Below are 144,179 nucleotides of genomic sequence, written 5' to 3'. Positions count from 1 at the left end.
CTTCAGGTTTACTGTATCCCTCTGACCTTCTTATTGACGAGGAAACACAGAAATTGCATCGGAATTAAATAGAAAAGGCACAATGCCGACTTAAGTACAAGAGAACTGACTCTTCTCACTGTCTATGTTTTGAACCATTCCTGTGACACTAAATATAGATTCCTGTGCTTCACTTCAGGTTTACTGTATCCCTCTGACCTTCTTATTAACGATGAAACACAGAAATTGCATCGGAATTAAATACAAAAAGCACAATGCCGACTTAAGTGCAAGAAAACTGACTCTTCTTACTGTCTATGTTTTGAACCATTCCTGTGACACTAGTTATGGATTCCGATGCTTCACTTCAGGTTTACTGTATCCCTCTGACCTTCTTTTTGACGACGAATCACAGAAATTGCATCGGAATTAAATACAAAAGGCCCAATGCCGACTTAAGTACAAGAAAACTGACTCTTCTTACTGTCTATGTTCTGAACCATTCCTGTGACACTAGTTATAGATTCCGATGCTTCACTTCTGGTTTACTGTATCCCTCTGACCTTCTTATTGACGATGAAACACAGAAATTGCATCGGAATTAAATACAAAAGGCACAATGCCGACTTAAGTACAAGAAAACTGACTCTTCTTACTCTATATGTTTTGAACCATTCATGTGACATTAGTTATAGATTCCGATGCTTTACTTCAGGATTACATTATCCCTCTGCCATCTTATTGACGATTAAACATAGAAATTGCATTGGAATTAAAAAGAAAAGGAACAATGCCGACTTAAATACAAGAAAACTGACTCATATTACTCTCTATGATTGAACCATTCCTGTGACACTAGTTATAGATTCCGATGCTTCACTTCAGGTTTACTGTATCCCTCTGACCTTCTTATTGATGATGAAACATAGAAATTGCATCGGAATTAAATACAAAAGGCACAATGCCGACTTAAGTACAAATTAACTGACTCTTCTTACTGTCTATGATTTGAGCAATTCATGTGACACTAGTTATGGATTTCGATGCTTCACTTCAGGTTTACTGTATCCCTCTAACCTTCTTATTGACGATGAAACTCAGAAATTGCATCGGAATTAAATACAAAAGGCACAAAGCCGACTGAAGTACAAGAAAACTGACTCTTCTTACTGTCTATGTTTTGAACCATTCATGTGACAATAGTTATAGATTCCGATGCTTCACTTCAGGTTTACTGTATCCCTCTGACCTTCTTATTGACGATGAAACACAGAAATTGCATCTGAATTAAATAGAAAAGGCACAATGCCGACTGAAGTACAAGAGAACTGACTCTTCTTACTGTCTATGTTTTGAACCATTCCTGTGACACTAAATATAGATTAGTGTGCTTCACTTCAGGTTTACTGTATCCCTCTGACCTTCTTATTGACGATGAAACACAGAAATTTCATCGGAATTAGATACAAAAAGCACAATGCCGACTTAAGTGCAAGAAAACTGACTCATCTTACTGTCTATGCTTTGAATCATTCCAGTGACACTAGTAATAGATTCCGATGCTTCACTTCTGGTTTACTGTATCCCCCTGACCTTCTTATTGACATTGAAACACAGAAATTGCATCGGAATTAAATACATAAGGCACAATGCCGACTTAAGTACAAGAAAACTGACTCTTCTTACTCTAAATGATTTGAACCATTCATGTGACACTAGTTATAGATTCCGATGCTTCGCTTCAGGTTTACTGTATCCCTCTGACCTTCTTGTTGACGACGAATCACAGAAATTGCATCGGAATTAAGTACAAAAAGCAGAATGCCGACTTAAGTTTAACAAAACTGACTCTTCTTACTGTCTATGTTTTGAACCATTCCTGTGACACTAGTTATAGATTCCGATGCTTCGCTTCTGGTTTGTTGTATCCCTCTGACCTTCTTATTGACGATGAGACACAGAAATTGCATCGGAATTAAATACAAAAGGCACAATGCCGACTTAAGTACAAGAAAACTGACTCTTCTTACTGTCTATGATTTGATCCATTCCTTTGACACTAGTTATAGATTCCGATGCTTCACTGCAGGTGTACTGTATCCCTCTGACCTTCTTATTGACGATGAAACATAGAAATTGCATTGGAATTAAAAAGAAAAGGAACAATGCCGACTTAAGTACAAGAAAACTGACTCTTCTTACTGTCTATGTTTTGAACCATTCCTGTGACACTAATTATAGATTCCGATGCTTCACTTCAGGTTTACTGTATCCCTCTGACCTTCTTATTGACGATGAAACACAGAAATTGCATCGGAGTTAAATACAAAAGGCACAATGCCGACTTAAGTACAAGAAATGTGACTCTTCTTACAGTCTATGTGTTGAACCATTCCTGTGATACTAGTTATAGATTCCGATGCTTCACTTCAGGTTTACTGTTTCCCTCTGACCTTCTTATTGACGATGAAACACAGAAACTGCATCGGAATTCAATACAAAAAGCACTACGCCGACTTAATGACAAGAAAACTCACTCTTCTTACTGTCTATGTTTTGAACCATTCCTGTGACACTAGTTATAGATTCCGATGCTTCACTTCAGGTTTACTGTTTCCCTCTGACCTTCTTATTGACGATGAAACACAGAAACTGCATCGGAATTCAATACAAAAAGCACTACGCCGACTTAATGACAAGAAAACTCACTCTTCTTACTGTCTATGTTTTGAACCATTCCTGTGACACTAGTTATAGATTCCGATGCTTCACTTCAGGATTACTGTATCCCTCTGAACTTCTTATTGACGATGAAACACAGAAATTGCTTCGGAATTAAATACAAAAGGCACAATGCCGACTTAAGTACAAGAAAACTGACTCTTCTTACTGTCTATGTTTTGATCCATTCCTGTGACACTAGTTATAGAATCCGATGCTTCACTTCAGGTTTACTGTATCCCTCTGACCTTCTTATTGACGATGAAACATAGAAATTGCACTGGAATTAAATAGAAAAGGAACAATGCCGACTTAAGTACAAGAAAACTGACTCTTCCTGCGCTCTATGTTTGAACCATTCCTGTGACACTAGTTATAGATTCCGATGCTTCTCTTCAGGTTTACTGTATCCCTCTGACCGTCTTATTGACGATGAAAGACAGAAATTGCTTCGGAATTAAATAGAAAAGGCACAATGCCGACTTAAGTACAAGAAAACTGACTCTTCTTACTGTCTCTGTTTTGAACCATTCCTGTGACACTAAATATAGTTTCCGATGTTTCACTTCAGGTTTACTGTATCCCTCTGACCTTCTTATTGATGATGAAACACAGAAATTGCATCGGAATTAAATACAAAAGGCACAATGCCGACTTAAGTACAAATTAACTGACTCTTCTTACTGTCTATGATTTGAGCAATTCATGTGACACTAGTTATGGATTTCGATGCTTCACTTCAGGTTTACTGTATCCCTCTATCCTTCTTATTGACGATGAAACTCAGAAATTGCATCGGAATTAAATACAAATGGCACAATGCCGACTGAAGTACAAGAAAACTAACTCTTCTTACTGTCTATGTTTTGAACCTTTCATGTGACACTAGTTATAGATACCGATGCTTCACTTCAGGTTTACTGTATCCCTCTGACCTTCTTATTGGCGATGAAACACAGAAATTGCATCGGAATTAAATAGAAAATTCACAATGCCGACTTAAGTACAAGAAAACAGATTCTTCTTACTGTCTATGTTTTGATCCATTCCTGTGACACTAGTTATAGAATCCGATGCTTCACTTCAGGTTTACTGTATCCCTCTGACCTTCTTATTGACGATGAAACATAGAAATTGCATTGGAATTAAAAAGAAAAAGAACAATGCTGACTTAAGTACAAGAAAACTGACTCTTCTTACTCTCTATGTTTTGAACCATTCCTGTGACACTAGTTATAGATTCCGATGCTTCACTTCAGGTTTACTGTATCCCTCTGACCTTCTTATTGACGATGAAACACAGAAATTGCATCGGAATTAAATAGAAAAGGCACAATGCCGACTTAAGTACAAGAGTACTGACTCTTCTTACTGTCTATGTTTTGAACCATTCCTGTGACACTAAATATAGATTCCTGTGCTTCACTTCAGGTTTACAGTGTCCCTCTGACCTTATTATTGACGATGAAACACAGAAATTGCATCGGAATTAGATACAAAAAGCACAATGCCGACTTAAGTGCAAGAAAACTGACTCTTCTTACTGTCTATGCTTTGAATCATTCCTGTGACACTAGTTATAGATTCCGATGCTTCACTTCAGGTTTACTGTGTCCCTCTGACCTTCTTGTTGACGACGAATCACAGAAATTGCATCGGTATTAAATACAAAAAGCACAATGCCGACTTAAGTACAAGAAAACTGACTCTTATTACTGTCTATGTTTTGAACCATTCCTGTGACACTAGTTATAGATTCCGGTGCTTCACTTCTGGTTTACTGCATCCCCCTGACGTTCTTGTTGACATTGAAACACAGAAATTGCATCGGAATTAAATACAAAAGGCACAATGCCGACTTAAGTACAAGAAAACTGACTCTTCTTACTCTATATGTTTTGAAACATTCATGTGACACTAGTTATAGATTCCGATGCTTCACTTCAGGTTTACTGTATCCCTCTGACCTTCTTATTGACGACGAATCACAGAAATTGCATCGGAATTAAATACAAAAAGCAGAATGCCGACTTAAGTACAACAAAACTGACTCTTCTTACTGTCTATGTTTTGAACCATTCCTGTGACACTAGTTATAGATTCCGATGCTTCACTTCTGGTTTACTGTATCCCTCTGACCTTCTTATTGACGATGAATCACAGGAATTGCTTCGGAATTAAATACAAAAGGCACAATGCCGACTTAAGTACAAGAAAACTGTCTCTTCTTACTGTCTATGATTTGATCCATTCCTGTGACACTAGTTATAGATTCCGATGCTTCACTTCAGGTTTACTGTATCCCTCTGACCTTATTGACGACGAAACATAGAAATTGCATTGGAATTAAAAAAAAAGGAACAATGCCGACTTAAGTACAAGAAAACTGACCCATCTTACTCTCTATGATTGAACCATTCCTGTGACACTAGTTATAGATTCCGATGCTTCACTTCAGGTTTACTGTATCCCTCTGGCCTTCTTATTGACGAGGAAACACAGAAATTGCATCGGAATTAAATAGAAAAGGCACAATGCCGACTTAAGTACAAGAGAACTGACTCTTCTTACTGTCTATGTTTTGAACCATTCCTGTGACACTAAATATAGATTCCTGTGCTTCACTTCAGGTTTACTGTATCCCTCTGACCTTCTTATTAACGATGAAACACAGAAATTGCATCGGAATTAGATACAAAAAGCACAATGCCGACTTAAGTGCAAGAAAACTGACTCTTCTTACTGTCTATGTTTTGAACCATTCCTGTGACACTAGTTATGGATTCCGATGCTTCACTTCAGGTTTACTGTATCCCTCTGACCTTCTTTTTGACGACGAATCACAGAAATTGCATCGGAATTAAATACAAAAGGCCCAATGCCGACTTAAGTACAAGAAAACTGACTCTTCTTACTGTCTATGTTCTGAACCATTCCTGTGACACTAGTTATAGATTCCGATGCTTCACTTCTGGTTTACTGTATCCCTCTGACCTTCTTATTGACGATGAAACACAGAAATTGCATCGGAATTAAATACAAAAGGCACAATGCCGACTTAAGTACAAGAAAACTGACTCTTCTTACTCTATATGTTTTGAACCATTCATGTGACATTAGTTATAGATTCCGATGCTTCACTTCAGATTTACTGTATCTCTCCGACCTTCTTATTGACGATGAAACACAGAAATTGCATTGGAATTAAATACAAAAGGCACAATGCCTACTTAAGTACAAGAAAACTGACTCTTCTTACTGTCTAGGTTTGAACCATTCCTGTGACACTAGTTATAGATTCCGATGCTTCACTTCAGGTTTACTGTATCCCTCTGACCTTCTTATTGACGATGAAACACAGAAATTGCGTCGGTATTAAATACAAAGGCACAATGCCGCCTTAAGTACAAGAAAACTGACTCTTCTTACTGTCTATGTTTTGAACCATTCCTGTGACACTAGTTGTAGATTCCGATGCTTCACTTCAGGTTTACTGTATCCCTCTGACCTTCTTATTGACGATGAATCACAGGAATTGCTTCGGAATTAAATACAAAAGGCACAATGCCGACTTAAGTACAAGAAAACAGATTCTTCTTACTGTCTATGTTTTGATCCATTCCTGTGACACTAGTTATAGAATCCGATGCTTCACTTCAGGTTTACTGTATCCCTCTGACCTTCTTATTGACGATGAAACATAGAAATTGCATTGGAATTAAAAAGAAAAAGAACAATGCTGACTTAAGTACAAGAAAACTGACTCTTCTTACTCTCTATGTTTTGAACCATTCCTGTGACACTAGTTATAGATTCCGATGCTTCACTTCAGGTTTACTGTATCCCTCTGACCTTCTTATTGACGATGAAACACAGAAATTGCATCGGAATTAAATAGAAAAGGCACAATGCCGACTTAAGTACAAGAGTACTGACTCTTCCTCCTGTCTATGTTTTGAACCATTCCTGTGACACTAAATATAGATTCCTGTGCTTCACTTCAGGTTTACAGTGTCCCTCTGACCTTCTTATTGACGATGAAACACAGAAATTGCATCGGAATTAGATACAAAAAGCACAATGCCGACTTAAGTGCAAGAAAACTGACTCTTCTTACTGTCTATGCTTTGAATCATTCCTGTGACACTAGTTATAGATTCCGATGCTTCACTTCAGGTTTACTGTGTCCCTCTGACCTTCTTGTTGACGACGAATCACAGAAATTGCATCGGTATTAAATACAAAAAGCACAATGCCGACTTAAGTACAAGAAAACTGACTCTTATTACTGTCTATGTTTTGAACCATTCCTGTGACACTAGTTATAGATTCCGGTGCTTCACTTCTGGTTTACTGCATCCCCCTGACCTTCTTGTTGACATTGAAACACAGAAATTGCATCGGAATTAAATACAAAAGGCACAATGCCGACTTAAGTACAAGAAAACTGACTCTTCTTACTCTATATGTTTTGAACCATTCATGTGACACTAGTTATAGATTCCGATGCTTCACTTCAGGTTTACTGTATCCCTCTGACCTTCTTATTGACGACGAATCACAGAAATTGCATCGGAATTAAATACAAAAAGCAGAATGCCGACTTAAGTACAACAAAACTGACTCTTCTTACTGTCTATGTTTTGAACCATTCCTGTGACACTAGTTATAGGTTCCGATGCTTCACTTCTGGTTTACTGTATCCCTCTGACCTTCTTATTGACGATGAATCACAGGAATTGCTTCGGAATTAAATACAAAAGGCACAATGCCGACTTAAGTACAAGAAAACTGTCTCTTCTTACTGTCTATGATTTGATCCATTCCTGTGACACTAGTTATAGATTCCGATGCTTCACTTCAGGTTTACTGTATCCCTCTGACCTTCTTATTGACGATGAAACATAGAAATTGCATTGGAATTAAAAAAAAAGGAACAATGCCGACTTAAGTACAAGAAAACTGACCCATCTTACTCTCTATGATTGAACCATTCCTGTGACACTAGTTATAGATTCCGATGCTTCACTTCAGGTTTACTGTATCCCTCTGACCTTCTTATTGACGAGGAAACACAGAAATTGCATCGGAATTAAATAGAAAAGGCACAATGCCGACTTAAGTACAAGAGAACTGACTCTTCTTACTGTCTATGTTTTGAACCATTCCTGTGACACTAAATATAGATTCCTGTGCTTCACTTCAGGTTTACTGTATCCCTCTGACCTTCTTATTAACGATGAAACACAGAAATTGCATCGGAATTAGATACAAAAAGCACAATGCCGACTTAAGTGCAAGAAAACTGACTCTTCTTACTGTCTATGTTTTGAACCATTCCTGTGACACTAGTTATGGATTCCGATGCTTCACTTCAGGTTTACTGTATCCCTCTGACCTTCTTTTTGACGACGAATCACAGAAATTGCATCGGAATTAAATACAAAAGGCCCAATGCCGACTTAAGTACAAGAAAACTGACTCTTCTTACTGTCTATGTTCTGAACCATTCCTGTGACACTAGTTATAGATTCCGATGCTTCACTTCTGGTTTACTGTATCCCTCTGACCTTCGTATTGACGATGAAACACAGAAATTGCATCGGAATTAAATACAAAAGGCACAATGCCGACTTAAGTACAAGAAAACTGACTCTTCTTACTCTATATGTTTTGAACCATTCATGTGACATTAGTTATAGATTCCGATGCTTCACTTCAGGTTTACTGTATCTCTCCGACCTTCTTATTGACGATGAAACACAGAAATTGCATTGGAATTAAATACAAAAGGCACAATGCCTACTTAAGTACAAGAAAACTGACTCTTCTTACTGTCTAGGTTTGAACCATTCCTGTGACACTAATTATAGATTCCGATGCTTCACTTCAGGTTTACTGTATCCATCTGACCTTCTTATTGACGATGAAACACAGAAATTGCATCGGAGTTAAATACAAAAGGCACAATGCCGACTTAAGTACAAGAAATGTGACTCTTCTTACAGTCTATGTGTTGAACCATTCCTGTGATACTAGTTATAGATTCCGATGCTTCACTTCAGGTTTACTGTTTCCCTCTGACCTTCTTATTGACGATGAAACACAGAAACTGCATCGGAATTCAATACAAAAAGCACTACGCCGACTTAATGACAAGAAAACTCACTCTTCTTACTGTCTATGTTTTGAACCATTCCTGTGACACTAGTTATAGATTCCGATGCTTCACTTCAGGTTTACTGTTTCCCTCTGACCTTCTTATTGACGATGAAACACAGAAACTGCATCGGAATTCAATACAAAAAGCACTACGCCGACTTAATGACAAGAAAACTCACTCTTCTTACTGTCTATGTTTTGAACCATTCCTGTGACACTAGTTATAGATTCCGATGCTTCACTTCAGGATTACTGTATCCCTCTGAACTTCTTATTGACGATGAAACACAGAAATTGCTTCGGAATTAAATACAAAAGGCACAATGCCGACTTAAGTACAAGAAAACTGACTCTTCTTACTGTCTATGTTTTGATCCATTCCTGTGACACTAGTTATAGAATCCGATGCTTCACTTCAGGTTTACTGTATCCCTCTGACCTTCTTATTGACGATGAAACATAGAAATTGCACTGGAATTAAATAGAAAAGGAACAATGCCGACTTAAGTACAAGAAAACTGACTCTTCCTGCGCTCTATGTTTGAACCATTCCTGTGACACTAGTTATAGATTCCGATGCTTCTCTTCAGGTTTACTGTATCCCCCTGACCGTCTTATTGACGATGAAAGACAGAAATTGCTTCGGAATTAAATAGAAAAGGCACAATGCCGACTTAAGTACAAGAAAACTGACTCTTCTTACTGTCTCTGTTTTGAACCATTCCTGTGACACTAAATATAGTTTCCGATGTTTCACTTCAGGTTTACTGTATCCCTCTGACCTTCTTATTGATGTTGAAACACAGAAATTGCATCGGAATTAAATACAAAAGGCACAATGCCGACTTAAGTACAAATTAACTGACTCTTCTTACTGTCTATGATTTGAGCAATTCATGTGACACTAGTTATGGATTTCGATGCTTCACTTCAGGTTTACTGTATCCCTCTATCCTTCTTATTGACGATGAAACTCAGAAATTGCATCGGAATTAAATACAAATGGCACAATGCCGACTGAAGTACAAGAAAACTAACTCTTCTTACTGTCTATGTTTTGAACCTTTCATGTGACACTAGTTATAGATACCGATGCTTCACTTCAGGTTTACTGTATCCCTCTGACCTTCTTATTGGCGATGAAACACAGAAATTGCATCGGAATTAAATAGAAAATTCACAATGCCGACTTAAGTACAAGAAAACAGATTCTTCTTACTGTCTATGTTTTGATCCATTCCTGTGACACTAGTTATAGAATCCGATGCTTCACTTCAGGTTTACTGTATCCCTCTGACCTTCTTATTGACGATGAAACATAGAAATTGCATTGGAATTAAAAAGAAAAAGAACAATGCTGACTTAAGTACAAGAAAACTGACTCTTCTTACTCTCTATGTTTTGAACCATTCCTGTGACACTAGTTATAGATTCCGATGCTTCACTTCAGGTTTACTGTATCCCTCTGACCTTCTTATTGACGATGAAACACAGAAATTGCATCGGAATTAAATAGAAAAGGCACAATGCCGACTTAAGTACAAGAGTACTGACTCTTCTTACTGTCTATGTTTTGAACCATTCCTGTGACACTAAATATAGATTCCTGTGCTTCACTTCAGGTTTACAGTGTCCCTCTGACCTTCTTATTGACGATGAAACACAGAAATTGCATCGGAATTAGATACAAAAAGCACAATGCCGACTTAAGTGCAAGAAAACTGACTCTTCTTACTGTCTATGCTTTGAATCATTCCTGTGACACTAGTTATAGATTCCGATGCTTCACTTCAGGTTTACTGTGTCCCTCTGACCTTCTTGTTGACGACGAATCACAGAAATTGCATCGGTATTAAATACAAAAAGCACAATGCCGACTTAAGTACAAGAAAACTGACTCTTATTACTGTCTATGTTTTGAACCATTCCTGTGACACTAGTTATAGATTCCGGTGCTTCACTTCTGGTTTACTGCATCCCCCTGACCTTCTTGTTGACATTGAAACACAGAAATTGCATCGGAATTAAATACAAAAGGCACAATGCCGACTTAAGTACAAGAAAACTGACTCTTCTTACTCTATATGTTTTGAACCATTCATGTGACACTAGTTATAGATTCCGATGCTTCACTTCAGGTTTACTGTATCCCTCTGACCTTCTTATTGACGACGAATCACAGAAATTGCATCGGAATTAAATACAAAAAGCAGAATGCCGACTTAAGTACAACGAAACTGACTCTTCTTACTGTCTATGTTTTGAACCATTCCTGTGACACTAGTTATAGATTCCGATGCTTCACTTCTGGTTTACTGTATCCCTCTGACCTTCTTATTGACGATGAATCACAGGAATTGCTTCGGAATTAAATACAAAAGGCACAATGCCGACTTAAGTACAAGAAAACTGTCTCTTCTTACTGTCTATTATTTGATCCATTCCTGTGACACTAGTTATAGATTCCGATGCTTCACTTCAGGTTTACTGTATCCCTCTGACCTTCTTATTGACGATGAAACATAGAAATTGCATTGGAATTAAAAAAAAAGGAACAATGCCGACTTAAGTACAAGAAAACTGTCCCATCTTACTCTCTATGATTGAACCATTCCTGTGACACTAGTTACAGATTCCGATGCTTCACTTCAGGTTTACTGTATCCCTCTGACCTTCTTATTGACGAGGAAACACAGAAATTGCATCGGAATTAAATAGAAAAGGCACAATGCCGACTTAAGTACAAGAGAACTGACTCTTCTTACTGTCTATGTTTTGAACCATTCCTGTGACACTAAATATAGATTCCTGTGCTTCACTTCAGGTTTACTGTATCCCTCTGACCTTCTTATTAACGATGAAACACAGAAATTGCATCGGAATTAGATACAAAAAGCACAATGCCGACTTAAGTGCAAGAAAACTGACTCTTCTTACTGTCTATGTTTTGAACCATTCCTGTGACACTAGTTATGGATTCCGATGCTTCACTTCAGGTTTACTGTATCCCTCTGACCTTCTTTTTGACGACGAATCACAGAAATTGCATCGGAATTAAATACAAAAGGCCCAATGCCGACTTAAGTACAAGAAAACTGACTCTTCTTACTGTCTATGTTCTGAACCATTCCTGTGACACTAGTTATAGATTCCGATGCTTCACTTCTGGTTTACTGTATCCCTCTGACCTTCTTATTGACGATGAAACACAGAAATTGCATCGGAATTAAATACAAAAGGCACAATGCCGACTTAAGTACAAGAAAACTGACTCTTCTTACTCTATATGTTTTGAACCATTCATGTGACATTAGTTATAGATTCCGATGCTTCACTTCAGGTTTACTGTATCTCTCCGACCTTCTTATTGACGATGAAACACAGAAATTGCATTGGAATTAAATACAAGAGGCACAATGCCTACTTAAGTACAAGAAAACTGACTCTTCTTACTGTCTAGGTTTGAACCATTCCTGTGACACTAGTTATAGATTCCGATGCTTCACTTCAGGTTTACTGTATCCCTCTGTCCTTCTTATTGACGATGAAACACAGAAATTGCGTCGGTATTAAATACAAAGGCACAATGCCGCCTTAAGTACAAGAAAACTGACTCTTCTTACTGTCTATGTTTTGAACCATTCCTGTGACACTAGTTGTAGATTCCGATGCTTCACTTCAGGTTTACTGTATCCCTCTGACCTTCTTATTGACGATGAATCACAGGAATTGCTTCGGAATTAAATACAAAAGGCACAATGCCGACTTAAGTACAAGAAAACTGACTCTTCTTACTGTCTATGATTTGATCCATTCCTGTGACACTAGTTATAGATTCCGATGCTTTACTTCAGGATTACAATATCCCTCTGCCGTCTTATTGACGATTAAACATAGAAATTGCATTGGAATTAAAAAGAAAAGGAACAATGCCGACTTAAGTACAAGAAAACTGACTCATATTACTCTCTATGATTGAACCATTCCTGTGACACTAGTTATAGATTCCGATGCTTCACTTCAGGTTTACTGTATCCCTCTGACCTTCTTATTGATGATGAAACATAGAAATTGCATCGGAATTAAATACAAAAGGCACAATGCCGACTTAAGTACAAATTAACTGACTCTTCTCACTGTCTATGATTTGAGCAATTCATGTGACACTAGTTATGGATTTCGATGCTTCACTTCAGGTTTACTGTATCCCTCTAACCTTCTTATTGACGATGAAACTCAGAAATTGCATCGGAATTAAATACAAAAGGCACAATGCCGACTGAAGTACAAGAAAACTGACTCTTCTTACTGTCTATGTTTTGAACCATTCATGTGACAATAGTTATAGATTCCGATGCTTCACTTCAGGTTTACTGTATCCCTCTGACCTTCTTATTGACGATGAAACACAGAAATTGCATCTGAATTAAATAGAAAAGGCACAATGCCGACTTAAGTACAAGAGAACTGACTCTTCTTACTATCTATGTTTGAACCATTCCTGTGACACTAAATATAGATTAGTGTGCTTCACTTCAGGTTTACTGTATCCCTCTGACCTTCTTATTGACGATGAAACACAGAAATTTCATCGGAATTAGATACAAAAAGCACAATGCCGACTTAAGTGCAAGAAAACTGACTCATCTTACTGTCTATGCTTTGAATCATTCCAGTGACACTAGTAATAGATTCCGATGCTTCACATCAGGTTTACTGTATCCCTCTGACCTTCTTATTGACGACGAATCACAGAAATTGCATCGGAATTAAATACAAAAAGCAGAATGCCGACTTAAGTACAAGAAAACTGACTCTTCTTACTGTCTATGTTTTGAACCATTCCTGTGACGCTAGTTATAGATTCCGGTGCTTCACTTCTGGTTTACTGTATCCCCCTGACCTTCTTATTGACATTGAAACACAGAAATTGCATCGGAATTAAATACATAAGGCACAATGCCGACTTAAGTACAAGAAAACTGACTCTTCTTACTCTAAATGATTTGAACCATTCATGTGACACCAGTTATAGATTCCGATGTTTCACTTCAGGTTTACTGTATCCCTCTGACCTTCTTGTTGACGACGAATCACAGAAATTGCATCGGAATTAAGTACAAAAAGCAGAATGCCGACTTAAGTTTAACAAAACTGACTCTTCTTACTGTCTATGTTTTGAACCATTCCTCTGACACTAGTTATAGATTCCGATGCTTCGCTTCTGGTTTGTTGTATCCCTCTGACCTTCTTATTGACGATGAGACACAGATATTGCATCGGAATTAAATACAAAAGGCACAATGCCGACTTAAGTACAAGAAAACTGACTCTTCTTACTGTCTATGATTTGATCCATTCCTTTGACACTAGTTATAGATTCCGATGCTTCACTGCAGGTGTACTGTATCCCTCTGACCTTCTTATTGACGATGAAACATAGAAATTGCATTGGAATTAAAAAGAAAAGGAACAATGCCGACTTAAGTACAAGAAAACTGACTCTTCTTACTGTCTATGTTTTGAACCATTCCTGTGACACTAGTTATAGATTCCGATGCTTCACTTCAGGTATACTGTATCCCTCTGACCTTCTTATTGACGATGACTCACAGGAATTGCTTCGGAATTAAATACAAAAGGCACAATGCCGGCTTAAGTACAAGAAAACTGACTCTTCTTACTGCCTATGATTTGATCCATTCCTGTGACACTAGTTACAGATTCCGATGCTTCACTTCAGGTTTACTGTATCCCTCTGACCTTCATATTGACGATGAAACATAGAAATTGCATTGGAATTAAAAAAAAAGGAACAATGCCGACATAAGTACAAGAAAACTGACTCATCTTACTCTCTATGATTGATCCATTCCTGTGACACTAGTTATAGATTCCGATGCTTCACTTCAGGTTTACTGTATCCCTCTGACCTTCTTATTGACGACGAATCACAGATATTGCATCGGAATTAAATACAAAAGGCGCAATGCCGACTTAAGTACAAGAAAACTGACACTTCTTACTGTCTATGTTCTGAACCATTCCTGTGACACTAGTTATAGATTCCGATGCTTCACTTCTGGTTTACTGTATCCCTCTGACCTTCTTATTGACGATGAAACACAGAAATTGCATCGGAATTAAATACAAAAGGCACAATGCCGACGTAAGTACAAGAAAACTGACTCTTCTTACTCTATATGTTTTGAACCATTCATGTGACACTAGTTATAGATTCCGATGCTTCACTTCAGGTTTACTGTATCTCTCCGACCTTCTTATTGACGATGAAACACAGAAATTACATTGGAATTAAATACAAAAGGCACAATGCCTACTTAAGTACAAGTAAACTGACTCTTCTTACTGTCTAGGTTTGAACCATTCCTCTGACACTAGTTATAGATTCCGATGCTTCACTTCAGGTTTACTGTATCTCTCTGACCTTCTTATTGACGATGAAACACAGAAATTGCATCGGAATTAAATACAAAGGCACAATGCCGACTTAGGTACAAGAAAACTGACTCTTCTTACCGTCTATGATTTGAACCATTCCTGTGACACTAGTTGTAGATTCCGTTGCTTCACTTCAGGTTTACTGTATCCCTCTGACCTTCTTATTGACGAGGAAACACAGAAATTGCACCGGAATTAAATAGAAAAGGCACAATGCCGACTTAAGTACAAGAGAACTGACTCTTCTTACTGTCTATGTTTTGAACCATTCCTGTGACACTAAATATAGATTCCTGTGCTTCACTTCAGGTTTACTGTATCCCTCTGACCTTCTTATTAACGATGAAACTCAGAAATTGCATCGGAATTAGATACAAAAAGCACAATGCCGACTTAAGTGCAAGAAAACTGACTCTTCTTACTGTCTATGTTTTGAACCATTCCTGTGACACTACTTATAGATTCCGATGCTTCACTTCAGGTTTACTGCATCCCTCTGACCTTCTTATTGATGACGAATCGCAGAAATTGCATCGGAATTAAATACAAAAGGCGCAATACCGACTTAAGTACAAGAAAACTGACTCTTCTTACTGTCTATGTTCTGAACCATTCCTGTGACACTAGTTATAGATTCCGATGCTTCACTTCTGGTTTACTGTATCCTTCTGACCTTCTTATTGACGATGAAACACAGAAATTGCATCGGAATTAAATACAAAAGGCACAATGCCGACTTAAGTACAAGAAAACTGACTCTTCTTACTCTATATGTTTTGAACGATTCATGTGACACTAGTTATAGATTCCGATGCTCCACTTCAGGTTTACTGTATCTCTCCGACCTTCTTATTGACGATGAAACACAGAAATTATATTGGAATTAAATACAAAAGGCACAATGCCTACTTAAGTACAAGTAAACTGACTCTTCTTACTGTCTAGGGTTGAACCATTCCTGTGACACTAGTTATAGATTCCGATGCTTCACTTCAGGTTTACTGTATCCCTCTGACCTTCTTATTGACGATGAACTACAGAAATTGCATCGGAATTAAATACAAAGGCTCAATGCCGACTTAGGTACAAGAAAATTGAATCTTCTTACTATCTATGTTTTGAACCATTCCTGTGACACTAGTTGTAGATCCCGATGCTTCACTTCAGGTTTACTGTATCCCTCTGACCTTCTTATTGACGTTGAATCACAGGAATTGCTTCGGAATTAAATACAAAAGGCAGAATGCCGACTTAAGTACAAGAAAACTGACTCTTCTTACTGTCTATGATTTGATCCATTCCTGTGACACTAGTTATAGATTCCGATGCTTCACTTCAGGTTTACTGTATCCCTCTGACCGCCTTATTGACGATGAAACATAGAAATTGCATTGGAATTAAAAAGAAAAGGCACAATTCCGACTTAAGTACAAGAAAACTGACTCATCTTACTCTTTATGATTCAACCATTCCTGTGACACTAGTTATAGATTCCGATGCTTCACTTCAGGTTTACTGTATCCCTCTGACCTTCTTATTGACGATGAAACACAGAAATTGCATCGGAATTAAATAGAAAAGGCACAATGCCGACTTAAGTACAAGAGAACTGACTCTTCTTACTGTCTATGTTTTGAACCATTCCTGTGACACTAAATATAGATTCCTGTGCTTCACTTCAGGTTTACTGTATCCCTCTGACCTTCTCATTAACGATGAAACACAGAAATTGCATCGGAAGTGGATACAAAAAGCACAATGCCAACTTAAGTGCAAGAAAACTGACTCTTCTTACTGTCTATGGTTTGAACCATTCCTGTGACACTAGTTATAGATTCCGATGCTTCACTTCAGGTTTACTGTATCCCTCTGACCTTCTTATTGACGACGAATCACAGAAATTGCATCGGAATTAAATACAAAAGGCGCAATGCCGACTTATGTACAAGAAAACTGACTCTTCTTACTGTCTATGTTTTGAACCATTCCTGTGACCCTAGTTATAGATTCCGATGCTTCACTTCTGGTTTACTGTATCCCTCTGACCTTCTTATTGACGATGAAACACAGAAATAGCATTGGAATTAAATACAAAAGGCACAATGCCGACTTAAGTACAAGAAAACTGACTCTTCTTACTCTACATGTTTTGAACCATTCATGTGACACTAGTTATAGATTCCGATGCTTCACTTCAGGTTTACTGTATCTCTCCGACCTTCTTATTGACGATGAAACACAGAAATTGCATTGGAATTAAATACAAAAGGCACAATGCCTACTTAAGTACAAGAAAACTGACTCTTCTTACTGTCTAGGTTTGAACCATTCCTGTGACACTAGTTATAGATTCCGATGCTTCACTTCAGGTTTACTGTATCCCTCTGACCTTCTTATTCACGAGAAACACAGAAATTGCATCGGAATTAAATACAACGGCACAATGCCGACTTAAGTACAAGAAAACTGACTCTTCTTACTGTCTATGTTTGAACCATTCCTGTGACACTAGTTGTAGATTCCGATGCTTCACTTCAGGTTTACTGTATCCCTCTGACCTTCTTATTGACGATGAATCACAGGAATTGCTTCGGAATTAAATACAAAATGCACAATGCCGACTTAAGTACAAGAAAACTGACTCTTCTTACTGTCTATGATTTGATCCATTCCTGTGACACTAGTTATAGATTCCGATGCTTCACTTCAGGTTTACTGTATCCCTCTGAACTTCTTATTGACGATGAAACATAGAAATTGCATTGGAATTAAAAAGAAAAGGAACAATGCCGACTTAAGTACAAGAAAACTGACTCATCTTACTCTCTATGATTGAACCATTCCTGTGACACTAGTTATAGATTCCGATGCTTCACTTCAGGTTTACTGTATCCCTCTGACCTTCTTATTGACGAGGAAACACAGAAATTGCATCGGAATTAAATAGAAAAGGCACAATGCCGACTTAAGTACAAGAGAACTGACTCTTCTTACTGTCTATGTTTTGAACCATTCCTGTGACACTAAATATAGATTCCTGTGCTTCACTTCAGGTTTACTGTATCCCTCTGACCTTCTTATTAACGATGAAACACAGAAATTGCATCGGATTTAGATACAAAAAGCACAATGCCGACTTAAGTGCAAGAAAACTGGCTCTTCTTACTATCTATGATTTGAACCATTCCTGTGACACTAGTTATAGATTCCGATGCTTCACTTCAGGTTTACTGTATCCCTCTGACCTTCTTATTGACGACGAATCACAAAAATTGCATCGGAATTAAATACAAAAGGCGCAATACCGACTTAAGTACAAGAAAACTGACTCTTCTTACTGTCTATGTTCTGAACCATTCCTGTGACACTAGTTATAGATTCCGATGCTTCACTTCTGGTTTACTGTATCCTTCTGACCTTCTTATTGACGATGAAACACAGAAATTGCATCTGAATTAAATACAAAAGGCACAATGCCGACTTAAGTACAAGAAAACTGACTCTTCTTACTCTATATGTTTGAACCATTCATGTGACACTAGTTATAGATTCCGATGCTTCACTTCAGGTTTACTGTATCCCTCTGACCTTCTTATTGACGATGAAACACAGAAATTGCATCGGAATTAAATACAAAGGCACAATGCCGACTTAGGTACAAGAAAATTGACTCTTCTTACTATCTATGTTTTGAACCATTCCTGTGACACTAGTTGTAGATCCCGATGCTTCACTTCAGGTTTACTGTATCCCTCTGACCTTCTTATTGAAGATGAATCACAGGAATTGCTTTGGAATTAAATACAAAGCCAGAATGCCGACTTAAGTACAAGAAAACTGACTCTTCTTACTGTCTATGATTTGATCCATTCCTGTGACACTAGTTATAGATTCCGATGCTTCACTTCAGGTTTACTGTATCCCTCTGACCGTCTTATTGACGATGAAACATAGAAATTGCATTGGAATTAAAAAGAAAAGGCACAATTCCGACTTAAGTACAAGAAAACTGACTCATCTTACTCTTTATGATTCAACCATTCCTGTGACACTAGTTATAGATTCCGATGCTTCACTTCAGGTTTACTGTATCCCTCTGACCATATTGACGATGAAACACAGAAATTGCATCGGAATTAAATATAAAAGGCACAATGCCGACTTAAGTACAAGAGAACTGACTCTTCTTACTGTCTATGTTTTGAACCATTCCTGTGACACTAAATATAGATTCCTGTGCTTCACTTCAGGTTTACTGTATCCCTCTGACCTTCTTATTAACGATGAAACACAGAAATTGCATCGGAAGTAGATACAAAAAGCACAATGCCGACTTAAGTGCAAGAAAACTGACTCTTCTTACTGTCTATGTTTTGAACCATTCCTGTGACACTAGTTATAGATTCCGATGCTTCACTTCAGGTTTACTGTATCCCTCTGACCTTCTTATTGACGACGAATCACAGAAATTGCATCGGAATTAAATACAAAAGGCGCAATGCCGACTTATGTACAAGAAAACTGACTCTTCTTACTGTCTATGTTTTGAACCATTCCTGTGACCCTAGTTATAGATTCCGATGCTTCACTTCTGGTTTACTGTATCCCTCTGACCTTCTTATTGACGATGAAACACAGAAATAGCATCGGAATTAAATACAAAAGGCACAATGCCGACTTAAGTACAAGAAAACTGACTCTTCTTACTCTACATGTTTTGAACCATTCATGTGACACTAGTTATAGATTCCGATGCTTCACTTCAGGTTTACTGTATCTCTCCGACCTTCTTATTGACGATGAAACACAGAAATTGCATTGGAATTAAATACAAAAGGCACAATGCCTACTTAAGTACAAGAAAACTGACTCTTCTTACTGTCTAGGTTTGAACCATTCCTGTGACACTAGTTATAGATTCCGATGCTTCACTTCAGGTTTACTGTATCCCTCTGACCTTCTTATTGACGAGAAACACAGAAATTGCATCGGAATTAAATACAACGGCACAATGCCGACTTAAGTACAAGAAAACTGACTCTTCTTACTGTCTATGTTTTGAACCATTCCTGTGACACTAGTTGTAGATTCCGATGCTTCACTTCAAGTTTACTGTATCCCTCTGACCTTCTTATTGACGATGAATCACAGGAATTGCTTCGGAATTAAATACAAAATGCACAATGCCGACTTAAGTACAAGAAAACTGACTCTTCTTACTGTCTATGATTTGATCCATTCCTGTGACACTAGTTATAGATTCCGATGCTTCACTTCAGGTTTACTGTATCCCTCTGAACTTCTTATTGACGATGAAACATAGAAATTGCATTGGAATTAAAAAGAAAAGGAACAATGCCGACTTAAGTACAAGAAAACTGACTCATCTTACTCTCTATGATTGAACCATTCCTGTGAAACTAGTTATAGATTCCGATGCTTCACTTCAGGTTTACTGTATCCCTCTGACCTTCTTATTAACGATGGAACACAGAAATTGCATCGGAATTAGATACAAAAAGCACAATGCCGACTTAAGTGCAAGAAAACTGACTCTTCTTACTGTCTATGTTTTGAACCATTCCTGTGACACTAGTTATAGATTCCGATGCTTCACTTCAGGTTTACTGTATCACTCTGACCTTCTTATTGACGACGAATCACAGAAATTGCATCGGAATTAAATACAAAAGGCGCAATGCCAACTTAAGTACAAGAAAACTGACTCTTCTTACTGTCTATGTTCTGAACCATTCCTGTGACACTAGTTATAGATTCCGATGCTTCACTTCAGGTTTACTGTATCTCTCCGACCTTCTTATTGACGATGAAACACAGAAATTACATTGGAATTAAATACAAAAGGCACAATGCCTACGTAAGTACAAGAAAACTGACTATTCTTACTGTCTAGGTTTGAACCATTCCTGTGACACTAGTTATACATTCCGATGCTTCACTTCAGGTTTACTGTATCCCTCTGAAGTTCTTATTGACGATGAAACACAGAAATTGCATCTGAATTAAATACAAAGGCACAATGCCGACTTAAGTACAAGAAAACTGACTCTTCTTACTGTCTATGTTTTGAACCATTCCTGTGACACTAGTTGCAGATTCCGATGTTTCACTTCAGGTTTACTGTATCCCTCTGACCTTCTTATTGACGATGAATCACAGGAATTGCTTCGGAATTAAATACAAAAGGCACAATGCCGACTTAAGTACAAGAAAACTGACTCTTCTTACTGTCTATGTTTGTTCCATTCCTGTGACACTAGTTATAGATTCCGATGCTTCACTTCAGGTTTACTGTATCCCTCTGACCGTCTTATTGACGATGAAACATAGAAATTGCACTGGAATTAAAAAGAAAAGGAACAATGCCGACTTAAGTACAAGAAAACTGACTCATCTTACTCTCTATGATTGAACCATTCCTGTGACACTAGTTATAGATTCCGATGCTTCACTTCACGTTTACTGTATCCCTCTGACCTTCTTATTGACGATGAAACACTGAAATTGCATCGGAATTAAATAGAAAAGGCACAATGCCGACTTAAGTACAAGAGAACTGACTCTTCTTACTGTCTATGTTTTGAACCATTCCTGTGACACTAAATATAGATTCCTGTGCTTCACTTCAGGTTTACTGTATCCCTCTGACCTTCTTATTAACGATGAAACACAGAAATTGCATAGGAATTAGATAAATAAAGCACAATGCCGACTTAAGTGCAAGAAAACTGACTCTTCTTACTCTCTATGATTTGAACCAGTCCTGTGACACTAGTTATAGATTCCGATGCTTCACTTCAGGTTTACTGTATCCCTCTGACCTTCTTATTGACGACGAATCACAGAAATTGCATCGGAATTGAATACAAAAGGCGCAATGCCGACTTATGTACAAGAAAACTGACTCTTCTTACTGTCTATGTTTTGAACCATTCCTGTGACACTAGTTATAGATTCCGATGCTTCACTTCTGGTTTACTGTATCCCTCTGACCTTCTTATTGACGATGAAACACAGAAATTGCATCGGAATTAAATACAGAAGGCACAATGCCGACTTAAGTACAAGAAAACTGACTCTTCTTACTCTATATGTTTTGAACCATTCATGTGACACTAGTTATAGATTCCGATGCTTCACTTCAGGTGTACTGTATCTCTCCGACCTTCTTATTGACGATGAAACACAGAAATTGCATTGGAATTAAATACAAAAGGCACAATGCCTACTTAAGTACAAGAAAACTGACTCTTCCTACTGTCTAGGTTTGAACCATTCCTGTGACACTAGTTATAGATTCCGATGCTTCACTTCAGGTTTACTGTATCCCTCTGACCTTCTTATTGACGATGAAACACAGAAATTGCATCGGAATTAAATAAAAAAGGCACAATGCCGACTTAAGTACAAGAAAACTGACTCTTCTTACTGTCTATGTTTTGAACCATTCCTGTCACACTAGTTGTAGATTCCGATGCTTCACTTCAGGTTTACTGTATCCCTCTGACCTTCTTATTGACGATGAATCACAGGAATTGCTTCGGAATTAAATACAAAATGCACAATGCCGACTTAAGTACAAGAAAACTGACTCTTCTTACTATGATTTGATCCATTCCTGTGACACTAGTTATAGATTCCGATGCTCCACTTCAGGTTTACTGTATCCCTCCGAACTACTTATTGACGATGAAACATAGAAATTGCATTGGAATTAAAAAGAAAAGGAACAATGCCGACTTAAGTACAAGAAAACTGACTCATCTTACTCTCTATGATTGAACCATTCCTGTGACACTAGTTATAGATTCCGATGCTTCACTTCAGGTTTACTGTATCCCTCTGACCTTCTTATTGACGATGAAACACAGAACTTGCATCGGAATTAATATGAAAAGGCACAATGCCGACTTAAGTACAAGAGAACTGACTCTTCTTACTGCCTATGTTTTGAACCATCCCTGTGACACTAAATATAGACTCCTGTGCTACACTTCAGGTTTACTGTATCCCTCTGACCTTCTTATTAACGATGGAACACAGAAATTGCATCGGAATTAGATACAAAAAGCACAATGCCGACTTAAGTGCAAGAAAACTGACTCTTCTTACTGTCTATGTTTTGAACCATTCCTGTGACACTAGTTATAGATTCCGATGCTTCACTTCAGGTTTACTGTATCCCTCTGACCTTCTTATTGACGACGAATCACAGAAATTGCATCGGAATTAAATACAAAAGGCGCAATGCCGACTTAAGTACAAGAAAACTGACTCTTCTTACTGTGTATGTTCTGAACCATTCCTGTGACACTAGTTATAGATTCCGATGCTTCACTTCTGGTTTACTGTATCCCTCTGACCTTCTTATTGACGATGAAACACAGAAATTGCATCGGAATTAAATACAAAAGGCACAATGCCGACTTAAGTACAAGAAAACTGACTCTTCTTACTCTATATGTTTTGAACCATTCATGTGACACTAGTTATAGATTCCGATGCTTCACATCAGGTTTACTGTATCTCTCCGACCTTCTTATTGACGATGAAACACTGAAATTGCATTGGAATTAAGTACAAAAGGCACAATGCCTACTTAAGTACAAGAAAACTGGCTCTTCTTACTGTCTAGGTTTGAACCATTCCTGTGACACTAGTTATAGATTCCGGTGCTTCACTTCAGGTTTACTGTATCCCTCTGACCTTCTTATTGACGATGAAACACAGAAATTGCATCGGAATTAAATACAAAGGCACAATGCCGACTTAAGTACAAGAAAACTGACTCTTCTTACTGTCTATGATTTGAACCATTCCTGTGACACTTGTTGTAGATTCCGATGCTTCACTTCAGGTTTACTGTATCCCTCTGACCTTCTTATTGACGATGAATGACAGGAATTGCTTCGGAATTAAATACAAAAGGCACAATGCCGACTTAAGTACAAGAAAACTGACTATTCTTACTGTCTATGATTTGATCCATTCCTGTGACACTAGTTATAGATTCCGATGCTTCACCTCAGGTTTACTGTATCCCTCTGACCGTCTTATTGACGATGAAACATAGAAATTGCATTGGAATTAAAAAGAAAAGGAACAACGCCGTCTTAAGTACAAGAAAACTGACTCATCTTACTCTCTATGATTGAACCATTCCTGTGACACTAGTTATAGATTCCGATGCTTCACTTCAGGTTTACTGTATCCCTCTGACCTTCTTATTGACGATGAAACACATAAATTGCATCGGAATTAAATAGAAAAGGCACAATGCCGACTTAAGTACAAGAGAACTGACTCTTCTTACTGTGTATGTTTTGAACCATTCCTGTGACACTAAATATAGATTCCTGTGCTTCACTTCAGGTTTACTGTATCCCTCTGACCTTCGTATTAACGATGAAACACAGAAATTGCATCGGAATTAGATACAAAAAGCACAATGCCGACTTAAGTGCAAGAAAACTGACTCTTCTTACTCTCTATGTTTTGAACCAGTCCTGTGACACTAGTTATAGATTCCGATTCTTCACTTCAGGTTTACTGTTTCCCTCTGACCTTCTTATTGACGACGAATCACAGAAATTGCATCGGAATTAAATACAAAAGGCGCAATGCCGACTTATGTACAAGAAAACTGACTCTTCTTACTGTCTATGTTTTGAACCATTCCTGTGACACTAGTTATAGATACCGATGCTTCACTTCTGGTTTACTGTATCCCTCTGACCTTCTTATTGACGATGAAACACCGAAATTGCATCGGAATTAAATACAAAGGCACAATGCCGACTTAAGTAGAAGAAAACTGACTCTTCTTACTGTCTATGTTTTGAACCATTCCTGTGACACTAGTTATAGATTCCGATGCTTCACTTCAAGATTACTGTATCCCTCTGACCTTCTTATTGACGATGAAACACAGAAATTGCATCGGAATTAAATAGAAAAGGCACAATGCCGACTTAAGTACAAGAAAATTGACTCTTCTTACTGTCTATGATTTGAACCATTCATGTGCCACTAAATATAGATTACGATGCTTCACTTCAGGTTTACTGTATCCCTCTGACCTTCTTATTGACGATGAAACACAGAAATTGCATCGGAATTAAATACAAAGGCACAATGCCGACTTAAGTACAAGAAAACTGACTCTTTTACTGTCTATGTTTTGAACCATTCCTGTGACACTAGTTGTAGATTCCGATGCTTCACTTCAGGTTTACTGTATCCCTCTGACCTTCTTATTGACGATGAATCACAGGAATTGCTTCGGAATTAAATACAAAATGCACAATGCCGACTTAAGTACAAGAAAACTGACTCTTCTTACTGTCTATGATTTGATCCATTCCTGTGACACTAGTTATAGATTCCGATGCTTCACTTCAGGTTTACTGTATCCCTCTGAACTTCTTATTGACGAGGAAACACAGAAATTGCATCGGAATTAGATACAAAAAGCACAATGCCGACTTAAGTACAGGAGAACTGACTCTTCTTACTGTCTATGTTTTGAACCATTCCTGTGACACTAAATATAGATTCCTGTGCTTCACTTCAGGTTTACTGTAGCCCTCTGACCTTCTTATTGACGAGGAAACACAGAAATTGCATCGGAATTAGATACAAAAAGCACAATGCCGACTTAAGTGCAAGAAAACTGACTCTTCTTACTGTCTATGTTTTGAACCATTCCTGTGACACTTGTTATAGATTCCGATGCTTCACTTCAGGTTTACTGTATCCCTCTGACCTTCTTATTGACGACGAATCACAGAAATTGCATCGGAATTAAATACAAAAGGCGCAATGCCGACTTAAGTACAAGAAAACTGACTCTTCTTACTGTCTATGTTTTGAACCATTCCTGTGACACTAGTTATAGATTCCGATGCTTCACTTCTGGTTTACTGTATCCCTCTGACCTTCTTATTGACGATGAAACACAGAAATTGCATCGGAATTAAATACAAAAGGCACAATGCCGACTTAAGTACAAGAAAACTGACTCTACTTACTCTATATGTTTTGAACCATTCATGTGACACTAGTTATAGATTCCGTTGCTTCACGTCAGGTTTACTGTATCTCTCCGACCTTCTTATTGACGATGAATCACAGAAATTGCATCGGAATTAAATACAAAAGGCACAATGCCTACATAAGTACAAGAAAATTGACTCTTCTTACTGTCAATGTTTTGAACCATTCCTGTGACACTAGTTATAGATTCCGATGCTTCACCCCAGGTTTACTGTATCCCTCTGACCTTCTTATTGACCATGAAACACAGAAATTCCAACGGAATTAAATACAAAAGGCACAATGCCGACTTAGGTACATGAAAACTGACTCTTCTTACTGTCTATGATTTGAACCATTCATTTGACACTAATTATAGATTCCGATGCTTCACTTCAGGTTTACTGTATCCCTCTGACCTTCTAATTGACGATGAAACACAGAAATTGCATCGGACTTAAATACAAAAGCCACAATGGCGACTTAAGTACAAAAAAACTGACTCTTCTTACCGTCCATCTTTTGAACCATTCCTGTGACACTAGTTTTAGATTCCGATGCTTCACTTCAGGTTTACTGTATCTCTCCGACCTTCTTATTGACGATGAATCACAGGAATTGGTTCGGAGTTAAATACAAAAGGCACAATGCCGACTTAAGCACAAGAAAACTGACTCTTCTTACAGTCAATGTTTTGAACCATTCCTGTGACACTTGTTATAGTTTCCGATGCTTCACTTCAGGTTTACTGTATCCCTCTGACCTTCTTATTGACGATGAAACACAGAAATTGCATCGGACTTAAATACAAAAGGCACAATGCCGACTTAAGTACAAGAAAACTGACTCCTCTTACTGTCTAAGTTTTGAACCATTCCTGTGACACTAGTTATAGATTCCGATGTTTCACTTCAGGTTTACTGTATCCCTCTGACCTTCTTATTGACGACGAATCACAGAAATTGCATCGGAATTAAATACAAAAGGCCCAATGCCGACATAAGTACAAGAAAACTGACTCTTCTTACAGACTATGTTTAGAACCATTCCTGTGACACTAGTTATAGATTCCGATGCTTCACTTCTAGTTTACTGTATCCCTCTGACCTTCTTATTGACGATGAAACTGAGAAATTGCATCGGAATTAAATACAAAAGGCACAATGCCGACTTAAGTACAAGAAAACTGACTCTTCTTACTCCATATGTTTTGAACCATTCATGTGACACTAGTTATAGATTCCGATGCTTCACTTCAGGTTTACTGTATCTCTCCGACCTTCTTATTGACGATGAAACACAGAAATTGCATCGGAATTAAATACAAAATGCACAATGCCTACTTAAGTACAAGAAAACTGACTCTTCTTACTGTCTAGGTTTGAACCATTCTTGTGACACTAGTTATAGATTCCGATGCTTCGCTTCAGGTTTACTGTATCCCTCTGACCTTCTTATTGACGATGAAACACAGAAATTGCATCGGAATTAAATACAAAGGCACAATGCCGACTTAAGTACAAGAAAACTGACTCTTCTTACTGTCTATGTTTTGAACCATTCCTGTGACACTAGTTGTAGATTCCGATGCTTCACTTCAGGTTTACTGTATCCCTCTGACCTTCTTATTGACGATGAATAACAGGAATTGCTTCGGAATTAAATACAAAAGGCACAATGCCGACTTAAGTACAAGAAAACTGACTCTTCTTACTGTCTATGATTTGATCCATTCCTGTGACACTAGTTATAGATTCCGATGCTTCACTTCAGGTTTACTGTATCCCTCTGACCTTCTTATTGACGATGAAACATAGAAATTGCATTGGAATTAAAAAGAAAAGGAACAATGCAGACTAAAGTACAAGAAAACTGACTCATCTTACTCTCTATGATTGAACCATTCCTGTGACACTAGTTATAGGTTCCGATGCTTCACTTCATGTTTACTGTATCCCTCTGACCTTCTTATTGACGATGAAACACAGAAATTGCATCGGAATTAATATGAAAAGGCACAATGCCGACTTAAGTACAGGAGAACTGCCTCTTCTTACAGTCTATGTTTTGAACCATTCCTGTGACACTAAATATAGATTCCTGTGCTTCACTTCAGGTTTACTGTATCCCTCTGAACTTCTTATTGACGATGAAACACAGAAATTGCATCGGAATTAGATACAAAAAGCACAATGCCGAGTTAAGTGCAAGACAACTGACTCTTCTTACTGTCTATGTTTTGAACCATTCCTGTGACACTAGTTATAGATTCCGATGCTTCACTTCAGGTTTACTGTATCACTCTGACCTTCTTATAGACGACGAATCACAGAAATTGCATCGGAATTAAATACAAAAGGCGCAATGCCGACTTAAGTACAAGAAAACTGACTCTTCTTACTGTCTATGTTTAGAACCATTCCTGTGACGCTAGATATAGATTTCGATGCTTCACTTCTGGTTTACTGTATCCCTCTGACCTTCTTATTGACGATGAAACACAGAAATTGCATCGGAATTAAATACAAAAGGCACAATGCCGACGTAAGTACAAGAAAACTGACTCTTCTTACTCTATATGTTTTGAACCATTCATGAGACACTAGTTATAGATTCCGTTGCTTCACTTCAGGTTTACTGTATCTCTCCGACCTTCTTATTGACGATGATTCACAGAAATTGCATCGGAATTAAATACAAAAGGCACAATGCCTACATAAGTACAAGAAAATTGACTCTTCTTACTGTCTACGTTTTGAACCATTCCTGTGACACTAGTTATAGATTCCGATGCTTCAACCCAGGTTTACTGTATCCCTCTGACCTTCTTATTGACGATAAAACACAGAAATTCCAACGGAATTAAATACAAAAGGCACAATGCCGACTTAAGTACAAGAAAACTGACTCTTCTTACTGTCTATGATTTGAACCATTCATGTGACACTAATTATAGATTCCGATGCTTCACTTCAGGTTTACTGTATCCCTCTGACCTTCTTATTGACGATGAAACACAGAAATTGCTTCGGACTTAAATACAAAAGCCACAATGCCGACTTAAGTACAAGAAAACTGACTCTTCTTACTGTCCATCTTTTGAACCATTCCTGTGACACTAGTTATAGATTCCGATGCTTCACTTCAGGTTTACTGTATCTCTCCGATCTTCTTATTGACGATGAATCACAGAAATTTCTTCGGAGTTAAATACAAAAGGCACAATGCCGACTTAAGTACAAGAAAACTGACTCCTCTTACTGTCTAAGTTTTGAACCATTATTGTGACACTAGTTATAGATTCCGATGCTTCACTTCAGGTTTACTGTATCCCTCTGACCTTCTTATTGTTAATGCAACACGGAAATTGAAACGGAATTAAATACAAACAGCACAATGCCGACTTAAGTACATGACAACTGACTCTTCTTACTGTCTATGTTTTGAACCATTCCTGTGACACTAGCTATAGATTCCGATGCTTCACTTCAACATTACTGTATCCCTCTGACCTTCTTATTGACGATGAAACACACAGATTGCATCGGATTTAAATAGAAAAGGCACAATGCCGACTTAAGTACAAGAAAATTGACTCTTCTTACTGTCTACGATTTGAACCATTCATGTGACACTAAATATAGATTCCGATGCTTCACTTCAGGTTTACTGTATCCCGCTGACCTTATTGACGATGAAACACAGAAATTGCATCGGAATTGAAAAAAAAAAATGCACAATGCCGAGTTAAGTACAAGAAAACTGACTCTTTTTACTGTCTAGGTTTGCACCATTCCTGTGACACTAGTTATAGATTCCGATGCGTCACTTCAGGTTTACTGTATCCCTCTGACCTTCTTATTGACGATGAAACACAGAAATTGCTTCGGAGTTAAATACAAAAGGAACAATGCCGACTTAAGTAAGGAAACCGACTCTTCTTACAGTCAATGTTTTGAACCATTCCTGTGACACTAGTTATAGATTCCGATGCTTCACTTCAGGTTTACTGTATCCCTCTGACCTTCTTATTGACGATGAAACACAGATATTGCATCGGAATTTAATACAAAAGGCACAATGCCGCCTAAAGTACAAGAAAACTGACTCTTCTTACTGTCTATGTTTTGATCCATTCCTGTGACACTAGTTATAGATTCCGATGCTTCACCCCAGGTTTACTGTATCCCTCTGACCTTCTTATTGACCATGAAACACAGAAATTCCAACTGAATTAAATACAAAAGGCACAATGCCGACTTAGGTACAAGAAAACTGACTCTTCTTCCTGTCTATGTTTTGAACCATTCTTGTGACACTAGTTATAGATTCCGATGCTTCACTTCAGGTTTACTGTATCCCGCTCACCTTATTGACGATGAAACACAGAAATTGCGTCGGAATTAAATACAAAGGCACAATGCCGAATTACGTACAAGAAAACTGACTCTTCTTACTGTCTATGCTTTGAACCATTCCTGTGACACTAGTTATAGATTCCGATGCTTCACTTCAGGTTTACTGTATCCCTCTGACATTTTTATTGACGATGAAACACAGAAATTGCATCGGAATTAAATAGAAAAGGCCCAATGCCGACTTAAGTACAAGAAAACTAACTCCTCTTACTGTCTGTGTTTTGAACCATTCCTGTGACACTAAATATAGATTCCGGTGCTTCACTTCAGGTTAACTGTATCCCTCTGACCTTTTCATTGACGATGAAACACCGAAATTACATCGGAAATAGGTACAAAAAGCACAATGCCGACTCAAGTGCAAGAAAACTGACTCTTCTTACTGTCTATGTTTTAAAACCATTCCTGTGACACTAGTTATAGATTCCGATGCTTCACTTCAGGTTTACTGTATCCCTCTGTCCTTCTTATTGACGATGAAACACAGAAATTGCATCGGAATTAAATACAAAAGGCACAATGCGGACTTAAGTACAAGAAAACTGACTCTTCTTACTCTATATGATTTGAACCATTCATGTGACGCTAGTTATAGATTCCGATGCTTCACTTCAGGTTTACTGTATCTCTCCGACCTTCTTACTGACGATGAAACACAGAAATTGTATCGGAATTAAATACAAAATGCACAATGCCTACTTAAGTACAAAAAACTGACTCTTCTTACTGTCTAGGTTTGAACCATTCATGTGACACTAGTTATAGATTCCGATGCTTCACTTCAGGTTTACTGTATCCCTCTGACCTTCTTATTGACGATGAAACATAGAAATTGCATCGGAATTAAATAAAAAGGCACAATGCCGACTTAAGTACAAGAAAACTGACTCTTCTTACTGTCTATGATTTGAACCATTCCTGTGACACTAGTTGTAGATTCCGATGCTTCACTTCAGGTTTACTGTATCCCTCTGACCTTCTTATTGACGATGAGTCACCTGAATTGCTTCGGAATTAAATACAAAAGGCACAATGCCGACTTAAGTACAAGAAAACTGACTCTTCTTACTGTCTATGATTTGATCCATTCCTGTGACACTAGTTATAGATTCCGATGCTTCACTTCAGGTTTACTGTATCCCTCTGACCTTCTTATTGACGATGAAACATAGAAATTGCATTGGAATTAAAAAGAAAAGGAACAATGCCGACTAAAGTACAAGAAAACTGACTCATCTTACTCTCTACGATTGAGCCATTCCTGTGACACTAGTTATAGATTCGGATGCTTCACTTCATGTTTACTGTATCCCTCTGACCTTCTTATTGACGATGAAACACAGAAATTGCATCGGAATTAAATAGAAAAGGCACAATGCCGACTTAAGTACAGGAGAACTGCCTCTTCTTACAGTCTATGCTTTGAACCATTTCTGTGACACTAAATATAGATTCCTGTGCTTGACTTCAGGTTTACTGTATCCCTCTGACCTTCTTATTGACGATGAAACACAGAAATTGCATCGGAATTAGATACAAAAAGCACAATGCCGACTTAAGTGCAAGAAAACTGACTCTTCTTACTGTCTATGTTTTGAACCATTCCTGTGACACTAGTTATAGATTCCGATGCTTCACTTCAGGTTTACTGTATCACTCTGACCTTCTTATAGACGACGAATCACAGAAATTGCATCGGAATTAAATACAAAAGGCGCAATGCCGACTTAAGTACAAGAAAACTGACTCTTCTTACTGTCTATGTTTTGAACCATTCCTGTGACGCTAGTTATAGATTCCGATGCGTCACTTCAGGTTTACTGTATCCCTCTGACCTTCTTATTGACGATGAAACACATAAATTGCTTCGGAGTTAAATACAAAAGCCACAATGCCGACTTAAGTACAAGAAAACTGACTCTTCTTACAGTCAATGTTTTGAACCACTCCTGTGACACTAGTTATAGATTCCGATGCTTCACTTCAGGTTTACTGTATCCCTCTGACCTTCGTATTGACGATAAAACACAGAAATTGCATCGGGATTAAATACAAAATGCACAATGCCGACTGAAGTACAAGAAAACTGACTCTTCTTCCTGTCTATCTTTTGATCCATTCCTGTGACACTAGTTATAGATTCCGATGCGTCACTTCAGGTTTACTGTATCCCTCTGACCTTCTTATTGACGATGAAACACATAAATTGCTTCGGAGTTAAATACAAAAGCCACAATGCCGACTTAAGTACAAGAAAACTGACTCTTCTTACAGTCAATGTTTTGAACCACTCCTGTGACACTAGTTATAGATTCCGATGCTTCACTTCAGGTTTACTGTATCCCTCTGACCTTCTTATTGACGATGAAACACAGATATTGCATCGGAAATTAATAGAAAAGGCACAATGCCGACTTAAGTACAAGAAAACTGACTCTTCTTACTGTCTATCTTTTGATCCATTCCTGTGACACTAGTTATAGATTCCGATGCTTCACTTCAGGTTTACTGTATCCCTCTGACCTTCTTATTGACGATAAAACACAGAAATTGCATCGGGATTAAATACAAAATGCACAATGCCGACTGAAGTACAAGAAAACTGACTCTTCTTCCTGTCTATGTTTTGAACCATTCTTGTGACACTAGTTATAGATTCCGAAGCTTCACTTCAGGTTTACAGTATCCCTCTGACATTTTTATTGACGATGAAACACAGAAATTGCATCTGAATTAAATAGAATAGGCCCAATGCCGACTTAAGTACAAGAAAACTGACTCCTCTTACTGTCTATGTTTTGAACCATTCCTGTGACACTAAATATAGATTCCGGTGCTTCACTTCAGGTTTACTGTATCCCTCTGACCTTCTCATTGACGATGAAACACAGAAATTGCATCGGAATTAGGTACAAAAAGCACAATGCCGACTTAAGTGCAAGAAAACTGACTCTTCTTACTGTCTATGTTTTGAACCATTCCTGTGACACTAGTTATAGATTCCGATGCTTCACTTCAGGTTTACTGTATCCCTCTGACCTTCTTATTGACGATGAAACACAGAAATTGCATCGGAATTAAATACAAAGAGCACAATGCCGACTTAAGTACAAGAAAACGACTCTTCTTACCGTCTATGTTTTGAACCATTCCTGTGACAATAGTTATAGATTCCGATGCTTCGCTTCAGGTTTACTGTATCCCTCTGTCCTTCTTATTGACAATGAAACACAGAAATTGCATCGGAATTAAATACAAAAGGCACAATGCCGACTTAAGTACAAGAAAACTGACTCTTCTTACTCTATACGTTTTGAACCATTCATGTGACACTAGTTTTAGATTCCGATGCTTCACTTCAGGTTTACTGTATCTCTCCGACCTTCTTATTGACGATGAAACACAGAAATTGCATCGGAATTAAATACAAAAGGCACAATGCCTATTTAAGTACAAGAAAACTGACTCTTCTTACTGTCTAGGTTTGAACCATTCCTGTGACACTAGTTATAGATTCCGATGCTTCACTTCAGGTTTACTGTATCCCTCTCACCTTCTTATTGACGATGAAACACAGAAATTGCATCGGAATTAAATACAAAGGCACAATGCCGACTTAAGTAAAAGAAAACTGACTCTTCTTACTGTCTACGTTTTGAACCATTCCTGTGACACTAGTTGTAGATTCCGATGCTTCACTTCAGGTTTACTGTATCCCTCTGACCTTCTTATTGACGATGAATCACAGGAATTGCCTCGGAATTAAATACAAAAGGCACAATGCCGACTTAAGTACAAGAAAACTGACTCTTCTTACTGTTTATGATTTGACCCATTCCTGTGACGCTAGTTATAGATTCCGATGCGTCACTTCAGGTTTACTGTATCCCTCTGACCTTCTTATTGACGATGAAACACATAAATTGCTTCGGAGTTAAATACAAAAGCCACAATGCCGACTTAAGTACAAGAAAACTGACTCTTCTTACAGTCAATGTTTTGAACCACTCCTGTGACACTAGTTATAGATTCCGATGCTTCACTTCAGGTTTACTGTATCCCTCTGACCTTCTTATTGACGATGAAACACAGATATTGCATCGGAAATTAATACAAAAGGCACAATGCCGACTTAAGTACAAGAAAACTGACTCTTCTTACTGTCTATCTTTTGATCCATTCCTGTGACACTAGTTATAGATTCCGATGCTTCACTTCAGGTTTACTGTATCCCTCTGACCTTCTTATTGACGATAAAACACAGAAATTGCATCGGGATTAAATACAAAAGGCACAATGCCGACTGAAGTACAAGAAAACTGACTCTTCTTCCTGTCTATGTTTTGAACCATTCTTGTGACACTAGTTATAGATTCCGAAGCTTCACTTCAGGTTTACTGTATCCCTCTGACATTTTTATTGACGATGAAACACAGAAATTGCATCTGAATTAAATAGAATAGGCCCAATGCCGACTTAAGTACAAGAAAACTGACACCTCTTACTGTCTATGTTTTGAACCATTCCTGTGACACTAAATATAGATTCCGGTGCTTCACTTCAGGTTTACTGTATCCCTCTGACCTTCTCATTGACGATGAAACACAGAAATTGCATCGGAATTAGGTACAAAAAGCACAATGCCGACTTAAGTGCAAGAAAACTGACTCTTCTTACTGTCTATGTTTTGAACCATTCCTGTGACACTAGTTATAGATTCCGATGCTTCACTTCAGGTTTACTGTATCCCTCTGACCTTCTTATTGACGATGAAACACAGAAATTGCATCGGAATTAAATACAAAGAGCACAATGCCGACTTAAGTACAAGAAAACGACTCTTCTTACCGTCTATGTTTTGAACCATTCCTGTGACACTAGTTATAGATTCCGATGCTTCGCTTCAGGTTTACTGTATCCCTCTGTCCTTCTTATTGACAATGAAACACAGAAATTGCATCGGAATTAAATACAAAAGGCACAATGCCGACTTAAGTACAAGAAAACTGACTCTTCTTACTGTCTATGATTTGAACCATTCATGTGACACTAATTATAGATTCCGATGCTTCACTTCAGGTTTACTGCATCCCTCTGACCTTCTTATTGACGATGAAACACAGAAATTGCTTCGGACTTAAATACAAAAGCCACAATGCCGACTTAAGTACAAGAAAACTGACTCTTCTTACTGTCCATCTTTTGAACCAATCCTGTGACACTAGTTATAGATTCCGATGCTTCACTTCAGGTTTACTGTATCTCTCCGACCTTCTTATTGACGATGAATCACAGAAATTGCTTCGGAGTTAAATACAAAAGGCACAATGCCGACTTAAGTAAAAGAAAACTGACTCCTCTTACTGTCTAAGTTTTGAACCATTATTGTGACACTAGTTATAGATTCCGATGCTTCACTTCAGGTTTACTGTATCCCTCTGACCTTCTTATTGTTAATGCAACACAGAAATTGCAACGGAATTAAATACAAACTGCACAATGCCGACTTAAGTACATGACAACTGACTCTTCTTACTGTCTATGTTTTGAACCATTCCTGTGACACTAGTTATAGATTCCGATGCCTCACTTCAAGATTACTGTATCCCTCTGACCTTCTTATTGACGATGAAACACAGAAATTGCATCGGAATTAAATAGAAAAGGCACAATGCCGACTTAAGTACAAGGAAATTTACTCTTCTTACTGTCTATGATTTGAACCATTCATGTGACACTCAATATAGATTCCGATGCTTCACTTCAGGTTTACTGTATCCCGCTGACCTTATTGACGATGAAAATCAGAAATTGCATCGGAATTAAAAAAAAAAATGCACAGTGCCGAGTTAAGTACAAGAAAACTGACTCTTTTTACTGTCTAGGTTTGCACCATTCCTGTGACGCTAGTTATATATTCCGATGCTTCACTTCAGGTTTACTGTATCCCGCCGACCTTATTGACGATGAAACACAGAAATTGCATCGGAATTAAATACAAAGGCACATTGCCGACTTAAGTAGAAGAAAACTGACTCTTCTTACTGTCTAAGTTTTGAACCATTCCTGTGACACTAGTTATAGATTCCGATGCGTCACTTCAGGTTTACTGTATCCCTCTGACCTTCTTATTGACGATGAAACACAGAAATTGCTTCGGAGTTAAATACAAAAGGCACAATGCCGACTTAAGTACAAGAAAACTGTCTCTTCTTACAGTCAATGTTTTGAACCATTCCTGTGACACTAGTTATAGATTCCGATGCTTCACTTCAGGTTTACTGTATCCCTCTGACCTTCTTATTGACGATGAAACACAGATATTGCATCGGAAATTAATACAAAAGGCACAATGCCGACTTAAGTACAAGAAAACTGACCCTTCTTACTGTCTATGTTTTGATCCATTCCTGTGACACTAGTTATAGATTCCGATGCTTCACTTCAGGTTTACTGTATCCCTCTGACCTTATTACTGACGATAAAACACAGAAATTGCATCGGAATTAAATACAAAAGGCACAATGCCGACTGAAGTACAAGAAAACTGACTCTTCTTCCTGTCTATGTTTTGAACCATTCTTGTGACACTAGTTATAGATTCCGATGTTTCACTTTAGGTTTACTGTATCCCGGTGACCTTATTGACGATGAAACACAGAAATTGCATCGGAATTAAATACAAAGGCACAATGCCACTTAAGTACAAGAAAACTGACTCTTCTTACTGTCTAGGTTTGAACCATTCCTGTGACACTAGTTATAGATTCCGATGCTTCACTTCAGGTTTACTGTATCCCGCTGACCTTATTGACGATGAAACACAGAAATTGCGTCGGAATTAAATACAAAGGCTCAATGCCGACTTAAGTACAAGAAAACTGACTCTTCTTACTGTCTATGCTTTGAACCATTCCTATGACACTAGTTATAGATTCCGATGCTTCACTTCAGGTTTACTGTATCCCTCTGACATTCTTGTTGACGATGAAACACAGAAATTGCATCGGAATTAAATACAAAAAGCACAATGCCGACTTAAGTGCAATAAAACTTATTCTTCTTACTGTCTATGTTTTGAATCATTCCTGTGACACTAGTTATAGATTCCGATGCTTCACGTCAGGTTTACTGTATCCCTCTGACCGTCTTATTGACGATGAAACACAGAAATTGCATCGGAATTAAATGCAAAGGGCGCAATGCCGACTTAAGTACAAGAAAACTGACTCTTCTTACTGTCTATGTTTTGAACCATTCCTGTGTCGCTAGTTATAGATTCCGATGCTTCACTTCTGGTTTACTGCATCCCTCTGACCTTCTTATTGACGATGAAACACAGAAATTGCATCGGAATTAAATACAAAAGGACAATGCCGACTTAAGTACAAGAAAACTGACTCTTCTTACTCTATATGTTTTGAACCATTCATGAGACACTAGTTATAGATTCCGTTGCTTCACGTCTGGTTTACTGTATCTCTCCGACCTTCTTATTGACGATGAATCACAGAAATTGCATCGGAATTAAATTCAAAAGGCACAATGCCTACATAAGTACAAGAAAATTGACTCTTCTTACTGTCTATGTTTTGAACCATTCCTGAGACACTAGTTATAGATTCCGATGCTTCACCCCAGGTTTACTGTATCCCTCTGACGTTCTTATTGACGATGAAACACAGAAATTCCAACGGAATTAAATTCAAAAGGCACAATGCCGACTTAAGTACAAGAAAACTGACTCTTCTTACTGTCTATGATTTGAACCATTCATGTGACACTAATTATAGATTCCGATGCTTCACTTCAGGTTTACTGTATCCCTCTGACCTTCTTATTGACGATGAAACACAGAAATTGCTTCGCACTTAAATACAAAAGCCACAATGCCGACTTAAGTACAAGAAAACTGACTCTTCTTACTGTCCATCCTTTGAACCAATCCTGTGACACTAGTTATAGATTCTGATGCTTCACTTCAGGTTTACTGTATCTCTCCTACCTTCTTATTGACGATGAATCACAGAAATTGCTTCGGAGTTAAATACAAAAGGCACAATGGCGACTTAAGTACAAGAAAACTGACTCCTCTTACTGTCTAAGTTTTGAACCATTATTGTGACACTAGTTATAGATTCCGAAGCTTCACATCAGGTTTACTGTATCCCTCTGACCTTCTTATTGTTAATGCAACACAGAAATTGCAACGGAATTAAATACAAACTGCACAATGCCGACTTAAGAACATGACAACTGACTCTTCTTACTGTCTATGTTTTGAACCATTCCTGTGACACTAGTTATAGATTCCGATGCTTCACTTCAAGATTACTGTATCCCTCTGACCTTCTTATTGACGATGAAACACAGAAATTGCATCGGAATTAAATAGAAAAGGCACAATGCCAACTTAAGTACAAGAAAATTGACTCTTCTTACTGTCTATGATTTGAACCATTCATGTGACACTAAATATAGACTCCGATGCTTCACTTCAGGTTTACTGTATCCCGCTGACCTTATTGACGATGAAACACAGAAATTGCATCGGAATTAAAAAAAAAAAATGCACAGTGCCGAGTTAAGTACAATAAAACTGACTCTTTTTACTGTCTAGGTTTGCAACATTCCTGTGACACTAGTTATATATTCCGATGCTTCACTTCAGGTTTACTGTATCCCGCCGACCTTGTTGACGATGAAACACAGAAATTGCATCGGAATTAAATACAAAGGCACAATGCCGACTTAAGTAGAAGAAAACTGACTCTTCTTACTGTCTATGTTTTGAACCATTCCTGTGACACTAGTTATAGATTCCGATGCGTCACTTCAGGTTTACTGTATCCCTCTGACCTTCTTATTGACGATGAAACACAGAAATTGCTTCGAAGTAAATACAAAAGGCACAATCCCGACTTAAGTACAAGAAAACTGACTCTTCTTACAGTCAATGTTTTGAACCATTCCTGTGACACTAGTTATAGATTCCGATGCTTCACTTCAGGTTTACTGTTTCCCGCTGACCTTATTGACGATGAAACACAGAAATTGCGTCGGAATTAAATACAAAGGCTCAATGCCGACTTAAGTACAAGAAAACTGACTCTTCTTACTGTCTATGCTTTGAACCATTCCTATGACACTAGTTATAGATTCCGATGCTTCACTTCAGGTTTACTGTATCCCTCTGACATTCTTGTTGACGATGAAACACAGAAATTGCATCGGAATTAAATACAAAAAGCACAATGCCGACTTAAGTGCAATAAAACTAATTCTTCTTACTGTCTATGTTTTGAATCATTCCTGTGACACTAGTTATAGATTCCGATGCTTCACGTCAGGTTTACTGTATCCCTCTGACCGTCTTATTGACGATGAAACACAGAAATTGCATCGGAATTAAATGCAAAGGGCGCAATGCCGACTTAAGTACAAGAAAACTGACTCTTCTTACTGTCTATGTTTTGAACCATTCCTGTGACGCTAGTTATAGATTCCGATGCTTCACTTCTGGTTTACTGTATCCCTCTGACCTTCTTATTGACGATGAAAGTCAGAAATTGCATCGGAATTAAATACAAAAGGCACAATGCCGACTTAAGTACAAGAAAACTGACTCTTCTTACTCTATATGTTTTGAACCATTCATGAGACACTAGTTATAGATTCCGTTGCTTCACGTCAGGTTTACTGTATCTCTCCGACCTTCTTATTGACGATGAATCACAGAAATTGCATCGGAATTAAATTCAAAAGGCACAATGCCTACATAAGTACAAGAAAATTGACTCTTCTTACTGTCTATGTTTTGAACCATTCCTGTGACACTAGTTATAGATTCCGATGCTTCACCCCAGGTTTACTGTATCCCTCTGACGTTCTTATTGACGATGAAACACAGAAATTCCAACGGAATTAAATACAAAAGGCACAATGCCGACTTAAGTACAAGAAAACTGACTCTTCTTACTGTCTATGATTTGAACCATTCATGTGACACTAATTATAGATTCCGATGCTTCACTTCAGGTTTACTGTATCCCTCTGACCTTCTTATTGACGATGAAACACAGAAATTGCTTCGCACTTAAATACAAAAGCCACAATGCCGACTTAAGTACAAGAAAACTGACTCTTCTTACTGTCCATCCTTTGAACCATTCCTGTGACACTAGTTATAGATTCTGATGCTTCACTTCAGGTTTACTGTATCTCTCCTACCTTCTTATTGACGATGAATCACAGAAATTGCTTCGGAGTTAAATACAAAAGGCACAATGGCGACTTAAGTACAAGAAAACTGACTCCTCTTACTGTCTAAGTTTTGAACCATTATTGTGACACTAGTTATAGATTCCGATGCTTCACATCAGGTTTACTGTATCCCTCTGACCTTCTTATTGTTAATGCAACACAGAAATTGCAACGGAATTAAATACAAACTGCACAATGCCGACTTAAGAACATGACAACTGACTCTTCTTACTGTCTATGTTTTGAACCATTCCTGTGACACTAGTTATAGATTCCGATGCTTCACTTCAAGATTACTGTACCCCTCTGACCTTCTTATTGACGATGAAGCACAGAAATTGCATCGGAATTAAATAGAAAAGGCACAATGCCGACTTAAGTACAAGAAAATTGACTCTTCTTACTGTCTATGATTTGAACCATTCATGTGACACTAAATATAGATTCCGATGCTTCACTTCAGGTTTACTGTATCCCGCTGACCTTATTGACGATGAAACACAGAAATTGCATCGGAATTAAAAAAAAAATGCACAGTGCCGAGTTAAGTACAATAAAACTGACTCTTTTTACTGTCTAGGTTTGCAACATGCCTGTGACACTAGTTATATATTCCGATGCTTCACTTCAGGTTTACTGTATCCCGCCGACCTTGTTGACGATGAAACACAGAAATTGCATCGGAATTAAATACAGAGGCACAATGCCGACTTAAGTAGAAGAAAACTGACTCTTCTTACTGTCTATGTTTTGAACCATTCCTGTGACACTAGTTATAGATTCCGATGCGTCACTTCAGGTTTACTGTATCCCTCTGACCTTCTTATTGACGATGAAACACAGAAATTGCTTCGAAGTAAATACAAAAGGCACAATGCCGACTTAAGTAGAAGAAAACTGACTCTTCTTACAGTCAATGTTTTGAACCATTCCTGTGACACTAGTTATAGATTCCGATGCTTCACTTCAGGTTTACTGTATTCCTCTGACCTTCTTATTGACGATGAAACACAGATATTGCATCGGAAATTAATACAAAAGGCACAATGCCGACTTAAGTACAAGAAAACTGACTCTTCTTACTGTCTATGTTTTGATCCATTCCTGTGACACTAGTTATAGATTCCGACGCTTCACTTCAGGTTTACTGTATCCCTCTGACCTTCTTATTGACGATAAAACACAGAATTTGCATCGGAATTAAATACAAAAGGCACAATGCCGATTGAAGTACAAGAAAACTGACTCTTCTTCCTGTCTATGTTTTGAACCATTCTTGTGACACTAGTTATAGATTCCGATGTTTCACTTTAGGTTTACTATATCTCGCTGACCTTATTGACGATGAAACACAGAAATTGCATCGGAATTAAATGCAAAGGCACAATGCCGACTTAAGTACAAGAAAACTGACTCTTCTTACTGTCTAGGTTTGAACCATTCCTGTGACACTAGTTATAGATTCCGATGCTTCACTTCAGGTTTACTGTATCCCGCTGACCTTATTGACGATGAAACACAGAAATTGCATCGGAATTAAATACAAAAGGCACAATGCCGACTTAAGTACAAGAAAACTGACTCTTCTTACAGTCAATGTTTTGAACCATTCCTGTGACACTAGTTATAGATTCCGATGCTTCACTTCAGGTTTACTGTATCCCTCTGACCTTCTTATTGACGATGAAACACAGATATTGCATCGGAAATTAATACAAAAGGCACAATGCCGACTTAAGTACAAGAAAACTGACTCTTCTTACTGTCTATGTTTTGATCCATTCCTGTGACACTAGTTATAGATTCCGATGCTTCACTTCAGGTTTACTGTATCCCTCTGACCTTCTTACTGACGATAAAACACAGAAATTGCATCGGAATTAAATACAAAAGGCACAATGCCGACTGAAGTACAAGAAAACTGACTCTTCTTCCTGTCTATGTTTTGAACCATTCTTGTGACACTAGTTATAGATTCCGATGTTTCACTTTAGGTTTACTGTATCCCGCTGACCTTATTGACGATGAAACACAGAAATTGCATCGGAATTAAATACAAAGGCACAATGCCACTTAAGTACAAGAAAACTGACTCTTCTTACTGTCTAGGTTTGAACCATTCCTGTGACACTAGTTATAGATTCCGATGCTTCACTTTAGGTTTACTGTATCCCTCTGACCTTCTTATTGACGATGAAACACAGAAATTGCGTCGGAATTAAATACAAAGGCTCAATGCCGACTTAAGTACAAGAAAACTGACTCTTCTTACTGTCTATGCTTTGAACCATTCCTATGACACTAGTTATAGATTCCGATGCTTCACTTCAGGTTTACTGTATCCCTCTGACATTCTTGTTGACGATGAAACACAGAAAGTGCATCGGAATTAAATACAAAAAGCACAATGCCGACTTAAGTGCAATAAAACTTATTCTTCTTACTGTCTATGTTTTGAATCATTCCTGTGACACTAGTTATAGATTCCGATGCTTCACGTCAGGTTTACTGTATCCCTCTGACCGTCTTATTGACGATGAAACACAGAAATTGCATCGGAATTAAATACAAAGGGCGCAATGCCGACTTAAGTACAAGAAAACTGACTCTTCTTACTGTCTATGTTTTGAACCATTCCTGTGACGCTAGTTATAGATTCCGATGCTTCACTTCTGGTTTACTGTATCCCTCTGACCTTCTTATTGACGATGAAACACAGAAATTGCATCGGAATTAAATACAAAAGGCACAATGCCGACTTTAGTACAAGAAGTCTGACTCTTCTTAATGACTATGTTTGAACCATTCCTGTGACACCACTTATAGATTCCGATGCTTCACTTCAGGTTTACTGTATCCCTCTCACCTTCTTATTGACGATGAAACACAGAAATTGCGTCGGAATAGAATAGAAATGACACAATGCCGACTTAAGTACAAGAAGACTGACTCTTCCTACTGTCTATGTTTTGAACCATTCCTGTAACACTAGTTATAGATTCCGATGATTCACTTCATGTTTACTATAACCCTCTGACCTTCTTATTGACGACGAAACACAGAAACTGAATCGGAATTAAATAGAAAAGGCACAATGCCGACCTAAGTACAAGAAGACTGACTCTTCTTACTGACTATGTTTTGAACCATTCCTGTGACACTACTTATAGATTTCGATGCTTCACTTCGGGTTTACTGTATCCCTTGGACCTTCTTATTGACGATGAAACACCGAAGCTGGATCGGAATTAAATACGAAAGGCACAATGCCGACTTAAGTACAAGAAGACTGACTCTTCTTAATGACTATGTTTGAACCATTCCTGTGACACCACTTACAGATTCCGATGCTTCACTTCAGGTTTACTGTATCCCTCTCACCTTCTTATTGACGATGAAACACAGAAATTGCGTCGGAATTAAATATAAATGGCACAATGCCGACTTAAGTACAAGAAGACTGACTCTTCTTACTGTCTATGTTTTCAACGATTCCTGTGACGCTAGTTACGGATTCCGATGCTTCACTTCAGGTGTACTGCATCCCTTGGACCTTCGTATTGACGATGAAACACAGAAATTGCATCGGAATTAAGTAGAAAAGGCACAATGCCGACTTAAGTACAAGAAGACTGACTCTCCCTACTGACTATGTTTTGAACCCGTCCTGTGACACTAGTTATAGATTCCGATGCCTCACTTCAGGTTTATTGTATTCCTTTGACCTTCTTATTGACGATGAAACACAGAAATTGGATCGGATTTAAATACAAAAGGCACAATGCCGACTTAAGTACAAGAAGACTGACTCTTCCTACTGTCTGTGCTTTGCACCATTCCTGTGACACTAGTTATAGATTCCGATGATTCACTTCAGGTTTACTGTATCCCTCTGACCTTCTTATTGACGATGAAACACAGAAATTGCATCGGAATTAAATAGACAAGGCACAATGCCGACTTAAGTACAAGAAGAATGACTCTTCTGCTGTCTATGTTTTGAACCATTCCTGTGCCACTAGTTATACAATCCGATACTTCACTTCAGGTTTACTGTATCCCTCTGACCTTCTTATTGACGGTGAAACACAGAAATTGCATCGGAATTAAATAGAAAAGGCACAACGCCGATTTAAGTACTAGAAGACTGACTCTTCTGGCTGGCTATGTTTTGAACCATTTCTGTGACACTAGTTATAGATTCCGATGCTTCAGGTTTACTGTATCCCTTTGAACTTCTTATTGACGATGGAACACAGAAAATGCATCGGAATTACATGAAAAGGCACAATGCCAAATTAAGTACAAGAAGACTGATCCTTTTTACTGACTATGATTTGAACCATTCCTGTGACACTAGTTATAGATTCCGATGCTTCACTTCAGGTTTACTGTATCCCTCTGACCTTCTTATTGACGATGAAACACAGTAATTGCATCGGAATTAGATACAAAAAGCACAATGCCGACTTAAGTACAAGAGGACTGACTCTTCTTACTGTCTATGTTTTGAAACATTCCTGTGACACTAGTTATAGATTCCGATGCTTCACTTCAGGTTTACTGTATCCCTTGGACCTTCTTATTGACGACGAAACACAGAAATTGAATCGGAATTAAATAGAAAAGGCACAATGCCGACCTAAGTACAAGAAGACTGACTCTTCTTACTGACTATGTTTTGAACCATTCCTGTGACACTAGTTATACATTCCGATGCTTCACTTCAGGTTTACTGTATCCCTTGGACCTTCTTATTGACGACGAAACACCGAAGTTGCATCGGAATTAAATACGAAAGGGACAATGCCGACTTAAGTACAAGAAGACTGACTCATCTTAATGACTATGTTTGAACCATTCCTGTGACACCACTTATAGATTTCGATGCTTCACTTCAGGTTTACTGCATCCCTCTCACCATCTTATTGACGATGAAACACAGAAATTGCATCGGAAATAAATACAAAAGGCACAATGCCGAATCAAGTAGAAGAAGACTGACTCTTCCTACACTCTATGTTTTGAACGATTCCTGTGACACTAGTTATACATTCCGATGCATCACTTCTGGTTTACTGTATCCCTCTGACCTTCTTATTGACGATGAAACACAGAAATTGCATCGGAATTTAATAGAAAAGGGACAATGCCGACATAAGTACAAAAAGACTGACTCTTCTTACTGACTATGTTTTGAACCATTTCTGTGACACTAGTTATAGATTCCGATGCTTCACTTCAGGTTTACTGTATCCATCTGACCTTCTTATTGACGATCCAACACAGAAATTGCATCGGATATAAATAAAAAAGGCACAATGCCGACTTAAATACAAGAAGACTGACTCATCCTACTGTCTACGTTTTGAATCCTTCCCGTGTCACACTAGTTATAGATACCGATGCCTCACATCTGGTTTACTGTATCCCTCTGACCTTCTTATTGACGATGAAACACAGAATTTGCATCGGAATTAAATAGAAAAGGCACAATGCCGACTTAAATACAAGAAGACTGACCCTTCCTATTGTCTATGTTTTAAACCATTCCTGTGACGCTAGTTATAGATTCCGATGCTACACTTCAGGTTCACTGTATCCCTCTGACCTTCTTATTGACGATGAAAAACAGAAATTGCATCGGAATTAAATAGAAAAGGCACAATGCCGACTTATGTACAAGAAGACTGACTCATTTTACTGTCTGTGTTTTGAACCATTCCTGTAACACTAGTTGCAGATTCCGATGCTTCACTTCAGGTTTACTGTATCCTTCTGACCTTCTTATTGACGATGAAACACAGAAATTGCATCGGAATTAAGTACAAAAGGCACAATGCCGACTTAAGTACAAGAAGACTGCCTCTTCTTACTGTCTATGTTTTAAACCATTCCTGTGACACTAGTTATAGATTCCGATGCTTCACTTCAGGTTTACTGTATCCCTTGGATCTTCTTATTGACGATGAAACATAGAAAATTCATCGGAATTAAATACAAAAGGCACAATGCCGACTTAAGTACAAGAAGACTGACTCTTCGTACTGTCTATGTTTGAACTATTCCTGTGACACTAGTTATAGATTCCGATGCTTTACTTCAGGTTTACTGTATACCTTGGTCCGTCTTATCGACGATGGAACACAGAAATTGCATCGGAATTAAATACAAAAGGCACAATGCCGACTTAAGTACAAGAAGACTGACTCTTCCTACAGACTATGCTTTGAACCCGTCCTGTGACACTAGTTATAGATTCCGATGCCTCACTTCAGGTTTATTGTATTCCTTGGACCTTCTTATTGACGATGAAACACAGAAATTGCATCGGAATTAAATACAAAAGGCACAATGCCGACTTAAATACAAGAAGACTGACTCTTCCTACTGTCTATGTTTGAACCATTCCTGTGACACTAGTTATTGATTCCGATGCTACACTTCAGGTTTACTGTATCCATCTGACCTTCTTATTGACGATGAAACACAGAAATGGCATCGGAATTAAATACAAAAGGCACAATGCCGACTTAAATACAAGAAGACTGACTCTTCCTACTGTCTATGTTTGAACCATTCCTGTGACACTAGTTATTGATTCCGATGCTACACTTCAGGTTTACTGTATACATCAGACCTTCTTATTGACGGTGAAACACAGAAATTGCATCGGAATGAAATTGAAAAAGCACAATGCCGACTTAAATACATGAAGACTGATTCTTCCTACTGTCTATGTTTTGAATCATTCCTGTGACACTAGTTATACATTCCGATGCTTCACTTCAGGTTTACTGTATCCCTTGGACCTTCTTATTGACGACGAAACACGGAAATTGAATCGGAATTAAATAGAAAAGGCACAATGCCGACCTATGTACAAGAAGACTGACTCTTCTTACTGACTATGATTTGAACCATTCCTGTGACACTAGTTATAGATTCCGATGCTTCACTTCAGGTTTACTGTATCCCTTGGACCTTCTTATTGACGACGAAACACGGAAGTTGCATCGGAATTAAATACGAAAGGCACAATGCCGACTTAAGTACAAGAAGACTGACTCTTCTTAATGACTATGTTTGAACCATTCCTGTGACACCACTTATAGATTCCGATGCTTCACTTCAGGTTTACTGTATCCCTCTCACCTTCGTATTGACGATGAAACACAGAAATTGCATCGCAAATAAATACAAAAGGCACAATGCCGACTCAAGTACAAGAAGACTGACTCTTCCTACTGTCTATGTTTTGAACCATTCCTGTGACACTAGTTATACAATCCGATGCTTCACTTCAGGTTTACTGTATCCCTCTGACCATCTTATTGACGATGAAACACAGAAATTGCATCGGAATTAAATAGAAAAGGCACAACGCCGATTTAAGTACAAGAAGACTGACTCTTCTCGCTTCTATGTCTTGAACCATTTCTGTGACACTAGTTATAGATTCCGATGCATCAGGTTTACTGTATCCCTTGGACCTTCTTACTGACGACGAAACACAGAAATTGAATCTTAATTAAATAGAAAAGGCACAATGCCGACCTAAGTACAAGAAGACTGACTCTTCTTACTGTCTATGTTTTGAACCATTCCTGTGACACTAGTTATAGGTTCCGATGCTTCGCCTCAAGTTTACTGTATCCATCTGACCATGTTATTGACGATGAAACACAGAAATTGCATCAGAATTAAATAGAAAAGTCACAATGCCGACTTAAGTACAAGAAGATTGACTCTTGTTACTGACTATGTTTTGAACCATTCCTGTGACACTAGTTATAGATTCCGATGCTTGACTTCAGGTATACTGTATCCCTCTGACCTTCTTATTGGCGATAAAACACAGAAATTTCATCGGAATTAAATAAAAAGGCACAATGCCGAATTAAGTACAAGAAGACTGACTCTTCTTACTGACAATGTTTTGAACCATTCCTGTGACACTAGTTATAGATTCCGATGATTCACTTCAGGTTTACTGTTTCCCTCTGACCTTCTTATTGACGATTAAACACAGAAATTCCTTCGGAATTAAATAGAAAAGGCACAATGCCGACTTAAGTACAAGAAGACTGACTCTTCTTACTGACTATGTTTAGAACCATTCCTGTGAAACTAGTTATACATTCCGATTCTTCACTTCAGGTTTACTGTATCCCTTAAACCTTCTTATTGACGATGAAACACAAAAATTGCATCCGAATTAAATACAAAAGGCATAATGCCAACTTAAGTACATGTAGACTGACTCCACCTACTGTCTATGTTTTGAACCATTTCTGTGACACTAGTTATAGATTCCGATGATTCACTTCAGGTTTACTGTATCCCTCTGACCTTCTTATTGACGATGAAACACAGAAATTGCATCGGAATTAAATAGACAAGGCCCAATGCCGACTTAAGTACAAAAAGAATGACTCTTCTGCGGTCTATGTTTTTTACCATCCTGTGAGACTAGTTATAGATTCCGAAGCTTCACTTCAGGTTTACTGTATCCCTCTGACCTTCATATTGATGATGAAACGCAAAAGTTGCATCGGAAATACATACAAAAGGCACAATGCCGACTAAAGTACAAGAAGACTGACTCTTCCTACTGTCTATGATTTGAACCATTCCTGTGACACTAGTTATACAATCCGATGCTTCACTTCAGGTTTACTGTATCCCTCTGACCTTCTTATTGACGATGAAACACAGAAATTGCATCGGAATTAAATAGAAAAGGCACAACGCCGATTTAAGTACAAGAAGACTGACTCTTCTTGCTGACTATGTTTTGAACCATTTCTGTGACACTAGTTATAGATTCCGATGCTTTAGGTTTACTGTATCCCTTTGAACTTCTTATTGACGATGAAACACAGAAATTGCATAGGAATTAAATAAAAAGGCACAATGCCGAATTAAGTACAAGAAGACTGATCCTTCTTACAGACTATGATTTGAACCATTCCTGTGACACTAGTTATAGATTCCGATGCTTCACTTCAGGTTTAATGTATCCCTCTGACCTTCTTTATGACGATGAAACACCGAAGTTGCATCGGAATTAAATACGAAAGGCACAATGCCGACTTTAGTACAAGAAGTCTGACTCTTCTTAATGACTATGTTTGAACCATTCCTGTGACACCACTTATAGATTCCGATGCTTCACTTCAGGTTTACTGTATCCCTTGGACCTTCTTATTGACGACGAAACACAGAAATTGAATCGGAATTAAATAGAAAAGGCACAATGCCGACCTAAGTACAAGAAGACTGACTCTTCTTACTGACTATGTTTTGAACCATTCCTGTGACACTAGTTATACATTCCGATGCTTCACTTCAGGTTTACTGTATCCCTCTGACCATCTTATTGACGATGAAACACAGAAATTGCATCGGAATTAAATAGAAAAGGCACAACGCCGATTTAAGTACAAGAAGACTGACTCTTCTCGCTTCTATGTCTTGAACCATTTCTGTGACACTAGTTATAGATTCCGATGCTTCAGGTTTACTGTATCCCTTGGACCTTCTTACTGACGACGAAACACAGAAATTGAATCTTAATTAAATAGAAAAGGCACAATGCCGACCTAAGTACAAGAAGACTGACTCTTCTTACTGTCTATGTTTTGAACCATTCCTGTGACACTAGTTATAGATTCCGATGCTTGACTTCAGGTTTACTGTATCCCCCTGACGTACTTATAGACGATAAAACACAGAAATTTCATCGGAATTAAATAAAAAGGCACAATGGCGAATTAAGTAAAAGAAGACTGACTCTTCTTACTGACAATGTTTTGAACCATTCCTGTGACACCAGTTATAGATTCCGATGATTCACTTCAGGTTTACTGTATCCCTCTGACCTTATTATTGACGATGAAACGCAGAAATTGCATCGGAATTAAATACAAAAGGCACAATGCCGACTTAAGTACAAGAAGACTGACTCTTCCTACTGTCTATCATTTGAACCATTCCTGTGACACTAGTTATAGGTTCCGATGCTTCGCCTCAAGTTTACTGTATCCATCTGACCTTGTTATTGACGATGAAACACAGAAATTGCATCAGAATTAAACAGAAAAGTCACAATGCCGACTTAAGTACAAGAAGATTGACTCTTGTTACTGACTATGTTTTGAACCATTCCTGTGACACTAGTTATAGATTCCGATGCTTGACTTCAGGTATACTGTATCCCTCTGACCTTCTTATTGGCGATAAAACACAGAAATTTCATCGGAATTAAATAAAAAGGCACAATGCCGAATTAAGTACAAGAAGACTGACTCTTCTTACTGACAATGTTTTGAACCATTCCTGTGACACTAGTTATAGATTCCGATGATTCACTTCAGGTTTACTGTTTCCCTCTGACCTTCTTATTGACGATGAAACACAGAAATTCCTTCGGAATTAAATAGAAAAGGCACAATGCCGACTTAAGTACAAGAAGACTGACTCTTCTTACTGACTATGTTTACAACCATTCCTGTGAAACTAGTTATACATTCCGATTCTTCACTTCAGGTTTACTGTATCCCTTAAACCTTCTTATTGACGATGAAACACAAAAATTGCATCCGAATTAAATACAAAAGGCATTATGCCAACTTAAGTACATGTAGACTGACTCCACCTACTGTCTATGTTTTGAACCATTTCTGTGACACTAGTTATAGATTCCGATGATTCACTTCAGGTTTACTGTATCCCTCTGACCTTCTTATTGACGATGAAACACAGAAATTGCATCGGAATTAAATAGACAAGGCCCAATGCCGACTTAAGTACAAGAAGAATGACTCTTCTGCGGTCTATGTTTTTTACCATCCTGTGAGACTAGTTATAGATTCCGAAGCTTCACTTCAGGTTTACTGTATCCCTCTGACCTTCATATTGATGATGAAACGCAGAAGTTGCATCGGAAATACATACAAAAGGCACAATGCCGACTAAAGTACAAGAAGACTGACTCTTCCTACTGTCTATGTTTTGAACCATTCCTGTGACACTAGTTATACAATCCGATGCTTCACTTCAGGTTTACTGTATCCCTCTGACCTTCTTATTGACGATGAAACACAGAAATTGCATCGGAATTAAATAGAAAAGGCACAACGCCGATTTAAGTACAAGAAGACTGACTCTTCTTGCTGACTATGTTTTGAACCATTTCTGTGACACTAGTTATAGATTCCGATGCTTTAGGTTTACTGTATCCCTTTGAACTTCTTATTGACGATGAAACACAGAAATTGCATAGGAATTAAATAAAAAGGCACAATGCCGAATTAAGTACAAGAAGACTGATCCTTCTTACAGACTATGATTTGAACCATTCCTGTGACACTAGTTATAGATTCCGATGCTTCACTTCAGGTTTAATGTATCCCTCTGACCTTCTTTATGACGATGAAACACAGAAATTGCATCGGAATACTATACAAATGGCACAATGCCGACTTAAGTACAAGAAGACTGACTCTTCCTACTCTCTACGCTATAAACCATTCCTGTGACACTAGTTATAGATTCCGATGCTTCACTTCAGGTTTGCTGTATCCCTTGGACCTTCTTATTGACGATGAAACACCGAAGTTGCATCGGAATTAAATACGAAAGGCACAATGCCGACTTTAGTACAAGAAGTCTGACTCTTCTTAATGACTATGTTTGAACCATTCCTGTGATTCCACTTATAGATTCCGATGCTTCACTTCAGGTTTACTGTATCCCTCTCACCTTCTTATTGACGATGAAACACAGAAATTGCGTCGGAATAGAATAGAAATGACACAATGCCGACTTAAGTACAAGAAGACTGACTCTTCCTACTGTCTATGTTTTGAACCATTCCTGTAACACTAGTTATAGATTCCGATGATTCACTTCAGGTTTACTGTAACCCTCTGACCTTCTTATTGACGACGAAACACAGAAACTGAATCGGAATTAAATAGAAAAGGCACAATGCCGACCTAAGTACAAGAAGACTGACTCTTCTTACTGACTATGTTTTGAACCATTCCTGTGACACTACTTATAGATTTCGATGCTTCACTTCGGGTTTACTGTATCCCTTGGACCTTCTTATTGACGATGAAACACCGAAGCTGGATCGGAATTAAATACGAAAGGCACAATGCCGACTTAAGTACAAGAAGACTGACTCTTCTTAATGACTATGTTTGAACCATTCCTGTGACACCACTTACAGATTCCGATGCTTCACTTCAGGTTTACTGTATCCCTCTCACCTTCTTATTGACGATAAAACACAGAAATTGCGTCGGAATTAAATATAAATGGCACAATGCCGACTTAAGTACAAGAAGACTGACTCTTCTTACTGTCTATGTTTTCAACGATTCCTGTGACGCTAGTTACGGATTCCGATGCTTCACTTCAGGTGTACTGCATCCCTTGGACCTTCGTATTGACGATGAAACACAGAAATTGCATCGGAATTAAGTAGAAAAGGCACAATGCCGACTTAAGTACAAGAAGACTGACTCTCCCTACTGACTATGTTTTGAACCCGTCCTGTGACACTAGTTATAGATTCCGATGCCTCACTTCAGGTTTATTGTATTCCTTTGACCTTCTTATTGACGATGAAACACAGAAATTGCATCGGATTTAAATACAAAAGGCACAATGCCGACTTAAGTACAAGAAGACTGACTCTTCCTACTGTCTGTGCTTTGAACCATTCCTGTGACACTAGTTATAGATTCCGATGATTCACTTCAGGTTTACTGTATCCCTCTGACCTTCTTATTGACGATGAAACACAGAAATTGCATCGGAATTAAATAGACAAGGCACAATGCCGACTTAAGTACAAGAAGAATGACTCTTCTGCTGTCTATGTTTTGAACCATTCCTGTGACACTAGTTATACAATCCGATACTTCACTTCAGGTTTACTGTATCCCTCTGACCTTCTTATTGACGGTGAAACACAGAAATTGCATCGGAATTAAATAGAAAAGGCACAACGCCGATTTAAGTACTAGAAGACTGACTCTTCTGGCTGGCTATGTTTTGAACCATTTCTGTGACACTAGTTATAGATTCCGATGCTTCAGGTTTACTGTATCCCTTTGAACTTCCTATTGACGATGGAACACAGAAAATGCATCGGAATTACATGAAAAGGCACAATGCCGAATTAAGTACAAGAAGACTGATCCTTCTTACTGACTATGATTTGAACCATTCCTGTGACACTAGTTATAGATTCCGATGCTTCACTTCAGGTTTACTGTATCCCTCTGACCTTCTTATTGACGATGAAACACAGTAATTGCATCGGAATTAGATACAAAAAGCATAATGCCGACTTAAGTACAAGAGGACTGACTCTTCTTACTGTCTATGTTTTGAAACATTCCTGTGACACTAGTTATAGATTCCGATGCTTCACTTCAGGTTTACTGTATCCCTTGGACCTTCTTATTGACGACGAAACACAGAAATTGAATCGGAATTAAATAGAAAAGGCACAATGCCGACCTAAGTACAAGAAGACTGACTCTTCTTACTGACTATGTTTTGAACCATTCCTGTGACACTAGTTATACATTCCGATGCCTCACTTCAGGTTTACTGTATCCCTTGGACCTTCTTATTGACGACGAAACACCGAAGTTGCATCGGAATTAAATACGAAAGGCACAATGCCGACTTAAGTACAAGAAGACTGACTCATCTTAATGACTATGTTTGAACCATTCCTGTGACACCACTTATAGATTTCGATGCTTCACTTCAGGTTTACTGCATCCCTCTCACCATCTTATTGACGATGAAACACAGAAATTGCATCGGAAATAAATACAAAAGGCACAATGCCGAATCAAGTAGAAGAAGACTGACTCTTCCTACACTCTATGTTTTGAACGATTCCTGTGACACTAGTTATACATTCCGATGCATCACTTCTGGTTTACTGTATCCCTCTGACCTTCTTATTGACGATGAAACACAGAAATTGCATCGGAATTTAATAGAAAAGGGACAATGCCGACATAAGTACAAAAAGACTGACTCTTCTTACTGACTATGTTTTGAACCATTTCTGTGACACTAGTTATAGATTCCGATGCTTCACTTCAGGTTTACTGTATCCATCTGACCTTCTTATTGACGATGCAACACAGAAATTGCATCGGATATAAATAAAAAAGGCACAATGCCGACTTAAATACAAGAAGACTGACTCATCCTACTGTCTACGTTTTGAATCCTTCCCGTGTCACACTAGTTATAGATACCGAAGCCTCACATCAGGTTTACTGTATCCCTCTGACCTTCTTATTGACGATGAAACACAGAATTTGCATCGGAATTAAATAGAAAAGGCACAATGCCGACTTAAATACAAGAAGACTGACCCTTCCTATTGTCTATGTTTTAAACCATTCCTGTGACGCTAGTTATAGATTCCGATGCTACACTTCAGGTTCACTGTATCCCTCTGACCTTCTTATTGACGATGAAACACAGAAATTGCATCGGAATTAAGTACAAAAGGCACAATGCCGACTTAAGTACAAGAAGACTGCCTCTTCTTACTGTCTATGTTTTAAACCATTCCTGTGACACTAGTTATAGATTCCGATGCTTCACTTCAGGTTTACTGTATCCCTCTCACCTTCGTATTGACGATGAAACACAGAAATTGCATCGGAAATAAATACAAAAGGCACAATGCCGAATCAAGTAGAAGAAGACTGACTCTTCCTACACTCTATGTTTGAACGATTCCTGTGACACTAGTTATACATTCCGATGCATCACTTCTGGTTTACTGTATCCCTCTGACCTTCTTATTGACGATGAAACACAGAAATTGCATCGGAATTAAATAGAAAAGGGACAATGCCGACATAAGTACAAAATGACTGACTCTTCTTACTGACTATGTTTTGAACCATTTCTGTGACACTAGTTATACATTCCGATGCTTCACTTCAGGTTTAGTGAATCCCTCTGACCTTGTTATTGACGATGAAACACAGAAATGGCATCGGAATTAAATACAAAAGGCACAATGCCGACTTAAATACAAGAAGACTGACTCATGCTACTGTCTACGCTTTGAATCATTCCTGTAACACTAGTTATAGATTCCGATGCCTCACATCAGGTTTACTGTATCCCTATGACCTTCTTATTGACGGTGAAACACAGAAATTGCATCGGAATTAAGTACAAAAGGCACAATGCCGACTTAAGTACAAGAAGACTGCCTCTTCTTACTGTCTATGTTTTGAACCATTCCTGTGACACTAGTTATACATTCCGATGCTTCACTTCAGGTTTAGTGAATCCCTCTGACCTTGTTATTGACGATGAAACACAGAAATGGCATCGGAATTAAATACAAAAGGCACAATGCCGACTGAAGTACATGAAGACTGACTTTTCTTACTGTCTATGATTTGAACCATTCCTGTGACACTAGTTATAGATTCCGTTTCTTCACTTCAGGTGTACTGTATTCCTTGGACCTCCTTATTGACGATGAAACACAAAAATTACATCGGAATTAAATACAAAAGGCACAATGCCGACTTAAGTACAAGTAGTCTGACTCTTCCTACTGTCTATGTTTTGAAAGGTTTCTGTGACACTAGTTACACATTCCGATGCTTCACTTCTGGTTTACTGTATCCCTCTTACCTTCTTATTGACGATGAAACACAGAAATTGCATCGGAATTAAATAGAATAGGGACAATGCCGACATAAGTACAAAAAGACTGACTCTTCTTACTGACTATGTTTTGAACCATTTCTGTGACACTAGTTATAGATTCCGATGCTTCACTTCAGGTTTACTGTATCCATCTGACCTTCTTATTGACGATGAAACTCAGAAATTGCATCGGAATTAAATAGAAAAGGCACAATGCCGACTTAAATACAAGAAGACTGACTCATCCTACTGTCTACGCTTTGAATCATTCCTGTAACACTAGTTATAGATTCCGATGCCTCACATCAGGTTTACTGTATCCCTATGACCTTCTTATTGACGATGAAACACAGAAATTGCATCGGAAGTAAATACAAAAGGCACATTGCCGACTTAAGTACAAGAAGACTGACTCTTCTTACTGACTATGTTTTGAACCACTCCTGTGACGCTAGTTATAGATTCCGATGCTTAACTTCAGGATTACAGTATCCCTCTGACCTTCTAATTGACGATGAAACTCAGAAATTGCATCGGAATTAGATACAAAAAGTACAATGCCGACTTAAGTACAAGAGGACTGACTTTTCTTACTGTCTATGTTTTGAAACATTCCTGTGACACTAGTTATAGATTCCGATGCTTCACTTCAGGTTTACTGTATCCCTTGGACCTTCTTATTGACGACGAAACACAGAAATTGCACCGGAATTAAATAGAAACGGCACAATGCCGACTTAAATACAAAAAGACTGACCCTTAATATTGTCTATGTTTTGAACCATTCCTGTGACGCTAGTTATAGATTCCGATGCTTCACTTCAGGTTCACTGTATCCTTCTGACCTTCTTATTGACGATGAAAAACAGAAATTAAATCGTAATTAAATAGAAAAGGCACAATGCCGACTTAAGTACAAGAAGACTGACTCTTCTTACTGTCTATGTTTTGAAACATTCCTGTGACACTAGTTATAGATTCCGATGCTTCACTTCAGGTTTACTGTATCCCTTGGACCATCGTATTGACGACAAAACACAGAAATAGCATCGGAATTAAATAGAAAAGGCACAATGCCGACTTAAATACAGGAAGACTGACCCTTCCTATTGTCTATGATTTGAACCACTCCTGTGACGCTGGTTATAGTTTCCGATGCCTCACTTCAGGTTCACTGTATCCCTCTCACCTTCTTATTGACGATGAAACACAAAAATTGCATCGGAATTAAATAGAAAAGGCACAATGCCGACTTAAACACAAAAAGACTGACCCTTCCTATTGTCTATGTTTTGAACAATTCCTGTGACGCTAGTTATAGATTCCGATGCTTCACTTCACGTTCACTGTATCCCTCTGGCCTTCTTATTGACGATGAAAAACAGAAATTGCATCGGAATTAAATAGAAAAGGCACAATGCCGACTTAAGTACAAGAAGACTGACTCTTCTTACTGTCTATGTTTTGAACCATTCTTGTGACACTAGTTATAGATTCCGATGCTTCACTTCAGATTTACTGTATCCCTTGGACCTTCTTATTGACGACGAAATATAGAAATTGCATCGGAATTAAATAGAAAAGGCACAATGCCGACTAAAGTACAAGAAGACTGACTCTACCTAATGTCTATGTTTTGAACCATTCCTGTGACACTAGTTATAGATTCCGATGCTTCACTTCAGGTTTACTGTTACCCTCTGACCTTCTTATGGACGATGAAACACAGAAATTGCATCGGAATTAAATACAAAAGGCACAATGCCTACTTAAGTACAAGAAGACTGACTCATCTTACTGACTATGTTGTGAACATGTCCTGTGAGACCAGTTTTACATTCCGATGCTTCACTATATGTTTACTGTATCCCTTGGACCTTCTTATTGACGATGAAACACAGAAATTGCATCGGAATTAAATAAAAAAAGCACAATGCCGACTTAAGTACAAGAAGACTGACTCTTCTTACTGTCTATGTGTTGAACCATTCCTGTGACACTAGTTATAGATTCCGATGCTTCACTTCAGGTTTACTGTATCCTTCTGACCTTCTTATTGACGATGAAACATAGAAATTGCATCGGAATTAAGTACAAAAGGCACAATGCCGACTTAAGTACAAGAAGACTGACTCTTCTTACTGTCTATGTTTTAAACCATTCTTGTGACACTAGTTATAGATTCCGATGCTTCACTTCAGGTGTACTGTATCCCTTGGATCTTCTTATTGACGATGAAACAAAGAAATTTCATCGGAATTAAATACAAAAGGCACAATGCCGACTTAAGTACAAGAAGACTGACTCTTCGTACTGTCTATGTTTGAACTATTCCTGTGACACTAGTTATAGATTCCGATGCTTTACTTTGGGTTTACTGTATGCCTTGGTCCTTCTTATTGACGATGGAACACAGAAATTGCATCAGAATTAAATACAAAGGTCACAATGCCGACTTAAGTACAAGAAGACTGACTCTTCTTACTGTCTATGTTTTGAACCATTCCTGTGACACTAGTTATAGGTTACGATGCCTCACTTCAGGTTTAGTGTATTCCTTGGACCTTCTTATTGACGATGAAACACAGAAATTGCATTGGAATTAAATACAAAGGGCATAATGCCGACTATGTACAAGAAGACTGACCCTTCCTACTGTCTATGATTGAACCATTCTCATGACACTAGTTATAGATTCCGATGCCTCACTTCTGGTTTACTGTATCCCTCTGACCTTCTTATTGACGATGAAACACAGAAATTGCATCGGAATTAAATAGAAAAGGGACAATGATGACATAAGTACAAAAAGACTGACTCTTCTTACTGACTATGTTTTGAACCATTCCTGTGACACTAGTTATAGATTCCGATGCTTCACGTCAGGTTTACTGTATCCCTTGGATCTTCTTATTGACGATGAAACAAAGAAATTTCATCGGAATTAAATACAAAAGGCACAATGCCGACTTAAGTACAAAAAGACTGACTCTTCCTACTGTCTATGTTTGAACTATTCCTATGACACTAGTTATAGATTGTGATGCTTCACTTCCGTTTAACTGTATCCCTCTGACCTTCTTAATGACGATGAAACACAGAAATTACATTGGAATTAAATACAAAAGGCACAATGCCGACTTAAGTACATGTAGACTGACTCCTGCTACTGTATATGGTTTGGACCATTCCTGTGACACTAGTTATAGATTCCGATGATTCACTTCAGGCTTACTGTATCCCTTGGACCTTCTTATTGACGATAAAACACAGAAATTGCATCGGAAATAAATAGAAAAGGCACAATGCCGACTTAAGTACAAGAAGACTGACTCTTCTTACTGTCTATGTTTTGAGCAATTCCTGTTAGACTAGTTATAGATTCCGATGCTTCGTTTCAGGTGTACTGCATCCCTTGGACCTTCTTATTAACGATGAGACACAGAAATTGCGTCGGAACTAAATACAAAAGGCACAATGCCGAATCAAGTAGAAGAAGACTAACTCTTAGTACTGTCTATATTTTGAACGATTCCTGTGACACTAGTTATACATTCCGATGCTTCACTTCAGGTTTACTGTATCCCTCTGTGCTTCTTATTGACGGTGAAACACAGAAATTGCATCGGAATTAAATAGAAAATGCACAATGCCGACATAAGTACAAAAAGACTGACTCTTCTTACTGACTATGTTTTGAACCAATTCTGTGACACTAGTTATAGATTGCGATGCTTCACTTCAGGTTTACTGTATCCATCTGACTTTCTTATTGACGATGTAACACAGAAATTGCATCGGAATTAAATAGAAAAGGCACAATGCCGACTTAAATACAAGAAGGCTGACTCATCCTACTGTCTACGTTTTGAATCATTCCTGTAACACTAGTTATAGATTCCGATGCCTCACATCAGGTTTACTGTATCCCTCTGAACTTCTTATTGACGATGAAACACAGATATTGCATCGGAATTAAATAGAAAAGGCACAATGCTGACTTAAGTACAAGAAGACTGACTCTTCTTACTGTCTATGATTTAAACCATTCCTGTGACACTAGTTATAGATTCCGATGCTTCACTTCAGGTTTACTGTATCCTTCAGACCTTCTTATTGACGATGAAACACAGAAGTTGCATCGGAATTAAGTACAAAAGGCAAAATGCCGACTTAAGTACAAGAAGACTGACTCTTCTTACTGTCTACGTTTTGAACCATTCCTGTGACACTAGTTATAGATTCCGATGCTTCACTTAAGGTTTACTGTATCCCTTGGATCTTCGTATTGACGATGAAACAAAGAAATTTCATCGGAATTAAATACAAAAGGCACAATGCCGACTTAAGTACAAAAAGACTGACTCTTCCTACTGTCTATGTTTGAACTATTCCTATGACACTAGTTATAGAATCCGATGCTTCACTTCAGGTTTACTGTATACCTTGGTCCTTCTTATCGACGATGAAACACAGAAATTGCATCGGAATTAAATACAAAAGGCACAATGCCGACTTAAGTACAAGAAGACTGACTCTTCTTACTGTCTATGTTTTGAACCATTCTTGTGACACTAGTTATAGATTCCGATGCTTCACTTCAGATTTACTGTATCCCTTGGACCTTCTTATTGACGACGAAATACAGAAATTGCATAGGAATTAAATAGAAAAGGCACAATGCCGACTAAAGTACAAGAAGACTTACTCTACGTAATGACTACGTTTTGAACCATTCCTGTGACACTTGTTATAGATTCCGATGCCTCACTACAGGTTTACTGCATCCCTCTGAACTTCTTATTGACGATGAAACACAGAAATTGCATCGGAATTAAATACAAAATGCACAATGCCTACTTAAGTACAAGAAGACTGACTCTTCTTACTGACTATGTTGTAAACGTAGCCTGTGAGACCAGTTTTAGATTCCGATGCTTCACTATATGTTTACTGTATCCCTCTGACCTTCTTATTGACGATGAAACACAGAAATTGCATCGGAAGTAAATACAAAAGGCACAATGCTGACTTAAGTACAAGTAGACTGACTCTTCTTACTCTCTATGATTTAACCCATTCCTGTGACACTAGTTGTAGATTCCGATGCTTCACTTCAGGTGTACTGTATCCCTTGGTCCATCTTATTGACGATAAAACACAGAAATTGCATCGGACTTAAATGCAATAGGCACAATGCCGACTTAAGTACAAGTAGACTGACTCTTCTTACTGTCTATGTTTTGAACCATTCCTGTGACACTGGTTATAGATTGTGATGCTTCACTTCCGTTTAACTGTATCTCTCTGACCTTCTTATTAACGATGAAACACAGAAATTACATTGGAATTAAATACAAAAGGCACAATGCCGACTTAAGTACATGTAGACTGACTCCTCCTACTGTATATGGTTTGGACCATTCCTGTGACACTAGTTATAGATTCCGATGATTCTCTTCAGGTTTACTGTATCCCTTGGACCTTCTTATTGACGATAAAACACAGAAATTGCATCGGAAATAAATAGAAAAGGCACAATGCCGACTTAAGTACAAGAAGACTGACTCTTCTTACTGTCTATGTTTTGAGCCATTCCTGTTAGACTAGTTACAGATTCCGATAATTCGTTTCAGGTGTACTGCATCCCTTGGACCTTCTTATTGACGATGAGACACAGAAATTGCGTCGGAACTAAATACAAAAGGCACAATGCCGAATCAAGTAGAAGAAGACTGACTCTTCCTACTGTCTATATTTTGAACGATTCCTGTGACACTAGTTATACATTCCGATGTTTCACTTCAGGTTTACTGTATCCCTCTAACCTTCTTATTGACGATGAAACACAGAAATTGCATCGGAATTAAATAAAAAATGCACAATGCCGACATAAGTACAAAAAGACTGACTCTTCTTACCGACTATGTTTTGATCCATTTCTGTGACACTAGTTATAGATTCCGATGCTTCACTTCAAGTTTAGTGTATCCATCTGACTTTCTTATTGACGATGAAACACAGAAATTGCATCGGAATTAAATACAAAAGGCACAATGCCGACTTAAATACAAGAAGGCTGACTCATCCTACTGTCTACGTTTTGAATCATTCCTGTAACACTAGTTATAGATTCCGATGCCTCACATCAGGTTTACTGTATCCCTCTGAACTTCTTATTGACGATGAAACACAGAAATTGCATCGGAATTAAATAGAAAAGGCACAATGCTGAATTAAGTACAAGAAGACTGACTCTTCTTACTGCCTATGATTTAAACCATTCCTGTGTCACTAGTTATAGATTCCGATGCTTCACTTAAGGTGTACAGTATCCCTTGGACCATCTTATTGACGATGAAACACAGAAAAGGCATCGGAATTAAATACAAAAGGCACAATGCCGACTTAAGTAGAAGTAGACTGACTCTTCTTACTGTCTATATTTTGAACGATTCCTGTGACACTAGTTATACATTCCGATGTTTCACTTCAGGTTTACTGTATCCCTCTAACCTTCTTATTGACGATGAAACACAGAAATTGCATCGGAATTAAATAAAAAATGCACAATGCCGACATAAGTACAAAAAGACTGACTCTTCTTACTGACTATGTTTTGAACCATTTCTGTGACACTAGTTATAGATTCCGATGCTTCACTTCAAGTTTAGTGTATCCATCTGACTTTCTTATTGACGATGAAACACAGAAATTGCATCGGAATTAAATACAAAAAGCACAATGCCGACTTAAGTACAAGAAGACTGACTCTTCTTACTGTCTATGTTTTGAACCATTCCTGTGACACTAGTTATAGATTCCGATGCTTCACTTCAGATTTACTGTATCCCTTGGACCTTCTTATTGACAACGAAATACAGAAATTGCATCGGAATTAAATAGAAAAGGCACAATGCCGACTACAGTACAAGAAGACTGACTCTACCTAATGTCTATGTTTTGAACCATTCTGTGACACTAGTTATAGATTCCGATGCTTCAATTCAGGTTTACTGTAACCCTCTGACCTTCTTATTGACGATGAAACACAGAAATTGCATCGGAATTAAATACAAAAGGCACAATGCCTACTTAAGTACGAGAAGACTGACTCTTCTTACTGACTATGTTGTGAACATGTCCTGTGAGACCAGTTTTTGATTACGATGCTTCACTATATGTTTACTGTATCCCTCTGACCTTCTTATGGACGATGAAACACAAAAATTGCATCGGAAGTAAATACAAAAGGAACAACGCCGACTTAAGTATAAGAAGACTGACTCTTCTTACTCTCTATTTTTTAACCATTCCTGTGACACTAGTTATAGATTCCGATGCCTCACTTCTGGTTTACTGTATCCCTCTGAACTTCTTATTGACGATGAAACACAGAAATTGCATCGGAATTAAATAGAAAAGGCACAATGCTGACTTAAGTACAAGTAGACTGACTCTTCTTACTGTCTATGATTTAAACCATTCCTGTGACACTAGTTATGGATTCCGATGCTTCACTTCAGGTGTGCTGTATCCCTTGGTCCATCTTATTGACGATGAAACACAGAAATTGCATCGGAATTAAATACAAAAGGCACAATGCCGACTTAAGTACAAGTAGACTGACTCTTCTTACTGACTATGTTTTGAACCATTCCTGTGACCCTAGTTATAGATTGTGATGCTTCACTTCCGTTTAACTGTATCCCCCTGACCTTCTTATTGACGATGAAACACAGAAATTACACTGGAAATAAATACAAAAGGCACAATGCCGACTTAAGTATATGTAGACTGACACCTCCTACTGTATATGCTTTGGACCATTCCTGTGACACTAGTTATAGATTCCGATGATTCACTTCAGGTTTACTGTATCCCTTAGACCTTCTTATTGACGATAAAACACAGAAATTGCATCGGAAATAAATAGAAAAGGCACAATGCCGACTTAAGTACAAGAAGACTGACTCTTCTTACTGTCTATGTTTTGAGCCATTCCTGTTACACTAGTTATAGATTCCGATGCTTCGTTTCAGGTGTACTGCATCCCTTGGACCTTCTTATTGACGATGAGACACAGAAATTGTGTCGGAAATAAATACAAAACGCACAATGCCGAATCAAGTAGAAGAAGACTGACTCTTCCTACTGTCTATATTTTGAACGATTCCTGTGACACTAGTTATACATTCCGATGCTTCACTTCAGGTTTACTGTATCCCTCTGACCTTCTTATTGACGGTGAAACACAGAAATTGCATCGGAATTAAATAGAAAATGCACAATGCCGACATAGGTACAAAAAGACTGACTCTTCGTACTGTCTATGATTTGAACCATTCCTGTGACACTAGTTGCAGATTCCGATGCTTCACTTCAGGTTTACTGTATCCCTCTCACCTTCTTATTGACGATGAAACACAGAAATTGCGTCGGAATTAAATAGAAATGGCACAATGCCTACTTAAGTACAAGAAGACTGACTCTTCGTACTGTCTATGTTTTGAACCATTCCTGTGACACTAGTTATAGATTCCGATGCTTCACTTCAGGGTTACTGTATCCCTCTGAGCTTCCAATTGCCGATGAAACACAGGCATTGCATCGGAATTAGATACAAAAAGCACAATGCCGACTTAAGTACAAGAGGACTGACTCTTCTTACTGTCTATGTTTTGAAACATTCCTGTTTCACTAGTTACAGATTCCGATGCTTCACTTCATGTTTACTGTATCCCTTGGACCTTCTTATTGACGACGAAACACAGAAATTGCATCGGAATTAAATAGAAAAGGCACAATGCCGACTTAAATACAAGAAGACTGACCCTTCCTATTGTCTCTGCTTTGAACCATTCCTGTGACGCTAGTTATAGATTCCGATGCTTCACTTCAGGGTCACTGTATCCCTCTGACCTTCATATTGACGATGAAACACAGAAATTGCATCGGAATTAAATAGAAAAGGCACATTGCCGACTTAAGTACAAGAAGACTGACTCTTCTTACTGTCTATGTGTTGAACCATTCCTGTGTCACCAGTTATAGATTCCGATGCTTCACTTCAGGTTTACTGTATCCCTCTGACCTTCTTATTGACGATGAAACACAGAAATTGCATCGGAATTAAGTACAAAAAGCACAATGGCGACTTAAGTACAAGAAGACTGACTCTTCTTACTGTCTATGTTTTGAACCATTCCTGTGACACTAGTTATAGATTCCGATGCTTCACTTCAGGTTTACTGTATCCCTTGGATCTTCTTATTGACGATGAAACAAAGAAATTTCATCGGAATTAAATACAAAAGGCACAATGCCGACTTAAGTACAAGAAGACGGACTCTTCCTACTGTCTATGTTTGAACTGTTCCTGTGACACTAGTTATAGATTCCGATGCTTCACTTCAGGTTTACTGTATACCTTGGTCCTTCTTATCGACGATGAAACACAGAAATTGCATCGGAATTAAATACAAAAGGCACAATGCCGACTTAAGTACAAGAAGACTGACTCTTCTAACTGTCTATGTTTTGAACCATTCCTGTGACACTAGCTATAGTTTCCGATGCTTCACTTCTGATTTACTGTATCCCTTGGACCTTCTTATTGACGACGAAATACAGAAATTGCATCGGAATTAAACAGAAAAGGCACAATGCCGAATAAATTACAAGAAAACTGACTCTACCTAATGTCTATGTTTTGAACAATTCCTGTGACACTAGTTATAGATTCCGATGCTTCACTTCAGGTTTACTGTAACCCTCTGACCTTGTTATTGACGATGAAACACAGAAATTGCATCGGAATTAAATACAAAAGGCACAATGCTGACTTAAGTACAAGGAGACTGATTCTTCTTACTGACTATGTTGTGAACAATGTCCTGTGAGACCAGTTTTAGATTCCGATGCTTCACTATATGTTTACTCTATCCCTTGGACCTTCTTATTGACGATGAAACACAGAAATTGCATCGGAATTAAATACAAAAGGCACAATGCCACTTAAGTACAAGTAGACTGACTCTTCTTACTGTCTATGCTTTGAACCATTCCTGTGACACTAGTTACAGATTGTGATGCTTCACTTCAGTTTCACTGTATCCCTTGGACCTTCTTATTGACGATGATACACAGAAAATGCATCGGATTAAATACAAAAGGCACCATGCCGACTTAAGTACAAGAAGACTGACTCTTCTTACTGTCTATGTTTTGAACCATTTCTGTGACACTAGTTATAGATTCCGATAGTTCACTTCAGTTTTACTGTATCCAGCTGACCTTATTGATGATGAAACACAGAAAAATACATAGGAATTAAATACAAAAGGCACAATACCGACTTAAGTACATGTAGACTGACTCTTCCTACTGTATACGTTTTGGACCATTCCTGTGACACTAGTTATAGATTCCGATGATTCACTTCAGGTTTACTGTATCCCTTGGTCCTTCTTATTGACGATGAAACACAGAAATTGCATCGGAATTAAATACAAAAGGCACAATGCCGACTTAAGTACTAAAAGACTGACTCTTCCTACTGTCTATGTTTTGAACCATTCCTGTGACACTAGTTATAGATTCCGATGCTTCACTTCAGGTTTACTGTATCCATCTGACCTTCATATTGACGATGAAACACAGACATTGCATCGGAATTGAATAGAAAAAGCACAATGCCGACTTAAGTACATGAAGACTGACTCTTCCTACAGTGTTTTTTTTTAATCATTCCTGTGACACTAGTTATACATTCCGATGCTTCACTTCAGATTTACTGCATCCCTCTGACCTTCTTATTGACTATGAAACACAGAAATTGCATTGGAATTAAATACAAAAGGCACAGTGCAGACTTACGTACAAGAAGACTGACTCTTCTTACTGTCTATGATTTGTAACATTCCTGTGACACTAGTTATAGATTCTGATGCTTCATCTAAGGTTTACTATATCCCTCTGACCTTCGTATTGACGATGAAACACAGAAATTACGTCGGAATTAAATACAAAAGGCACAATGCCGACTTAAGTACATGAAGACTGACTCGTCCTACTGCCTATGTTTTGAATCATTCCTGTGACACTAGTCATACATTCCGCTTCTACACTTGAGGTTTACGGTACCCCTCTGACCTTCTAATTGCCGATGAAACACAGAAATTGCATCGGAATTAGATACAAAAAGCACAATGCCGACTTAAGTACAAGAGGACTGACTCTTCTTACTGACAATGATTTGAAACATTCCTGTGACACTAGTTATAGATTCCGATGCTTCACTTCAGGTGTACTGTATCCTTGGACCTTCTTATTGACGATGAAACACAGAAAATGCATCGGCATTAAATACAAAAGGCTAAATGCCGACTTAAGTACAAGTAGACTGACTCTTCCTACTGTCTATGCATTGAACGATTCCTGTGACACTAGTCATACATTCCGATGCTTCAATTCAGGTTTACTGTATCCCTCTGACCTTCTTATTGCCGATGAAACACAGAAATTGCATAGGAAATAAATACAAAAGGCACAATGCCAACTCAAGTAGAAGAGGACTGACTCTTCCTACTGTCTATGTTTTGAACGATTCTTGTGACACTAGTCATACATCCCGATGCTTCAATTCAGGTTTACTGTATCCATCTGGCCTTCTTATTGCCGATGAAACACAGAAATTGCATCGGGCTTAATAGAAAAGGCACAATGCCGACTTATGTACAAGAAGACCGACTCTTCTTACTGACTGTGTTTTGAACCATTTCTGTGACAATAGTTATAGATTCCGATGCTTCACTTCAGGTTAACTGTATCCCTCTGACCTTAGCATTGACGATGAAGTACAGAAATTGCATCGGAATTAGATAAAAAAGCACAATGCCGAATTAAGTACAAGAAGACTGACTCATCTTACTGACCATGATTTGAACCATTCCTGTGACACTAGTTATAGATTCCGATGCTTCACTTCACGTTTAATGTATCCCTCTGACCTTCATATTGACGATGAAACACAGAAATTGCATCGGAATTAAATACAAAAGGCACAATACCGACTTAAGTACAAGAAGACTGACTCTTCCTACTCTCTATGTTTTGAACCATTCCTGTGACACTAGTTATACATTCCGATGCTTCACATCAGGTTTACTGTATCCGTCTGACCTTCGTATTGGCGATAAAACACAGAATTTGCATCGGGTTTAATAGAAAAGGCACAATGCCTACTTAAGTACAAGAAGACTGACTCTTCTTACTGACTATGTTGTGAACAATGTCCTGTGAGACCAGTTTTAGATTCCGATGCTTCACTATATGTATACTCTATCCCTTGGACCTTCTTATTGACGATGAAACACAGAAATTGCATCGGAAGTAAATACAAAAGGCACAATGCCGACTTAAGTACAAAAAGACTAACTCTTCCTACTGTCTATGTTTTGAACCATTCCTGTGACACTAGTTATAGATTCCGATGCTTCACTTCAGGTTTACTGTATCCCTCTCAGCTTCTTATTGACGGTGAAACACAGAAATTGCGTCGGAATTAAATAGAAATGGCACAATGCCAACTTAAGGACAAGAAGACTGACTCTTCTTACTGTCTATGTTTTGAACCGTTCCTGTGACACTAGTTGTAGATTCCGATGCTTCACTTCAGGATTACTGTATCCCTCTGACCTTCTAATTGACGATGAAACACAGAAATTGCATCGGAATTAGATACAAAAAGCACAATGCCGACATAAGTACAAGAGGACTGACTCTTCTTACTGTCTATGTTTTGAAACATTCCTGTGACACTAGTTACAGATTCCGATGCTTCACTTCAGGTTTACTGTATCCCTTGAACCTTCTTATTGACGATTATTCATAGAAATTGAATTGGAATTAAATAGAAAAGGCACAATCCCGACTTATGTACAAGAAGACTGACTCTACCTAATGTCCATGTTTTGAACCATTCCTGTGACACTAGTTATAGATTCCGATGCTTCAATTCAGGTTTACTGTAACCCTCTGACCTTCTTATTGACGATGACACACAGAAATTGCATCGGAATTAAATGCAAAATGCACAATGCCTACTTAAGTACGAGAAGACTGACTCTTCTTACTGACTATGTTGTGAACATGTCCTGTGAGACCAGTTTTAGATTCCGATGCTTCACTATATGTTTACTGTATCCCTCTGACCTTCTTATTGACGATGAAACACAGAAATTGCATCGGAAGTAAATACAAAAGGAACAACGCCGACTTAAGAATAAGAAGACTGACTCTTTTTACTCTCTATTTTTTAACCATTCCTGTGACACTAGTTATAGATTCCGATTAATCACTTCAGGTTTACTGTATCCCTCTAAACCTCTTGTTGACGATGAAACACAGAAATTGCATCGGAATTAAGTAGAAAAGGCACAATGCTGACTTAAGTACAAGTAGACTGACTCTTCTTACTGTCTATGATTTAAACCATTCCTGTGACACTAGTTATAGATTCCGATGCTTCACTTCAGGTGTACTGTACCCCTTGGTCCATCTTATTGACGATGAGACACAGGAATTGCGTCGGAAATAAATACAAAAGGCACAATGCCGAATCAAGTAGAAGAAGACTGACTCTTCCTACTGTCTATATTTTGAACGATTCCTGTGACACTAGTTATACATTCCGATGCTTCACTTCAGGTTTACTGTATCCCTCTGACCTTCTTATTGACGATGAAACACAGAAATTGCATCGGAATTAAATAGAAAATACATAATGCCGACATAAGTACAAAAAGACTGACTCTTCTTACTGACTATGTTTTGAACCATTTCTGTGGCACTAGTTATAGATTCCGATGCTTCACTTCAGGTTTACTGTATCCATCTGACTTTCTTATTGACGATGAAACACAGAAATTGCATCGGAATTAAATAGAAAAGGCACAATGCCTACTTAAGTACAAGCAGACTGACTCTTCGTACTGTCTATGACTTGAACCATTCCTGTGACACTAGTTTTAGATTCCGACGCTTCACTTCAGGTTTACTGTATCCCTCTCACCTTCTTATTGACGATGAAACACAGAAATTGCGTCGGAATTAAATAGAAATGGCACAATGCCTACTTAAGTACAAGAAGACTGACTCTTCGTACTGTCTATGTTTTGAACCATTCCTGTGACACTAGTTATGGATTCCGATGCTTCACTTCAGGATTACTGTATCCCTCTGAGCTTCCAATTGACGGTGAAACACAGAAATTGCAACGGAATTAGATACAAAAAGCACAATGCCGACTTAAGTACAAGAGGACTGACTCTTCTTACTGTCTATGTTTTGAAACATTCCTGTGACACTAGTTATAGACTCCGATGCTTCACTTCAGGTTTACTGTATCCCTTGGACCTTCTTATTGACGACGAAACACAGAAATTGCATCGGAATTAAATAGAAAAGGCACAATGCCGACTTAAATACAAGAAGACTGACCCATCCTATTGTCTATGCTTTGAACCATTCCTGTGACGCTAGTTATAGATTCCGATGCTTCACTTCAGGTTCACTGTATCCCTCTGACCTTCATATTGACGATGAAACACAGAAATTGCATCGGAATTAAATAGAAAAGGCACATTGCCGACTTAAGTACAAGAAGACTGACTCTTCTTAATGTCTATGTGTTGAACCATTCCTGTGTCACTAGTTATAGATTCCGATGCTTCACTTCAGGTTTACTGTATCCTTCTGACCTTCTTATTGACGATGAAACACAGAAATTGCATCGGAATTAAGTACAAAAAGCAAAATGGCGACTTAAGTACAAGAAGACTGACTCTTCTTACTGTCTACGTTTTGAACCATTCCTGTGACACTAGTTATAGATTCCGATGCTTCACTTCAGGTTTGCTGTATCCCTTGGATCTTCTTATTGACGATGAAACAAGGAAATTTCATCGGAATTAAATACAAAAGGCACAATGCCGACTTAAGTACAAGAAGACGGACTCTTCCTACTGTCTATGTTTGAACTGTTCCTGTGACACTAGTTATGGATTCCGATGCTTCACTTCAGGTTTACTGTATACCTTGGTCCTTCTTATCGACGATGAAACACAGAAATTGCATCGGAATTAAATACAAAAGGCACAATGCCGACTTAAGTACAAGAAGACTGACTCTTCTAACTGTCTATGATTTGAACCATTCCTGTGACACTAGCTATAGTTTCCGATGCCTCACTTCAGATTTACTGTATCCCTTGGACCTTCTTATTGACGACGAAATACAGAAATTGCATCGGAATTAAATAGAAAAGGCACAATGCCGAATAAAGTACAAGAAAACTGACTCTACCTAATGTCTATGTTTTGAACCATTCCTGTGACACTAGTTATAGATTCCGATGCTTCACTTCAGGTTAACTGTAACCCTCTGACCTTCTTATTGACGATGAAACACAGAAATTGCATCGGAATTAAATAGAAAAGGCACAATGCCTACTTAAGTACAAGAAGACTGACTCTTCGTACTGTCTATGATTTGAACAATTCCTGTGACACTAGTTATAGATTTCGATGCTTCACTTCAGGTTTACTGTTTCCCTCTCACCTTCTTATTGACGATGAAACACAGAAATTGCGTCGGAATTAAATAGAAATGGCACAATGCCTACTTAAGTACAAGAAGACTGACTCTTCGTACTGTCTATGTTTTGAACCATTCCTGTGACACTAGTTATAGATTCCGATGCTTCACTTCAGGATTACTGTATCCCTCTGAGCTTCCAATTGACGATGAAACACAGAAATTGCATCGGAATTAGATACAAAAAGCACAATGCCGACTTAAGTACAAGAGGACTGACTCTTCTTACTGTCTATGTTTTGAAACATTCCTGTGACACTAGTTATAGATTCCGATGCTTCACTTCAGGTTTACTGTATCCCTTGGACCTTCTTATTGACGACGAAACCCAGAAATTGCATCGGAAATAAATAGAAAAGGCACAATGCCGACTTAAATACAAGAAGACTGACCCTTCCTATTGTCTATGCTTTGAACCATTCCTGTGACGCTAGTTATAGATCCCGATGCTTCACTTCAGGTTCACTGTATTCCTCTGACCTTCATATTGACGATGAAACACAGAAATTGCATCGGAATTAAATAGAAAAGGCACATTGCCGACTTAAGTACAAGAAGACTGACTCTTCTTACTGTCTATGTGTTGAACCATTCCTGTGTCACTAGTTATAGATTCCGATGCTTCACTTCAGGTTTACTGTATCCCTTGGACCTTCTTATTGACGATGAAACACAGAAATTGCATTGGAATTAAATACAAAAGGCACAGTGCAGACTTACGTACAAGAAGACTGACTCTTCTTACTGTCTATGATTTGTAACATTCCTGTGACACTAGTTATAGATTCCGATGCTTCACCTCAGGTTTACTATATCCCTCTGACCTTCTTATTGACGATGAAACACCGAAATTACGTCGGAATTAAATACAAAAGGCACAATGCCGACTTAAGTACATGAAGACTGACTCGTCCTACTGTCTATGTTTTGAATCATTCCTGTGACACTAGTCATACATTCCGATTCTTCACTTCCGGTTTACTGTACCCCTCTGACCTTCTAATTGCCGATGAAACACAGAAATTGCATCGGAATTAGATACAAAAAAGCACAATGCCGACTTAAGTACAAGAGGACTGACTCTTCTTACTGACAATGATTTAAAACATTCCTGTGACACTAGTTATAGATTCCGATGCTTCACTTCAGGTGTACTGTATCCTTGGACCATCTTATTGACGATGAAACACAGAAAATGCATCGGAATTAAATACAAAAGGCTAAATGCCGACTTAAGTAAAAGTAGACTGACTCTTCCTACTGTCTATGCATTGAACGATTCCTGTGACACTAGTCATACATTCCGATGCTTCAATTCAGGTTTACTGTATCCCTCTGACCTTCTTAATGCCGATGAAACACAGAAATTGCATCGGAAATAAATACAAAAGGCACAATGCCAACTCAAGTAGAAGAGGACTGACTCCTCCTACTGTCTATGTTTTGAACGATTCTTGTGACACTAGTCATACATTCCGATGCTTCAATTCAGGTTTACTGTATCCCTCTGGCCTTCTTATTGCCGATGAAACACAGAAATTGGATCGGGCTTAATAGAAAAGGCACAATGCCGACTTATGTACAAGAAGACCGACTCTTCTTACTGACTGTGTTTTGAACCATTTCTGTGACAATAGTTATAGATTCCGATGCTTCACTTCAGGTTAACTGTATCCCTCTGACCTTAGCATTGACGATGAAGCACAGAAATTGCATCGGAATTAAATAAAAAAGCACACTGCCGAATTAAGTACAAGAAGACTGACTCTTCTTACTGACCATGATTTGAACCATTCCTGTGACACTAGTTATAGATTCCGATGCTTCACTTCACGTTTAATGTATCCCTCTGACCTTCATATTGACGATGAAACAAAGAAATTGCATCGGAATTAAATACAAAAGGCACAATACCGACTTAAGTACAAGAAGACTGACTCTTCCTACTCTCTATGTTTTGAACCATTCCTGTGACACTAGTTATACATTCCGATGCTTCACATCAGGTTTACTGTATCCGTCTGACCTTCATATTGGCGATGAAACACAGAATTTGCATCGGGTTTAATAGAAAAGGCACAATGCCGACTTAAGTACAAGAAGACTGACTCTTCTTACTGACTACGTTTTGAACCATTTCTGTAACACTAGTTGTAGATTGCGATGGTTCACTTCAGGTTTACTGCATCCCTCTGACCTTCTTATTGACGATGAAACACAGAAATTGCATCGTAATTAGATACGAAAAGCACAATGCCGACTTAAGTACAAGAGGACTGAGTCTTCTTATTGTCTATGATTTGAAACATTCCTGTGACACTAGTTATAGATTCCGATGCTTAACTTCAGGTTTACTGTAACCCTCTGACCTTCTTATTGACGATGAAACACAAAAATTGCATCGGAATTAAATACAAAAGGCACAATGCCTACTTAAGTACAAGAAGACTGACTCTTCTTACTGACTATGTTGTGAACAATGTCCTGTGAGACCAGTTTAGGTTCCGATGCTTCACTATATGTTTACTCTATCCCTTGGACCTTCTTATTGACGATGAAACACAGAAATTGCATCGGAATTAAATGCAAAGGGCACAATGCCACTTAAGTACAAGAAGACTGACTCTTCTAACTGACTATGTTTTGAACCATTCCTGTGACACTAGTTATACATTCCGATGCTTCGCTTCAGCTTTACTGTATCCCTCTGACCTTCTTATTGACGATGAAACACAGAAATTACATCGGAATTAAAAAGAAATTGCACAATGCCGACATAAGTACAAAAAGACTGACTTTTCTTACTGACTATGTTTTGAACCATTTCTGTGACACTAGTTATAGATTCCGATGCTTCACTTCAGGTTTACTGTATCCATCTGACCTTATTGATGATGAAACACAGAAATTACATTGGAATTAAGTAGAAAAGGCACAATGCCGACTTAAGTACATGTAGACTGACTCTTCCTACTGTTTATGTTTTGGACCATTCCTGTGACACTAGTTATAGATTCCGATGATTCACTTCAGGTTTACTGTATCCCTTGGACCTTCTTATTGACGATGAAACACAGAAATTGCATCGGAATTAAATAGAAAAGGCACAATGCCGACTTAAGTACAAGAAGACTGACTCTTCTTACTGTCTATGTTTTGAACCATTCCTGTTACACTAGTTATAGATTCCGATGCTTCGTTTCTTGTGTACTGCATCCCTTGGGTCTTGTTATTGACGATAAAACACAGAAATTGCAACGGAATTAAATAAAAAGGCACAATGCCGACTTAAGTACAAGAAGGCTGACTCTTCTTACTGACTATGTTTTGAACTATTCCTGTGACACTAGTTATTGATCCCGATGCTTCCCTTCAGGTTTACTGTATCCCTTAAACCTTCTTATTGACGATGAAACACAGAAATTGCATCTGAATTAAATACAAAAGGCACAATGCCGACTTAAGTACAAGAAGACTGACTCTTCTTACTGTCTATGATTTGAACCATTCCTGTGACACTAGTTATAGATTCCGATGCTTCACTTCAGGTTTACTGTACCCCTCTGACCTTCTTATTGACGATGAAACACAGAAATTGCAGCGGAATTAAATACAAAAGGCACAATGCCGACTTTAAGTACAAGAAGACTGACTCTTATTACTGTCTATGTTTTGAACCATTCCTGTGACACTAGTTATAGATTCCGATGCTTCACTTCAGGTTTACTGTACCCCTCTGACCTTCTTATTGACGATGAAACACAGAAATTGCATCGGAATTAAATACAAAAGGCACAATGCCGACTTATGTACAAGAAGACTGACTCATCTTACTGTCTATGTTTTGAACCATTTCTCTGACACTAGTTATAGATTCAGATGCTTCACTTCAGGTTTACTGTATGCCTCTGACCTTCTTATTGACGACGAAACACAGAAATAGCATCGGAATTGAATAGAAAAGGCACAATGCCGACTTAAGTACAAGAATACTGACTCTTCCTACTGTTTATGTTTTGAACCATTCCTGTGACACTAGTTATAGATTGCGATGCTTCACTTCAGGTTTACTGTATCCCTCTGACCTTCTAATTACCCATGAAACACAGAAATTGCATCGGAATTAGATACAAAAAGCACAATGCCGACTTAAGTACAGGAGGACTGACTCTTCTTACTGACAATGATTTGAAACATTCCTGTGACACTAGTTATAGATTCCGATGCTTCACTTCAGGTTTACTGTATCCCTTGGACCTTATTATTGACGACAAAACACAGAAATTGCATCGGGTTTAATAGAAAAGGCACAATGCCGACATAGGTACAAGAAGACTGACTCTTCTTACTGACTATGTATTGAACCATTTCTGTGACACTTGTTGTAGATCCCGATGCTTCACTTCAGGTTAACTGTATCCCTCTGACCTTCTTATTGACGATGAAGCACAGAAATTGCATCGGAATTAAATAATAAGGCACATTGCCGAATTAAGTACAAGAAGACTGACTCTTCTTACTGACCATGTTTTGAACCATTCCTGTGACACTAGTTATAGATTCCTATGCGTCACTTCAGGTTTAATGTATCCCTCTGACCTTCTTATTGACGATGAAACACAGAAATTGCATCGGAATTAAATACAAAAGGCACAATGCCGACTTAAGTACAAGAAGACTGACTCTTCCTACTGTCTATGCTTTGAATCATTCCTGTGACACTAGTTATAGATTCCGATGCTTCACTTCAGGTTTACTGTATCCCTCTGACCTTCTAATTTCCGAAGAAACACACAAAAAATGCATCGGAATTAAATACAAAAAGCACAATGCTGACTTAAGTACAAGAGTACTGTCTCTTCTTACTGTCTTTGTTTTGAAACATTCCTGTGACACTAGTAATAGATTCCGATGCTTCACTTCAGGTGTACTGTATCCTATGGACCTTCTTATTGACGATGAAACACAGAAATTGCATCGTAATTAAATACAAAATGTACAATGCCGACATAAGTACAAGTAGACTGACTCTTCTTACTGTCTATGTTTGAACAATTCCTGTGACACTAGTTATAGATTCCGATGCTTCACTTCAGGTTTACCGTATACCTTGGACCTTCTTATCGACGATGAAACACAGAAATTGCAGCGGAATTAAATACAAAAGGCACAATGCCGACTTAAGTACAAGAACACTGACTCTTCTTAATGTCTATGTTTTGAACCATTCCTGTGACACTAGTTATAGATTCCGATGCTTCACTTCAGGTTTACTGTATCCCTGTGACTTTCTTATTGACGATGAAACACAGAAATTGCATCGGAATTAATTACAAAAGGCACAATGCCGACTTAAGTACAAGATGACTGACTCTTCTTACTGACTATGTTGTGAACATTTCCTGCGAGACCAGATTTAGATTCCGATGCTTCACTATATGTTTACTGTATCCCTTGGACCTTCTTAATGACGATGAAACACAGAAATTGCATCGGAATCAAATACAAAAGGCACAGTGCCGACTTATGTACAAGAAGACTGACTCTTGTTACTGTCTATTTTTTAACCATTCCTGTGACACTAGTTATAGATTCCGATGCTTCCCTTCAGGTTTACTGTATCCCTCTGACCTTCTTATTGTCGATGAAACATAGAAATTGCATCGGAATTAAATAGAAAAGGCACAATGCTGACTTTAGTACAAGAAGACAGACTCTTATTACTGTCTATGATTTGAACCATTCCTGTGACACTAGTTATAGATTCCGATGCTTCACTTCAGGTGCACTGTATCCCTTGGACCTTCTTATTGACGATGAAACACAGAAATTGCATCGGAATTAAATACAAAAGCCACAATGCCGACTTAAGTACAAGAAGACTGACTCTTATTACTGTCTATGTTTTGAACCATACCTGTGACACTAGTTATAGATTTCGATGCTTCACTATATGTTTACTGTATCCCTTGGACCTTCTTATTGACGATGAAACACAGAAATTGCATCGGAATTAATTACAAAAGGCACAATGCAGACTTATGTACAAGAAGACTGACTCATCTTACTGTCTATGTTTTGAACCATTTCTCTGACACTAGTTATAGATTCCGATGCTTCACTTCATCTTTTCTGTATGCCTCTGACCTTCTTATTGACGACGAAACACAGAAATTGCATCGGAATTAAATAGAAAAGGCACAATGCCGACTTACGTACAAGAAGACTGACCCTACCTATTGTCTATGTTATGAACCATTCCTGTGACACTAGTTATAGATTCCGATGCTTAACTTCAGGTTTACTGTATCCCTCTGACCTTCTAATTGCCGAAGAAACACAGAAATTGCATTGAATTAGATACAAAAAGCACAATGCTGACTTGAGTATAAGAGGGCTGACTCTTCTTACTGTCTATGCTTTGAGACATTCCTGTGTCCCTAGTTATAGATTCCGATGCTCCACTTCAGGTTTACTGTATACCATGGACCTTCTTATTCACGACGAAACACAGAAATTGCATCGGAATTAAATAGAAAAGGCACAATGCCGACTTACGTACAAGAAGACTGACCCTACCTATTGTCTATGTTTTGAACCAATCCTGTGACACTAGTTATAGGTTCCGATGCTTCACTTCAGGTTTACTGTATCCCTTGGACCTTCTGATTGACGATGAAACAAAGAAATTTCGACGGAATTAAATACAAAAGGCACAATGCCGACTTAAGTACAAGAAGACTGACTGTTCTTACTGTCTATGTTTGAACAAATCCTGTGACACTAGTTATAGATTCCGATGCTTCACTTCAGGTTTGCTGTATCCCTTGGACCATCTTATCGACGATGAAACACAGAAATTGCATCGGAAATTAATACAAAATGCACAATGCCGACTTAAGTACAAGAAGACTGACTCTTTTTAATGTCTATGTTTTGAACCATATCTGTGACACTACTTATTGATTCCGATGCCACACTTCAGGTTTACTGTATCCCTTAGACCTTCATATTGACGATGAAACATAGAAATTGCATCGGAATTAAATAGAAAAGGCCAATGCTGACTTAAGTACAAGAAGACAGACCCTTCTTACTGTCTATGATTTGAACCATTCCTGTGACACTAGTTATAGATTCCGATGCTTCACTTCAGGTGTAATGTATTCCTTGGACCTTCTTATTGACGATGAAACACAGATATTGCATCGGAATTAAATACAAAATGCACAAGGCCGTCTTAAGTACAAATAGACTGACTCTTCTTACTGTCTATGTTTCGAACCATTCCTGTGACACTAGTTAAGGATTCTGATGCTTCACGTCACGTTTACTGTATCCCTCTAACCTTCTTATAGACGATGAAACACAGAAATTGCATCGGAATTAAATACAAAAAGCACAATGCCGACTTAAGTACAAGAGGACTGACTCTTCTTACTGTCTATGATTTGAAACATTCCTGTGACACTAGTTATAGATTCCGATGCTTCACTGTAGGTTTACTGTATACCTCTGCCCTTCTTATTGACGATGAAACACAGAAATTGCATCGGAATTAAATAGAAAATGCACAATGCCGACTTAAGTACAAGAAGACTGACTCTTCTTACTGTCTATGTTTTAACCATTCCTGTGACACTAGTTATAGATTCCGATGCTTCACTTCAGGTTTACTGTACGCCTCTGACCTTCCTATTGAAGATGAAACACAGAAATAGCATCGGAATTAAATAGAAAAGGCACAATGCCGACTTATGTACAAGAAGACTGACTCTTCTTACTGTCTATGTTTTGAACCATTCCTGTGACACTAGTTATAGATTCCGATGCTTCACTTCAAGTTTTTTTTATCCCTTGGACCTTCTTTTTGACGATGAATCACAGAAATTGCATCGGAATTAAATAGAAAAGGCACAATGCCGACTTAAGTACAAGAAGACTGACTCTTCTTACTGTCTATGTTTTAACCATTCCTGTGACACTAGTTATAGATTCCGATGCTTCACTTCAGGTTTACTGTATCCCTCTGACCTTCTTATTGACGATGAAACACAGAAATTGCATCGGAAGTAATATAAAGGGCACAATGCCGACCTAAGTACAAGAAGACTGACTCTTCTTACTGTCTATGTTTTGAACCATTCCACTGACACTAGTTATAGATTCCGATGCTTCACTTCAGGTTTACTGTATCCCGTGGACCTTCTTATTGCCGATGAAATAAAGAAATTTCATCGGAAATTAATACAAAAGGCGCAATGCCGACTTAAGTACAAGAAGACTGACTCTTCTTACTGTCTATGTTTGAACAATTCCTGAGACACTAGTTATAGATTCCGATGCTTCACTTCAGGTTTACTGTATCCCTTGGACCTTCTTAACGACGATGAATCACAGAAATTGCATCGGAATTAAATACAAAACGCACAATGCCGACTTAAGTACAAGAAGACTGACTCATCTTACTGTCTATGTTATGAACCATTCCTGTGACACTAGTTATAGATTTTGATGCTTCACTTCAGATTTACTGTATCCCTTGGAACATCTTCAGGACGACGAAACACAGAAATTGCATCGCAATTAAATAGAAAAGGCACAAAGCCGACTTATGTACAAGTAGACTGACCCTTCCTATTGCCTATGTTTTGAACCATTCCTGTGACACTAGTTATAGATTCCGATGCGTCACTTCAGTATTACTGTATCCCTCTGCCCTTCTTATTGACGATGAAACACAGAAATTGCATCGGAATTAAATAGAAAAGGCACATTGCCGACTTAAGTACAAGAAGACTGACACTTCTTACTGTCTATGCTTTGAACCATCCCCTTGACACTAGTTATAGATTCCGATGCTTCACTTCAGGTTTACTGTATCCCTCTGACCTTCCTATTGAAGATGAAACACAGAAATAGCATCGGAATTAAATAGAAAAGGCAGAATGCCGACTTAAGTACAAGAAGACCGACACTTCTTACTGTCAATGTTTTGAACCATTCCTGTGACACTAGTTATAGATTCCGCTGCTTCACATCAGGTTTACTGTATCCCCTGGACTTTCTTTTTGACGATGAATCACAGAAATTGCATCGGAATTAAATAGAAAAGGCACAATGCCGACTTATGTACAAGAAGACTGACTCATCTTACTGTCAATGATTTAAACCATACCTGTGACATTAGTTGTAGATTCCGAAGCTTCACTTCAGGTTTACTGTATCCCTGTGACCTTCTTATTGACGATGAGACACAGAAATTGCATCGGAATTAAATACAAAAGGCACAATGCCGACTTAAGTACAAGAAGACTGACTCTTCTTACTGACTATGTTTTGAACATTTCCTGTGAGACCAGTTTTAGATTCCGATGCTTCACTATATGCTTACTGTATCCCTTGGACCTTCGTATTGACGATGAAACACAGAAATTGCATCGGAAATAAATACAAAAGGCACAGTGCCGACTTAAGTACAAGAAGACTAACTCTTCTTAATGTCTATGCTTTGAACCATTCCTGTGACACTAGTTATAGATTCCGATGCTTCACTTCATGTTTACTGTATCCCTCTGACCATCTTATTGACGATGAAACACAGAAATTGCATCGGAATTAAATACAAAAGGCACAATGCCGACTTAAGTACAAGAAGACTGACTCTTCTTACTGACTATGTTTTGAACATTTCCTGTGAGACCAGTTTGGGATTCCGATGCTTCACCATATGTTTACTGTATTCCTTGGACCTTCTTATTGACGATGAAACACAGAAATTGCATCGGAATTAAATAGAATAGGCACAATGCCGACTTAGGTACAAGAAGACTGACTCTACCTAATGTCTATGTTTTGAACCATTACTGTGACACTAGTTATAGATTCCGATGCTTCACTTCAGGTTCACTGTATCCCTCTGACCTTCTTATTGGCGATGAAACACAGAAATAGCATCGGAATGAAATAGAAAAGGCACAATGCCGACTTAAGTACAAGAAGACTGACTCTACCTAACGTCTATGTTTGGAACCATTCCTGTGACACCAGTTATAGATTCCGATGCTTCACTATATGTTTACTGTATCCCTTGGACCTTCTTAATGACGATGAAACACAGAAATTGCATCGGAATTAAAAACAAAAGGCACAATGCCGACTTAAGTACAAGTAGACTGACTCTTCATACTGTCTACGTTTTGAACCATTCCTGTGACACTAGTTATAGATTCCGATGCTTCACTTCAGGTTTACTGTATCCCTGTGACCTTCTAATTGCCGATGAAACACAGAAATTGCATCGGAATTAGATACAAAATGCACAATGCCGACTTAATTACAAGAGGAATGACTCTTCTTACTGTCTATGTTTTGAAACTTTCCTGTGACACTAGTTATAGATTCCGATGCTTCACTTCAGGTTTACTGTATCCCTTGGACCTTCTTATCGACGATGTAACACAGAAATTGCATCGGAATTAAATAGAAAAGGCACAATGCCGACTTAAGTAAAAGAAGACTGACTCTACCCAATGTTTATGAATCGAACCATTCCTGTGACACTAGTTAGAGATTCCGATGCTTCACTTCAGGTTTACTGTATCCCTCTGACCTTCTTATTGACGATGAAACACAGAAATTGCAATGGAATTAAATACAAAAGGCACAATGCTGACTTAAGTACAAGAAGACTGACTCTTCTTACTGACTATGTTGTGATCATTTCCTGTGAGACCAGTTTTAGATTCCGATGTTTCATTATACGTTTACTGTATCCCTTGGACCTTCGTATTGACGATGAAACACATAAATTGCATCGGAATTAAATACTAAGGGCACAATGCCTAATTAAGTACAAGAATACTGACTCTTCTTACTGTCTATTTTTTAACCATTCCTGTGACACTAATTATAGATTCCGATGCTTCGCTTCAGATGTACTGTACCCTCTGACCTTCTTATTGACGGTGAAACACAGAAATTGCATCGGAATTAAATAGAAAATGCACAATGCTGACTTAAGTACAAGTAGACTGCCTCTTCTTACTGTCTATGTTCTGAACCATTCCTGTGACACTAGTTTTAGATTCTGATGCTTCACTTCAGGTTTACTGTATCCCTCTGACCTTCTTATTGACGATGAAACACAGAAATTTCATCGGAATTAAATACAGAAGGCACAATGCCGACTTAAGTACATGTAGACTGACTCTTCCTACAGGCTATGTTTTGAACCATTCCTGTGACACTAGTTATAGATTCCGATGATTCACTTCAGGTTTACTGTATCCCTCTGACCTTCTTATTGACGATGAAACACAGAAATTGCATCGGAATTAAATAGAAAAGCAACAATGCTAACTTAAGTACAAGAAGAATGACTCTTCCTATTGTCTATGTTTTGAACCATTAATGCGACACTAGTTATAGATTCCGATTCTTCACTTCAGGTTTACTGTATCCCTCTGACCTTCTTATTGACGATGAAACACAGATATTGCATCGGAAATAAATACAAAAGGCACAATGCCGACTCAAGTACAAGTAGACTGACTCTTCTTACTGTCTATGTTTTGAACCATTCCTGTGACACTAGTTATAGATTCCGATGATTCACTTCAGGTTTACTGTATGCCTTGGACTTTCTTATTGACGACGAAACACAGAAATTGAATCGGAATTAAATAGAAAAGGCACAATGCCGACTTAAGTTCAAGAAGACTAACCCTTCCTATTGTCTATGTTTTGAACCATTAATGTGACACTAGTTATAGATTCCGATTCTTCACTTCAGGTTTACTGTATCCCTCTGACCTTCTAATTGCCGATGAAACACAGAAATTGCATCGGAATTAAATAGAAAATGCACAATGCCGTTAGGTACAAGGAGACTGACTCTTCTTACTGGCTATGATTCGAACCATTCCTGTGACACTAGTTATAGATTCCGATGCTTTACTTCAGGTTTACTGTATCCCTTGGACCTTCTTATTGACGATGAATCACAGAAATTGCATCGGAACTAAATAGAAAATGCACAATGCCTTTAGTTACAAGATGACTGACTCCTCTTACTGTTTATGATTTGAACCACTCCTGTGACACTAGTTTTAGATTCCGATGCTTCACTTCAGGTTTACTGTATCCCTTGGACCTTCTTATTGACGATGAATCACAGAAATTGCATCGGAATTAAATAGAAAAGGCACAATGCCATCTTATGTACAAGAAGACTGACTCATCTTACTGTCTACGACTTGAACCATTCCTGTGACACTAGTTGTAGATTCCGATGCTTCGCTTCAGGTTTACTGTATCCCTCTGGCCTTCTTATTGACGATGAAACACAAAAATTGCATCGGAATTAAATACAAAAGGCACAATGCCGACTTAATTACAAGAAGACTGACACTTCTTACTGTCTATGTTTTGAATCATTCCTGTGACACTAGTTATAGATTCCGATGCTTCACTATAGGTTTACTGTATCCCTTGGACCTTCTTATTGACGATGAAACACAGAAATCGCATCGGAATTAAATGGGAAAGGCACAATGCCGACTTAAGTACAAGAAGACTGACTCTTCTTACTGTCTATGTTTTGAACCATTCCTGTGACCCTAGTTATAGATTCCGCTGCTTCACTTCAGGTTTACTGTATCCCTCTGACCATCTTATTGACGATGAAACACAGAAATTGCATCGGAATTAAATACAAAAGGCACAATGCCGACTTAAGTACAAGAAGACTGACTCTTCTTACTGACTATGTTTTGAACATTTCCTGTGAGACCAGTTTTAGATTCCGATGCTTCACTATATGTTTACTGTATTCCTTGGACCTTCTTATTGACGATGAAACACAGAAATTGCATCGGAATTAAATACAAAAGGCACAGTGCCGTTTTAAGTATAAGAAGACAGACTCTCCTTACTGTCTACTTTTTAACCATTCCTGTGACACTAGTTATAGATTCTGATGCTTCACTATAGGTTTACTGTATCCCTTGGACCTTCGTATTGACGATGAAACACAGAAATTGCATCGGAAATAAATACAAAAGGCACAGTGCCGACTTAAGTATAAGAAGACTGACTCTTCTTAATGTCTATGCTTTGAACGATTCCTGTGACACTAGTTATAGATTCCGATGCTTCACTTCAGGTTTAATGTATCCCTCTGACCATCTTAATGACGATGAAACACAGAAATTGCATCGGAATTAAATACAAAAGGCACAATGCCGACTGAAGTACAAGAAGACTGACTCTTCTAACTGACTATGTTTTGAACATTTCCTGTGAGACCAGTTTTAGATTCCGATGCTTCACATCAGGTTTACTGTATCCCTTGGACCTTCTTTTTGACGATGAATCACAGAAATTGCATCGGAATTAAATAGAAAAGGCACAATGCCGACTTATGTACAAGAAGACTGACTCATCTTACTGTCTATGATTTAAACCATTCCTGTGACATTAGTTATAGATTCCGAAGCTTCACTTCAGGTTTACTGTATCCCTGTGACCTTCTTATTGACGATGAGACACAGAAATTGCATCGGAATGAAATACAAAAGGCACAATGCCGACTTAAGTACAAGAAGACTGACTCCTCCTACTGACTATGTTTTGAACATTTCCTGTGAGACCAGTTTTAGATTCCGATGCTTCACTATATGCTTACTGTATCCCTTGGACCTTGTATTAACGATGAAACACAGAAATTGCATCGGAAATAAGTACAAAAGGCACAGTGCCGACTTAAGTACAAGAAGACTGACTCTTCTTAATGTCTATGCTTTGAACCATTCCTGTGACACTAGTTATAGATTCCGATGCTTCACTTCAGGTTTACTGTATCCCTCTGACCATCTTATTGACGATGAAACACAGAAATTGCATCGGAATTAAATACAAAAGGCACAATGCCGACTTAAGTACAAGAAGACTGACTCTTCTTACTGACTATGTTTTGAACATTTCCTGTGAGACCAGTTTTAGATTCCGATGCTTCACTATATGTTTACTGTATCCCTTGGACCTTCTTAATGACGATGAAACACAGAAATTGCATCGGAATTAAAAACAAAAGGCACAATGCCGACTTAAGTACAAGTAGACTGACTCTTCATACTGTCTACGTTTTGAACCATTCCTGTGACACTAGTTATAGATTCCGATGCTTCACTTCAGGTTTACTGTATCCCTGTGACCTTCTAATTGCCGATGAAACACAGAAATTGCATCGGAATTAGATACAAAATGCACAATGCCGACTTAATTACAAGAGGAATGACTCTTCTTAATGTCTATGCTTTGAACCATTCCTGTGACATTAGTTATAGATTCCGAAGCTTCACTTCAGGTTTACTGTATCCCTGTGACCTTCTTATTGACGATGAAAAACAGAAATTGCATCGGAATTAAATACAAAAGGCACAGTGCCGTTTTAAGTATAAGAAGACTGACTCTTCTTACTATCTATTTTTTAACCATTCCTGTGACACTAGTTATAGATTCCGATGCTTCACTTCAGATTTACTGTGTCCCTAGGACCATCTTTAGGACGACGAAACACAGAAATTGCATCGGAATTAAATAGAATAGGCACAATGCCGACTTAGGTACAAGAAGAGTGACTCTACCTACTGTCTATGTTTTGAACCATTACTGTGACACTAGTTATAGATTCCGATGCTTCACTTCAGGTTCACTGTATCCCTCTGACCTTGTTATTGGCGATGAAACACAGAAATAGCATCGGAATGAAATAGAAAAGGCACAATGCCGACTTAAGTACAAGAAGACTGACTCTACCTAACGTCTATGTTTTGAACCATTCCTGTGACACCAGTTATAGATTCCGATGCTTCACTTCAAGTTTACTGTATCCCTCTGACCACCTTATTGACGATGAAACACAGAAATTGCATCGGAATTAAATACAAAAGGCACAATGCCGACTTAAGTACAAGAAGACTGACTCTTCTTACTGACTATGTTTTGAACATTTCCTGTGAGACCAGTTTTAGATTCCGATGCTTCACTATATGTTTACTGTATCCCTTGGACCTTCTTAATGACGATGAAACACAGAAATTGCATCGGAATTAAAAACAAAAGGCACAATGCCGACTTAAGTACAAGTAGACTGACTCTTCATACTGTCTACGTTTTGAACCATTCCTGTGACACTAGTTATAGATTCCGATGCTTCACTTCAGGTTTACTGTATCCCTGTGACCTTCTAATTGCCGATGAAACACAGAAATTGCATCGGAATTAGATACAAAATGCACAATGCCGACTTAATTACAAGAGGAATGACTCTTCTTACTGTCTATGTTTTGAAACTTTCCTGTGACACTAGTTATAGATTCCGATGCTTCACTTCAGGTTTACTGTATCCCTTGGACCTTCTTATCGACGATGAAACACAGAAATTGCATCGGAATTAAATACAAAAGGCACAATGCTGACTTAAGTACAAGAAGACTGACTCTTCTTACTGACTATGTTGTGATCATTTCCTGTGAGACCAGTTTTAGATTCCGATGCTTCATTATACGTTTACTGTATCCCTTGGACCTTCGTATTGACGATGAAACACATAAATTGCATCGGAATTAAATACTAAGGGCACAATGCCTAATTAAGTACAAGAAGACTGACTCTTCTTACTGTCTATTTTTTAACCATTCCTGTGACACTAATTATAGATTCCTTTGCTTCGATTCAGATTTACTGTACCCTCTGACCTTCTTATTGACGATGAAACACAGAAATTGCATCGGAATTAAATAGAAAATGCACAATGCTGACTTAAGAACAAGTAGACTGCCTCTTCTTACTGTCTATGTTTGAACCATTCCTGTGACACTAGTTTTAGATTCTGATGCTTCACTTCAGGTTTACTGTAACCCTCTGACCTTCTTATTGACGATGAAACACAGAAATTTCATCGGAATTAAATACAAAAGGCACAATGCCGACTTAAGTACATGTAGACTGACTCTTCCTACCGTCTATGTTTTGAACCATTCCTGTGACACTAGTTATAGATTCCGATGATTCACTTCAGGTTTACTGTATCCCTCTGACCTTCTTATTGACGATGAAACACAGAAATTGCATCGAAATTAAATAGAAACGCAACAATGCTAACTTAAGTACAAGAAGAATGACTCTTCCTATTGTCTATGTTTTGAACCATTAATGCGACACTAGTTATAGATTCCGATTCTTCACTTCAGGTTTACTGTATCCCTCTGACCTTCTTATTGACGATGAAACACAGATATTGCATCGGAAATAAATACAAAAGGCACAATGCCGACTCAAGTACAAGTAGACTGCCTCTTCTTACTGTCTATGTTTTGAATCATTCTTGTGACACTAGTTATAGATTCCGATGCTTCACTTCAGGTTTACTGTATCCCTCTGACCTTCGTAATGACGAAGAAACACAGAAACTGCATCGGAATTAAATACAAAAGGCACAATGCCGACTTAAGCACATGTAGACTGACTCTTCCTATTGTCTATGTTTTGAACAATTCCTGTGACACTACTTATAGATTCCGATGATTCACTTCAGGTTTACTGTATCCCTTGGACTTTCTTATTGGCGACGAAGCACAGAAATTGCATCGGAATTAAATAGAAAAGGCACAATGCCGACTTAAGTTCAAGAAGACTAACCCTTCCTATTGTCTATTTTTTGAACCATTAATGTGACACTAGTTATAGATTCCGATTCTTCACTTCAGGTTTACTGTATCCCTCTGACCTTCTAATTGCCGATGAAACACAGAAATTGCATCGCAATTAAATAGAAAATGCACAATGCCGTTAGGTACAAGAAGACTGACTCTTCTTACTGGCTATGATTCGAACCATTCCTGTGACACTAGTTATAGATTCCGATGCTTTACTTCAGGTTTACTGTATCCCTTGGACCTTCTTATTGACGATGAATCACAGAAATTGCATCGGAACTAAATAGAAAATGCACAATGCCTTTAGTTACAAGATGACTGACTTTTTTTACTGTCTATGATTTGAACCATTCCTGTGACACTAGTTTTAGATTCCGATGCTTCACTTCAGGTTTTCTGTATCCCTTGGACCTTCTTATTGACGATGAATCACAGAAATTGCATCGGAATTAAATAGAAAAGGCACAATGCCGACTTATGTACAAGAAGACTGACTCATCTTACTGTCTATGCTTTGAACCATTCCTGTGACACTAGTTATAGATTCCGATGCTTCACTTCAGGTTTACTGTATCCCTCTGACCATCTTATTGACGATGAAACACAGAAATTGCATCGGAATTAAATACAAAAGGAACAATGCCGACTTAAGTACAAGAAGACTGACTCTTCTTACTGACTATGTTTTGAACATTTCCTGTGAGACCAGTTTTAGATTTCGATGCTTCACTATATGTTTACTGTATACCTTGGACCTTCTTATTGACGATGAAAAACAGAAATTGCATCGGAATTAAATACAAAAGGCACAGTGCCGTTTTAAGTATAAGAAGACAGACTCTTCTTACTGTCTATTTTTTAACCATTCCTGTGACACTAGTTATAGATTCCGATGCTTCACTTCAGATTTACTGTATCCCTAGGACCATCTTTAGGACGACGAAACACAGAAATTGCATCGGAATTAAATAGAATAGGCACAATGCCGACTTAGGTACAAGAAGAGTGACTCTACCTACTGTCTATGTTTTGAACCATTACTGTGACACTAGTTATAGATTCCGATGCTTCACTTCAGGTTCACTGTATCCCTCTGACCTTGTTATTGGCGATGAAACACAGAAATAGCATCGGAATGAAATAGAAAAGGCACAATGCCGACTTAAGTACAAGAAGACTGACTCTACCTAACGTCTATGTTTTGAACCATTCCTGTGACACCAGTTATAGATTCCGATGCTTCACTTCAAGTTTACTGTATCCCTCTGACCATCTTATTGACGATGAAACACAGAAATTGCATCGGAATTAAATACAAAAGGCACAATGCCGACTTAAGTACAAGAAGACTGACTCTTCTTACTGACTATGTTTTGAACATTTCCTGTGAGACCAGTTTTAGATTCCGATGCTTCACTATATGTTTACTGTATCCCTTGGACCTTCTTAATGACGATGAAACACAGAAATTGCATCGGAATTAAAAACAAAAGGCACAATGCCGACTTAAGTACAAGTAGACTGACTCTTCATACTGTCTACGTTTTGAACCATTCCTGTGACACTAGTTATAGATTCCGATGCTTCACTTCAGGTTTACTGTATCCCTGTGACCTTCTAATTGCCGATGAAACACAGAAATTGCATCGGAATTAGATACAAAATGCACAATGCCGACTTAATTACAAGAGGAATGACTCTTCTTACTGTCTATGTTTTGAAACTTTCCTGTGACACTAGTTATAGATTCCGATGCTTCACTTCAGGTTTACTGTATCCCTTGGACCTTCTTATCGACGATGAAACACGGAAATTGCATCGGAATTAAATACAAAAGGCACAATGCTGACTTAAGTACAAGAAGACTGACTCTTCTTACTGACTATGTTGTGATCATTTCCTGTGAGACCAGTTTTAGATTCCGATGCTTCATTATACGTTTACTGTATCCCTTGGACCTTCGTATTGACGATGAAACACATAAATTGCATCGGAATTAAATACTAAGGGCACAATGCCTAATTAAGTACAAGAAGACTGACTCTTCTTACTGTCTATTTTTTAACCATTCCTGTGACACTAATTATAGATTCCTTTGCTTCGATTCAGATTTACTGTACCCTCTGACCTTCTTATTGACGATGAAACACAGAAATTGCATCGGAATTAAATAGAAAATGCACAATGCTGACTTAAGAACAAGTAGACTGCCTCTTCTTACTGTCTATGTTTGAACCATTCCTGTGACACTAGTTTTAGATTCTGATGCTTCACTTCAGGTTTACTGTAACCCTCTGACCTTCTTATTGACGATGAAACACAGAAATTTCATCGGAATTAAATACAAAAGGCACAATGCCGTCTTAAGTACATGTAAACTGACTCTTCCTACCGTCTATGTTTTGAACCATTCCTGTGACACTAGTTATAGATTCCGATGATTCACTTCAGGTTTACTGTATCCCTCTGACCTTCTTATTGACGATGAAACACAGAAATTGCATCGAAATTAAATAGAAACGCAACAATGCTAACTTAAGTACAAGAAGAATGACTCTTCCTATTGTCTATGTTTTGAACCATTAATGCGACACTAGTTATAGATTCCGATTCTTCACTTCAGGTTTACTGTATCCCTCTGACCTTCTTATTGACGATGAAACACAGATATTGCATCGGAAATAAATACAAAAGGCACAATGCCGACTCAAGTACAAGTAGACTGCCTCTACTTACTGTCTATGTTTTGAATCATTCCTGTGACACTAGTTATAGATTCCGATGCTTCACTTCAGGTTTACTGTATCCCTCTGACCTTCGTAATGACGAAGGAACACAGAAACTGCATCGGAATTAAATACAAAAGGCACAATGCCGACTTAAGTACATGTAGACTGACTCTTCCTATTGTCTATGTTTTGAACCATTCCTGTGACACTACTTATAGATTCCGATGATTCACTTCAGGTTTACTGTATCCCTTGGACTTTCTTATTGGCGACGAAGCACAGAAATTGCATCGGAATTAAATAGAAAAGGCACAATGCCGACTTAAGTTCAAGAAGACTAACCCTTCCTATTGTCTATTTTTTGAACCATTAATGTGACACTAGTTATAGATTCCGATTCTTCACTTCAGGTTTACTGTATCCCTCTGACCTTCTAATTGCCGATGAAACACAGAAATTGCATCGCAATTAAATAGAAAATGCACAATGCCGTTAGGTACAAGAAGACTGACTCTTCTTACTGGCTATGATTCGAACCATTAGTGTGACACTAGTTATAGATTCCGATGCTTTACTTCAGGTTTAGTGTATCCCTTGGACCTTCTTATTGACGATGAATCACAGAAATTGCATCGGAACTAAATAGAAAATGCACAATGCCTTTAGTTACAAGATGACTGACTTTTCTTACTGTCTATGATTTGAACCATTCCTGTGACACTAGTTTTAGATTCCGATGCTTCACTTCAGGTTTACTGTATCCCTTGGACCTTCTTATTGACGATGAATCACAGAAATTGCATCGGAATTAAATAGAAAAGGCACAATGCCGACTTATGTACAAGAAGACTGACTCATCTTACTGTCTATGTTTTGAACCATTCCTGTGACATTACTTGTAGATTCCGATGCTTCGCTTCAGGTTTACTGTATCCCTCTGGCCTTCTTATTGACGATGAAACACAAAAATTGCATCGGAATTAAATACAAAAGGCACAATGCCGACTTAAGTACAAGGAGACTGACACTTCTTAATGTCTATGTTTTGAATCATTCCTGTGACACTAGTTATAGATTCCGATGCTTCACTATAGGTTTACTGTATCCCTTGGACCTTCTTATTGACGATGAAACACAGAAATCGCATCGGAATTAAATAGAAAAGGCACAATGCCGACTTAAGGATAGGAAGACTGACTCTTCTTACTGACTATGTTTTGAACCATTCCTGTGACACCGCTTATTGATTCCGATGCTTCACTTCAGGTTTACTGTATCCCTCTTACCTTCTTATTGACGATGAAACACAGAAATTCCAACGGAATTAAATAGAAAATTCACATTGCCGACTTAAGTACAAGAAGACTGACTCTTCCTACTGGCAATGTCTTGAACCATTCCTGTGACACTAGTTACAGATTCTGATGCTTCACTTCAGGTTTACTGTATCCCTCTGACCTTCTTATTGACGATGAAACACAGAAAATGCATCGGAATTAAATACAAAAGGCACAATGCCGACTGAAGTACAAGAAGACTGACTTTTCCCACTGTCTATGTTTTGAACCATTCCTGTGACACTAGTTATAGATTCCGATGCTTCACTTCAGGTTTACTGTATCCCTCTGACCTTCTTATTGATGATGAAACACAGAAATTGCATCGGAATTAAAAAGATAAGGTACAATGCCGACTTAAGTACAAGAAGACTGACTGTTCTTACTGACTATGTTTTGAACCATTCCTGTGACACTAGTTATAGATTCCGATGCCTCACTTCAGATTTACTGTATCCCTTGGACCTTCTTATTGACAATGAAACACAGAAATTGCATCGGAAATAAATACAAAAGGCACAATGCCGACATAAGTACAAGAAGACTGGCTCTTCCTACTGTCTATGTTTGGAACCATTCCTGTCACACTAGTTATAGATATTGATGCTTCACGTCTGGTTTACTGTATCCCTCTGACCTTCTTATTGACGACGAAACACAGAAATTGCATCGGAATTAAATAGAAAAGGCACAATGCCGACTTAAGTACAGGTAGACTGACTCTTCTTACTGCCTATGTTTTGACCCATTCCTGTGACATTAGTTATAGATTCCGATGCCACACTTCATGTTTACTGTATCCCTCTGACCTTCTTATTGACGATGAAACACAGATATTGCATCGGAATTAACTAGAAAAGGCAAAATGCCGACATAAGTACAAGAAGACTGACTCTTCTTACTGTCTATGTTTTGACCGAACCTGTGACACTAGTTATAGCTTTCGATGCTTCACTTCAGGTTTACTGTGTCACTTGGACCTTCTTATTGACGATGAAACACCGAAATTGCATCGGAATTAAATACGAAAGGAACAATGCCGACTTAAGTACAAGAAGACTGTCCCTTCTTACTGACTATATTTTGAACCAATCCTGTGACACCACTTATAGATTCCGATGCTTCACTTCAGGTTTACTGTATCCCTCTGACCTTCTTATGGACGATGAAACACAGAAATTGCATCGGAAATATATAGAAAAGGCACAATGCCGACTTAAGTACAAGAAGACTGACTCTTCTTACTGTCTATGCTTTGAACCATTCCTGTGACACTAGTTATAGATTCCGATGCTTCACTTCAGGTGTACTGCATCCCTTGGACCTTCTTATTGACGATGAAACACAGAAATTGCGTCGGAATTAAATACAAAAGGCACAATGCCGACATAAGTACAAGAAGACTGACTCTTCTTACTGTCTATGCTTTTAACCATTCCTGTGACACTAGTTATAGATTCCGATGCTTCCCTTGAGGTTTACTGTATCCCTCTGACCTTCTTATTGACGATGAAACACAGAAATTGCATCGGAAATAAATAGAAAAGGCACAATGCCAACTTAAGTACAGGAAAACTGACTCTTCTTAGTGCCTATGCTTTGAACCATTCCTGTGACACTAGTTATAGATTCCAATGCTTCACTTCAGGTGTACTGCATCCCTTAGACCTTCTTATTGACGATGAAACACAGAAATTGCATCGGAATTAAATAGATAAGGTACAATGCCGACTTAAGTACAAGAAGACTGACTCTTCTTACTGACTATGTTTTGAACCATTCCTGTGACACTAGTTATAGATTCCGATGCCTCACTTCAGATTTACTGTATCCCTTGGACCTTCTTATTGACAATGAAACACAGAAATTGCATCGGAAATAAATACAAAAGGCACAATGCCGACTTAAGTACAAGAAGACTGGCTCTTCCTACTGTCTATGTTTGGAACCATTCCTGTCACACTAGTTATAGATATTGATGCTTCACTTCTGGTTTACTGTATCCCTCTGACCTTCTTATTGACGATGAAACACAGAAATTGCATCGGAATTATATAGAAAAGGCACAATGCCGACTTAAGTACAAGGTGACTGACTCTTCCTAGTGGCTATGTTTTGAACCATTCCTGTGAGACTAGTTATAGTTTCCGATGCTTCACTTCAGTTTTACTGTATCCCTCTGACCTTCATATTGACGATGAAACACAGAAATTGTATCGGAATTAAACAGAAAAGGCGCAATGCCGACTTAAGTACAAGAAGACTGACTCTTCTTACTGTCTATGCCTTGAACCATTCCTGTGACACTAGTTATAGATTCTGATGCTTCACTTCAGGTTTACTGTATCCCTCTGACCTTATTGGCGATGAAACACAGAAATTGCATCGGAATTAAATACAAAAGGCACAATGCCGACACAAGTACAAGAAGACTGACTCTTCCCACTGTCTATGTTTTGAACCATTCCTGTGACACTAGTTATAGATTCTGGTGCTTCACTTCAGGTTTACTGTATCCCTCTGACCTTCTTATTGACGATGAAACACAAAAATTGCATCGGAATTAAATAGAAGAGGCACAATGCCGACTTAAATACAAGAAGACTGACTGTTCTTACTGTCTATGATTTGAACCATTCCTGTGACACTAGTTATAGATTCCGATGCTTCACTTCAGGTGTACTGTATCCCTTGGACCTTCTTATTGACGATGAAACACAGAAATTGCATCGAAATAAATAGAAAAGGCACATTGCCGACTTAAGTACAAGTAGACAGATTCTTCTTACTGTCTATGCTTTGAACCATTCCTGTGACACTAGTTATAGATTCTTATACTTCACTTCAGGTTTACTGTCTCCCTCTGACCTTCTTATTGACGACGAAACACAGAAATTGCATCGGAATTAAATAGAAAAGGCACAATGCCGACTTAAGTACAAGAAGTCTGATTTTTCCTACTGTCTATGTTTTGAACCATCCCTGTGACACTAGTTATAGATTCCGATGCTTCACTTCAGGTTTACTATATCTCACTGACCTTCTTATTGACGATAAAACACAGAAATTGCATCGGAATTAAATAGAAAAGGCACAATGCCGACTTAAGTAGAAGAATACTGACTCTTCTTACTGACTATGTTTTGAACCATTCCTGTGTCACTAGTTATAGATTCCGATGCTTCACTTTAGGTTTACTGTGTCCCTTGGAACTTCTTATTGACGACGAAACACAGAAATTGAATCGGAAGTAAATACAAAAGGCACAATGACGACTTAAGTACAAGAAGACTGACTCTTCTTACTGACTATGTTTTTAACCATTCCTGTGACAGTAGTTATGGATTCCGATGCCTACTTCAGGTTTACTGTATCCCTTGGATCTTCTTATTGATAACGAAACACAGAAATTGCATCGGAATTAAATAGAAAAGGCACAATGCCGACTTAAGTACAAGAAGACGGACTCTTCCTAACGTCTATGTTTTGAACCGTTCCTGTGTCACTAGTTACAGATTCCGATGCTTCACTTCAGGTTTACTGTATCCCTCTGACCTTCTTATTGATGATGAAACACAGAAATTGCATCGGAATTATATAGAAAAGGCACAATGAAGACTTAAGTACAAGAAGACTGACTCTTCTTACTGACGATGATTTGCACCATTCCTGTGACACTAGTTATAAACACCGATGCTTCACTTCAGGTTTACTGTACCCCTCTGACCTTCTTATTGATGATGAAACACAGAAATTGCATCGGAATTAAATAGAAACGGCACAATGCCGACTTAAGTATATGAAGACTGACTCTTCCTACTGGATATGTTTTGAAACATTTCTGTGACACTAGTTATAGATTCCGATGCTTCACTTCAGGTTTACTGTATCCCTCTGACCTTCTTATTGACGATGAGACACAGAAATTGCATCGGAATTAAATACAAAAGGCACAATGCCGACTCAAGTACAAGAAGACTGACTCTTCCTACTGTCTATGTTTTGAACCATTCCTGTGACACTAGTTATAGACTCTGATGCTTCACTTCAGGTTTACCGTATTCCTCTGACCTTCTTATGGACGATGAAACACAGAAATTGCATCGGAATTAAATAGAGGAAGCACAATGCCGACTTAAGTACAAGAAGACTTTACTCTTCTTTCTGTCTATGATTTGAACCATTCCTGTGACACTAGTTACAGATTCCGATGCTTCTCTTCAGGTGTACTATATCCTTTGGACTTTCGTATTGACGATGAAACACAGAAATTGCATCGGAATTAAATACAAAAGGCACAATGCCAACTTAAGTACAAGTAGACAGATTCTTCTTACAGTCTATGTTTGAACCTTTCCTGTGACACTAGTTATAGGTTCTGATACTTCACTTCAGGTTTACTGTATCGCTTGGACCTTCTTATTGACTTTGAAACACCGAAATTGCATCGGAATTAAATACGAAAGGCACAATGGCGACTTAAGTACAAGAAGACTGACTCTTCTTACTGACTATGTTTTGAACCATTCCTGTGACACCACTTGCAGATTCCGATGCTTCACTTCAGTTTTACTGAATACCTCTGACCTTCTTATGGACGATGAAACACAGAATTTGCATCGAAAATAAATAGAAAAGGCACAACGCCGACGTAAGTACAAGAAGACTGACTCTTCTTACTGTCTTTGTTATGAACCATTCCTGTGACACTGGTTACAGAATCCGATGCTTCACTTCAGGTGTACTGCATCCCTAGGACCTCCTTATTGATGATGAAACACAGAAATTGCATCGGAATTAAATAGAAAAGGCACAATGCCGACTTAAGTAAAGGAAGACTGACTCTTCTTTTGCCTATGTTTTGACCCATTCCTGTGACACTAGTTATAGACTCCGATGCTTCACTTAAGGTTTACTGTATCCCTCTGACCTTCATATTAACGATGAAATACAGAAATTGCTTCAGAATTAAGTAGAAATGGCACAATGCCAACTTAAGTACAAGAAGACTGACTCTACTTACTGTCTATGTTTTCAACCAAACCTGTGACACTAGTTATAGATTCCGATGCTTCACTTCAGGTTTACTGTATCCCTCTGACCTTCTTATGGACGATGAAACACAGAAATTGCATCGGAAATATATAGAAAATCCACAATGCCGGCGTAAGTACAAGAGACCGACTCTTCTTACTGTCAATGCTTTGAACCATTCCTGTGACACTAGTTATAGATTCCGATGTTTCACTTCAGGTGTACTGCATCCCTTGGACCTTCTTATTGACGAGGAAACACAGAAATTACATCGGAAATAAATAGAAAAGGCACAATACCGGCTTAAGTACAGGAAAACTGACTCTTCTTAGTGCCTATGCTTTGAACCATTCCTATGACACTAGTTGTAGATTCCAATGCTTCACGTCAGGTGTACTGCATCCCTTGGACCTTCTTATTGACGATGAAACACAGAAGTTGCATCAGAATTTAATAGATAAGGCACAATGCCGACTTAAGTACAAGAAGACTGACTCTTCTTACTGACTATGTTTTGAACCATTCCTGTGACATTAGTTATAGATTCCGATGCCTCACTTCAGATTAACTGTATCCCTTGGAACTTCTTATTGACGACGAAACACAGAAATTGCATCGGAAATAAATACAAAAGGCACAATGCCGACTTAAGTACAAGAAGACTGGCTCTTCCTACTGTCTATGTTTGGAACCATTCCTGTCACACTAGTTATAGATACCGATGCTTCACTTCTGGTTTACTGTATCCATCTGACCTTCTTATTGACGATGAAACACAGAAATTGCATCGGAATTATATAGAAAAGGCACAATGCCGACTTAAGTACAAGGTGACTGACTCTTCCTACTGGCTATGTTTTGAACCATTCCTGTGACACACGTTATAGATTCAGACGCTTCACTTCAGGTTTACTGTATCCCTCTGACTTTCTTATTGACGATGAAACACAGAAATTGCATCGGAATTAAACAGAAAAGGCACAATACCGACTTAATTACAAGAAGACTGACTCTTCCCACTGTCTATGTTTTGAACCATTCCTGTGACGCTAGTTATAGATTCTGATGCTTCACTTCAGGTTTACTGTATCCCTCTGACCTTCTTATTGACAATGAAACACAAAAATTGCATCGGAATTAAATAGAAGAGGCACAATGCCGACTTAAATACAAGAAGACTGACTCTTCTTACTGTCTATGAGTTGAACCATTCCTGTGACACTAGTTATAGATTCCGATGCTTCACTTCAGGCGTACTCTATCCGTTGGACCTTCTTATTGACGATGAAACACAAAAATTTCATCGAAATAAATACAAAAGGCAAATTGCCGACTTAAGTACAAGTAGACAGATTCTTCTTACTGACTATGCTTTGAACCATTCCTGTGACACTAGTTATAGATTCTTATACTTCACTTCAGGTTTACTGTCTCCCTCTGACCTTCTTATTAACGACGAAACACAGAAATTGCATCGGAATTAAATAGAAAAGGCACAATGCCGACTTAAGTACAAGAAGACTGTCTCTTCTTACTGACTATGCTTTTAACCATTCCTGTGACAGTAGTTATGGATTCCGATGCCTCACTTCAGGTTTACTGTATCCCTTGGATCTTCTTATTGATAACGAAACACAGAAATTGCATCGGAATAAAATAGAAAAGGCACATTGCCGACTTAATTACAAGAAGACTGACTCTTCTTACTGTCTATGTCTTGAACCATTCCTGTGACACTAGTTATAGATTCTGATGCTTCACGTCAGGTTTACTGTATCCCTCTGACCTTCTTATTGACGATGAAACACAGATATTGCATCGGAATTAAATACAAAAGGCACAATTCCGACTCAAGTACAAGAAGACTGACTCTTCCCACTGTCTATGCTTTGAACCATTCCTGTGACACTAGTTATAGATTCCGATGCTTCTCTTCAGGTGTACTATATCCTTTAGACCTTCGTATTGACGATGAAACACAGAAATTGCATCGGAAATAAATACAAGAGGCACAATTCCGACTCAAGTACAAGAAGACTGACTCTTCCCACTGTCTATGTTTTGAACCATTCCTGTGACGCTAGTTATAGATTCTGATGCTTCACTTCAGGTTTACTCTATCCCTCTGACCTTCTTATTGATGATGAAACGCAGAAATTGCTTTGGAATTTCATAGAAAAGGCACAATGCCGACTTAAGTACAAGGTGACTGATTCTTCCTACTGGCTATGTTTTGAACCATTCCTGTGACACACGTTATAGATTCCGATGCTTCACTTCAGGTATACTGTATCCCTCTGACCATCTTATTGACGATGAAACACAGAAATTGCATCGGAATTAAACAGAAAAGGCACAATGCCGACTTAATTACAAGAAGACTGACTCTTCTTACGGTCTATGTCTTGAACCATTCCTGTGACACTAGTTATAGATTCTGATGCTTCACGTCAGGTTTACTGTATCCCTCTGACCTTCTTATTGACGATGAAACACAGATATTGCATCGGAATTAAATACGAAAGGCACAATTCCGACTCAAGTACAAGAAGACTGACTCCTCCCACTGTCTATGTTTTGAACCATTCCTGTGACACTAGTTATAGATTCCGATGCTTCTCTTCAGGTGTACTATATCCTTTGGACCTTCGTATTGACGATGAAACACAGAAATTGCATCGGAAATAAATACAAAAGGCACAATGCCAACTTAAGTACAAGTAGACAGATTCTTCTTACAGTCTATGCCTGAACCATTCCTGTGACACTAGTTATAGATTGTGATACTTCACTTCAGGTTTACTGTATCCCTTGGACCTTCTTATTGACGTTGAAACACCGAAATTGCATCGGAATTAAATACGAAAGGCACAATGGCGACTTAAGTACAAGAAGACTGACTCTTCTTATTGACTATGTTTTGAACCATTCCTGTGACACCACTTGTAGATTCCGATGCTTCACTTCAGTTTTACTGAATACCTCTGACCTTCTTATGGACGATGAAACACAGAAATTGCATCGAAAATAAATAGAAAAGGCACAATGCCGACGTAAGTACAAGAAGACTGACTCTTCTTACTATCTATGTTATGAACCATTCCTGTGACACTAGTTATCGAATGCGATGCTTCACTTCAGGTGTACTGCATCCCTAGGACCTTCTTATTGATGATGAAACACAGAAATTGCATCGGAATTAAATAGAAAAGGCAGAATGCCGACATAAGTAAACGAAGACTGACTCTTCTTTGCCTATGTTCTGACCCATTCCTGTGACACTAGTTGTAGATTCCGATGCCACACTTCAGGTTTACTGTATCCCTCTGACCTTCTTATTGACTATGAAACACAGATACTGCATCGGAATTAAATAGAAAAGGCAAAATGCCGACTTAAGTACAAGAACACTGAGTCTTCTTACTGACTATGTTTTGAACCATTCCTGAGACACTAGTTATAGACTCCGATGCTTCACTTAAGGTTTACTGTATCCCTCTGACCTTCATATTAACGATGAAACACAGAAATTGCTTCAGAATTCAGTAGAAATGGCACAATGCCAACTTAAGTACAAGAAGACTGACTCTACTTACTGTCTATGTTTTCAACCGAACCTGTGACACTAGTTATAGTTTCCGATGCTTCACTTCAGGTTTACTGTGTCACTTGGACCTTCTTATTGACGATGAAACACCGAAATTGCATCGGAATTAAATACGAAAGGCACAATGCCGACCTAAGTACAAGAAGACTGTCGCTTCTTACTGACTATATTTTGAACCATTCCTGTGACACCACTTATAGATTCCGATGCTTCACTTCAGGTTTACTGTATCCCTCTGACCTTCTTATGGACGATGAAACACAGAAATTGCATCGGAAATATATAGAAAAGGCACAATGCCGGCGTAAGTACAAGAGACCGACTCTTCTTACTGTCAATGCTTTGAACCATTCCTGTGACATTAGTTATAGATTCCGATGCTTCACTTCAGGTGTACTGCATCCCTTGGACCTTCGTATTGACGATGAAACACAGAAATTGCATCGGAAATAAATAGAAAAGGCACAATGCCGGCTTAGGTACAGGAAAACTGACTCTTCTTAGTGGCTATGCTTTGAACCATTCCTATGACGCTAGTTATAGATACCGATGCTTCACTTCTGGTTTACTGTATCCATCTGACCTTCTTATTGACGATGAAACACAGACATTGCATCGGAATTAAACAGAAAAGGCACAATGCCGACTTAATTACAAGAAGACTGACTCTTCTTACTGTCTATGTCTTGAACCATTCCTGTGACACTAGTTATAGATTCCGATGCTTCACTTTAGGTTTACTGTATCACTTGGACCTTCTTATTGACGATGAAACACCGAAATTGCATCGGAATTAAATACGAAAGGCACAATGCCGACTTAAGTACAAGAAGACTGTCTCTCCTTACTGACTTTATTTTGAACCATTCCTGTGACACCACTTATAGATTCCAATGCTTTACTTCAGGTTTAGTGTATCCCTCTGACCTTCTTATCGACGATGAAACATCGAAACTGAATCGGAATTAAATAGAAAACGCACAATGCCGACTTAAGTACAAGAAGACTGACTCTTCCTACTGTCTATGCTTTGAACCATTCCTGTGACATTAGATATAGATTCCGATGCTTTACTTCAGGTTTACTGTATCCCTCTGACCTTCTTATTGACGATGAAAATCAGAAATTGCATCGGAATTAAATACAAAACGCACAATGCCGGCACAAGTACAAGAAGACTGACTCTTTATACTGTCTATGATTTGAACCATTCCTGTGACACTAGTTATAGATTCCGATGCTTCACTTCAGGTTTACTGTATCCCTCTGACCTTCTTATTGACGATGAAACACAGAAATTGCATCGGAATTAAATACAAAAGGCACAATTCCGACTCAAGTACAAGAAGACTGACTCTTCCCACTGTCTATGTTTTGAACCATTCCTGTGACACTAGTTATAGATTCTGATGCTTCACTTCAGGTTTACTGTATCCCTCTGACCTTCTTATTGACAATGAATTTCAAAAATTGCATCAGAATTAAATAGAAGAGGCACAATGCCGACTTAAATACAAGAAGACTGACTCTTCTTACTGTCTATGAGTTGAACCATTCCTGTGACACTAGTTATAGATTCCGATGCTTCACTTCAGGCGTACTCTATCCGTTGGACCTTCTTATTGACGATGAAACACAGAAATTTTATGGAAATAAATACAAAAGGCAAATTGCCGACTTAAGTACAAGTAGACAGATTCTTCTTACTGGCTATGCTTTGAACCATTCCTGTGACACTAGTTATAGATTCTTATACTTCACTTCAGGTTTACTGTCTCCCTCTGACCTTCTCATTGACGACGAAACACAGAAATTGCATCGGAATTAAATACAAAAGGCACAATGCCGACTTAAGTGCTAGAAGACTGACTCATCTTACTGACTATGTTTTGAACCATTCCTGTAACACTAGTTATAGACTCCGATGCTTCACTTAAGGTTTACTGTATCCCTCTGACCTTCATATTGACGATGAAACACAGCAATTGCATGAGAATGAAGTAGAAATGGCTCAATGCCAACTTAAGTACAAGAAGACTGACTCTACTTACTGTCTATGTTTTGAACCGAACCCGTGACACTAGTGATAGTTTCCGATGCTTCACTTCAGGTTTACTGTGTCACTTGGACCTTCTTACTGACGATGAAACACCGAAATTGCATCGGAATTAAATACGAAAGGCACAATGCCGACTTAAGTACAAGAAGACTGTCTCTTCTTACTGACTATATTTTGAACGATTCCTGTGACACCACTTATAGTTTCCGATGCTTCAGTTCAGGTTTACTGTATCCCTCTGACCTTCTTATGGACGATGAAACACAGAAATTGCATCGGAAATATATAGAAAAGGCACAGTGCCGACTTAAGTACAAGAAGACTGACTCTTCTTACTGACTATGTTTTGAACCATTCCTGCGGCACTTCTTATAGATTTCGATGCCTCACTTCAGGTTCACTGTATCCCTCTGCATTTCTTATTGACGATGACCCACAGAAATTGCATCGGAATTAAACAGAAAAGGCACAATGCCGACTTAAGTACAAGAAGACTGACTCTTCTTACGGTCTATATTTTGAACCATTCTTGTGACACTAGTTATAGATTCCGATGCCTCACTTCAGGTTTACTGTATCCCTTGGACCTTCATATTGACGATGAAACACAGAAATTGCATCGGAATTAAATACAAAAGGCACAATGCCGACTTAAGTACAAGAAGACTGACTCTTCCTACTGTCTATTTTATGAACCATTCCTGTGACACTAGTTATAGATTCCGATGCTTCACTTCAGGTTTACTGTATCCCTCTGTCCTTCTTATTGACGATGAAACATAGAAATTGCATCGGAATTAAATAGAACAGGCACAATGCCGACTTAAGTACAAAAAGACTGACTGTTCCTACTGTCTATGTTTTGAACCATTCCTGTGACACTAGTTATAGATTGCGATGCTTCACTTCAGGTTTACTGTATCCCTCTGACCTTCTTGTTGACGATGAAAAACAGAAATAGCATCGGAATTAAAAACAAAACGCACAATGCCGGTTCAAGTACAAGAAGACTCACTCTTTCTACTGTCTATGTTCTGAACCATTCCTGTGACACTAGTTATAGATTCCGATGCTTCACTTCAGGTTTACTGTATCCCTTTGACCTTCATATTGTCGATGAAACACAGAAATTGCGTCGGAATTAAATAGAAAAGGCACAATGCCGACTTAAGTACAAGAAGACTGACTCTTCTTACTGACTATGTTTTGAACCATTCCTGCTTCACTTCTTATAGATTTCGATGCCTCACTTCAGGTTCACTGTATCCCTCTGCATTTCTTATTGACGATGACCCACAGAAATTGCATCGGAATTAAACAGAAAAGGCACAATGCCGACTTAAGTACAAGAAGACTGACTCTTCTTACGGTCTATATTTTGAACCATTCTTGTGACACTAGTTATAGATTCCGATGCCTCACTTCAGGTTTACTGTATCCCTTGGACCTTCATATTGACGATGAAACACAGAAATTGCATCGGAATTAAATACAAAAGGCACAATGCCGACTTAAGTACAAGAAGACTGACTCTTCCTACTGTCTATTTTATGAACCATTCCTGTGACACTAGTTATAGATTCCGATGCTTCACTTCAGTTTTACTGTATGCCTCTGACCTTCTTATTGACGATGAAACACAGAAATTGCATCGGAATTAAATACAAATTTCACAATGCCGACTTAAGTACAAGTAGACTGACTCTTCCTACTGTCTACGTTTTGAACCATCCCTGTGACATTAGATATAGATTCCGATGCTTCACTTCAGGCTTACTGTATCCCTCTGACCTTCTTATTGACTATGAAACACATAAATTGCATCGGCATTAAATACAAAAGGCACAATGCCGACTTAAGAACAAGGAGACTGACTCTTCTTACTGACTATATTTTGAACATTTCTGTGATACTAGATTTAGAATCCGTTGCTTCACTATATGATTACAGTATCTCTTGGACCTTCTTATTGACAATGAAACACAGAAATTGCATCGGAATTAAATACAAATGGCACAATGCTGACTTAAGAACAAGAAGACTGACTCTTCTTACTGTCTATGCTTTTAACCATTCCTGTTACACTAGTTATGCATTCTGATGCTTCACTTCAGGTTTACTTTATCCCTCTGACCTACTTCTTGATGATGAAACATAGAAATTGCATCAGAATTAAATAAAAACGGCACAATACCGACTTAAGTACAAGATGACTGACTCATCTTACTGTCTATGATTTGAACCATTCCCGTGTCACTAGTTATAGATTATGATGCTTCACTTCAGGTGTACTGTATCCCTCTGACCTTCTTATTGACGATGAAACACAGAAATTGCGTAGGGATTAAATACAAAAGGCCTAATGCCGACTTAAGTACAAGCAGACTGACTCTTCTTACTGTCTATGTTTTGAACCATTCCTGTGACATTAGTTATAGATTCTGATGCTTCACTTCAGTTTTACTGTATCCCTCTGACCTTCTTATTGACGATGAAACACAGAAATTGCATCGGAATTAAATACAAAAGGCACAATGCCGACTTAAGTACAAGAAGACTGTCTTTTCCTACTGTCTATGTTTTGAACCATTCCTGTGACACTAGTTACAGATTCCGATGCCACACTTCAGGTTTACTGTATCCCTTGGACCTTCAAATTGGCGATGAAAGACAGAAATTGCACCGGAATTAAACAGAAAAGGCACAATGCCGACTTAAGTACAAGAAAACTGACTCTTATTACTGTCTATGTTTTGAACCATTCCTGTCACACTAGATATAAATTCCGATGCCTCACTTCAGGTTTACAATATCCCTTGGACCTTCTTATTGACGTTGAAACACAGAAGCTGCATCGGAATTAAATGCAAAAGGCACAATGCCGACGTAAGTACAAGAAGACTGAACCTTCCTACTGTCTATGATTTGAACCATTCCTGTGACACTCGTTATAGATTCCGATGCTTCACTTCAGGTTTACTGTATCCCTCTGACCTTCTTATTGACGATGAAAAACAGCAATTGCGTCGGAATTAAATACAAAAGGCACAATGCCGACTCAAGTACGAGAAGACTGACTCTTCCTACTGTCTATGTTTTCAACCAATCCTGTGACACTAGTTATAGATTCCGATGATTCACTTCAGGTTTACTGTATCCCTCTGACCTTCTTATTGGCGATGAAACACAGAAATTGCATCGGATTTAAATAGAAAAGGCACAATGCCGAAATAAGTACAAGAAGACTGACTCTTCTCGCTGTCTATGATTTGAACCACTCCTGTGACACTAGTTATAGATTCCGATTCTTCGCTTCAGGTGTGCTGTAACTCTTTTACCTTCTTATTGACGATGAAACACAGAAATTGCATCGGAATTAAATACAAAAGGCACAGTGCCGACTTAAGTACAAGTAGACTGACTCTTCTTACTGTCTATGTGTTGAACCATTCCTGTGACACTAGTTATAGATTCTGATGCCTCACTTCAGGTTTACTGTATCCCTCTGGCCCTCTTATTGACGATGAAACACAGAAATTGCATCGGAATTAAATACAAAAGGCACAATGCCGACTTAAGTACAAGAAGACTGACTCTTCTTACTGACTATGATTTGAACCATTCCTGTGACACTAGTTATAGATTCCGATGCTTCACTTCAGGTGTACTGTATCCCTTGGACCTTCTTATTGACGATGAAACATAGAAATTGCATCGGAATTAAATACAAAAGGCACAATGCCGACTTAAGTACAAGAAGACTGACTCTTCTTACTGGCTATGTTTTGAACCATTCCTGCGACACTACTTATAGATTTCGATGCCTCACTTCAGGTTTATTGTATCCCTCTGCCCTTCTTATTGACGATGAATCACAGAAATTGCATCGGAATTAAATAGAAAAGGCACAATGCCGACTTAAGTACAAGAAGACTGACTCTTCTTACTGACTATGTTTTGAACCATTCCTGTTACACTAGTTATAGATTCCGATGCTTCATTTTCAGGTGTACTGTATCCCTTGGACCTTCATATTGACGATGAAACACAGAAATTGCGTCAGTATTAAATACAAAGGCACAATGCCGACTTAAGTACAAGAAGACTGACTCTTCTTACTGACTATGATTTGAACCATTGTTGTGACACTAGTTATAGAGTCCGATGCTTCACTTCAGGTTTACTGTATCACTCTGACCTTCTTTTTGGTTATGAAACACAGAAATTGCTTCGGAATTAAATAGAAATGGCACAATGCCGACTTAAGTACAAGAAGACAGACTCTTCTTACTGTCTATGTTTTGAACCGAACCTGTGACACTAGTTATAGATTCCGATGCTTCACTTCAGGTTTACTGTATCCCTTGAACCTTCTTATTGTCGATGAAACACCGAAATCGCATCGGAATTAAATACGAAAGGCACAATGCCGACTTAAGTACAAGAAGACTGACTCTTCTTACTGACTATGTTTGGAACCATTCCTGTGACACAACTTATAGATTCCGATGCTTCACTTCAGGTTTACTGTATCCCTCTGACCTTCTTATTGACGACGAAACACAGAAATAGCATCGGAATTAAATAGAAAAGGCACAATGCCGACTTAAGTACAAGAAGACTGACTCTTCTTACTGACTATGTTTTAGAACCATTCCTGCGACACTACTTATAGATTTCGATGCCTCACTTCAGGTTTACTGTATCCCTCTGTCCTTCTTAATTACGATGAAACATAGAAATTTCATCGGAATTAAATAGAAAAAGCACAATGCCGACTGAAGTACAAAAAGACTTACTGTTCCTACTGTCTATGTTTTGAACCATTCCTGTGACACTAGTTATAGATTGCGATGCTTCACTTCATGTTTACTGTATCCCTCTGACCTTCTTATTGACGATGAAAAACAGAAATAGCATCGGAATTAAAAACAAAACGCACAATGCCGGTTCAAGTACAAGAAGATTCACTCTTTCTACTGTCTATGTTCTGAACCATTCCTGTGACACTAGTTATAGATTCCGATGCTTCACTTCAGGTTTACTGTATCCCTCTGACCTTCATATTGTCGATGAAACACAGAAATTGCGTCGGAATTAAATAGAAAAGGCACAATGCCGACATAAGTACAAGAAGACTGACTATTCTTACTGTCTATGATTTGAACCATTCCTGCGACACTAGTTATAGATTCCGATGTATCACTTCAGGTGCACTGTATACCTCCGACCTTCTTATTGACGATGAAACACAGAAATTGCATCGGAATTAAATACAAAAGGCACAATGCCGACTTAAGTACAAGAAGACTGACTCTTATTACTGTCTATGTTTTGAACCATTCCTGTGACACTAATTATAGATTCCGATGCTTCACATCAGGTTTACTGTATCCCTCTGACCTCCTTATTGACGATGAAACATAGAAATTGCATCGGAATTAAATAGAAAAGGCACAATGCCGACTTATGTACAAGAAGACTGACTCTTCCTACTGTCTATGTTTTGAACAACTCCTGTGACACTAGTTATAGATTCCGATGCTTCACTTCAGGTTTACTGTATCCCTCTGACCTTCTTATTGACGATGAAAAACAGAAATAGCATCGGAATTAAAAACAAAACGCACAATGCCGGTTCAAGTACAAGAAGATTCACTCTTTCTACTGTCTATGTTCTGAACCATTCCTGTGACACTAGTTATAGATTCCGATGCTTCACTTCAGGTTTACTGTATCCCTCTGACCTTCATATTGTCGATGAAACACAGAAATTGCATCGGAAAAATAGAAAGGGCACAATGCCGACTTCAGTACAAGAAGAGTGACTCTTCTTACTGACTATGTTTTGAACCATTCTTGTGACACTAGTTTTAGGTTCCGATGCTTTACTTTAGGTTTGCTGTATCCCTTGGACCTTCATATTGACGATGAAACACAGAAAATGCATCGGAATTAAATACAAATGGCACAATGCCGACTTAAGAACAAGAAGACTGACTCTTCTTACTGTCTATGCCTTTAACCATTCCCGTGACACTAGTTATAGATTCCGATGCTCCGTTTCAGGTTTTCTGTATCCCTCTGACCTTCTTTTTGACGATGAAACCTAGAAATTGCATCGGAATTAAATACAAAAGGCACAATGCCGACTCAAATACAAGATGAACGGCTCTTCTTACTCTCTATGTTTTGAACCTTTCCTGTGAGACCGGTTTTAGATTCCGATGCTTCACTTCATATTTACTGTATCCCTTGGACCTTCTTATAGACGATGAAACACAGAAATTGCATCGGAATTAAATACAAAAGGCACAATGCCGACTTAGGTACAAGAAGACTCACTCTTACTACTGTCTATTTTTTGAACCATTGCTGTGACACTTGTTATAGATTCCGATGCTTCACTTCAGGTTTACTGTATCCCTCTGACTTTCTTATTGACGATGATACAGAGAAATTGCATCGGAATTAAATAGAAAAGGCACAATGCCGACTTAAGTACAAGGAGACTCACTCTTCTTACTGTCAATGTTTTTAACCAATCCTGTGACACTAGTTATAGATTCCGATGCTTCACTTCAGGTTTACAATATCCCTTGGACCTTCTTATTGACGTTGAAACACAGAAGCTGCATCGGAATTAAATGCAAAAGGCACAATGCCGACGTAAGTACAAGAAGACTGAACCTTCCTACTGTCTATGATTTGAACCATTCCTGTGACACTCGTTATAGATTCCGATGCTTCACTTCAGGTTTACTGTATCCCTCTGACCTTCTTATTGACGATGAAAAACAGCAATTGCGTCGGAATTAAATACAAAAGGCACAATGCCGACTCAAGTACGAGAAGACTGACTCTTCCTACTGTCTATGTTTTGAACCAATCCTGTGACACTAGTTATAGATTCCGATGATTCACTTCAGGTTTACTGTATCCCTCTGACCTTCTTATTGGCGATGAAACACAGAAATTGCATCGGATTTAAATAGAAAAGGCACAATGCCGAAATAAGTACAAGAAGACTGACTCTTCTCGCTGTCTATGATTTGAACCACTCCTGTGACACTAGTTATAGATTCCGATTCTTCGCTTCAGGTGTGCTGTAACTCTTTTACCTTCTTATTGACGATGAAACACAGAAATTGCATCGGAATTAAATACAAAAGGCACAGTGCCGACTTAAGTACAAGTAGACTGACTCTTCTTACTGTCTATGTGTTGAACCATTCCTGTGACACTAGTTATAGATTCTGATGCCTCACTTCAGGTTTACTGTATCCCTCTGGCCCTCTTATTGACGATGAAACACAGAAATTGCATCGGAATTAAATACAAAAGGCACAATGCCGACTTAAGTACAAGAAGACTGACTCTTCTTACTGACTATGATTTGAACCATTCCTGTGACACTAGTTATAGATTCCGATGCTTCACTTCAGGTGTACTGTATCCCTTGGACCTTCTTATTGACGATGAAACATAGAAATTGCATCGGAATTAAATACAAAAGGCACAATGCCGACTTAAGTACAAGAAGACTGACTCTTCTTACTGGCTATGTTTTGAACCATTGTTGTGACACTAGTTATAGAGTCCGATGCTTCACTTCAGGTTTACTGTATCACTCTGACCTTCTTTTTGGTTATGAAACACAGAAATTGCTTCGGAATTAAATAGAAATGGCACAATGCCGACTTAAGTACAAGAAGACAGACTCTTCTTACTGTCTATGTTTTGAACCGAACCTGTGACACTAGTTATAGATTCCGATGCTTCACTTCAGGTTTACTGTATCCCTTGAACCTTCTTATTGTCGATGAAACACCGAAATCGCATCGGAATTAAATACGAAAGGCACAATGCCGACTTAAGTACAAGAAGACTGACTCTTCTTACTGACTATGTTTGGAACCATTCCTGTGACACAACTTATAGATTCCGATGCTTCACTTCAGGTTTACTGTATCCCTCTGACCTTCTTATTGACGACGAAACACAGAAATAGCATCGGAATTAAATAGAAAAGGCACAATGCCGACTTAAGTACAAGAAGACTGACTCTTCTTACTGACTATGTTTTAGAACCATTCCTGCGACACTACTTATAGATTTCGATGCCTCACTTCAGGTTTACTGTATCCCTCTGTCCTTCTTAATTACGATGAAACATAGAAATTTCATCGGAATTAAATAGAAAAAGCACAATGCCGACTGAAGTACAAAAAGACTTACTGTTCCTACTGTCTATGTTTTGAACCATTCCTGTGACACTAGTTATAGATTGCGATGCTTCACTTCATGTTTACTGTATCCCTCTGACCTTCTTATTGACGATGAAAAACAGAAATAGCATCGGAATTAAAAACAAAACGCACAATGCCGGTTCAAGTACAAGAAGATTCACTCTTTCTACTGTCTATGTTCTGAACCATTCCTGTGACACCAGTTATAGATTCCGATGCTTCACTTCAGGTTTACTGTATCCCTCTGACCTTCATATTGTCGATGAAACACAGAAATTGCGTCGGAATTAAATAGAAAAGGCACAATGCCGACATAAGTACAAGAAGACTGACTATTCTTACTGTCTATGATTTGAACCATTCCTGCGACACTAGTTATAGATTCCGATGTATCACTTCAGGTGCACTGTATACCTCCGACCTTCTTATTGACGATGAAACACAGAAATTGCATCGGAATTAAATACAAAAGGCACAATGCCGACTTAAGTACAAGAAGACTGACTCTTATTACTGTCTATGTTTTGAACCATTCCTGTGACACTAATTATAGATTCCGATGCTTCACATCAGGTTTACTGTATCCCTCTGACCTCCTTATTGACGATGAAACATAGAAATTGCATCGGAATTAAATAGAAAAGGCACAATGCCGACTTATGTACAAGAAGACTGACTCTTCCTACTGTCTATGTTTTGAACAACTCCTGTGACACTAGTTATAGATTCCGATGCTTCACTTCAGGTTTACTGTATCCCTCTGACCTTCTTATTGACGATAAAACACAGAAATTGCATCGGAAAAATAGAAAGGGCACAATGCCGACTTCAGTACAAGAAGAGTGACTCTTCTTACTGACTATGTTTTGAACCATTCTTGTGACACTAGTTTTAGGTTCCGATGCTTTACTTTAGGTTTGCTGTATCCCTTGGACCTTCATATTGACGATGAAACACAGAAAATGCATCGGAATTAAATACAAATGGCACAATGCCGACTTAAGAACAAGAAGACTGACTCTTCTTACTGTCTATGCCTTTAACCATTCCCGTGACACTAGTTATAGATTCCGATGCTCCGTTTCAGGTTTTCTGTATCCCTCTGACCTTCTTTTTGACGATGAAACCTAGAAATTGCATCGGAATTAAATACAAAAGGCACAATGCCGACTCAAATACAAGATGAACGGCTCTTCTTACTCTCTATGTTTTGAACCTTTCCTGTGAGACCGGTTTTAGATTCCGATGCTTCACTTCATATTTACTGTATCCCTTGGACCTTCTTATAGACGATGAAACACAGAAATTGCATCGGAATTAAATACAAAAGGCACAATGCCGACTTAGGTACAAGAAGACTCACTCTTACTACTGTCTATTTTTTGAACCATTGCTGTGACACTTGTTATAGATTCCGATGCTTCACTTCAGGTTTACTGTATCCCTCTGACTTTCTTATTAACGATGATACAGAGAAATTGCATCGGAATTAAATAGAAAAGGCACAATGCCGACTTAAGTACAAGGAGACTCACTCTTCTTACTGTCAATGTTTTTAACCAATCCTGTGACACTAGTTATAGATTCCGATGCTTCACTTCAGGTTTACTGTATCCCACTGACCTTCTTATTAACGATGAAACTTAGAAATTACATCGGAATTAAATACAAAAGGCACAATGCCGACTTAAGTGCAAGAAGACTGACTCTTCCTATTGTCAATGTTTTGAACCATTCCTGTGACACTAGTTATAGATTCCGATGCTTCCTTCATGTTTACTGTATCCCTCAGACCTTCGTATTGAGGATAAAACACAGAAATTGCATCGGAATTATATAGAAAAGGCACAAAGCTGACTTAAGTACAAGAAGACTGGCTCTTCTTACTCTCTATGTTTTGAACCTTTCCTGTGAGACCGGTTTTAAATTCCGATGCTTCACTTCAGGTTTACTGTATCCCTTGGACCTTCTTATTGACGACGAAACACAGATATTGCTTCGGAATTAAATAGAAAAGGCACATTGCCGACTTAAGTACAAGAAGACTGACTCTTCTTACTTACTATGCTTTGAACATTTCCTGTGAGACCAGTTTTAGATTGCGATGCTTCACTCTATGTTTACTGTACCCTTGGACCTTCTTATTGACGATGAAACACAGAAATTACATCGGAATTAAATACAAAAGGCATCATGTCGACTTAGGTACAAGAAGACTGACTCTTCTTACTGACTATGTTTTGAACCATTCCTGTGACACTTGTTATAGATTCCGATGCTTCACTTCAGGTTTACTGTATCCCTCTGACTTTCTTATTGACGATGAAACAGAGATATTGCATCGGAATTAAATAGAAAAGGCACAATGCCGACGTAAGTACAAGAAGACTGACTCTTCCTACTGTCAATGTTTTGAACCATACCTGTGACACTAGTTATAGATTCCGATGGTTCACTTCAGGTTTACTGTATCCCTCTGACCTTCTTACTGACGATGAAACACAGAAATTGCATCGGAATTAAATACAAAAGGCACAATGCCGACTAAAGTACATGAAGACTGACTCTTCCTACTGTCTATGTTTTGAACCATTCCTGTGAGACTAGTAACACATTCCGATGCTTCACTTCAGGTTTACTGTATCCCTCTGACCTTCTTCTTGATGATGAAACCCAGAAATTGCATCGGAATTAAATAGAAAGGGCACAATGCCGACTTAAGTACAAGAAGACTGACTCTTCTTACTGTCTATGATTTGAACCATTCCTGTGACACTAGTTATAGATTCCGATGCTTCACTTCAGGTGTACTGTATGCCTTGGACCTTCTTATTGACGATGAAACACAGAAATTGCATACGGATTAAATACAAAAGGCACAATGCCGACTTTTGTACAAGTAGACTGACTCTTCTTACTGTCCATGTTTTGAACCATTCCTTCGACACTAGTTATAGATTCTGATGCTTCACTTCAGTTTTACTGTATGCCTCTGACCTTCTTATTGACGATGAAACACAGAAATTGCATCGGAATTAAATACAAAAGGCACAATGCCGACTTAAGTACAAGAAGACTGTCTCTTCCTACTGTCTATGTATTGAACCATTCCTGTGACACTAGATATAGATTCCGATGCTTCACTTCAGGTTTACTGTATTCCCCTGACCTTCTTATTGACGATGAAACTTAGAAATTGCATCGGAATTAAATACAAAAGGCACAATGCCGACTCTAATACAAGATGACTGGCTCTTCTTACTCACTATGCTTTGAACCTTTCCTGTGAGACCGGTACTAGATTCCGATGCTTCAATTCTGGTTTACTGTATCCCTTGGACCTTCTTATTGACGATGAAACACAGAAATTTCATCGGAATTAAATAGAAAAGGCACAATGCCGACTTACGTACAAGAAGACTGACTCTTCGTACTGACTATGATTTGAACATTTCCTGAGAGACCAGATTTAGATTCCGATGCTTCACTATATGTTTACTGTATATCTTGGACCTTCTTATTGACGATGAAACACAGAAATTGCATCGGAATTAAATACAAAAGACACCATGCCGACTTAAGTACAAGAAGACTGACTCTTGTTACTGACTATGATTTGAACCATTCCTGTGACACTAGTTATAGATTCGGATGCCTCACTTCAGGTTTACTGTATCCCATGGACCTTCGTATAGATGATGAAACACAGAAATTGCATCGGAATTAAATTCAAAAGGCACAATGCCGACTTAAGTACAAGAAGAATGACTCCTCCTACTGCCTATTTTTTGAACCATTCCTCTGACACTTGTTATAGATTCCGATGCTTCACTTCAGGTTTACTGTATCCCTCCGACCTTCTTATTGACGATGAAACACAGAAATTGCATCGGAAATTAATACAAAAGGCACAATGGCGACTCAAGTACAAGAAGACTGACTCTTCCTACTGTCTATGTTTTGAACCATTCCTGTGACACTACTTATACAATCCGATGCTTCGCTTCAGGTTTAGTGTATCCCTCTGACCTTCGTCTTGATGATGAAACACAGAAATTGCATCGGAATTAAATAGAAAATGCACAATGCCGACTTAAGTACAAGAAGACTGACTCTTCTTACTGTCTGTGATTTGAACCATTCCTGTGACACTAGTTATTGATTCTGATGCCTCACTACAGGTTCACTGTATCCCTCTGACCCTCTTATTGACGATGAACCACAGAAATTGCATCGGAATTAAATACAAAAATCACAATGCCGACTCAAGTACAAGAAGACTGACTCTTCCTACTGTCTATGTTTTGAACCAATCCTGTGACACTAGTTATAGATTCCGATATTTCACGTCAGGTTTTCTGTATCCCTCTGATCTTCTTATTGACGATGAAACACAGAAATTGCTTCGGATTTAAATAGAAAAGGCACAATGCCGACATAAGTACAACAACACTGACTCTTCCCACTGTCTATGATTTCAACCATTCCTGTGACAGTAGTTATAGATTCCGATTCTTCACTTCAGGTGTGCTGTATCCCTTGGACCTTCTTATTGACGATGAAACACAGAAATTGCATCGGAATTAAATACAAAAGGCACAATGCCGACTTAAGTACAAGAAGACTGACTCTTCTTACTGTCTATGATTTGAACCATTCCTGCGACACTAGTTATAGATTCCGATGTATCACTTCAGGTGCACTGTATACCTCCGACCTTCTTATTGACGATGAAACACAGAAATTGCATCGGAATTAAATACAAAAGGCACAATGCCGACTTAAGTACAAGAAGACTGACTCTTATTACTGTCTATGTTTGGAACCATTCCTGTGACACTAATTATAGATTCCGATGCTTCACATCAGGTTTACTGTATCCCTCTGACCTCCTTATTGACGATGAAACATAGAAATTGCATCGGAATTAAAAAGAAAAGGCACAATGCCGACTTATGTACAAGAAGACTGACTCTTCCTACTGTCTATGTTTTGAACAACTCCTGTGACACTAGTTATAGATTCCGATGCTTCACTTCAGGTTTACTGTATCCCTCTGACCTTCTTATTGACGATAAAACACAGAAATTGCATCGGAATTAAATAGAAAGGGCACAATGCCGACTTCAGTACAAGAAGAGTGACTCTTCTTACTGACTATGTTTTGAACCATTCTTGTGACACTAGTTTTAGGTTCCGATGCTTTACTTTAGGTTTGCTGTATCCCTTGGACCTTCATATTGACGATGAAACACAGAAAATGCATCGGAATTAAATACTAATGGCACAATGCCGACTTAAGAACAAGAAGACTGACTCTTCTTACTGTCTATGCCTTTAACCATTCCCGTGACACTATTTATAGATTCCGATGCTCCGTTTCAGGTTTTCTGTATCCCTCTGACCTTCTTTTTGACGATGAAACCTAGAAATTGCATCGGAATTAAATACAAAAGGCACAATGCCGACTCAAATACAAGATGAACGGCTCTTCTTACTCTCTATGTTTTGAACCTTTCCTGTGAGACCGGTTTTAGATTCCGATGCTTCACTTCATATTTACTGTATCCCTTGGACCTTCTTATAGACGATGAAACACAGAAATTGCATCGGAATTAAATACAAAAGGCACAATGCCGACTTAGGTACAAGAAGACTGACTCTTACTACTGTCTATTTTTTGAACCATTGCTGTGACACTTGTTATAGATTCCGATGCTTCACTTCAGGTTTACTGTATCCCTCTGACTTTCTTATTGACGATGATACAGAGAAATTGCATCGGAATTAAATAGAAAAGGCACAATGCCGACTTAAGTACAAGGAGACTCACTCCTCTTACTGTCAATGTTTTTAACCAATCCTGTGACACTAGTTATAGATTCCGATGCTTCACTTCAGGTTTACTGTATCCCACTGACCTTCTTATTAACGATGAAACTTAGAAATTACATCGGAATTAAATACAAAAGGCACAATGCCGACTTAAGTGAAAGAAGACTGACTCTTCCTATTGTCAATGTTTTGAACCATTCCTGTGACACTAGTTATAGATTCCGATGCTTCCTTCAAGTTTACTGTATCCCTCAGACCTTCTTATTGACGATAAAACACAGAAATTGCATCGGAATTATATAGAAAAGGCACAAAGCTGACTTAAGTACAAGAAGACTGGCTCTTCTTACTCTCTATGTTTTGAACCTTTCCTGTGAGACCGGTTTTAAATTCCGATGCTTCACTTCAGGTTTACTGTATCCCTTGGACCTTCTTATTGACGACGAAACACAGATATTGCTTCGGAATTAAATAGAAAAGGCACATTGCCGACTTAAGTACAAGAAGACTGACTCTTCTTACTTACTATGCTTTGAACATTTCCTGTGAGACCAGTTTTAGATTCCGATGCTTCACTGTATGTTTACTGTACCCTTGGACCTTCTTATTGACGATGAAACACAGAAATTACATCGGAATTAAATACAAAAGGCATCATGTCGACTTAGGTACAAGAAGACTGACTCTTCTTACTGACTATGTTTTGAACCATTCCTGTGACACTTGTTATAGATTCCGATGCTTCACTTCAGGTTTACTGTATCCCTCTGACTTTCTTATTGACGATGAAACAGAGATATTGCATCGGAATTAAATAGAAAAGGCACAATGCCGACGTAAGTACAAGAAGACTGACTCTTCCTACTGTCAATGTTTTGAACCATACCTGTGACACTAGTTATAGATTCCGATGGTTCACTTCAGGTTTACTGTATCCCTCTGACCTTCTTACTGACGATGAAACACAGAAATTGCATCGGAATTAAATACAAAAGGCACAATGCCGACTAAAGTACATGAAGACTGACTCTTCCTACTGTCTATGTTTTGAACCATTCCTGTGAGACTAGTAACGCATTCCGATGCTTCACTTCAGGTTTACTGTATCCCTCTGACCTTCTTCTTGATGATGAAACCCAGAAATTGCATCGGAATTAAATAGAAAGGGCACAATGCCGACTTAAGTACAAGAAGACTGACACTTCTTACTGTCTATGATTTGAACCATTCCTGTGACACTAGTTATAGATTCCGATGCTTCACTTCAGGTGTACTGTATGCCTTGGACCTTCTTATTGACGATGAAACACAGAAATTGCATAGGGATTAAATACAAAAGGCACAATGCCGACTTTTGTACAAGTAGACTGACTCTTCTTACTGTCCATGTTTTGAACCATTCCTGTGACACTAGTTATAGATTCTGATGCTTCACTTCGATTTTACTGTATGCCTCTGACCTTCTTATTGACGATGAAACACAGAAATTGCATCGGAATTAAATACAAAAGGCACAATGCCGACTTAAGTACAAGAAGACTGTCTCTTCCTACTGTCTATGTATTGAACCATTCCTGTGACACTAGATATAGATTCCGATGCTTCACTTCAGGTTTACTGTATTCCCCTGACCTTCTTATTGACGATGAAACTTAGAAATTGCATCGGAATTAAATACAAAAGGCACAATGCCGACTCTAATACAAGATGACTGGCTCTTCTTACTCACTATGCTTTGAACCTTTCCTGTGAGACCGGTACTAGATTCCGATGCTTCAATTCTGGTTTACTGTATCCCTTGGACCTTCCTATTGACGATGAAACACAGAAATTTCATCGGAATTAAATAGAAAAGGCACAATGCCGACTTACGTACAAGAAGACTGAATCTTCGTACTGACTATGATTTGAACATTTCCTGAGAGACCAGATTTAGATTCCGATGCTTCACTATATGTTTACTGTATATCTTGGACCTTCTTATTGACGATGAAACACAGAAATTGCATCGGAATTAAATACAAAAGACACCATGCCGACTTAAGTACAAGAAGACTGACTCTTGTTACTGACTATGTTTTGAACCATTCCTGTGACACTAGTTATAGATTCGGATGCCTCACTTCAGGTTTACTGTATCCCATGGACCTTCGTATAGATGATGAAACACAGAAATTGCATCGGAATTAAATTCAAAAGGCACAATGCCGACTTAAGTACAAGAAAAATGACTCCTCCTACTGTCTATTTTTTGAACCATTCCTCTGACACTTGTTATAGATTCCGATGCTTCACTTCAGGTTTACTGTATCCCTCCGACCTTCTTATTGACGATGAAACACAGAAATTGCATCGGAATTAAATACAAAAGGCACAATGGCGACTCAAGTACAAGAAGACTGACTCTTCCTACTGTCTATGTTTTGAACCATTCCTGTGACACTACTTATACAATCCGATGCTTCGCTTCAGGTTTAGTGTATCCCTCTGACCTTCGTCTTGATGATGAAACACAGAAATTGCATCGGAATTAAATAGAAAATGCACAATGCCGACTTAAGTACAAGAAGACTGACTCTTCTTACTGTCTGTGATTTGAACCATTCCTGTGACACTAGTTATTGATTCTGATGCCTCACTACAGGTTCACTGTATCCCTCTGACCCTCTTATTGACGATGAACCACAGAAATTGCATCGGAATTAAATACAAAAATCACAATGCCGACTCAAGTACAAGAAGACTGACTCTTCCTACTGTCTATGTTTTGAACCAATCCTGTGACACTAGTTATAGATTCCGATATTTCACGTCAGGTTTTCTGTATCCCTCTGATCTTCTTATTGACGATGAAACACAGAAATTGCTTCGGATTTAAATAGAAAAGGCACAATGCCGACATAAGTACAACAACACTGACTCTTCCCACTGTCTATGATTTCAACCATTCCTGTGACAGTAGTTATAGATTCCGATTCTTCACTTCAGGTGTGCTGTATCCCTTGGACCTTCTTATTGACGATGAAACACAGAAATTGCATCGGAATTAAATACAAAAGGCACAATGCCGACTGACGTACAAGTAGACTGACTCTTCTTACTGTCTATGTTTTGAGCCATTCCTGTGACACTAGTTATAGATTCCGATGCCTCACTTCAGGTATACTGTATCCCTCTGACCCTCTTATTGGCGATGAAACACAGAAATTGCATCGGAAATTAATAGAAAAGGCACAATGCTGACTTATGTACAAGAAGACTGACTCTTCTTACTGTCTATGTTTTGAACCATTCCTGTGACAGTAGTAACAGATTCCGATGCCTCACTTCAGGTTTACTGTATCCCCTGGACCTTCCTATTGACGATGAAACACAGAAGTTGCATCGGAATTAAATAGAAAAGGCACAATGCCGACTTATGTACAAGAAGACTGACTCTTGTTACTGACTATGCTTTGAACATTTCCTGTGACACTTGTTATAGATTCCGATGCTTCACTTAAGGTTTACTGTATCCCTCTAACTTTCATATTGACGATGAAACAGAGATATTGCATTATAATTAAATGGAAAAGGCACAATGCCGATTTAAGTACAAGAAGACTGACTCTTCCTACTGTCAATGTTTTGAACCGTACCTGTGACACTAGTTATAGATTCCGATGGTTCACTTCAGGTTTACTGTATCCCTCTGACCTTCTTATTGACGATGAAACACAGAAATTGCATCGGAATTAAATACAAAAGGCACAATGCCGACTAAAGTACAAGAAGACAAACTCTTCCTACTGTCTGTGTTTTGAACCATTCCTGTGAGATTAGTGATACATTCCGATGCTTCTCTTCAGGTTTACTGTATCCCTCTGACCTTCTTCTTGAAGATGAAAACCAGAAATTGCATCGGAATTAAATAGAAAAGGCACAATGCTGACTTAAGTACAAGTAGACTGACTCTTCTTACTGTCTATGTTTTGAACCATTCCTGTGACATTAGTTATAGATTCTGATGCTTCACTTCAGTTTTACTGTATGCCTCTGACCTTCTTATTGACGATGAAACACAGAAATTGCATCGGAATTAAATACAAAAGGCACAATGCCGACTCAAATACAAGATGACTGGCTCTTCTTACTCACTATGCTTTGAACCTTTCCTGTGAGACCGGTATTAGATTCCGATGATTCACTTCAGGTTTACTGTATCCCTTGGACCTTCTTATTGACGACGAAACGCAGAAATTTCATCGGACTTAAATAGAAAAGGCACAATGCCGACTTATGTACAAGAAGACTGACTCTTGTTACTGACTATGCTTTGAACATTTCCTGTGAGACCAGATTTAGATTCCGATGCTTCACTATATGTTTACTGTATATCTTGGACCTTCTTATTGACGTTGAAACACAGCAATTGCATCGGAATTAAATACAAAAGGCACAATGCCGACTTAAGTACAAGAAGAATGACTCCTCCTACTGTCTATTTTTTGAACCATTCCTGTGACACTTGTAATAGATTCCGATGCTTCACTTCAGGTTTACTGTATCCCTCTGACCTTCTTATTGACGATGAAACACAGAAATTGCATCGGAATTAAATACAAAAGGCACAATGCCGACTCAAGTACAAGAAGACTGACACTTCCTACTGTCTATGATTTGAACCATTCCTGTGTCACTAGTTATACATTCCGATGCTTCACTTCAGGTTTACTGTATCCCTCTGACCTTCTTCTTGATGATGAAACACAGAAATTGCATCGGAATTAAATAGAAAATTTATAATGCCGACATAAGTACAAGAAGACTGACTCTTCTTACTGTCTATGATTTGAACCATTCCTGCGACACTAGTTATAGATCCGATGCTTCACTTCAGGTTTGCTGTATCCCTCTGACCTTCTTATTGACGATGAAACACAGAAATTGCATCGGAATTAAATACAAAAGGCACAATGCCGACTCAAGTACAAGAAGACTGACACTTCCTACTGTCTATGTTTTGAACCATTCCTGTGTCACTAGTTATACATTCCGATGCTTCACTTCAGGTTTACTGTATTCCTCTGACCTTTTTCTTGATGATGAAACACAGAAATTGCATCGGAATTAAATAGAAAAGGCACAATGCCGACTTAAGTAAAAGAAGAATGACCCCTCCTACTGTAGATTTTTTGAACCATTCCTGTGACACTTGTAATAGATTCCGATGCTTCACTTCAGGTTTACTGTATCCCTCTGACCTTCTTATTGACGATGAAACACAGAAATTGCATCGGAATTAAATACAAAAGGCACAATGCCGACTCAAGTACAAGAAGACTGACACTTCCCACTGTCTATGTTTTGAACCATTCCTGTGTCACTAGTTATACATTCCGATGCTTTACTTCAGGTTTACTGTATCCCTCTGACCTTCTTCTTGATGATGAAACACAGAAATTGCATCGGAATTAAATAGAAAAGGCACAATGCCGACATAAGTACAAGAAGACTGACTCTTCTTACTGTCTATGTTTTGAACCATTCCTGTGACACTAGTTATAGATTCCGATGCCTCACTTCAGGTTTACTGTATCCCTCTGACCCTCTTATTGACGATGAAACACAGAAATTGCATCGGAAATTAATAGAAAAGGCACAATGCTGACTTATGTACAAGAAGACTGACTCTTCTTACTGTCTATGTTTTGAACCATTCCTGTGACAGTAGTAACAGATTCCGATGCCTCACTTCAGGTTCACTGTATCCCCTGGTAATCCTTATTGACGATGATACACAGAAGTTGCATCGGAATTAAATACAAAAGGCACAATGCCGGCTTAAGTACAAGAAGACTGACTCTTCTTACTGTCTATGCTTTGAACATTTCCTGTGAGACCAGTCTTAGATTCCGATGCTTCACTGTATGTTTACTGTACCCCTTGGACCTTCTTATTGACGATGAAACACAGAAATTGCATCGGAATTAAATACAAAAGGCACCATGCCGACTTAGGTACAAGAAGACTGACTCCTCTTACTGACTATGTTTTGAACCATTCCTGTGACACTAGTTATAGATTCTGATGCTTCACTTCAGTTTTACTGTATCCCTCTGACCTTCTTATTGACGATGAAACACAGAAATTGCATCGGAATAAAATACAAAAGGCACAATGCCGACTTAAGTACAAGAAGACTGACTCTTCTTACTGTCTATGATTTGAACCATTCCTGTGACACTAGTTATAGATTCCGATGCTTCACTTCAGGTGTACTGTATCCCTTGGACCTTCGTATTGAGGATGAAACACAGAAATTGCATAGGGATTAAATACAAAAGGCACAATGCCGACTTAAGTACAAGTAGACTGACTCTTCTTACTGTCTATGTTTTGAACCACTCCTGTGACACTAGTTATAGATTCTGATGCTTCACTTCAGTTTTACTGTATCCCTCTAACCTTCTTATTGACGATGAAAGACAGAAATTGCATCGGAATTAAATAGAAAATGCACAATGCCGACTTCAGTACAAGAAGACTGACTCTTCCTACTGTATACGATTTGAACCATCCCTGTGACACTAGTTATAGATTCCGCTGCTTCACTTCAGGTTTACTGTATCCCTCTGACCTTCTTATTGACGATGAAACACAGAAATTGCATTGGAATGAAATAGAAAAGGCACAATGCTGTCTTAAGTACAAGAAGACTGACTCATCTTACTGTCTATGTTTTGAACCATTCCTGTGACACTAGTTATAGATTCCGATGCCTCACTTCAGGTTTACTGTATCCCTCTGACCCTCTTATTGACGATGAAACACAGAAATTGCATCGGAAATTAATAGAAAAGGCACAATGCTGACTTATGTACAAGAAGACTGACTCTTCTTACTGTCTATGTTTTGAACCATTCCTGTGACAGTAGTAACAGATTCCGATGCCTCACTTCAGGTTTACTGTATCCCCTAGACCTTCCTATTGACGATGAAACACAGAAGTTGCATCGGAATTAAATACAAAAGGCACAATGCCGGCTTAAGTACAAGAAGACTGACTCTTCTTACTTACTATGCTTTGAACATTTCCTGTGAGACCAGTTTTAGATTCCGATGCTTCACTGTATGTTTACTGTATCCCTTGGACCTTCTTATTGACGATGAAACACAGAAATTGCATCGGAATTAAATAGAAAAGGCACCATGCCGACTTAGGTACAGGATGACTGACTCTTCCTACTGACTATGTTTTGAACCATTCCTGTGACACTTGTTATAGATTCCGATGCTTCACTTAAGGTTTACTGTATCCCTCTAACTTTCATATTGACGATGAAACAGAGATATTGCATTATAATTAAATGGAAAAGGCACAATGCCGACTTAAGTACAAGAAGACTGACTCTTCCTACTGACAATGTTTTGAACCGTACCTGTGACACTAGTTATAGATTCCGATGGTTCACTTCAGGTTTACTGTATCCCTCTGACCTTCTTATTGACGATGAAACACAGAAATTGCATCGGAATTAAATACTAAAGGCACAATGCCGACTAAAGTACAAGAAGACAAACTCTTCCTACTGTCTGTGTTTTGAACCATTCCTGTGAGATTAGTTATACATTCCGATGCTTCTCTTCAGGTTTACTGTATCCCTCTGACCTTCTTCTTGAAGATGAAAACCAGAAATTGCATCGGAATTAAATAGAAAAGGCACAATGCTGACTTAAGTACAAGAAGACTGACCCTTGTTACTGTCTATGATTTGAACTATTCCTGTGACACTAGTTATAGATTCCGATGCTTCACTTCAGGTGTACTGTATCCCTTGGACCTTCTTATTGACGACGAAACGCAGAAATTTCATCGGACTTAAATAGAAAAGGCACAATGCCGACTTACGTACAAGAAGACTGACTCTTCTTACTGACTAAGTTTTGAACATTTCCTGTGAGACCAGATTTAGATTCCGATGCTTCACTATATGTTTACTGTATATCTTGGACCTTCTTATTAACGATGAAACACAGAAATTGCATCGGAATTAAATACAAAAGGCACAATGCTGACTTAAGTACAAGTAGACTGACTCTTCTTACTGTCTATGTTTTGAACCATTCCTGTGACATTAGTTATAGATTCTGATGCTTCACTTCAGTTTTACTGTATGCCTCTGACCTTCTTATTGACGATGAAACACAGAAATTGCATCGGAATTAAATACAAAAGGCACAATGCCGACTCAAATACAAGATGACTGGCTCTTCTTACTCACTATGCTTTGAACCTTTCCTGTGAGACCGGTATTAGATTCCGATGATTCACTTCAGGTTTACTGTATCCCTTGGACCTTCTTATTGACGACGAAACGCAGAAATTTCATCGGACTTAAATAGAAAAGGCACAATGCCGACTTATGTACAAGAAGACTGACTCTTGTTACTGACTATGCTTTGAACATTTCCTGTGAGACCAGATTTAGATTCCGATGCTTCACTATATGTTTACTGTATATCTTGGACCTTCTTATTGACGTTGAAACACAGAAATTGCATCGGAATTAAATACAAAAGGCACAATGCCGACTTAAGTACAAGAAGAATGACTCCTCCTACTGTCTATTTTTTGAACCATTCCTGTGACACTTGTAATAGATTCCGATGCTTCACTTCAGGTTTACTGTATCCCTCTGACCTTCTTATTGACGATGAAACACAGAAATTGCATCGGAATTAAATACAAAAGGCACAATGCCGACTCAAGTACAAGAAGACTGACACTTCCTACTGTCTATGTTTTGAACCATTCCTGTGTCACTAGTTATACATTCCGATGCTTCACTTCAGGTTTACTGTATCCCTCTGACCTTCTTCTTGATGATGAAACACAGAAATTGCATCGGAATTAAATAGAAAATTTACAATGCCGACATAAGTACAAGAAGACTGACTCTTCTTACTGTCTATGATTTGAACCATTCCTGCGACACTAGTTATAGATCCGATGCTTCACTTCAGGTTTGCTGTATCCCTCTGACCTTCTTATTGACGATGAAACACAGAAATTGCATCGGAATTAAATACAAAAGGCACAATGCCGACTCAAGTACAAGAAGACTGACACTTCCTACTGTCTATGTTTTGAACCATTCCTGTGTCACTAGTTATACATTCCGATGCTTCACTTCAGGTTTACTGTATTCCTCTGACCTTCTTCTTGATGATGAAACACAGAAATTGCATCGGAATTAAATAGAAAAGGCACAATGCCGACTTAAGTAAAAGAAGAATGACCCCTCCTACTGTATATTTTTTGAACCATTCCTGTGACACTTGTAATAGATTCCGATGCTTCACTTCAGGTTTACTGTATCCCTCTGACCTTCTTATTGACGATGAAACACAGAAATTGCATCGGAATTAAATACAAAAGGCACAATGCCGACTCAAGTACAAGAAGACTGACACTTCCCACTGTCTATGTTTTGAACCATTCCTGTGTCACTAGTTATACATTCCGATGCTTCACTTCAGGTTTACTGTATCCCTCTGACCTTCTTCTTGATGATGAAACACAGAAATTGCATCGGAATTAAATAGAAAAGGCACAATGCCGACATAAGTACAAGAAGACTGACTCTTCTTACTGTCTATGTTTTGAACCATTCCTGTGACACTAGTTATAGATTCCGATGCCTCACTTCAGGTTTACTGTATCCCTCTGACCCTCTTATTGACGATGAAACACAGAAATTGCATCGGAAATTAATTGAAAAGGCACAATGCTGACTTATGTACAAGAAGACTGACTCTTCTTACTGTCTATGTTTTGAACCATTCCTGTGACAGTAGTAACAGATTCCGATGCCTCACTTCAGGTTCACTGTATCCCCTGGTAATCCTTATTGACGATGATACACAGAAGTTGCATCGGAATTAAATACAAAAGGCACAATGCCGGCTTAAGTACAAGAAGACTGACTCTTCTTACTGTCTATGCTTTGAACATTTCCTGTGAGACCAGTCTTAGATTCCGATGCTTCACTGTATGTTTACTGTATCCCTTGGACCTTCTTATTGACGATGAAACACAGAAATTGCATCGGAATTAAATACAAAAGGCACCATGCCGACTTAGGTACAAGAAGACTGACTCCTCTTACTGACTATGTTTTGAACCATTCCTGTGACACTAGTTATAGATTCTGATGCTTCACTTCAGTTTTACTGTATCCCTCTGACCTTCTTATTGACGATGAAACACAGAAATTGCATCGGAATAAAATACAAAAGGCACAATGCCGACTTAAGTACAAGAAGACTGACTCTTCTTACTGTCTATGATTTGAACCATTCCTGTGACACTAGTTATAGATTCCGATGCTTCACTTCAGGTGTACTGTATCCCTTGGACCTTCGTATTGAGGATGAAACACAGAAATTGCATAGGGATTAAATACAAAAGGCACAATGCCGACTTAAGTACAAGTAGACTGACTCTTCTTACTGTCTATGCTTTGAACCACTCCTGTGACACTAGTTATAGATTCTGATGCTTCACTTCAGTTTTACTGTATCCCTCTAACCTTCTTATTGACGATGAAAGACAGAAATTGCATCGGAATTAAATAGAAAAGGCACAATGCCGACTTCAGTACAAGAAGACTGACTCTTCCTACTGTATACGATTTGAACCATCCCTGTGACACTAGTTATAGATTCCGCTGCTTCACTTCAGGTTTACTGTATCCCTCTGACCTTCTTATTGACGATGAAACACAGAAATTGCATTGGAATGAAATAGAAAAGGCACAATGCTGTCTTAAGTACAAGAAGACTGACTCTTCTTACTGTCTATGTTTTGAACCATTCCTGTGACACTAGTTATAGATTCCGATGCCTCACTTCAGGTTTACTGTATCCCTCTGACCCTCTTATTGACGATGAAACACAGAAATTGCATCGGAAATTAATAGAAAAGGCTCAATGCTGACTTATGTACAAGAAGACTGACTCTTCTTACTGTCTATGTTTTGAACCATTCCTGTGACAGTAGTAACAGATTCCGATGCCTCACTTCAGGTTTACTGTATCCCCTGGACCTTCCTATGGACGATGAAACACAGAAGTTGCATCGGAATTAAATACAAAAGGCACAATGCCGGCTTAAGTACAAGAAGACTGACTCTTCTTACTTACTATGCTTTGAACATTTCCTGTGAGACCAGTTTTAGATTCCGATGCTTCACTGTATGTTTACTGTATCCCTTGGACCTTCTTATTGACGATGAAACACAGAAATTGCATCGGAATTAAATACAAAAGGCACCATGACGACTTAGGTACAAGAAGACTGACTCTTCTTACTGACTATGTTTGAACCATTCCTGTGACACTTGTTATAGATTCCGATGCTTCACTTAAGGTTTACTGTATCCCTCTAACTTTCTTATTAACGATGAAACAGGGATATTGCATCGGAATTAAATAGAAAAGGCACAATGCCGACTTAAGTACAAGAAGACTGACTCTTCTTACTGTCTATGAGTTGAACCATTCCTGTGACACTAGTTATAGATTCCGATGCTTCGCTTCAGGCGTACTCTATCCGTTGGACCTTCTTATTGACGATGAAACACAGAAATTTCATCGAAATAAATACAAAAGGCAAATTGCCGACTTAAGTACAAGTAGACAGATTCTTCTTACTGGCTATGCTTTGAACCATTCCTGTGACACTAGTTATAGATTCTTATAATTCACTTCAGGTTTACTGTCTCCCTCTGACCTTCTCATTGACGACGAAACACAGAAATTGCATCGGAATTAAATACAAAAGGCACAATGCAGACTTAAGTGCTAGAAGACTGACTCATCTTACTGACTATGTTTTGAACCATTCCTGTAACACTAGTTATAGACTCCGATGCTTCACTTAAGGTTTACTGTATCCCTCTGACCTTCATATTGACGATGAAACACATCAATTGAATGAGAATGAAGTAGAAATGGCTCAATGCCAACTTAAGTACTAGAAGACTGACTCTACTTACTGTCTATGTTTTGAACCGAACCCGTGACACTAGTGATAGTTTCCGATGCTTCACTTCAGGTTTACTGTGTCACTTGGACCTTCTTACTGACGATGAAACACCGAAATTGCATCGGAATTAAATACGAAAGGCACAATGCCGTTTTAAGTACAAGAAGACTGTCTCTTCTTACTGACTATATTTTGAACGATTCCTGTGACACCACTTATAGTTTCCGATGCTTCAGTTCAGGTTTACTGTATCCCTCTGACCTTCTTATGGACGATGAAACACAGAAATTGCATCGGAAATATATAGAAAAGGCACAATGCCGACTTAAGTACAAGAAGACTGACTCTTCTTACTGGCTATGTTTTGAACCATTGCTGTGACACTAGTTACGGATTCCGATGCCTCACTTCAGGTTTACTGTATCCCTTGGACCTTCTTATTGATAATGAAACACAGAAATTGCATCGGAATTATATAGACGAGGCACAATGCCGACTTAAGTACATGAACACTGACTCGTCCTACTGTCTATGTTTTGAACCATTCCTGTGACACTAGTTATAGATTCCGATGCTTCACTTCAGGTTTACTGTATCACTTGGACCTTCTTATTGACGATGAAACACCGAAATTGCATCGGAATTAAATACGAAAGGCACAATGCCGACTTAAGTACAAGAAGACTGTCTCTCCTTACTGACTATATTTTGAACCATTCCTGTGACACCACTTATAGATTCCAATGCTTTACTTCAGGTTTAGTGTATCCCTCTGACCTTCTTATCGACGATGAAACATAGAAATTGAATCGGAATTAAATAGAAAAGGCACAATGCCGACTTAAGTACAAGAAGACTGACTCTTCCTACTGTCTATGTTTTGAACCATTCCTGTGACATTAGATATAGATTCCGATGCTTTACTTCAGGTTTACTGTATCCCCCTGACCTTCTTATTGACGATGAAAATCAGAAATTGCATCGGAATTAAATACAAAATGCACAATGCCGGCACAAGTACAAGAAGACTGACTCTTTATACTGTCTATGATTTGAACCATTCCTGTGACACTAGCTATAGATTCCGATGCTTCACTTCAGGTTTACTGTATCCCTCTGACATTCATATTGACGATGAAACACAGAAATTGCATCGGAATTAAATAGAAAAGGCACAATGCCAACGTAAGTACAAGAAGACTGACTCTTCTTACTGTCTATGTTTTGAACCATTCCTGTGACTATAGTTATAGATTATGATGCTTCACTTCAGGTTTACTGTATCCCTCTGACCCTCTTATTGACGATGAAACATAGTAAATGCATCGAAATTAAATACAAAAGGCACAATGCCGACTTAAGTACAAGAAGACTGACTCTTCTTACTGACTATGTTTGAACCATTCCTGTGACACTAGTTATAGATTCCGATGCCTCACTTCAGGTTTACTGTATCCCTCTGCCCTTGTTATTGACGATGAAACACAGATATTGCATCGGAATTAAATAGAAAGGCACAATGCTGACTTAAGTACAAGAAGACTGACTCTTCTTACTGACTATGTTTTGAACCATTCCTGTGGCACTAGTTATAGAGTCCGATACTTCACTTCAGGTTTACTGTATCACTCTGACCTTCTTTTTAGTTATGAAACACAGAAATTGCTTCGGAATTAAATAGAAAAGGCACAATGGCGACTTAAGTACAAGAAGACAGACTCTTCTTACTGTCTATGTTTTGAACCGAACCTTTGACACTAGTTATAGATTCCGATGCTTCACTTCAGGTTTACTGTATCCCTTGAACCTTCTTATTGACGATGAAACACCGAAATTGCATCGGAATTAAATACGAAAGGCACAATGCCGACTTAAGTACAAGAAGACTGACTCTTCTTACTGACTATGTTTGGAACCATTCCTGTGACACAACTTATAGATTCCGATGCTTCACTTCAGGTTTACTGTATCCCTCTGACCTTTTTATTGACGATGAAACACAGAAATAGCATCGGAATTAAATAGAAAAGGCACAATGCCGACTGAAGTACAAGAAGACTGACTCTTCTTACTGACTATGTTTTGAACCATTCCTGCGGCACTTCTTATAGATTTCGATGCCTCACTTCAGGTTTACTGTATCCCTCTGCCCTTCTTATTGACGATGACCCACAGAAATTGCATCGGAATTAAACAGAAAAGGCACAATGCCGACTTAAGTACAAGAAGACTGACTCTTCTTACGGTCTATATTTTGAACCATTCTTGTGACACTAGTTATAGATTCCGATGCCTCACTTCAGGTTTACTGTATCCCTTGGACCTTCATATTGACGATGAAACACAGAAAATGCATCGGAATTAAATACCAAAGGCACAATGCCGACTTAAGTACAAGAAGACTGACTCTTCCTACTGTCTATTTTATGAACCATTCCTGTGACACTAGTTATAGATTCCGATGCTTCACTTCAGGTTTACTGTATCCCTCTGTCCTTCTTATTGACGATGAAACATAGAAATTGCATCGGAATTAAATAGAACAGGCACAATGCCGATTTAAGTACAAAAAGACAGACTGTTCCTACTGTCTATGTTTTGAACCACTCCTGTGACACTAGTTATAGATTGCGATGCTTCACTTCAGGTTTACTGTATCCCTCTGACCTTCTTGTTGACGATGAAAAACAGAAATAGCATCGGAATTAAAAACAAAACGCACAATGCCGGTTCAAGTACAAGAAGACTCACTCTTTCTACTGTCTATGTTCTGAACCATTCCTGTGACACTAGTTATAGATTCCGATGCTTCACTTCAGGTTTACTGTATCCCTCTGACCTTCATATTGTCGATCAAACACAGAAATTGCGTCGGAATTAAATAGAAAAGGCACAATGCCGACATAATTACAAGAAGACTGACTCTTCTTACTGTCTATGATTTGAACCATTCCTGCGACACTAGTTATAGATTTCGATGCTTCACTTCAGGTGCACTGTATACCTCCGACCTTCTTATTGACGATGAAACACAGAAATTGCATCGGAATAATATAGAAAAGGCACAATGCCGACTTAAGTACAAGTAGACTGACTCTTCTTACTGTCTATGTATTGAACCGAACCTGTGACACTAGTTATAGATTCCGATGCTTCACTTCTGGTTTACTGTATCCCTTGGACCTTCTTATTGACGATGAAAGACCGAAATTGCATCGGAATTAAGTACGAAAGGCACAATGCCGACTTAAGTACAAGAAGACTGACTCTTCTTACAGTCTATGATTTGAACCTTTCCTGAGACACTAGTTATAGATTCCGATGCTTCACTTCATGTGTACTGTTTCCCTTGGACCTTCTTATTGACGATGAAACACAGAAATTGCATCGGAATTAAACACAAAAGGCACAATTCCGACTTTAGTACAAGTAGACTGACTCTTCTTACGGTCTATGCTTTGAACCATTCCTGTGACACTAGTTACAGATTCTGATGCTTCACTTCAGGTTTACTGTATCCCTCTGACCTACTTCTTGATGATGAAACATAGAAATTGCACCGGAATTAAATAGAAACGGCACAATGCCGACTTAAGTACGAGATCACTGACTCATCTTACTGACTATGTTTTGAACCATTCCTGTGACACTAGTTATAGATTCCGATGCTTAACTTTAGGTTTACTGTATCTCTTGGAACTCCTTATTGACGATGAAACACAGAAATTGAATCGGAATTAAATACAAAAGGCACAATGCCGACTCAAATACAAGATGGCTGGCTCTTCTTACTCTCTATGATTTGAACCTTTCCTGTGAGACGGGTTTTAGATTCCGACGCTTCACTTCAGGTTTACTGTATTCCTTGGACCTTCTTATTGACGACGAAACACAGAAATTGCATCGGAATTTAATAGAAAAGGCACAATGCCGACTTAAGTACAAGAAGACTGACTCTACTTACTGTCTATGTTTTGAACATTTCCTGTGAGACCAGTTTCAGATTCCGATGCTTCACTATTTGTTTACTGTATCCCTTGGACCTTCTTATTGAAGATGAAACACAGATATTGCATCGGAATTAAATACAAAAGGCACCATGCCGACTTAAGTACAAGAAGACTGACTCTTCTTACTGACTATGCTTTGAACCATTCCTGTGACACTGGTTATAGATTCCGATGTCTCACATCAGGTTTACTGTATCCCTCTGACCTTCTTATTGACGATGAAACATACAAATTTTATCGGAATTAAACAGAAAAGGCACAATGCCGACTTAAGTACAAGAAGACTGACTCTTCTTACTGTCTATGATTTAAACCATTCCTGTGACACTAGTTATAGATTCTGATGCTTCACTTCAGTTTTACTGTATGCCTCTGACCTTCTTATTGACGATGAAACACAGAAATTGCATCGGAATTAAATACAAATTTCACAATGCCGACATAAGTACAAGTAGACTGACTCTTCCTACTGTCTACGTTTTGAACCATCCCTGTGACATTAGATATAGATTCCGATGCTTCACTTCAGGCTTACTGTATCCCTCTGACCTTCTTATTGACCATGAAACACATAAATTGCATCGGCATTAAATACAAAAGGCACAATGCCGACTTAAGAACAAGGAGACTGACTCTTGTTACTGACTATACTTTGAACATTTCTGTGATACTAGATTTAGAATCCGTTGCTTCACTATATGATTACAGTATCTCTTGGACCTTCTTATTGACAATGAAACACAGAAATTGCATCGGAAATAAATACTAAAGGCACAATGCCGACTTAAGTATAAGAAGACTTACTCTTCTTACTGTCTATGTTTTGAACCATTCCTGTGACACTAGTTGTAGATTCCGATGCTTCACTTCAGGTTTACTGTATCCCTCAGACCTTTTTATGGACAATGAAACACAGCAATTGCATCGGAAATAAATAGAAAAGGAACAATGCCGACTTAAGTACAAGAAAACTGACTCTTCTTACTGTCTATGTTTTGAACCATTCCTGTGACACTAATTTTTGATTCCGATGCCACACTTCAGGTTTACTGTATCCCTTGGACCTTCATATTGGCGATAAAAGTCAGAAATTGCACCGGATTTAAACAGAAAAGGCACAATGCCGACTTAAGTACAAGAAAACTGACTCTTATTACTGTCTATGTTTTGAACCATTCCTGTCACACTAGTTATAGATTCCGATGCTTCGCTTCAGGTTTACTATATCCCTTGGACCTTCTTATTGACGTTGAAACACAGAAGCTGCATCGGAATTAAATGCAAAAGGCACAATGCCGACGTAAGTACAAGAAGACTGAACCTTCCTACTGTCTATGATTTGAACCATTCCTGTGACACTAGTTATAGATTCCGATGCTTCACTTCAGGTTTACTGTATCCCTCTGACCTTCGTATTGACGATGAAACATAGAAATTGCATCGAAATAAAATAGAAAAGGCACAATGCCGAAGTAAGTACAAGAAGACTGACTCCTCCTACTGTCTATGATTTGAACAATTCCCGTGACACTAGTTATAGATTCCGATGCTTCACTTCAGGTGTACTGTATCCCTTGGACCTTCATATTGACGATGAAACACAGAAATTGCGTCAGGATTAAATACAAAGGCACAATTCCGACTTAAGTACAAGAAGACTGACTCTTCTTACTGACTATGATTTGAACCATTGTTGTGACACTAGTTATAGAGTCCAATGCTTCACTTCAGGTTTACTGTATCACTCTGACCTTCTTTTTGGTTATGAAACACAGAAATTGCTTCGGAATTAAATAGAAAAGGCACAATGCCGACTTAAGTACAAGAAGACAGACTCTTCTTACTGTCTATGTTTTGAACCGAACCTGTGACACTAGTTATAGATTCCGATGCTTCACTTCAGGTTTACTCTATCCCTCTTACCTTCGTATTGACGATAAAACACAGAAATTGCATCGGAATTAAATAGAAAGGGCACAATGCCGACTTCAGTACAAGAAGACTGACTCTTCTTACTGACTATATTTTGAACCATTCCTGTGACACTAGTTTTAGGTTCCGATGCTTTACTCTAGGTTTGCTGTATCCCTTGGTCCTTCATATTGACGATGAAACACAGAAAATGCATCGGAATTAAATACAAATGGCACAATGCCGACTTAAGAACAAGAAGACTGACTCTTCTTACTGTCTATGCTTTTAACCATTCCTGTTACACTAGTTATGCATTCTGATGCTTCACTTCAGGTTTACTTTATCCCTCTGACCTACCTCTTGATGATGAAACATAGAAATTGCATCGGAATTAAATAAAAACGGCACAATGCCGACTTAAGTACAAGATGACTGACTCATCTTACTGTCTATGATTTGAACCATTCCCGTGTCACTAGTTATAGATTATGATGCTTCACTTCAGGTGTACTGTATCCCTCTGACCTTCTTATTGACGATGAAACACAGAAATTGCGTAGGGATTAAATACAAAAGGCCTAATGCCGACTTAAGTACAAGCAGATTGACTCTTCTTACTGTCTATGTTTTGAACCATTCCTGTGACATTAGTTATAGATTCTGATGCTTCACTTCAGTTTTACTGTATCCCTCTGACCTTCTTATTGACGATGAAACACAGAAATTGCATCGGAATTAAATACAAAAGGCACAATGCCGACTTAAGTACAAGAAGACTGTCTTTTCCTACTGTCTATGTTTTGAACCATTCCTGTGACACTAGTTACAGATTCCGATGCCACACTTCAGGTTTACTGTATCCCTTGGACCTTCAAATTGGCGATGAAAGACAGAAATTGCACCGGAATTAAACAGAAAAGGCACAATGCCGACTTAAGTACAAGAAAACTGACTCTTATTACTGTCTATGTTTTGAACCATTCCTGTCACACTAGATATAAATTCCGATGCCTCACTTCAGGTTTACAATATCCCTTGGACCTTCTTATTGACGTTGAAACACAGAAGCTGCATCGGAATTAAATGCAAAAGGCACAATGCCGACGTAAGTACAAGAAGACTGAACCTTCCTACTGTCTATGATTTGAACCATTCCTGTGACACTAGTTATAGATTCCGATGCTTCACTTCAGGTTTACTGTATCCCTCTGACCTTCTTATTGACGATGAAAAACAGCAATTGCGTCGGAATTAAATACAAAAGGCACAATGCCGACTCAAGTACAAGAAGACTGACTCTTCCTACTGTCTATGTTTTGAACCAATCCTGTGACACTAGTAATAGATTCCGATGATTCACTTCAGGTTTACTGTATCCCTCTGACCTTCTTATTGGCGATGAAACACAGAAAATGCATCGGATTTAAATAGAAAAGGCACAATGCCGAAATAAGTACAAGAAGACTGAGTCTTCTCGCTGTCTATGATTTGAACCACTCCTGTGACACTAGTTATAGATTCCGATTCTTCACTTCAGGTGTGCTGTATCTCTTTTACCTTCTTATTGACGATGAAACACAGAAATTGCATCGGAATTAAATACAAAAGGCACAATGCCGACTGAAGTACAAGTAGACTGACTCTTCTTACTGTCTATGTGTTGAACCATTCCTGTGACACTAGTTATAGATTCTGATGCCTCACTTCAGGTTTACTGTATCCCTCTGGCCCTCTTATTGACGATGAAACACAGAAATTGCATCGGAATTAAATACAAAAGGCACAATGCCGACTTAAGTACAAGAAGACTGACTCTTCTTACTGACTATGATTTGAACCATTCCTGTGACACTAGTTATAGATTCCGATGCTTCACTTCAGGTGTACTGTATCCCTTGGACCTTCTTATTGACGATGAAACATAGAAATTGCATCGGAATTAAATACAAAAGGCACAATGCCGACTTAAGTACAAGAAGACTGACTCTTCTTACTGGCTATGTTTTGAACCATTCCTGCGACACTACTTATAGATTTCGATGCCTCACTTCAGGTTTACTGTATCCCTCTGCCCTTCTTATTGACGATGAAACACAGAAATTGCATCGGAATTAAATACAAAAGGCACAATGCCGACTTAAGTACAAGAAGACTGTCTTTTCCTACTGTCTATGTTTTGAACCATTCCTGTGACACTAGTTACAGATTCCGATGCCACACTTCAGGTTTACTGTATCCCTTGGACCTTCAAATTGGCGATGAAAGACAGAAATTGCACCGGAATTAAACAGAAAAGGCACAATGCCGACTTAAGTACAAGAAAACTGACTCTTCTTACTGACTATGATTTGAACCATTGTTGTGACACTAGTTATAGGGTCCGATACTTCACTTCAGGTTTACTGTATCACTCTGACCTTCTTTTTGGTTATGAAACACAGAAATTGCCTCGGAATTAAATAGAAAAGGCACAATGCCGACTTAAGTACAAGAAGACAGACTCTTCTTACTGTCTATGTTTTGAACCGAACCTGTGACACTAGTTATAGATTCCGATGCTTCACTTCAGGTTTACTGTATCCCTTGAACCTTCTTATTGTCGATGAAACAAGGAAATCGCATCGGAATTAAATACGAAAGGCACAATGCCGACTTAAGTACAAGAAGACTGACTCTACTTACTGACTATGGTTGGAACCATTCCTGTGACACAACTTATAGATTCCGATGCTTCACTTCAGGTTTACTGTATCCCTCTGACCTTCTTATTGACGATGAAACACAGAAATAGCATCGGAATTAAATAGAAAAGGCACAATGCCGACTTAAGTACAAGAAGACTGACTCTTCTTACTGACTATGTTTTGAACCATTCCTGCGACACTACTTATAGATTTCGATGCCTCACTTCAGGTTTACTGTATCCCTCTGTCCTTCTTATTGACGATGAAACATAGAAATTTCATCGGAATTAAATACAAAAGGCACAATGCCGACATAAGTACAAGAAGACTGACTCTTCTTACTGTCTATGATTTGAACCATTCCTGCGACACTAGTTATAGATTCCGATGTATCACTTCAGGTGCACTGTATACCTCCGACCTTCTTATTGACGATGAAACACAGAAATTGCATCGGAATTAAATACAAAAGGCACAATGCCGACTTAAGTACAAGAAGACTGACTCCTCCTACTGTCTATGTTTTGAACAACTCCTGTGACACTAGTTATAGATTCCGATGCTTCACTTCAGGTTTACTGTATCCCTCTGACTTTCTTATTGACGATGATACAGAGAAATTGCATCGGAATTAAATAGAAAAGGCACAATGCCGACTTAGTACAGGAAGACTGACTCTTCCTACTGTCTATGTTATGAACCATTCCTGTGACACTAGTTATAGTTTCCGATGCTTCACTTCAGGTTTACTGTATCCCTCTGACCTTCTAATTGACGATGAAACAAAGAAATTGCTTCGGATTTAAATACAAAAGGCACAATGCCGACTCAAGTACATGAAGACTGACTCTTCCTACTGTCAATGTTTTGAACCATTCCTGTTACACTAGTTATGCATTCTGATGCTTCACTTCAGGTTTACTTTATCCCTCTGACCTACTTCTTGATGATGAAACATAGAAATTGCATCGGAATTAAATAGAAACGGCACAATGCCGACTTAAGTACAAGAAGACTGACTCATCTTACTGTCTATGATTTGAACCATTCCCGTGTCACTAGTTATAGATTATGATGCTTCACTTCAGGTGTACTGTATCCCTCTGACCTTCTTATTGACGATGAAACACAGAAATTGCGTAGGGATTAAATACAAAAGGCCCAAGGCCGACTTAAGTACAAGCAGACTGACTCTTCTTACTGTCTATGTTTTGAACCATTCCTGTGACATTAGTTATAGATTCTGATGCTTCACTTCAGTTTTACTGTATCCCTCTGACCTTCTTATTGACGATGAAACACAGAAATTGCATCGGAATTAAATACAAAAGGCATAATGCCGACTTAAGTACAAGAAGACTGTCTTTTCCTACTGTCTATGTTTTGAACAATTCCTGTGACACTAGTTATAGATTCCGATGCCACACTTCAGTTTTACTGTATCCCTTGGACCTTCATATTGGCGATGAAAGACAGAAATTGCATCGGAATTAAACAGAAAAGGCACAATGCCGACTTAAGTACAAGAAAACTGACTCTTATTACTGTCTATGTTTTGAACCATTCCTGTGACACTAGTTACAGATTCCGATGCCTCACTTGAGGTTTACTATATCCCTTGGACCTTCGTATTGACGATGAAACACAGAAGCTGCATCGGAATTAAATGCAAAAGGCACAATGCCGACGTAAGTACAAGAAGACTGAACCTTCCTACTGTCTATGATTTGAACCATTCCTGTGACACTAGTTATAGATTCCGATGCTTCACTTCAGGTGTACTGTATCCCTTGGACCTTCATATTGACGATGAAACACAGAAATTGCGTCAGGATTAAATACAAAAGGCACAATGCCGACTTATGTACAAGAAGACTGACTCTTCTTACTGACTATGATTTGAAACATTCCTGTGACACTAGTTATAGATTCCGATGCTTCACTTCAGGTGTACTGTATCTCTTGGACCTTCTTATTGACGATGAAACACAGAAATTGAAGCGGATTTAAATAGAAAAGGCACAATGCCGATATAAGTACAAGAAGACTGACTCTTCTCGCTGTCTATGATTTGAACCACTCCTGTGACACTAGTTATAGATTCCGATTCTTCACTTCAGGTGTGCTGTATCTCGTGGACCTTCTTATTGACGACGAAACACAGAAATTGCATCGGAATTAAATACAAAAGGCACAATGCCGACTTAAGTGCAAGTACACTGACTCTTCTTACTGTCTATGTGTTGAACCATTCCTGTGACACTAGTTACAGATTCCGATGATTCACTTCAGGTTTACTGTATCCCTCTGACCTTCTTATTGACGATGAAAAACAGAAATTGCATCGGAAGTAAATAAAAAAGGCACAATGCCGACTCAAGTACAAGAAGACTGACTCTTCCTACTGTGTATGTTAGAACCATTCCTGTGAAATTAATTATAGATTCCGATGATTCACTTCATGATTACTGTATCCCTCTAACCTTCTTATTGACAATGAAGCACATAAATTGCATCGGAATGAAATAGGAAAGGCACAATGCAGACACAAGTACAAGAAGACTGACTCTTCTTACTGTCTATGATTTGAACCATTCCTGTGACACTAGTTATAGATTCCGATTCTTCACTTTTGGTTTACTGTATCACTTGGACCTTCTTATTGCCGATGAAACACAGAAATTGCATCGGAATTAAATAGAAAAGGCACAATGCCGACTTAAGTACAAGGAGACTCACTCTTCTTACTGTCAATGTTTTTAACCAATCCTGTGACACTAGTTATAGATTCCGATGCTTCGATTCAGGTTTACTGTATCCCAGTGACCTTCTTATTAACGATGAAACTTAGAAATTACATCGGAATTAAATACAAAAGGCACAATGCCGACTTAAGTGCAAGAAGACTGACTCTTCCTATTGTCAATGTTTTGAACCATTCCTGTGACACTAGTTATAGATTCCGATGCTTCACGTCAAGTTTACTGTATCCCTCAGACCTTCTTATTGACGATAAAACACAGAAATTGCATCGGAATTATATAGAAAAGGCACAAAGCTGACTTAAGTACAAGAAGACTGGCTCTTCTTACTCTCTATGTTTTGAACCTTTCCTGTGAGACCGGTTTTAAATTCCGATGCTTCACTTCAGGTTTACTGTATCCCTTGGACCTTCTTATTGACGACGAAACACAGATATTGCATCGGAATTAAATAGAAAAGGCACATTGCCGACTTAAGTACAAGAAGACTGACTCTCCTTACTTACTATGCTTTGAACATTTCCTGTGAGACCAGTTTTAGATTCCGATGCTTCACTGTATGTTTACTGTACCCTTGGACCTTCTTATTGACGACGAAACACAGAAATTACATCGGAATTAAATACAAAAGGCATCATGTCGACTTAGGTACAAGAAGACTGACTCTTCTTACTTACTATGTTTTGAACCATTCCTGTGACACTTGTTATAGATTCCGATGCTTCACTTCAGGTTTACTGTATCCCTCTGACTTTCTTATTGACGATGAAACAGAGATATTGCATCGGAATTAAATAGAAAAGGCACAATGCCGACGTAAGTACAAGAAGACTGACTCTTCCTACTGTCAATGTTTTGAACCATACCTGTGACACTAGTTATAGATTCCGATTGTTCACTTCAGGTTTACTGTATCCCTCTGACCTTCTTACTGACGATGAAACACAGAAATTGCATCGGAATTAAATACAAAAGGCACAATGCGAACTAAAGTACATGAAGACTGACTCTTCCTACTGTCTATGTTTTGAACCATTCCTGTGAGACTAGTAATACATTCCGATGCTTCACTTCAGGTTTACTGTATCCCTCTGACCTTCTTCTTGATGATGAAACCCAGAAATTGCATCGGAATTAAATAGAAAGGGCACAATGCCGACTTAAGTACAAGAAGACTGACTCTTCTTACTGTCTATGATTTGAACCATTCCTGTGACACTAGTTATAGATTCCGATGCTTCACTTCAGGTGTACTGTAAGCCTTGGACCTTCTTATTGACGATGAAACACAGAAATTGCATAGGGATTAAATACAAAAGGCACAATGCCGACTTATGTACAAGTAGACTGACTCTTCTTACTGTCCATGTTTTGAACCATTCCTGTGACACTAGTTATAGATTCTGATGCTTCACTTCAGTTTTACTGTATGCCTCTGACCTTCTTATTGACGATGAAACACAGAAATTGCATCGGAATTAAATACAAAAGGCACAATGCCGACTTAAGTACAAGAAGACTGTCTCTTCCTACTGTCTATGTATTGAACCATTCCTGTGACACTAGATATAGATTCCGATGCTTCACTTCAGGTTTACTGTATTCCCCTGACCTTCTTATTGACGATGAAACTTAGAAATTGCATCGGAATTAAATACAAAAGGCACAATGCCGACTCAAATACAAGATGACTGGCTCTTCTTACTCACTGTGCTTTGAACCTTTCCTGTGAGACCGGTACTAGATTCCGATGCTTCAATTCTGGTTTACTGTATCCCTTGGACCTTCTTATTGACGATGAAACACAGAAATTTCATCGGAATTAAATAGAAAAGGCACAATGCCGACTTACGTACAAGAAGACTGACTCTTCGTACTGACTATGCTTTGAACATTTCCTGAGAGACCAGATTTAGATTCCGATGCTTCACTATATGTTTACTGTATATCTTGGACCTTCTTATTGACGATGAAACACAGAAATTGCATCGGAATTAAATACAAAAGACACCATGCCGACTTAAGTACAAGAAGACTGACTCTTGTTACTGACTATGTTTTGAACCATTTCTGTGACACTAGTTATAGATTCGGATGCCTCACTTCAGGTTTACTGTATCCCATGGACCTTCGTATAGATGATGAAACACAGAAATTGCATCGGAATTAAATTCAAAAGGCACAATGCCGACTTAAGTACAAGAAGAATGACTCCTCCTACTGTCTATTTTTTGAACCATTCCTCTGACACTTGTTATAGATTCAGATGGTTCACTTCAGGTTTACTGTATCCCTCCAACCTTCTTATTGACGATGAAACACAGAAATTGCATCGGAATTAAATACAAAAGGAGCAATGGCGACTCAAGTACAAGAAGACTGACTCTTCCTACTGTCTATGTTTTGAACCATTCCTGTGACACTACTTATACAATCCGATGCTTCGCTTCAGGTTTAGTGTATCCCTCTGACCTTCGTCTTGATGATGAAACACAGAAATTGCATCGGAAATCAATAGAAAATGCACAGTGCCGACTTAAGTACAAGAAGACTGACTCTTCTTACTGTCTGTGATTTGAACCATTCCTGTGACACTAGTTATTGATTCTGATGCCTCACTACAGGTTCACTGTATCCCTCTGACCCTCTTATTGACGATGAACCACAGAAATTGCATCGGAATTAAATACAAAAGGCACAATGCCGACTCAAGTACAAGAAGACTGACTCTTCCTACTGTCTATGTTTTGAACCAATCCTG

The sequence above is a fragment of the Schistocerca americana genome, unplaced genomic scaffold (genome assembly GCF_021461395.2).
Source record: "Schistocerca americana isolate TAMUIC-IGC-003095 unplaced genomic scaffold, iqSchAmer2.1 HiC_scaffold_13, whole genome shotgun sequence".
NCBI lineage: Eukaryota > Metazoa > Arthropoda > Insecta > Orthoptera > Acrididae > Schistocerca > Schistocerca americana.
The sequence above is the reverse complement of the archived record's forward strand: the minus strand, read 5'-3'. Positions refer to the sequence as shown.